The 140,410-nt window shown below is 36.9% G+C and overlaps 3 protein-coding genes across 5 annotated transcripts; all 3 read left to right on the plus strand.

The window, feature by feature from the left end:
* Positions 1–16,897: 16,897 nt before the first annotated feature.
* Positions 16,898–103,924, plus strand: LOC149922562 (acetylcholine receptor subunit alpha-like 1). Of its 3 annotated transcripts, none has more exons than XM_090162686.1 (7): positions 16,898–17,517; positions 71,415–71,459; positions 86,990–87,099; positions 94,835–95,015; positions 95,596–96,182; positions 96,269–96,524; positions 102,088–103,924. In XM_090162686.1, the coding sequence occupies exons 1-7, from the start codon at positions 17,311–17,313 to the stop codon at positions 102,283–102,285; spliced, it is 1,584 nt and encodes a 527-aa protein (XP_090018812.1). In that variant the 5' UTR covers positions 16,898–17,310; the 3' UTR covers positions 102,286–103,924. The 3 variants fall into 3 exon arrangements, with proteins under 3 accessions (XP_090018812.1, XP_090018813.1, XP_090018814.1); XM_090162687.1 differs by having other exon boundaries at positions 96,293–96,524; XM_090162688.1 differs by lacking the exon at positions 71,415–71,459.
* Positions 103,925–111,072: 7,148 nt separating this feature from the next.
* Positions 111,073–111,453, plus strand: LOC149922563 (uncharacterized). Its single transcript, XM_090162308.1, has one exon. It carries the CDS (start codon positions 111,073–111,075, stop codon positions 111,451–111,453), a length of 381 nt encoding a protein of 126 aa, XP_090018434.1.
* Positions 111,454–116,031: 4,578 nt separating this feature from the next.
* Positions 116,032–118,965, plus strand: LOC149922564 (uncharacterized). Its single transcript, XM_090162309.1, has one exon. It carries the CDS (start codon positions 116,032–116,034, stop codon positions 118,963–118,965), a length of 2,934 nt encoding a protein of 977 aa, XP_090018435.1.
* The last annotated feature ends 21,445 nt before the right edge of the window (positions 118,966–140,410 follow it).

Raw genomic sequence — 140,410 nt, forward strand, 5'->3', positions numbered from 1 at the left:
TTATATCTATTAATATTAATTTATTATATCTATTGTTATTATTAATTTATTATATCTATTGTTATTATTAATTTATTATATCTATTATTATTATTAATTTATTATATCTATTATTATTAATTTATTATATCTATAATTATTAATTTACTATATCTATAATTATTAATTTACTATATCTAGAATTATTAATTTATTATTTATATTTATATTAATTTACTATATCTATAATTATTAATTTATTATATCTATTAATATTAATTTATTATATCTATAATTATTAATTTATTATATCTATTAATATTAATTTATTATATCTATAATTATTAATTTATTATATCTATTAATATTAATTTATTATATCTATTGTTATTATAGCGGTTGATACCGTCAGTCGTGACCAACCTTTTGACTACGGTGCTTCTAATTCTTTCTCAGATAACTTTAACACTTTCACAATCACTAAACTTGACATTAAAGCTGCTATTATTAAACTTAAACTTACATTTTCTACTGGAGTTGATAACATTCCTCCATTTATAGTTAAGGGCTGTGGCGATATTTTTGCGCCTCTACTCGGTCACATTTTTAATCTGTCCATTCGTTGTAATAAGTTTCCCAATTTATGGAAATCGGTGATTGTTAGTCCAATTTTCAAAAGCGGTTTCGCTGGTGACGCCAAAAATTATCGTCCTATTTCTTTGTTATGTGTTTTTGCTAAACTTTTTGATAGTATTATGCACGCGAAATTATCTAGTTGGTTCAGCGCCTTTCCAAACCCATGTCAACATGGTTTTACTAAAGGAAAGAGTAGAAACCAACCACGTCACCTTTCTTAACACCTTAGCACCCAATATTGAAAATAGGCATCAGGTTGATGTGATATTTTTAGATTTAGCCAAAGCCTTTGACAGGATGTCACATCACTACCTTCTAAAAAAGCTCGACAGCTATGGTCTTCATGGAAATTTATTAGAATGGGTTCGTGATTATTTGAGCCAGCGCAAAAACGTCATCAAATGTAATGGAGTCGTCACTGACGTAACATATCCGGTCACTTGTGGAGTCCCGCAGGGGTCCTCACTCGGGCCGCTCCTATTCAATATGTACATCTACGACCTTCAATTTAGATTAAATCATTCGGAACTCTATCAGTTTGCTGATGATAATAAAGTTTGTCGTGTTATAAGGGATGTAGGTGATTGTGACTCTCTGCAAAGTGACTTAAATATAATTAATTCCTGGTGTAAACAAAATAATTTACCAATTAATCCCACAAAATCAGTAGTCGTCTCTTTTTCTAGAAAAACCAATATCATTCGGTATAATTATAGAATTAATAATGATGAAATCACTCGAAAAAGTAGCACTAGAGATTTAGGGGTCATTTTTGACAAAAACCTAAATTTCCGGGAACAAATACAGAACATTATTAGCTCCTGTAAACGTTTATTAGGAGTAATCCTTAAACTTAGCAAAAACATTAAATCTAGTAAACATTTTATTTTATTATATATAAGCTTAATTCGTTCCAAAGCTATGTACGGGTCATTAACCTGGGGAGGTTGCAGTAATTATCTGTTACTAAACATAGAAAAAATTCAACGTAAATTTGTAGATCAACTATATTATTTCTTTCTTCGAAAACACTGCAGATATAATTACAAAAATATACTTAAAGACATTGGATTAAATACCCTATCCACCATTCGTGAGCAAACTGAGCTAATATTTATGTTTAAACTAACAAATAACATTACACTATGCTCAAATCTATTACCCTATATCAATCTATGTGTGCCTAATTATAAAACAAGAAATTTTAATTTGTATAAAACCGAAAAAAGCCCATTAAATCCAATTAATAGAGTACTAAACACTGTAAATAAATATAGTGGCAAAATTGATATTTATAATTGCAGAATTGCCCATTTAAAACAAGTAGAATATTAAACCTCTCATTTATATACTCAAAATACACTCAAAATTGTTTAAATTGTTTTGAAATTTTCCTTTTTTTTCTTCCACAAGAAACATGTATAATTTTTTAACTGTGTGTTAACTTGCTGATACAACCCTGTATTGTTTTAATGCACATTAAACTACTTTTTCATTTCATTTCATTTCATTATTAATTTATTATATCTATTGTTATTATTAATTTATTATATCTATTATTATTATTAATTTATTATATCTATAATTATTAATTTATTATATCTATAATTATTAATTTACTATATCTAGAATTATTAATTTATTATTTATATTAATATTAATTTACTATATCTATAATTATTAATTTATTATGTCTATTAATATTAATTTATTATATCTATAATTATTAATTTATTATATCTATTAATATTAATTTATTATATCTATTGTTATTATTAATTTATTATATCTATTGTTATTAATAATTTATTATATCTATAATTATTAATTTACTATATCTAGAATTATTAATTTATTATTTATATTAATATTAATTTACTATATCTATAATTATTAATTTATTATATCTATTAATATTAATTTATTATATCTATAATTATTAATTTATTATATCTATTAATATTAATTTATTATATCTATTGTTATTATTAATTTATTATATTTATTATTATTATTAATTTATAATATATATTAATATTAATTTACTATATCTATAATTATTAATTTATTATATCTATTAATCATTATTTATTATATCTATTAATATTAATTTATTATATCTAATAGCGTCAAAAAATTACGTTTCATAAAGCTAAAATACATTTACCTATCTTGCGTATGCAAGTTACTTGCAATAAATTCGATAACCAAATTGATATATTCTCATGTCAATTCCCTACTATCATGAAATTAACGTAATTAATGGAAAATTATCACCTGCTTACATTTCTTTGTAAATAAATCTAGCATATATGTAATTCATTGTAAATATATCTTCCACCAACATGTCGATACTACTATAACTCATATGTCCGTGACTATGTAAATGTTATAATTTTGCTATTACAGAATACCAGTGCCTTGCTCTATTGTAAAGACTTGACTTTTGTAATATTTGTATTGTAAATATACCTCTCATCTACCTACATTTAAGACAAATAACTTCGATACGATTCCGTCTTGATCTGTTGTAATTTGTATAACGCTCATGTTTGTCATCTAGGTTGTTAGGTTATCTGTCTATTTGTTCTTTTTTATATTTGAAACATTGGGTTCCATTAGGCTTTCTAAATCTGCACCCTTATATAACATAGCTACTTTTTATACCTTTGCTTCGCAAATTATTGTTCGTTTCAAATCCTCCTTGCAGTGTGTTGCCTTGTTGGTACTTTTTGTACTGTTGTAATGCACTTTAAATAAAACATTTCATTTCATTTCATTTCATTATTATTAATTTATTACATCTATTATTATTATTATTAAATTATTATATCTAATATTATTATTATTAATTTATTAAATCTATTATTATTAATTTATTAAATCTATTATTATTAATATTAATTTATTATATCTATTAGTAATAATATTAATTTTTTATTTCTATTATTATTAAAATTATCTTTTTTATAAAATGTTTATTTTGACGAAAAACAAATGGTTCGATAATATTAATTTATTTTATTTAATTTTTAATTTTGATCCCAATCTATCATATTTTATCCAAATCTGGTTCAAACAATTATTATTAAAAATATTAAAATAAATTGTGTTTCAATTCGTTTTATATTTTTTATATAAAATTATACATCGCTTATGAAATGGTTTTGAAACTTGGTTAAAGCAATTCCATGAAAATCGAACCCTCTGAAAAGAAGAGCAATTAATTTATGTACTAACAAATTAAAAACTTGCCTTATACTTTCACTCATACTAAACGTGGTAGTATCTAGACAAGGTTAAAGATTGATTTCCGGGTTGAATTTAAAATTTAAAATAATCTTCATTTCTATTAAAAAGAAAAAACCATCTTTACAAGTCCGTAATTAAAGATTCCATTCCAAAGGCAGAGTAACGGGGAATTCTATGAACATTTCCGATTAATTGAAATTAGGGAACAAAAAATATGCGACCGAGGTACTTTTAATTAAAGCCGAAAGTTTATTCCGTAGCGGCGAAGGCCCATCATATTAAGGGGGAAAAGAGAAATTTGGGAGGAGGGTAGCCCGCCTAGAAAAAGGGGTGGGGAGAAATTCATGCATCTTAAATGATCTCTCCTTTTCTTTCTCCTTTTTTTTGAGTCCGGGTAATTTTATCCGTTCGCCGCTTTTGGTCTAAATTCAAATCCAATTTGCATCGAAATCATTTTCCTCGAGAGCTTTCAATTTAAAAGGAGCGCCTTGAAATTTTCTTCCACTCTAAATAGACCGGCGTACGATAATAACGTTTGGGAAATAGATTGAGCCGGGGAACCCAAACCCGTTTACAGATTCATCGGGGAGAGAAACTCCCCAAAAAAGGCCGCTGCACACACCTTTTTGCTCCCTTATTATATGTATATATATATATATACATACATATAATAAGGGAGCATATATATATACATATACACTAAGCGGTGTACGTTCCGGCCATTTACTTAAATCCTCATATTCGAGGAGCCTTAAAATACAGGTACGTTTTCTACTGGTTGTGATTTTATTTTGATAGTTTTTTCTGCCTCGGTTTTTCGTTTTCGTAACGCGGTATAGAGGGAGCCATTTACGTTAACGGATTCATGTTTTCTTAATGGATTTAATAAATCGTTTTGCAATTTCGCCGCCGAGTTTATGTAATTCCACACTCGTCTCATCGAAATTCCATTTCTAGCGACCGTTCATCGCCAATTGATATTCGATTAGTCAGCGTTCAATTGTTTATTAGTGAGTAAACTGGCCTCTCTACTGCTAATAAATATTCAAAGTTGCATTTTATCATAAGTATATAATATACTTTTATCATAAGTATATAATATACCACTTATCATAAGTATATAATATACCACTTATCATAAGTATATATATTTCTTATATACGTACAAAATATATTTCTTATATTCGTACATAATAAATTTTTGTATACGTATATAATGCATTTATTATCATAATAATATATTTCTAATTCCAAGAATATATTAAATTTCTTATTCCGAGTATGTAATATATTTCGTATTCCAAGTATGTAATATATTTCGTATCAAAATCATGTAATATATTTCGTATCATAATCATGTAATATATTTCGTATCATAATCATGTAATATATTTCGTATCATAATCATGTAATATATTTCGTATCATAATCATGTAATATATTTCGTATCATAATCATGCAATATATTTCGTATCATAATCATGTAATATATTTCGTATCATAATCATGTATTATATTTCGTATCATAATCATGTAATATATTTCGTATCATAATCATGTAATATATTTCGTATCATAATCATGTAATATATTTTGTATCATAATCATGTAATATATTTCGTATCATAAGCATGTAATATATTTCGTATCATAATCATGTAATATATTTCGTATCATAACCATGTAATATATTTCGTATCATAATCATGTAATATATTTCGTATCATAATCATGTAATATATTTCGTATCATAATCATGTAATATATTTCGTATCATAATCATGTAATATATTTCGTATCATAATCATGTAATATATTTCGTATCATAATCATGTAATATATTTCGTATCATAATCATGTAATATATTTCGTATCATAATCATGTAATATATTTCGTATCATAATCATGTAATATATTTCGTATCATAATCATGCAATATATTTCGTATCATAATCATGTAATATATTTCGTATCAAAATCATGTAATATATTTCGTATCATAATCATGTAATATATTTCGTATCATAATCATGTAATATATTTCGTATCATAATCATGTAATATATTTCGTATCATAATCATGTAATATATTTCGTATCATAATCATGTAATATATTTCGTATCATAATCATGTAATATATTTCGTATCATAATCATGCAATATATTTCGTATCATAATCATGTAATATATTTCGTATCAAAATCATGTAATATATTTCGTATCATAATCATGTAATATATTTCGTATCATAATCATGTAATATATTTCGTATCATAATCATGTAATATATTTCGTATCATAATCATGTAATATATTTCGTATCATAATCATGCAATATATTTCGTATCATAATCATGTAATATATTTCGTATCATAATCATGTATTATATTTCGTATCATAATCATGTAATATATTTCGTATCATAATCATGTAATATATTTCGTATCATAATCATGTAATATATTTTGTATCATAATCATGTAATATATTTCGTATCATAAGCATGTAATATATTTCGTATCATAATCATGTAATATATTTCGTATCATAATCATGTAATATATTTCGTATCATAATCATGTAATATATTTCGTATCATAATCATGTAATATATTTCGTATCATAATCATGTAATATATTTCGTATCATAATCATGTAATATATTTCGTATCATAATCATGTAATATATTTCGTATCATAATCATGTAATATATTTCGTATCATAATCATGTAATATATTTCGTATCATAATCATGTAATATATTTCGTATCATAATCATGTAATATATTTCGTATCATAATCATGTAATATATTTTGTATCATAATCATGTAATATATTTCGTATTATATTTATATAATATTTTTTTATCATAACAATATATTTTACTTCTTATCAAAATAATATATTATATATCTTGTCATATGAATATATTTTATTTCTTATCGTAAGAATATATTTTATTTCTTATCATAAGAATATATTTTATTTCTTATCATAAGAATATATTTTATTTCTTATCATAAGAATATATTTTATTTCTTATCATAAGAATATATTTTATTTATTATCATAAGAATATATTTTATTTCTTATCATAAGAATAACCACTCCTCCACCCCACTTACCTAAAGCCTGCCAAAATACATGTGTCATTTATTCGGCCTCTATATTTAAATAACATTCCTAATTTTATTATCTTTCCCATTTATTTAATTAAACATTTCTTTATTTCAATTATAATTGTCTGGGTAAACAATGCAAGAGAGGTTTACTAATAAAGAAATGTGAAAATCACTTTCTTTTGTTATCTAGCTAGTAATTAAAATTTAGACGATTCGGCTGAGTTATGTTTTACTATTTTTCGTTGATATTCAACGCCATCTTGAAAAATGGCTGAAAAATAATATTCTTTGATTGTGTCGACATTCGCTGTCTTGGAATTTTTGTCTTGTGAACGAGGATTCTAAAAGTTGACCATCCACGTTGCGGCCATTTTCCATTCTTTAGCTAGGGCCAAACACCGGCGTAAAAAATTGTATTTGACTCTACAGGGATTTTTAGCGTTTACGTAGACATCGGGCGTTTTTATCTTAAGGAAAACCAACCTTTAACCATTTTTCCCGACTACGAAACAGAAGGAAACCTGTGTATGAAATCCACACCCGTTGCTTTATGATTATTGTAAAACAAATGATAGGTACGCTTCAGGTCGCAACGGATCACGTTCATTGGTAACAAGTTCAATTTTCTCCATTTGCGCGTCTCGCGATAATATCGACAAGGGACCAATCTGGATAGCGTAAAACGTACGTAAACACAGTGCGGTTTTCCCAGAACGCGTTTGTTAAACCTGGATCCGAAAAAGCCTACGCCGCCAAGGCCCCTTTTAAATAAACGAAAATCCATAAAAGACGAGCCGTCATCAATAATATACACACACCGAAAGAGAAAACGGCACTACAACATTTTCCGAGAAAAAAGGCATCGGCGAAACCATCGAGAAAAGGAAGAATGGAAAGAAAAAATGTTTACGTCCCACATAAATAACACCACGGGGGGGGGGGGGTGCGAGGGCCAAAATAAGGGAAAATAGCCCCCCGGAGCGCGCGGGAAACGGGGGGCAGTAGGCATCACCGGCAAGAAAAGAGCAATTTGGCGAGGTGGTCGGAGCCGTTATTTCTCAGGTAGCCGCGACCATCACTCTGTTTTGAGGGGCACAGAGCGGCCCAGGTGGAAGGCCCCGACTGGTCGTCGGAGGGGGAGGGATAAAAAACGCCGGGATCATCCCCCGGGAGACGAAAGCCCCATATTTCATTTGCAGGCGCGGCACTCCGGTGGTGCGAGCGAAGCTGCTTCTTTCATCGCCATCACCGGGAATGAAGGATGAAGCTCCGATGGGAAGCGCCGCTATAAACCTACACCGTCCGAGCCGCTGCTGGTCAATTGACCTCGTTAAAGGCCAATTCTCCTCGGAATATCCACGGAGTGATGGGCCCTGGACGTCGTTTGTAACTTTGTACCGATTCCAATTGGACCCCCGCGTTTCTAAAAACCCTCAACCAAACATTCTCCAACGAAAAAACTCAATTACGGTCGGTTTACAATGCCGGCTTCGGTGGGAAATGTATCTAAATATGTTAAGGTCAAGGAATGTCCGATGTAATAGCTTTAAAATGGTTTAATTGCTAAAAGAACGTTCTATTCGATAACAATTCATGAAAACTTCTGTAAATTGTCTTCAACGTGAACGGAGACCTGCTGCTAGGCTATGATTTCATTAATAACTTTCTGTTAAATTAGGTAAATTATAGAAGAAAACTTTGGTTTTGCGCTTGTTGAAGCCTACTTCCAGGGGCTAGTAGGCCACACTTTGAAGCTCTCTGGCGTTCTTTTAACACATCGTAGAAAAATGGGACAAAAACAGGCATGCTTCTCAACTCCTTAAAATTATTGCATAACCTTTTGAAATACCCTGTATAATATAATAATAATACCTATGATAGTAGTACCGTTGCACCATGCGTTTCATTGAAGGATTATCTAGTGCATAATTCCTGAAATATAGTACACTTCACGTGTTTATATTTTCCTATTGCGCAACACAGTGCAAATTCTGCTATTTCGGTAACTAGTGGAAAATGTAGGTTAATTTTGATACATCTCAAATTAAAAAAAAATACCATACGTAACATAATCACTCATAAGTATGCCTCTGTATACAAGGTTGGAAAAAATCCAGATTTTTTATAAAATGTCAATACCAGTGGGTTAATTTGGTTATAGTCGGATATTATTAATTTTATCTGGATTTTTAACCAAATTGTCGTGGATTTTTGGTTTAAGTCTGGTATCAAAAGGGACGGTAGTCCCTATGCAAGGTCCGGGTATAGAGTAGAGCACCTACCCGAGCACTTGCTATATTATCTCGAGTCAGAATTTGAAGCCGATTTTACCCCCTCGTATCTCACAAACTATAGGTCGTTTCAAAACAAGTGATGCATCGTTTGAAAGGTTACAGGCACGCGACAAACACTTACGAATTCTATCGAACAGGGTTGAGGCGACGTTTCGTAGTAATGGGGCAATGTAAGGCTCAATTTTTCTTCTTCTTCTTCCATCTTCTCCTCGCAGACCGCTCTACAGCAAAAACTACAGAACCGATTTAAATGCAATTTAGTATACAGTATCAAATTAAGCTCCCATTGTGTCCTTCCAAAGGAAAAGTTCATATATGGTATAGTTCTTGAGCTATGGCGACAAATGTACAGTTCAGCGAGTCGGTAACGAAACCATGAAGTAATAAACACATAAGAAATAAGATGTAGATGGCAGCATTACCTAATCACGGGACCATTTCAACCTCCTGGCTTTAAAGTTTTCTTTCGTTCTCGCAAAACGTGGCCCGGCTTGTTTATTTTATTTATATAGATTTACTATTTTACCTTAAAAGCATAGTAAACGAGTTTCAATAATCAGAGTTAACATAACTTGGCAGTGAAATAAACTTGTTTAATTCTTGTATCGCCCAAAGTACCACCTTGGCCAACCGAGACAAAATAACAACACTCGATAAAATTACTGAAACTGTCCGTACTAGTGGTACTCGAACATTTCTTTACATTATCGATAGGTGCCGGTGCGACTATTGAAACTGGCAAATTACTGAAAGCAGACAGGTTGTTCACTGCAGTGACGTAATTACTGCAGTCAACAACTTGTCTGCTTTATTTAATTGTGGTTTTAAGGTAAAAGAGTAAATTTAAACAAAGTAGATAATATATTTCGATCTAAACAATATATTTGATACAATGCGATTCTAATATTAGCCATTCTCTTTCAAATTTATTATGGTTGTACAAAGGATTTTAACTCAGTAAAACACTTAGGATGCGCAAGGTCTAGCATATTACTTCAGAGCACATCACTTGTCGATAAATAAGTCCAGTTTATGACGTTTATGGGAATATAATTACAGATCTTGCCCGTTATTTGATTTCACTACTTTTATGGCCTAGAGTAACATACGACGTGACGTTTTTGTTTACAGGACCTTGCCATTTTTAACCGAATGGTTTTTGGGTGGATTATTGATCTTATCCGGATTTTTTAATATGCTTCAACCAAATTGTCATGGATTTTTCTCTGAAGTGTGTCATAGACCAGCAATTCTTTCAATTATATCGAATATTAAACAGGTAAAGCCATCGTTCAATACGTGTAGGGGGAAATTGTAGGCGAGACGTTTGTACACCATACCGCGAGGTCTACACTCAGCTACAAGTTATCATTACTTGTGTTTAAGGGCCGCTTTAGCCTGTCTATTAGCACTGAAACGGAAAGGATTGGCACTAACAAGGAAAGTACCCGAGGTGTTTATTGCCGATTTGGTTCAAAGTCGGACGTAATATGAGATATGAAATTTCCCAAAAGGAGACGTTGCACTACCCATTCGATTTGCCATGGCAACCGAAAATGTTTTTGACGACTTAAAACAAAAATAAGATTTTTTCCTTATTTTACCCAAACATTGTTACAATGTTACTCCAAAAATGTTCCAATTTACCCAAACTTTTTGAAATTTACCTAAATGTGGTCCAAATTACCCATTTCGTGATTTTATTTTATTTTTAATTTTCGTTTAACTGAGAAAATCCCATGCTTTTTTAAATGGAGATTTTTTAGGTTTAAGTGTTCCAAATAATTTTCGTTTGCCATGGCTAATCAAATGGCTAGTGCAACGTCTTCCTTTGTGTCTTATCTCATATAGGTCTAATTTGTTATCTCATATATGTCTACATTACGCCGAACTTTGAGCAAAATCGGCAATAAACACCTCGGGTACTCTCCTTGTAAGGGAAAAGTTTTGGAATTTATTTATCCGCACTTGACAACAATACAGGTGCCATTTGCCATATCTAAATACAGCCCTGTTGCAAGCTTAGCTGGCCAAGAAATACGTTATCAACTTATGAGGTTAGTTAGGATCATAGCGCGTAACCGACTTGATTATGAAAAAGTGGAGAAAATTGTTAAATTTGACATTAATCTCAATAAAGATTCCAAAACGGGTGCAACAGAATAAAATTTTTAACAAGTTTTCAATCTAAATATTATTAAATACTATTGAAATATCTAAACAAACTAAATTGCTGTTTATATATAAGCGACCAAAACAGTCTCAGTGATATCAAATCACGGACTACTCTTTTCAAATCCGGATGTAGGATTTATCTATGAAAGTCAGAAATAAAAATTCAAAGGGAGAGCAACTTCGCCTTTTTGTTGATTATCAGTCCTGCGAAGGATTTCTGGCTTTACTATGGATTTATAATATAGGACAATTTATTTTGCTTATAACATCTTATATATTCGAAAATCGAGTAAAGGTAGAAATTCCTTAAAGGCCTAGGTTTTTTCTGCCTGTCCCCCTTTAAATTAACTTAGTGGAGCACAAATACCCTGGTGGTAGGCCAACTGCTGAACACGTTGGCCTAATTTAAAGGGGGCCAGGCAGAAGAGAAACCTAGGCCCTAAAGAGACTGATGAGCCCCAAAAGGGTGAAAACGGTCTACTGTTTTGAAATATTTTAGATGGATTCTTTTAAGTGGTATAAAATTTCTATAGAAACAATTTCAATGAGACCTTGTTTCACACGGAGCATACAATAAGCGGATCCAAAAATTCTACTAATCCTTTCGCTGTTGATAAGGTTACCATGGAAACGAAATCAAGTGAGCTAAACCACAGATTGTTAAAATCCGCTTCACTACTTCCGTTTCTCATCAGAAAAGCTGATGACGCATTTTTCGTCACGAAGTTGGAAGTAACGTAATTTACGTCATATCCCGTGAACAAGGTTTCAGTAAAGGAACTTATTTTATGACGTACTTATGAGTATTATTGTTACATATGATATTACTTGTGGAGACAAAATAAATATTTGTACTTATCAATTTTATATTCCGTTTTTAATAATTCTTCGTTATTTTGGCAAAATAAGCGTTAGTAGGTGGGTTGGCGAAATGGTCAGCACTCTCACCTCGCAGCAAGAGGAACCGTGTGTGATGACAGCTTGTGGCCCTGGGTGAAAACTCGGAACAACTCATTTTGATTAGATCATCTCCCTTAAAAACTAGTAGAGGATAACGGTAATAGCACAAGGAACATAATGCCAATAAGTAAACCACTTCCTATTGTTTTATTGCTAATTTCCTGACCGAACCTTTTTTCGACACTGACATTCTCGCCAATCTCAGATTTGGACTTGCACTCGAACTGAGTAGGGTGTTATCGTCCTTCGCAGTAGTGTATTTCGCCTGAGCTATATTAAGGCACTATGGGACTCTGTGCTGAGAACTACACCTAGATAGGGCAATAGCGCTGAAAATCATTTCAGTTATATTTTTTGCGAGTCCCACTGAAGAAACGCCGTAAATATTTTTTGGTGATTATTTCGTCTATTCATTAAATTATATTTAAAAATAATTAAAGAAGATGCAAGTAGACTGTGAATTTGAAACTTAATTTGAAAATTTGGTTATAGTAACAAGGAGACATCCCGAAGTGTAACCCACCGATTTTGTTCAAACTCGGGGGATTGGTAGACATTTTTCGTTGCCATGGCAAAACGGTTGCCCATTGAATAAATTCCCATTAGGATTTTTCATGATACATGAAGGGCTACCAATCCCCCGAGTTTGAACAAAATCGGTGGGTTACACTTCGGGATGTCTCTTTGTAAGTGTAGGGATCTATTGGCTCGCGTGTTATGAAGGACTTGCCACCACCCTCCTACGAAGTTAAAGCCGCTAGATGACTTGGGCCTAGCTGATTATTTTTACCTTGTCGCGTGGTTTAGCATTATTTTCATTGCAGTTCAATAATAATTAGCAGGTTATTATTCCATAATCAAAGCATTTTAAGTTTCGCTAGACCTTAAGCTTTAATCTCAAACAAGCATGAATCTATTTATTTCTATCATTAATATCGAGCTGCATTTGGTAGTATGGCCTCAGTTACTATGACGTTGGTCACGCGCCACCGACCAAAAATTGTAGTTTTTTAAACTTGGTCATTTTTATTGCCAAGACTTAACGCGAAAAATTAATTCGTAAATGTTTAATGCGCATCTTTTCTATTGAACGAAAATTTGTAAAAATAATAACTGTAAATGCCTTTGTTTATGCTAATCAAATGATTTTCTAGTAGTAGATGTATTTTTATAAGAACTACAAGTGCATTTATTCACTGTTAAAACTAGTAATCCCACTATAATGCCGGTGTACTGATTTGCTATAGGTAATAATTTAAATCGATATTTATGATACCAGCGCACAGAGATGATTGCTTACGAGGTATACTCAGTTGCCGGTTGAGAAAAGCAAAATATCTACATTTGTCGGAAAGATACTAGCATTAATTTCCGGTAATTCGGTGGAATTTTCGAATTTGGTCTGTTTAGTGATTACGGTTGCATTTCTAAGTATAGTGTCTATTGCGTTATATTTCAAAGTTATTGATAATTAATTAGCATAACAACATTAAAAACAGTTGTAATAATTTATTTTTAGCACTACAAGTGAGGTATACCAAAAGTATATAACAGGTAATGCCGAGATTACCACGTTGAGGTACATAATCGTGCGATTTGATGATTGTTTAGGAGCATTGTACTAAATATACGCTATAATGAAGCTTAAGAATAATAATCTACATTAGAAATTTATTGATCACTTTGAAATTTACGCAATAGACATTTTGAAAATATATATTCAACAAAAAATAAACCATACTCGAAATTCTCGCCGCTGATATACCGGAAATTCGTACTAGTATCTTTCCGTCAAACATACTAGATAGTTTTCCTTTCTTAACCTTCAACTGAGTTTTAGTAAAGTTTGAAAGTCATCACTTGGTGGCGCTTTTGCGATGTATTTGCACGTCACTGTTTTGAAAGCATGTCATAAAATATTTACTGAAATGTCGAACTACTGGATTCGATGTTACTTCAGTACTGAAGTCTTTAATTAAAACGATTAAAAAATCATAAATAAGGTGTTGCTTAAAGGGAATATAACCTCAGGTATTTGGTGTGGAACACCAACGTTTGTAGCTCAGGCCGCTCTTGTCTTTGGCTTTAGAAATATTTGGCGCCACTGTACAGGGAAATTTGAAAAAATGAAGGGGTCTTCCGTAAAGATTGCTTTGCAGGTTATATTCCCTTTAATATATTTCATGGCCAAAATATCAATCTTTTAAACATTTTTTGAAAGATGAAATTTTTAATTTTTAAAAAGCATAAGTAAATATTTAAAGGCATCAAAAATTCGTTGCAGGTGTATTTTTCTAATGCCAATTTTCCAACTAGCCCTAAATAAAAATGACGAAAATTTAAAGACTTTTACAAATTCCGAGAAGAATCGGTTAAGTTATATTATTACATGTATTAACGATAATATTAGCTTAAATCCGGGATAAATCGGCCCTTCCCAAACTACGATGGAAAGTTGTGTACCTAAGGATGTTGCAGGGGGAGGGGGGTAGAGGTGGATAAATCCCAACTTATTCACGTCACTTCCGGCGGCGGAGTTGCGGGAAAGGCGACATGGCACGACTGACAAGTTTGTTGACAGGACCCAAAAGCGAGCTTAGGCGAGCTCGATTGAAAGGAAAATTCAATTTCCGAAATATCTTCTCTCGCTTCAGCCGCGCAGTCGCTCAATAAAAGAGAGACTCGAACCTACACGACCCTTCGTTCTCCGTAAGACACACTCTGAGAGCTAACGGGTCTGTCTCCGTCGCACAAACAATATATAGATTATATATATAAACTGCGAACTTAAAGGAACGATGTTTACTATTTCCGATTATAACGCCACGTTGGGCAAACTTAAATCTACAGTCGACGTCCCTTAAGATTATAGGAATTCTTCTCGAATAAAGTTAAACCGCGGACACCTTCCCGAAGTCCTCCTCGTAGCCAGGGCAAAGGGATGGTTAGCGAAGAGGGAATTCCTTCTTAGAACAACGCGTCGAGACAGCACCTTGGCAACGCCCGCGGACTTTAAAATTCCAGTTTCGAGGGTTCTGTTATCTATATATTTAAGCGTTACGCTTTCGCGACCCGAAATAATGAAAACGGGAATTTTAGCGGACGACCCGTTCCGTCCTTTTCCACTAAAACAAAACATTCCACGAAGCTACGAGGCCAAGCCGTAATTCGTAAGGACGCGCGCATGGGTACTGAGACAAAGATTTTAATTTAGACGCGTTGGGCTCGCGTTTCGATAACTCCCGGGAATGGCCGCGCAATTTCGTTACGGGCGACTCCCGTCACGATAAATCAGACCTGACGGCTTCTAATTTTCGGCGAGTTGCCATTAACATTAAAGTCAACGGAGGAAAACAGCCGTGATCCATTAGATTAAAGAATATGACTAAATTGGTCGCGATTAAGAATGTGAGATGAGCTGTTGGACGAAAATGAAATTTGCACCTTACACTTCCTAAAAGATGAGCGAGACGTTAAAACTGTTTGGGGAACGTGATTAATCTCGTAATTTTAGAACGGCTCGCCACTTACGGACAGGTAGAAGCTCCCTTAAAATATATTGGAATTTTAAGGGGACTCCAAGGTTTAACGTACAACCCTAAAAATGGATTTTTCCATTCTAATATAGGTGCCCTTCTAAAGGAGGGACTTTTTTTGGGGGGTTATTGAACCCTCAACTTCGCAGTCACTCGATACGTGTCTTAAAAAAATGGTTGAGTTTCTTAAATTTTGAGAAAATTGTATCTACAATTTTCAGAGTCGTATTTCGACGTATAACGCGTAAGAGACGGCGGTGAACCGATAGGGTCAGTTTTCTTTGTGAATTTCGACAAACGGCGTCGCTAAGAAGGAGAAGACCCTCCCAAAGAATGGAGCTAGTAAAACAAAACGGCGTCTTTGTAAGGAGAGAGCGACAGGGTGCTTTTCTAGCCGTATCAATCTCCGAATTTTCTTTGAAAGGAACCTTCTCTCTATCGCTCGCTCTCTGGCGGGCACAAGCAGTGCCGACGTCCTTTCTGGAACCGACTCACTTTCGGCGTGACCTTTAGCCGTCCAGAAAAGAGGAACGGAGAAGGAGTTCTTTCAGTCCATCCCGCCAGCATCTTCCGTTCCTTCTCTCCCTGTCCGCTCTCTTCCAAAGAGTCCAGAGTTGCGCTTTGTATACGTACGCGTACATTATATCTAGAATCCCGGTTGTTTTTCTCGTCATCCGGCCCGCCGTGGCTCGAATTCGGGCATTTCTAGCGAGCGGCGCCTTCACTGGGGCTTCCGAGAGAGCGCCAAGCATCTTTTCTCTCTCCCCTTTCTCTCTTAGTCCCCTACGATCGATTCTCCATCCCCTTTAAGTCGTTTCTCCCCCCGCACACGCAGTCTCTCATCCCTCCCCGGCATCCCCCTGAAACGCCGACTCTGGCCGATGTACGCTAGATCGGCCTGGCTCCTGTCGCGAAACCCCGGCGTAGTTTCTCTTTCCAAAAATTTTCCAAACCTGGCGCCCAAAAAGCGAGGCCCGCGCGTTGATAGTGTCGCCGATTCGCTCGTCCAGTAGAAGCGACCCCACGAGACCCCCATCCAGAACGCGCCTCCCACCGAGGGGCCCCCGCCGCTACTACTACTACTAGTACTACTACTACTACTTCTACTATTACTAATAGAAAGAGAAACTTTAGGTACGGCCTAAGAAAATAAAGCTTGTAACCGATGATATAAACTTTCTCCTTCCGCGTCCAACTACTCTCCGAGAGCAGCGCTAAAAACATTCCGTGTTTACGAGAAGCGCTCGCTTTTAGTACGATTGTTTGGCGTGTTCGCTCTCGCCGCGGCTGACTGTCTCCTCAGACTGAGTGGGCCGCATCCAGCTGCGGTTTCGAGAGGCGCGCGCCCGAGATGTTGACGCGCTGGCCGAGGCTTGGCCAGATGATCTGGCTCTTGTCATTCCTGCTACTGGTCAATCCGGGCGCGGGCAATCCGGACGCGAAGAGACTCTACGACGACCTGATGAGCAATTACAACCGCCTCATTCGACCAGTGGGCAACAACTCGGACCGGCTGACCGTCAAGATGGGACTCAAGCTCTCGCAGCTCATCGACGTGGTAGGTAACCCTTCATTCGTTCATTTCTCGCCTTTTAACGAGGCCCTTTTCCCGATGAAACAATCGCCTCTAGATTCCCCAGAGAGACCTAAATGAAGCCGGTCTCGAAAAGCCCCCATTCCCATCTAAAGCGCTTTTTCGTCCGCGACTCGCCCTTAAAAAAAGAGCGCCGAGGCTTAACCTGATTCAACCGGTGCTCCGTACCCCCTCCCACGACGTCTGCCCTGTTGAATCAACTGACCTACGCAACAACCTACCTATCTTCATTTCAATTAAGTACTTTCAATTTCATAAATCCAAATATCAATAGATCACTTTTAATTAATAAACAATATATTATTTAGTTCTAGTTTACGTAGATTAAAGCCTAGGCCTAGGCCTTGTACTTAACTTATAAATATAGAACCGCTACATTTTAATAATAACCAAGGTCCCGCGATGTCGCCACTTTACCACCACCGCCTATACAAAAATAATCCCCCGAAAGTCAGTCGAGCATTAAAAGCATCTTCGATTGGGCGGCAGAAGCCCAAGATGAAGGCTTCTGCGCCGACACAATGGGGATATCCCAGAGGCATATTGAAAAGTATATAGGACGGAAGAGCGCACTCTCCTCTACATGTTTGGAGAGAGAGAGAGAGAGAGAGAGAGAGAGAGAGAGAGAGAGAGAGAGAGAGAGAGAGAGAGAGAGAGAGAGAGAGAGAGAGAGCATCCTTCTCCATTCTTAATTTGAAGCTCCTTCAGGCCCCGGGCTAAAAACTCTTCATCAACAACATCGTCCACTTCCTCCTCGTGTCGCACTCAGTCTCTTCTCCATTCTCGCGCCAGATACCCGAAACAGCCGCCGGCCTTAGCCCCCCCCCCTTTCCCCCATTTAAAATAGACCCCCCCTATTCGTTACAGCCCTTATTATCGACAATCAATTTTTGCCTCTCGTGTTCTCTCTCTATTTCTCGACGAAATTAATTTATTTTAATACCCAAACTTTTTCCAATGAGCTTCAAAGAAATGAAAGATCAAAGCTCTTTGGTATTGAAAAATTTCCATTTATTTTTGCACGGTTGAACTTGTTTGGTTTACGGAGAATAAACGACTCAAACTGTTTAAAAAAGCCAAAAGTATTTCTGTAAGTCCTTCGACTTCCCTAAAATGTAAAATCCGTTTATATCTAGAAAATGCGTTACTCACTCTGCGCATGCGCGAAGGTATTGCATAGAGCGGTCATGTATGAAAAACACGATTTGCGTCTACGGTTTTTTGTAGATACCTTTGCACATGCGCAGTTGTTGTTACACCAATTTTCCCCGATAAAGTGATAGGTATAAGAGTGTTCCGGGATTGCTAATTAACACCGAAAGTCTCTATATTAAGTAGTCCAAGGTAAGTATATAATTAGCCTTTTCAGTTTCCACAGAGCCACCTAAGGGCCAACACGAGAATTTAATTATCTCCTCGATTTTCATCTGCTGTTTTTTTAACATGACAACGCGTCGAAGTAGCTAAGGAAGCTTCTCGCGTTAGCCGCTATGTGGCTTTATGTTCATTGAAAAGACGAATTAGGTTCAAAGGTTTGTCTGTTAGTGAAAATAACTACTGGTGTGTTGAGTAGTGAAAAAGGGACGTCAAACGAAAAGAAATATAAGCGCCCCTAACTTAAAAATATGTGACACTTACGTCAAAATTAATTTTGTACTTATGGTGTTACCTACGTCACACTGAAATTATTTTGTTAAGATATTTGAGAATCTACCAACTATTTTGCGGTTCATTAATAATTAAATTCATTAAATCGTTAAAATAAGCATTTAATAAAGTTTCGTGAACCTTATTAAAATTTAAAACGATTTTTTTTTACTGTACACATTTTTTGAAAGATTAAAAAAAGTTCTTACGAGTGATGCTAGATGGGGCCATGCAATTATAAAACTGGAATATTTTCGTAGTAGATCATGATAAGGCAGACTCTTACATTCTCCGTAACTTAAATATCTTCATGGTGTGACAATAATAGAAGAAGTTATTATAAAAATTGTTAATTGGATCTTTTAACCCTACACGAGATACTAAGATAATACCCAAGGTACCACTTGGGCCCAAGTCATCGAGCGACTGTGGTATCAACTACTTCAATCCAGGTGAAGCAAAAGCTTACTACACTAACTATTACCGTTAACCTCTACAAGGTACTATGGAATGGGGAAACCCCTTTAACCAGTGGGAAAGAGGACTTGCAAACTCAACGCAGGAGTGGTTCCGAGTTTTCACTCAGCGCTTCAAGCTGTAATCGAACCAGGCTATTCTTGCTAAGTGGCTAACCACTCCGCCATCCCACATGTTTAAACAGATAAAAGAAATCGACTGGCAAGGGATGCTTATACACGTTTTTTTTTTTATATAATACATATAATTTCAAATAATTCTAAAAAAAATCATTCGATTAAGTCATATTCGTTTATTGCTCTTATTGGTATAATGCAAAAAAAATAACACCACGTAATTGTTCGTCACAGAGTTTATAATCAGCGCGTCAGTACAATATCGTCGATTTTTCTCGGAAGTGTGTCGTAGACCTGCAATTTTTTCAATTATATCGAATATTAAAGAGGTTAAGCCATCGTTCAATACGTGTAAGGGGAAATTGTAGGCGAGAAGTTTGTACACCATACCGCGAGGTCTACACTCAGCTACAAGTTATCATTACTTGTGTTTAAGGGCCGCTTTAGCCTGTCTATTAGCACTGAAACGGAAAGGATTGGCACTAACAAGGAAAGTACCCGAGGTGTTTATTGCCGATTTTGTTCAAAGTCGGACGTAATGTAGACCTATATGAGATATGAAATTTCCTAAAAGGAGACGTTGCACTAGCCATTCGATTTGCCATGGCAAACGAAAATGTTTTTGACCACTTAAAACAAAAATAAGATTTTTTCCTTATTTTACCCCAAAAATGTTCCAATTTACCCAAACTTGATGAAATTTACCTAAATGTGGTCCAAATTACCCATTTCGTGATTTTTATTTAAATTTTCGTAGGAAGGACCCTGTAAAACCGAGAAAATCCCATGCTTTTTTAAATTGAGATTTTTTTTATTTAAGTGGTCAAAAACATTTTTGGTCGCCATGGCAAATGGGATGGATAGTGCAAAGTCTCCTTTTGGGAAATTTCATATCACATATAAGTTTACATTTCGCCCGACTTTGAACAAAATCGGTAATAAACACCTCGGGTACTTTGTGAGTGCCATTTCTAAAATGACCAAACATTTTTAGTGGTACAATACGTTTTAAAATCACGTATTTTTGTCGTTATAGTAGCTTATCGTTTTGGGTGCGTAGCTATCATAAATAATTTTGACAATCTGACATACTTTTGAAACTAGCCTAAATGCCTCAGGAACCCGAATAATTTCCACTTTGTACATACTTATTTTGGCTTGTTATTCCAGATAAATCTCAATTATAAGTTAGTTAGTTTCTAAATATTTCGGCAACATTTGTTACTGTTATTTGAAGTCAATAAAAGGGTAAAATAAATTTGCGGGAACAACTCGCGCGGAGTTGGATGGCGCGATGCCGAAAGCGTATCTGTTCGGGATAAAAGCGATCTCTATTGTGCCAACTTTCAATTTCAATTAAAACAAAACGGGGAAAAAATCAATAAAGAGGATTTTCGCGAAAGACCAAACGACGGCGCGATTCAGGGAGGAATCCGGAGCGAATCGCAGCTCGCCGACCAAATTATCTGCCATTCTAACGGCAATGGGCAGTAGTCCGCGAAGGGAAATACTCGAGAAGAGACTTTAAAAGAAACGAGAGAAAAGACGAGAGGGACTTTGCTCTCCAGAATCGATTGCGGAGGATGGCCGGAGCCAGTAATTCCTCCTTTCAAATCGCGTCGTTCAAGGAAAAAACGAATCCAATTCGCTACTTTCTCGTTCCAATATCAAAGGGTTGTTGAACCCGAAACCCACCAGCGAATTCCTTCATTAATGAGCTCCGAATAGAGAAGACACCGCTTTCTGTTCTCTACTATGAGAATTTACACGATCCAAATTGAAAGTGGTAACTCCTTAATAAGAAAACGGAAACCATTCGAGTTACGAAGAATCGACGCTCAATTTCGCTAGAACAATATAAAATTACAAATGATGGTTTCTATACGGTAATAATTGAATTACATGATTAAGAAAATTTTAATTTTACAAACAAAATATCAATTTATTTCTTTTCTTTAATGTACCTAATTTCATCGGAACACATATAAAAGGTTTTAAATTGTTATTCTATATTAGAAACACACAATTCATCCAGACATATGATTCTAAAAATTCGAGTATGAATCTATATAGTTTGTCTTTAATTAACAAAACACTACTTTAGAAGTCTTCCCCATTTTGAGGGACAACGGTTTGATTATATTTTTCTTGAGCCAAAAGATTTACTTCAATTATTTCTGGCAAACTTGCTTAGGTAAATATGTAGATGTAGGTATCATTTATCGGCTAAAAATTTAATCAAATCATTGTATACAGTAAAATCGTATAGATTATATAAAATATTCATTAATAATATTACTATATTTTCCGAGTATACTCTCTTAACGTAGACTACCATAACTGTATTCATATATATCGACTGAGAATACCAAACAAGAATAAAAGCTGAATTTTTAAAACCAATGAAAAGTTACAGTTGCGAGTCCCACTGAAGAAACGCCGTGTAGACTTTGTAAAGATTATTTTGGGATTATTTCGTCTATTAAATAAATACTATTTAAAAATAATTAAAGAAGGCGCACGCAGATTGTGAATAAGAAACTTAATTTTACAATTTGGTAAGTGTAGGGAGCTGTTAGCTCACGTGGTTTCTAGGGCTTTCCACTACACTCCTACGCAATCTAACCCGCTTTTGTCCCATTGGGTCGGTGCCCATTGGGTCGATTCTCATTCAACCGAATCCCATTCGACCGACATTTTGTTTGCTCACAAGTGAAAGCATTAGACCAGGGCCGGATTAACCAATAGGCCGAATAGGCCTGGGCCTAGGGCACCAAGCCTACAAGGGGCACCAAGAGGGATCGAAAAAAAAATAAAAGTACAAAACTTTAATCATTTGCTTTTCACAAAATATTTTCCGGAGCAATTTTAGTAAATGCGTCCACCCCTATGAACCAAAAACGTTTGATTGTCACATTCTCTGACGGACTGCCGTCTAGCCCCTGACGACATACTAAATCTGGCAGCAAAATGAATTTTCCTTCCATTTCTCAATTATAAATTGAGGAAGCGCCTAGCTAGCTTCGCTCGCTATTGAAAGGGGGCACCAAAATTAACTTGGACCTAGGGCCCCATAAAGTCTTAATCCGGCCCTGCATGAGACCTAACCTAACCTAACTAACCTAAACTAACCTTACCTAACCTAACCTAACCTAACTTAACTTAAAAATATTCTATAAACTTTTTCGAATAAATGGGATTCGACCCAATGGGATTGCAAAATTAGAATTCTATCAATTGGGAAAGTATATTTTTTGAGTCGATCCATTGGGAATTCAACCCAATAGGATTCTATCCAACGGGAATATACCATTTAACCCGGCTTCACGAGTCACTATAGTTGTCTTAGGCCTGTGTGGTTACTTTGGTATTAGCTTAGCTGATTATTATTATTATCAACCATATGCTTATTTTTTAAAGTACTTAATTAACTTAATACCATAGTCTTACAAAAATTTTCATATCTAAGTGTTTATTGCCGAGTTAAGAAAAATATTTGGACAATATATGTGACTAGATATAGAAATATAAAGAAAACTTTGGCGCGAGAGCAAACAACGGAAGATGATTAATATCATAGAATTTCTCTATTCATTCCGTAATGACGGAAAGACAGAGTAGAAATATAAATAATGGGCAAGCGAGCGCTCTCAACTAAGGAAAAAAGACCAAGATGGAATTTGGGTATACCATTAACGAAAGCTATCTCAAAAAAAGAATGACGGATGGGTTTCTCTCCGCCAGAACGACCGGATATGTAAAGGAACGAAGCGACCAATGGCAGGCGAGAAATGTCCGTGAACTTCCCCCCTTCTACCCCCCCCCCCCCCCCCAGCACGCTCTCAAAGTATTTGGAAGCTGGATATCGAAGCTTCAACGACCAGATAAACAATCAATTACCGGCGCCCGAGAAATTACCCTTCAGTTTCTGGATCATAAAAATAACGCATTTTTTATTGTTTTCTCCTTTACGAGTACTCGGGCGGACGTCAAACGAGATCCCTTTAAGAAAACGGCCATTGCTGCCGCACCGATCGTAAAAACACTGGAAACAAAACGGGCAAAGCCACGATACCATTTTTCAGAGCCTGGAAAAACAAAACGTCCAGTCCAGTAGTTGGCCCGGAGGCTATTTCGAGCTCCTCCCGCATCCTCTGCCCGAAAAGAAGAGGAGAAAAAATGATCTCGATACAAGAATCGAGTTGCGAGTAGCCGGGGATGAAAATGCTCGCCTGTGTCGTCTATGAACGGAGCGCTCTGAAGGGAACGCCATATTTCTCCGCTTTTACACCAGGCTGGCCTGATTTACGACTGCAATCAAAGATGATAAAAGAAGTGTCACTAAAACAATGGTGTCGCGAACAGAGAAAATCGCGAATGCTTCCTTAAACAAGCAAATTCTAAATTATCATTAATAGCGTTTGGATTTTAGTAGCTTGCCGCTAAATCTTTTTCTGAGGCATTTTTCCAATGAGATAAATTCGTATAGGAAACATTTTGGTTTCTAAAATTAATTTTTAAAACGAACAATTTTGTATAAAAATAGCTATAATTATATTTGAATAATAATTGAAAATATATTAATTAATTCTTAATAGTTCGAACTCATATCCGCGCTATAGATAGAAACGGCCATAGGTGTTTCCATAAAATAAAACAATATAAAAATTAAAGTATAAAATGTTTGTCTCCACGTCACGAGCTTAAGCTTTTGAGTACTTTATTCACGTGGACTTCAAATTCCTAAATCTTTATCGACTCCAGCGCGTGCTTTTTATCTTCAATAACTTCAGCTAGTTGCGTTGAAAAAACATTTACACTTGACCTCCCATATTTTAACGATACACCTATTGATGAAGCTTTATGATTTATTAATGTATTTACCCTAAAAGTAAGAAAATGATAAAAAATTTACTGCACAGATTTGTTAAACGAAAATGTTTGAATGAAGTTGAAGTTTTTGAACCTATATTCGTATAATGATAAATTTAATAGTAGCTTTAATTTAAGGATGATAAACACTATGTACCAGAAGTTAGTAGTATATCTCTTACGAGAGAAGAATTCATCTGTATGTTCACCATGTACCTACCAAAGCTGCCGTTCACTTTTCAAAATTCATTTCGGCAAAAAACTAACGAACGACTGAAGAAGAGCCTCGGCTCGAAACGTCTTGTATAAAATAAGTTTTATCTTCTAATACCATGCCGTTTTCTCTGAATTAAACATAATTTCTACTAAAAAAATATATCTATATCAAGAATTTATATTTATTGCGATTTAGAGATAACGACTGTGTTGATAGAATTTTTATAGTTTTTACCGCTCTACCTTATTCGTGACTTTATAAATAATGATACTTTCATTTTAATATAATTTTTGCATCTTTTGCTTCTATTTTGATAAGTTTATTTAAAAACTTTCTTGACTTTTTAATTTTTCTGTAGCAGACATTAGCCACCTAGACTCGTTTCGGTCGTGAATTCGTAGCTTGTTCGTAGGATCGTAGGTCCATAAAGCCCCGCCATGAGACAATTTCACGTCACAGGACAACGTGACGTCATGGGCTGACCTATACGCGCTACCATGGCAATGAAAAAAGTTGTGTTGTTAATTATCCGGAAAAATAAAATGCGGAAAAATTTCCAGAAAAATTTGCAAATTGCAAAAAAAAAAAATTGAAACATAAATTACTTTTTAAGGGTTTTTAATTTTTTAAACTTTTTATCGATATAAAATGTTTAAAAACAGTAAACGTAATACAAAACATTAATAGTGTTACATTGTTAATTAGTTTAAAGCTAGTCTAGAGGTTTAGTTTTACTTTTAGATTCGAAAAAATGAGGCGAAAATGCCGCTTTATTTAAATTTGAAAAACAATATTAGACAAATCATGGATTTAAAACTTTTTTTATTTTTATCGGAAAAATGCGGAAAATTTTGGCCTTGGTCATTTTCCGGAAAATTTGCCGACTTACAACACTAGAAAAAAGCCACACCCACGAGCCAGCTACGTATTAGTAAGGAAACTCCTCCCTCCTAATAAAAATCAAATCGGTCATGTATCTAAATTGGTTCCCTACAAGATAAGTCTTCTAACTAGCCCGTCCGCCAAAAACCAAAGGGGGAAAACTAGATATTCATTGTCACCAAGAATGTATATATTTATACTCAGGGAGAATGAATATATCGAGACTATCGCATTTACGGGTCTATACCCGAAAATTGTGACGAAGATAGGCTACATCCATAGCGAGGTAACTTCCTGGCGAGAAGTAACAAAAAATACGTAACTAGGTCAAGACAAGATCGAATCGCGGACCGGCAAGAAAAACGAAAGTGGGATGCGGCGTGAGAACTTTCAATAAAGTTGGCGGGCGGCAAATTGCCAGAGCGATTAGTCCAGCCTGGCTCTCTTTATCGCTTGTAATTAACTTTTCCGGGGGTCAGCCAACAGCGAATCGAAAAGAACGCGCCCCTTTTCCGCGCCAAACAATGGATCTATTTCGGGAGACCATTCTCCAAATTAACGAATAAACGAATTAGCTAAAAGTCATTGCGTGAACGCCCAAACAAACCCAACTCGACGATAACCGCCCTTAAATTCAAATTACACTAATATATTCGAACTCAAATAGCACTTTACACCTAATTCCCACGTGCATTCAAAATATTTTCTTGAAAATTATTTCCTCCTCGTGATCAACCCGAAATTAAAGTGGAACTATAGTATCTCCTATTTTAGAAGAAACATACCGTAGAGTAAAAGGTTTCTACAGACGAACTAAAACGAGTTTTGTTAATGGCGAACCGGTGATGTTTTCAAGGAATTTATGTTTCGTACTGTTTATTGGCGTTATTTTAATTAAATTTCTTATTTAGATTTCTAGTTAAGAAATTTGGTAATTTAAAAAATGTACATTTCCATTTTCCAGTATTTTAATAATTAATATAAGTAGCACTCTATTCCAGAGTCTATAATACTTCTAAATAGTATATTTCAGCGCCACGAGCGACAGAAAAATTAAATATTGTTGATCCACACCAAACACCTGAGGTTATATTCCCTTTAAAGGTTCAGGTTGACAAGAAAGACCTTGAAAAAAAAATGTAATTTAATTTTTGTTTCTATCTATAACCGCTAAAAAGTTACAATCATTTATATTATTTATGTGGCCCCTAAGCGCTAGACTGATCCGCAAAGCTAACTGCAAACTCACGTCGTTTCAAGGCTCGCTGCGGAGACGGGGTGGAGTTGGCGGCTGAGCGGCTGAGCGGCTGAGCGGCTCAGCTTGAGCTCTGAATTTCTTTAAATTGCTCAACGGGCGATCCTAACTCGTACGGGTCTGATAGAAAATAAAAACGATTTTTATTCTTTTGCTGTTACAGATAGTTCTAACCATAATTTAAGTGCATTTATTAGTCAAGTTGAAATTTCGTCTTAAATGCAATGAACCTTTAAATTTCGTGAGTTCCTAGCGGATTTTTTCTTAATAGATGGCACCGTGAAACTACCCACAATTCCAAAGTGCAATTTTAGAGATAAAAGAAGGGAAAGGCTGTCAACTTCGATTTTACTGTTAAGTTAAATGGAACCACGGCTATGGACTGCATTGTTAAGGATTATGAAATTAGTGAATAAGTAGATTAGTCCATTAAGAAAAGGGATAATAAAGCTAAATCTATTTGGTCCGAGTTTCGCGTATTTTGTTTGCTCGAAGACCTATCGGTACGAGCTATTAGTAAGTTTTTATTTTCTTCAAATTTGTTTAGGGTTTAGCTTTATTATCCCTTTTCTTAATGGACTAATCTACTTATTCGCTAATTTTATCATCGATTTTACTGGCCTTAGTTTAATAATAGAAAATAAGAGAAAAATTGGAATTGAACCTATAAGAATAGGATGAGTCTTTTGTAGGAGAATGTTTTAAATATATAATAAAATATTTAGAAGAAGCACCTCATGGAAGCTTTCGACTGTCCAAGCAGTCTTCATCAGGCATACTAAATTCAAACGTTAACAGAAAAACATACCGACATCATAGCTTATTTTTATTTTTTATTTTTTACTAAGGTGCATTGAGATTTTTTATATTAGTTATCTATTATTTGTAATCACGCCATAAAACTTGGCCTCTCCAAAACCCTCCTCTAAATTTAAACCCCCCTCCCCTTTTTTGCTATAAAAACACCTTCAATAAACTTACGTTTAAAATAATCTGACTATGTTTTAAATAGTTTTGAATTTTCTAACGCGTTCTTAGCCAATCGCGGTTTAATTGTAATTAAAAATTACGAATAATAAATATTTCATAAAACCTTTGGGAATATACTTTTGTTTTGAAAATTGACTACCCAATGCCCAGAACAGGCTTCAAAATGACTTTCGAAGACAAGCCCCAGGACCTTAGTTAAGGAAATGGTTCGTTTAGTTTTGGTTTTTACTACATTTACCCAATTTTGCGAATTTTTCTTCCACAGCGTAACAAAATTATGAAACCCACTTGTACCAGTAAATATTGATCTCTTTAAAAAAGATTCCGTTTGAAAGGGCTGTTAATAAAAATTCATAAATTGATTAACTAAATTTCCCGCCAATTTAATTAACTTTTAAGTAAATATCGTAAAATGTGGTTGAATAAACATTGAATTCATTAATTCATTTGGTAAAAAATAAAAATGGCCTAGAAAATTAAAACTGAGTAGGAAAAAACGCTTACGTATTTTAAGATCAACTGAGGAATAGGCGAAACTATAAAGTAAATTTGGTCTTAACCAACTTGTTAAAATGGGAAAACAAAATTACGTAACTACCATATCACAGCCAACTTCTAGTCTTCGATTCGGTAACTCGTGTTCATAGTTGGCCGTGCGACGGTAAAGAAAATAATATTCCTTCTAGATACTGCAGACAGCTAATTAACTTCCACCTTTTATTACAAGATGTTTTAATTAAATATAATAACTAGATAAATTAGATGAATCGATCAAAATTTAAACCGCCATTAGCAAAATAATAAAATGAATAATAGTTCGTAATTCTTAGGAGAGATGGCGTTACCGTTCTGCACACGTGACTACCATCTTTTCAGCGCCCCTGGACTTTATAGTTTCGACTATTGGTAGATTCTTTAGATGAAACAATGATTTAATCGTATCTAGTTGACTACGAAGGTGTCCTGGGTGTGAGATATGATGTGTAGGGACAGTCTGCACACGGTTAATGCCATAGCTCGGTCGAATACACTGCCTTTTCGATCACATGCTTCACTAAACATAAATACAAAATATGTAAATTTAAATGAACAGTGATATTTAATATGATATTATAATTTAAGTTTGGTTCAACAAAAAGGATGCGTACGAAAAAATTTAGATTTCAATATTTGGAGCTAAGCATCAGTTACCGTTTTTAAAAATTTAAAACAGCATAAGTTGGTACACTTTTTGGGGGACCAACGCGCTATATTTTTCGTTTGGTGAACGATTTTTGACTAACAATTTATATAAGACTTTGAAATTCAACCAATGAAATTGAAGCATTTCCGTAACGACACTTTTGAAAGGCTAAGACTAATTCCTAAATTTAATACAAGAAAAATTATAGCAGGCAGACGATAATAAAATATCTAAAATCTCAAATCTTGAGAAAAATTGTCATACCCACAAAAATTAAATCTAAAACCATTTTTGGTGGCAAGATGTAATTAGCGTAGGGTAAACTAACTTAGCACCAATGAAATTAAATAGTTCGAACGGTACTTCACACGGAGCCACCAATATTGAACAACAATATATTTTGTAAATGCTCCTACGAATAGTTTTTAGATATAACTTTTACTTTTCGTTTTCCGCGTCGAAGAAAATCAAGCAAAATAATGGCCACCTTACCTTTCGAATAAAAACAGCTCCCATCATACAAAATAAAAGTCAACGATACGATATAAGCGGATTAATACGGTAGTTTCGCTCTACGAAAAAGAACGAATAGCTCGAATGGCCGGAGGTGATTTTCAGTTCATACCTGTAGAGTTGATCCACCTAATATTCGAGAAAGTAAGAACTGCGAAAAAAGCGATAAGATGGAAGCTGATTGGATTTGATTGGAATATTCTTGGTAGAAGAGCCCCGAGTCTTTCATTGGAAGGAGAATGGCCCGTGCTTATAGTCGTGGTAGTAAAAAGAAAAGCCGGCTTCGTCCAAGCGAAAGGACGAACCGCGATGAAAAATTGATCGGGCTTTGGCGGAGGAGGGGTGGCTGGGAGTTAGCCGCCTTCCTTTTTGGACACAATTTGAGGGAAGATTGGACAAACAAGGGGAAAGCGACTTTTTAGCGTATTTCTTTTTTTCTTTGGGCTTAGCCTTCTACGAGGTAACTCATAAATCTAAACCCTGATTTCCCCACCCATCTTATATAAAGTTTTCAAATAAAAAAATAAAATGGAAATTTCAGGGTGACTGACGTAAAATCAATATAAGTTTGGGAAAGTTTAGCGGGGGAAATCCGACAGTATAAGGGGAAATAAAACGAAGGCTACGCTATACAAATTTCCCCAACCCTAACGAGACTTTTTCCACGAGAAAATTGTCAAATATTGACACTAATCAAACCTCGAGTTTTTACCTTGTATATCACTTATGTGATGTGTTATAAATGTATGAGTTTCGAGTTATATTATACCAGAGCGTCAGTTTTTCTGATATTCCCAAGAACATACTTAGTTATACTGAGAACGTACGAGTGTACCCGTTACGGAGGCCAGAAATACTACCCTAAACGACTTAAATTGGCGATTAAATTTTGCCATTCTGTGATCAATGTCAATTGAAATACTTTATTTCCGCTTTTATTAAGTGTTAAATTTAAGTTTTCGTTAAGGTAAAGGGAAATTTCTATAGGGCCGACTGTTATAACATTCATTTTGCCCATCTAACGGTTGTGATAGTTCGTGCTACTAGGGATGGTTTAATGTATGATCTTAGTTAGTTAGGTTTCAAAAACAACACCCTATAGCTATGAGTAAGTCGTTAAATGAAACTAAACATTGTTTTAATAAAGGAAGTCAACTGAACATTTTTTTAGAAAAGGAAGTCTAATTAACAATTTTTTAGAAAAGGAAGTCTAATTAACAATTTTTTAGAAAAGGAAGTCTAATTAACAATTTTTTAGAAAAGGAAGTCTAATTAACAATTTTTTAGTAAAGGACGTAATCTTAACAAATTTTTAATAAAGGAAGTACACTTAACAATTTTTTAATAAAGGAAGTCAACTTAACAATTTTTTAATAAAGGAAGTCAACTTAAGAATTTTTAATAAAGGAAGTCAACTTAGCATTTTTTTAATAATGGAAGTCAACTTAGCATTTTTTAATAAAGGAAGTCAACTTAGCATTTTTTTTTAATAAAGGAAGTCAACTTAGCATTTTCTTAATAAAGGAAGTCAACTTAACAATTTTTTAATAAAAGAAGTCAACTTAACAATTTTTTAATAAAGGAAGTCAACTTAACACTTTTTTAATAAAAGAAGTCAACTTAGCATTTTTTTAATAAAGGAAGTCAACTTAACAATTTTTTTAATAAAGAAAGTCAACTTAGCATTTTTTTAATAAAGGAAGTCAACTAACAATTTTTTAATAAAGGAAGTCAACTTAACACTATTTTAATAAAGGAAGTCAACTTAACACTTTTTTAATAAAGGAAGTCAACTTAACGCTTTTTTAATAAAAGAAGTCAACTTAACAATTTTTAATAAAGGAAGTCAAATTAGCATTTTTGTAATAAAGGAAGTCAAATTAGCATTTTTGTAATAAAGGAAGTCATCTTAACAATTTTTAATAAAGGAAGTCAACTTAACAATTTTTTAATAAAGGAAGTCAACTAAGCATTTTTTAATAAAGGAAGTCAACTTAGCAATTTTTTTAATAAAGGAAGTCAACTTAAAAATTTTTAATAAAGGAAGTCAACTTAGCATTTTTTTAATAAAGTCAACTTAGCAATTTTTAATAAAGGAAGTCAACTTAACAATTTTTTAATAAACAGAGTAGATCGAACCTGTGTTTACCTACCCGTAAAGACAGTAGACGAATTTAAGCCCTGGGACCAGTTGATTTTACTTCCGTAGGAAAAATCCTACTTCTGATAAAAACCTACAGGTAATGTAACTGCAAGTTTTCTACAAAGACTAACAACTATCCCAAACCGCACTGGTCAATTCTTCATCATAATAAACGAAAAGTAAAATTTTTAAAACACTCTTAAACGCATTAAATTTTGTGAATATTAATTAATGATAATCTCTATAAGTCAAAAGTTAGAAGAATTTATCGATAAAAACCCCGATACGTAAAAGTAACATTGGAAATGTTCACGAATTGGGGGAACTTTAATGGGTAAAATTCAAAAGTCTTAATACAAGCGAGGGCTTATATTTGAGGCGGTAAATGGCGGGAAAGCGGTACTAATTGTATCCGCGGCCTCGTAAAAACGACGAAAAATGGACGAAAGTAATAAACGTTAATTTGAATAGGGTTTAATACTCTCGCCGCTTTCCAGAATCGAGCCAAATAAGGGCCTTAAACATCGCCCGGTCCTAGTTGATACGGCGCCGCCAAAATGGGAAACGCTGTTGGGTAGTTTAAAAGATACATTAAAACTCTGGAAAAATGCCCAACGTCGTTTGGAAGGCCAAATAGGGGGGCACCAGGGCATAGTGCGCTCCCCCTCCCGTAAAGAGTTATCGGCTGAGAGCGAGCGAGCGCTCTGGGATCGGCGCTCGAGCAACTTGGGATCGGATTAATTTCGGCTCGTTAGTCGCTTCTCTTCAGCTCCCCATCTTCATCCCAAAATCCGGCACCCCGACCGCCCTCTATCGGCCGGGCCCCGTTACGAGAAACGCCAAAAAGTACACGTCTATATTTAAGCGGCTCCCGAATCCGCCCGAGTATATCGAAATTTATCTCGTTAGGGCTACTAGCCCTCTCTGGCGCACCCCCGCATCCACGTCGATTCCGCCTCTCTGGAGAGAGGGCGAACCTGGCGGCCAAAAATCGACCCTCATCAGGCGGGCCCCCCTCTTGAGGGAACTGCCGGTGCCGAGGGTGGCCAGAGGAGCCCAATGGAAATCGAATAGGATCAATGGATCGGTTGGGGAGATAAGTCAGCCGGCGAGGAAATGAAAGAGGCTCGAGTAAACGATCGACGGCTTCGTATATAAATTGCGCTTTTTCCCACCAATTGTGTTCTCTTCCTGCCTACCGCCGCGCCACTCTTTATATCTCCCGCCATATACAGGGTGATACGCTGCCCCTTCCATCACACACCCGCGTATCACACCACGCCCGGATATGACGTGCGACGCTCTCCAATATCCATCGTTCAAATGTCCTCTCGCGACGCTACTTTAGTTCACATAACACCTTAATATTAACGGAAGGGACTAAACGCAGTGAAGGTACCCAATTTCATTGGCTCCTGATTACGTCATAGGGCTCACGATTGCTTGATAAAAATACTTTGCGTCGTCAGTCACGCGTATACTTACCCAATTTAACCCTAAGCTTGATTTCACATTTTCTAAAATTAACCAAATTTTCCTAACCTTATTAAACTAGGTCTAACCATCTATTAGCAAATTTCATAGACAAGATGAGGTAATCTGCAAACCGAGGAAAATGGTCCTTTCAATCCTTATGTATTCCCCCAAACTTACAATACAAGAGCGTGGTACGGGATAGCACGGGCTGGTTTAAGGCAGTGATTCTCAAATTGGGCTCGAAGAGAAACCCAGGGCTCCATATAAAATTCCAGTGGATCTATAAGATTTAGAGCTGTACTATGATATAATTAGTTTCGGTAGAAAAAAATTAAATACCGAACTTTTTTTCAAGCGAGGATTCTACGATAAATTTGAAACTGAAATGGGGTTCCGCAAGGTGACAAAGGTTGAAAACCACTGGTCTAAGCCATCACCCTGTATAAGAGTATATTCCCCTTTTCCGCGCGTGTGTAAGTCGAACAGCTTTCGTGGAAAGTGTAGCGTCTGCTGCGAAGGTTGTTGGAGCGATGGTGGTGGCGCGTCACCTCAAGTTTTCAATCAAGAACGGCCAGAGATGGATCTTATCGCGTCAGCCCGCTAGAGAGCGCAAAAAATCTCCAATAGGCAATTTCGACGGCTGATAACATCTCCGAGGACTTAATATAGTTTGATATTTATATATCAAAATGAGGATAAAGAAATAAATATTTTCCCAATAATACCTACTTGAAATTTACTCCCTCAACATAAAACACACATGGAATTGGAATGTAAGGTATTTAGGATTTACCAAAGTATTTCGTCAAAGAGGCCAACGAGCCCTCAAGGGTACAAAGTTTTCAACCTGATAATTTTTACATACTCAAGAGTCTGATAGTTATACAGATTCTCAGGTCTGATAGTTATACAAACTCTCAGGTCTGATAGTTATACAAATTCTCAGGTCTGATAGTTATACAGATTCTCAGGTCTGATAGTTATACAAATTCTCAGGTCTGATAGTTATACAAATTCTCAGGTCTGATAGTTATACAAATTCTCAGGTCTGATAGTTATACAAATTCTCAGGTCTGATAGTTATACAAATTCTCAGGTCTGATAGTTATACAAATTCTCAGGTCTGATAGTTATACAAATTCTCAGGTCTGATAGTTATACAAATTCTCAGGTCGGATAGTTATACAAATTCTCAGGTCTGATAGTTATACAAATTCTCAGGTCTGATAGTTATACAAATTCTCAGGTCTGATAGTTATACAAATTCTCAGGTCTGATAGTTATACAAATTCTCAGGTCTGATAGTTATACAAATTCTCAGGTCTGATAGTTATACAAATTCTCAGGTCTGATAGTTATACAAATTCTCAGGTCTGATAGTTATACAAATTCTCAGGTCTGATAGTTATACAAATTCTCAGGACTGATAGTTATACAAACTTTCAAGTCTGACAAATTCTTCAATTTATTAATTTTGCCAACTTTCTAATCTCATAATTTAAAAAATTTCTGATTTTAATAATTTTGCAAAACTTTCAAGTCTGATAATTTTACAAATTCCTGAATTTATTAATTTTGCCAACTTTCAAATCTGATAATTTAAAAAATTCCTGATTTGAATAATTTCGCACACTTTCAAGATTAATAATTTTACAAATTCCTGAATTTATTAATTTCGCAAAACCTTCAAGTCTGATACTTTTACAAATTATCGAATATATTATTTTTGCCAATTCTCGGGTCTGAAAATCTAAAGAAATTTATATGTAATAATTTAAAAAAATCTCTGTTCGTATCCATTTCCTGAGTGAGTTAATTTTATAAATATTCTAGCTGGATGGTTGAAAACTTTTTCGAATTGGTTAATTTTACAAGTTTCAGAGACTGATAATTTATGTTCGAGCTTTACACATTTTGAAAGCTGGATAAGTTTAAAAAATTTCGGTTATAGGGAATTACAAAATGATCTACAGGGTGTTTCAGAAGTCAGTGCAATAAATTTGAGGTGTTATAGGGGTTGAGTAAAGATGTTTGACTGTCTTTGTCGCGATCGTCTGCGACGAATAGGAAAAGCGCTAGAGAGCGTTAAAGTTTGGCCTAAAAACGCCTAAATGTAAGCTTTCAACGAACATAAGAACCCAGATAGAAAACCGGTTTTAAAGGGGAGTAGGAAAATTTACTACTACTCCTTTAAAACCGTTTTTCTTTCTGGGTTCTTATGTTCGTTGAAAGCTTACATTTAGGCGTTTTTAGGCCAAACTTTAACGCTCTCTAGCGCTTTTCCTATTCGTCGTTGAGGATCGCGACAAAGACAGTCAAACATCTTTACTCAACCCCTATAACACCTCAAATTTATTGCACTGACTTCTGAAACACCCTGTAGTATGCCCAGCACACAGTATAAACATATTATGAAAACTCATCGTTTGCTAACCAAAGAATCTAATTTGTCATTAACCTTTCATTGAATGTACTTAAATAGAAAATAAGAAAATTAGATTTTCACGGAATTTTTTTTACGATGGAAAAACCAAGGGATGAATAGTTCCGCTTATGGGCTGACCACTCTGGGTAATCGGTGTACACTCTTCCCGTAACGAGTACCTAATATCTATGTAATGTGCGTACTTCGAGCAACTTATTTCACAGGCTCTTTGCGTAATCTCGACGTGCTCTTTGCGTAATCTCGGCGTACTCTTCGCGTAACCTCGGCGTACTTTTCGCGTAACCTCGGCGTACTCTTCGCTTAAGACGTACTCTTCGCGTAACCTCGGCGTACTCTTCGCGTAACCTCGGCGTACTTTTCGCGTAACCTCGGCGTACTTTTCGCGTAACCTCTGCGTACTCTTCACATAATTTCCCTCAGTGTTCTCTTGGCGTAACCTCGGCGTACTTTTTGAGTAAACTCTGGGCCTACTATTAACGTAACCTTGGTGTACTCTTCGCGTAAACTAGGCGTACTCTTCCCGTAACCACGGCGTACTCTACACGTAACCACGGAATATTCTTCGGGTAACCCCAGCGTAATACGCGTAATCGATATACTGGCAAACTCTAAGTGATCAGCTCCTCCGTTTTGGCCATTTATATTTTTGTAAGCAACTTTAATCCCAAAAAATGTGAACGCAGTCGGTATAATAAAACGCTGCTGGATATTTGGAGACACAAAAGCTTTTCGGGCAGAAAATCGAAATAGAAAGAAAGAAAATATAATTTTTCCCTGACACACAAGCAACGTCCAAAACAAAAAGAACGAATCCGGGGTGGCTTTCTCTATTTCATTCGTCTTGACGAAATCCCGCCACTTTCCGGCCTGGAAAAACAAAGCTCTTTTTCTCTCTCAGATTTTCGCAAAAGCTGACTCTCCGCCGCATATGTGGCTGCTTTTAAATTGTTCTATCAAAGTTTTGAAATTTGGCAAGGCCTTTCAAAAGTGCAGAGGGAAATGTACTTTCAGTTTTCTACAACTTCCATTGCAGAAGGGTGAGAAAAATTCCTATTTTTTAAAATAAACAATAAACAAATGTGCCCAGGGTTTATTAAGGAATTTTTTTAATCACTCTCCCGCTTGTGATTTCACCGCCATCTTTTAAAATGGTGGTCAAATCTACAAAAAAGCTTGTAACTTCTGTTCTATTGGTCGTAGACATGTGGGTGTGGTCTAATTTCAAATTACCTCTGAGAAAAAAAACCTGGGAAACACTTACATTAAATACAAGTACAAAGAAACGGGTAAATATATACAGGGTGTCCACTAAAAAATGAACCAGGGCGACTATATTGTTTTAGGTAAGATTTTGAAATTTTCAAGTCGTATACAAGATGTAGGGGGAAAATACTGTGAAAATGTCGATGACCTTGAACCATGTCTTCAAGGTCATCCAAAAACTAACTCGAGAACCGTAAGTGTTACAAAGTTGCTTCCAATTAGAACAGTGTTCCACGTGCCTTTTTAAGTACAAATAGCTTTGACCTGATCGGATTTGACCAATAGGAAGCCGAGAAATGCTAGATGAAAAACAAGAAGGTCGTTAAGTTGATAACGTGTCGAAAGCGAGGTTCGGGAGCTGATAACTCTAACGATACTCGTGTTAGAGTACTGAAATTTGCTACACATCCTCATCAGGATTGAGGGTCTTGAGTTTAAGAATTTCAATGACCTTGAACTATGTCTTCAAGGTCATCCAAAAACTAACGTGAGAACCGTTAGTGTTAGAAAGTTGGATCCCATTAGAAAAGTGTTCCACGTCACATTGTAGGTCTAATTAGCTTTGATTTGATCGAAAATGACCAATAGGAAGTCAAGGAACTGTTTTTCAAAATCACAAGGGTCGTTAAAATGAAAATTGAAATAAAACGCACATAACTCGAAACCAATTTGTGTTACATCGAAATTTGCTACACAAACTCATTATGGTGGGAGTTTTTCAAATTTGTAAAATTGGATGACCTTGAAGACATGGTTCAAGGTCATTGAAATTTTACTTAAAAGGTCACGTGGAACACTTTTCTAATTGGAACCAACTTACTAACATTTACGGTTCTCGAGTTAGTTTTTGGATGACCTTGAAGACATGGTTCAAGGTCATCGAAATTTTCGCAGTAGGTTTACCCCTACATCTTGTATACGACTTGAAAATTTCCAAATCGTAAAATAAACAGATTTTGAGATATTCGCCCTGGTTCATTTTTAGTGGACACCCTGTATGTCTTGAGAAAATATCCCCTTGAACAAACTGCCAAATTCACAAATTGTAAATTTATAGTCCTAGTATATTTAATACACCATGAAAGTTTTTCTCTGTACATTGTGTATACCCTTAAAGTTTTTCTCTGTACATTGTGTATACCCTTAAATTTTATAATTTACATTGTGTATACCCTGAAATTTTATAATTTACATTGTGTATACCCTGAAATTTTATAATTTACATTGTGTATACCCTGAAATTTTATAATTTACATTGTGTATACCCTGAAAATTTATAATTTGCATTGTGTATACCCTGAAAATTTATAATTTACAATGTGTATACCCTGAAAATTTATAATTAACATTGTGTATACCCTGAAAATTATAATTAACATTGTGTATACCCTGAAAATTTATAATTTACATTGTGTATACCCTGAAAATTTATAATTAACATTGTGTATACCCTGAAAATTTATAATTTACATTGTGTATACCCTGAAAATTGATAATTAACATTGTGTATACCCTGAAAATTTATAATTTACATTGTGTATACCCTGAAAATTTATAATTTACAATGTGTATACCCTGAAAATTTATAATTAACATTGTGTATACCCTGAAAATTATAATTAACATTGTGTATACCCTGAAAATTTATAATTTACATTGTGTATACCCTGAAAATTTATAATTAACATTGTGTATACCCTGAAAAATTATAATTAACATTGTGTATACCCTGAAAATTTATAATTTACATTGTGTATACCCTGAAAATTTATAATTAACATTGTGTATACCCTGAAAAATTTATAATTTACATTGTGTATACCCTGAAAAATTTATAATTTACATTGTGTATACCCTGAAAATTTATAATTTACATTGTGTATACCCTGAAAAATTTATAATTTACATTGTGTATACCCTGAAAATTTATAATTTACAATGTGTATACCCTGAAAATTTTAAATTTAAATTGTGTATACCCTGAAAAATTAACCCTTCACATTTAAAATTCCCAGAATTTTTCAAATGCTACCTGATTGTGCAAATTTGAAACACCCTGTTACACGATGAAAAAGTATTTCATCCGGCGTAAGATTTACTTTTGGCACCTTGGGGTTCGCTTTTGGGCAATCACCTTTTACGCATCTCGAGGGTGTTCGTTGCCATGGAAACGCCAAGTACACCAAGATAATACCTTCGGATATTGGGCCATCCGAAGAAAGTACAACAAACCAGCAGAAAGAAAAGCGGAAAACAAGCGATGGAATCACGAAAAATTACCTGAAGAGCGCGCTCTAAAAAGAAAGGTGAAAAACGAAATTTAGCTTGTCTGATCTGAAAGCGCTCTCGAGAGAGAGACCCCCCCCCCCACCAGACATTTATAACGGAAGAAATCAATTCCGATTCCTTCTTTTTCTCGACTCTTCTTTCAGTAAAATACCGGCGGGATTTTGGGATATTCGCCAATATAGAAACTTGTACAATTTAAAGAAATGTTTATCTCAGGTTTGAAATTAGATAATTTTTTTATATACAGGCTGTTTCCAAAGGTTATGCAAAATTTTTAAGGACTTGCAGGGGGTGAGTTGAGAAGTATGCCGGTTTTTCCCCATTTTCCTACGATGAGTGAAAAGAGCGCCAGAGAGCTTCAAAGTGTGGCCTACTAGCCACTGGAAGTAGGCTGCAACAAGCGCAAAACCATGCAGCAGGGAGTTTAAATACTGTTTAAGTAAGTTACACCTCGGGTAGTCTCCTTGTCAGTTCAACGGTTACCAATTTGCTTAAATTTCAAATAAATAAATAATAAAATCAATAACAATATAAAATGCTGACACCACAATGTCAATATTTTTCCTTACATCAAAAGTCAATAAGTAAACTAGCCTTTCCCTCTCCGTTCAAATTAGAGAAAATGCAGCTTAAAAATAAATTTACCTAAATATTTCTGTAGCCCTCATAAAAGCCACCACTTGCATAATTCTCAACAAAAAATCATACATTCCCAAAATCATGATCGTGAGGATAAATGTAAAAATTATTTAGTTTTATAAATACTAATATATGACGTACCTAAAGGATAATTAAGTTCACGTACTTTTTAAAAAAAACCAAATAAAGTAGGTTTTTGGTTTATAAAATATGTTTATTAATATATCTTTTATTTTAGGTTTCCCTAAAAAAATTTCTAAGCCTTAAGCCATTATTACAGTTTTTAGGATAGTAAGGGTTTATGGCTTAAGCTCCCTCCAAACTTGAAGCCCTAGTGACGCCACTGTTACCAACAACATTATCATTGTTTTGGCTGCCTTTTTGATATAAGCCTTAATAATTCACTAAACAAATTTATGGATTTTCCGACAGAAAATAGAGGGACTTAGAAAAATCGGCATTGATTTATTTTTATTGGTAGAAAATTAAAGATAATAACGTACTTACCATTTTGACATCGTCGTTTTAAACCGTGACTAATAATAACAATAATAAAAAGATTAATTTTCATAAACAAATCGCGTAAGCTGGATCACTGCGCTCTAACAAGGAGAGTACCCGAGGTGTTTATTGCCGATTTTGTTCAAAGTCCAGCGTAATATAAACCTATATGAGATATGAAATTTCCGAAAAGGAGACGTTTCACTACCCATTCGACGTGCCATGGCAACCAAAAATGTATTTGACCACTTAAAACAAAAATAAGATTTTTTTCCTTATTTTACCCAAAACGTTTTACAATTTTACCCCAAAAATGTTCCAATTTACCCAAACTTGATGAAATTTACCTAAATATGGTGCAAATTACTCATTTCGTGATTTTCAAATTTAAACAAAAATTCATAGCTAGGACTTTGTTAAACCGAGAAAATCCCGTGCTATTTTAAATGGAGATTTTTTGGTTTTAAGTGGTCAAAAACATTTTCGGTTTTTATGGCAAATCGAATGGGTAGGGCAACGTCTCCTTTTGGGAAATATCATATCTCATATAGGTCTACATTACGCCCGACTTTGAACAAAATCGGCAATAAATACCTCGGGTACTCTCCTTGTAAGTTTTAGAAACAGTTCAAAAACGGGACATATTTAGTTACCGATTATAGAAAACCTTAATTATTGCAATTGCATAACGCCGTCTAGTATTGCTTTTATCTTTCGATTAATAATTAGTTTAGAAAAGCTCAATTTAACTGATAATTTAGTTCGTACAATTTCAATAAAAGATGAGTTTAACGATTTCATTACTTTAATTCGTCATAAATAGCAAAATAGTTAGTACATCCCAAATAATTGTGGTATGATAAAATACACTTTGAAGCGCGTATAATCCCAATATTCATGAAAACTATCCGCATCAAATATTTGAATAATGTAATCAGTGAACGTTCCATGAAATACTTGACGCGTAAATTTGTATCGATCTCTTATCGTAGCCCAATGCGGCGCATTCTATATTTATTTTTAAGTAGAATTATATTAACCTATCTATTTTGTCCATTCACGCCCTTTAAAATCAAGGTAAGATATGATATTTTTCGGATAATATTACAGCAAGAGGTCGTTCGCGTAAAATTATTTACTTCCACCTAAATATACGAATGAATTTAATGAAATTTTACCAAACAAAGCACCGCGACCTTCGTAAAACAAAAAAAAAACAAATCCAAGAAAACTACTTTAAAGAATCATCCTTTCAAAACCCATTGCACGTAAACTAAGCAAACATCTGACTATTTTCCAAGAGCATTTCTTTAAAAGTAGAAGCTGCTAACGCGGGGCACGAGCCGAAATTTAGGAAATAAGTATGTTTGCCATGCAAGAAGCCCCTTTAAAAATAATTCCATTCCGAATACAACGCGAAGTTTCTAATGACAAAAAGAGAGAACGCTAGAGAACAATAGATCCAGCTCGCTTTGCAGTAGGCACCGTCGCGTTTCACCGTTAGGGGGCAAATAAAACCTCGTTTATGGCGAAAACCCAGTTTGCTCGAGATAAATATTTCGAAATGTCGGCTGACGTAAATCTTAATCGTGTCGTCTTCTCCAAGCTGCTCTCCGCGGACTCTCACCGCCGGAACGAAATTTCCGCTCGCCAGAAAGTTTCTCTGAAATATGATCCCAAGAGTTTTATCTGTTTACTTACGCCGACAGAATCGCGTACACGCCTTTCTTCTCTCACATTCGTTGAAGTTTAAAATTATTAAAAATGTTTACATTTTACCCAAAAAAAATAAAGAAACATACGAGGGCTGTTCCCCGAAAATAACGAAATTCATATTTTAAACCCGACAAAAACCAGATTTCTTCTTCATACAAAACAAAAGAGAAATTTACTGTGTTTCCACGTTTAAAATAAATGTAATTTAAAACATACATAAATTTGCTTTTTGCAAAAGTACATTTGGGGTTTTTGGCGATTTGTGGATCATTGTCTTAAATTTTCATTTTAAAGAAATGTGATTGAATAAATATTTAGTTTCAATTTCAATTATTCTTTAGATTTCAAGTAAACCTTCTATTCACAAAAACTACCACTAGGTCAAATCATATTTGTATATTATAAATTTAAAAAAAAATGCCCTTCAATAAATATTTAATTTCAATTTTAATGCTTAAAATTTCAATTAAACCTTCTCTTTTCAAAAAGTTTCATTAGGTATTATCATTAGTCTATAATATTATTCCATAAGTTGGTCACTTTGAGGAATATTTTAATGAGAGCTAGTGACGAAGTGACGTCATCACATGAAGAAAATCTCCCCCTAGAGAAGCGCTATCAAAGACTACGTGTGTCTACATCTGTCTTGTGAACAGCTCTCAGTAAATAGCTAGTGTTTAAAATTTATATTAAAAAATACAGAAAAAAACCGTTATAGCCCCTTTTATCTTATCTGATCGGATACATTTTTTTTCACCTTATCTGAATTTCATAACTGATCTCCTTTTTAATTTAAAAATCAATTAATCAAACAGGAGCACTACCTCGCGTTTACTTTCTGATTTCTGATAAAATACAGATTATAAATACGTTGAAATTAAACAGGTGAATTTTATTTTAATCTGTTTATTCAGATTAAGTCCAGCTAACTGTTATCTGCATATGGGTTAAAAATTTGTTATTCTGATTTCGATACAATTGAAAAACTGTGGCTATTATCAGACGAAATAACAATTAACCTATCCCGTCAGCGTTAAATTTTATATTCACATTTAAAATGTCCATAATAGGGTTACACTATTGTGTAACGTGGAAATAACGTCATACACAAAAAAATCAGTGCCTTTGGCGAGAAAAATACTCAACTTAAAAACTAATTATCACGTGAATGGCTACCAAAATGGTTCTGAACAAGTTATAGTGAACTGACACACTTCATTGAATAATAAATATAACCACCGCCGATAATGGTGCCTTGGTAAAGCATCATTTCGTACCAAACGCGTTATTTTCCAACAGATAATAAAATTAGATAGATCAGAATTTCGTACCCTCTATTCGAATTCTGAGAGCTTTATGATTGACGGTTTTTAGCACATGACATCTAGAGTTCCAAAAATACCACTTTTTGGAATATTGTAATTATTAATATAATAATGGTAATTAGAGGGAAATAATGATAAATATTGGTAAATATTGGTTTATATTGTATGGAAAATCTACCATATCTTTCGAAAGTAAATATATCAAATTAAAGGGGAACGGTCAAACTTTAACCAGTTAGATATCCATATAGCCCATTAAAAACTAAAATTTATGGCGAAAACCGCATCAAAAATATTGAGTGGTTAATTTTTAATAAAATAAAGAAATTTCGGGAAATCAAAAAGTGCGCGTCCGCCGCGACACCTGGTGAGAAGTCGTTGAGACAGAAAAACAACGTAAAAGCGCGCGTTGCTGAAGACGCCCAAAATATGTTTTGTACGCGCGGCGCGTTCCAGTTATAAGAGACTTCAGCCTAAATTGCGCGATTTTAAAAGTTAGGATAGTTCGCAAATCGCTCATACGGGGATAGGGGCGCTGGCGGCAGCCCCTAAGATGGCGGCAAAAATTCAAACCCAAACGCTTGGCGTTATTTTTCGTTTCAACTTTTTGGGCCAAAAGCTATTTTTCAAGACAAAAAAAGGTGCGTGTTAGTATATTGAACGTATTGTTAATCTTTTGATACGGAAATAAGGCTATATTTGGAAAAGCTTGGCCGTTCCCCTTTAATATTTATTTCCATTACTCCACTTGTCGATTCTAAATATTAAAAGTTTGATCTCCATAAATGTAGAATTAATTAAGTTTTAAATACTCTATATAATTCATGGAAACCGCGCGTCATCAAATTTTATCTGTAAGTGGTTACCATGGTTACTATGGACCTAAGTTCAACTCTATTGACTATACCAGCGAGGCAGTTATTTCGAATCTAGGGTACGAAGTCTATATTATCTTCGATAAGACATGAAAAGCAATTTAAAATAAGAAGCTGATAAAGCGAAAAGATGTAACGAATCGAAGGAAGACTAAATTTCAAAATTCGCAGACGGTGATGAGAAATTTTCGCTTTTAATCTAAAAAGAGAGGATTTTTTTTGGGATGGAAGAGGGTATTAACGGGAATTTTCCAACCGAGTTCTTTCGGGGAAGATTTTCTTCTTGGCAAATAAAGAAGATGGCAAAACATCCGTCGGTGAACTTAAAAAAAAAACAAGGTCCGGGCGTTCGCTTCCAAAGAGAAGGAAAAATCTTTATCCGTTGCTTTTAAAGGGAGCGTATAATCCGGTTAGAGCTGTCCGTGTTCTTGTTCGTCTGGCCAGCCTTTTTTCGGACTTCAAAAATAAGGGTCAGCATTTTTTCTCATCTCCAACACTCACAGATGGACTTTGGCGAAACGATTGCGTAAAAAAAAACTAAGCTTTAAACTTATTTTCAAAGCTATTTTCAGAACTCAAACGATCGATGGATGGAAAGAGAAAAATAAAGATAATATTTTGAATTTGATGCGCGCCAACCGAACCGTTTCGAAGGCATTGCTTTATCGAAGATGAAGGAAAAGCTATCGGAATTATCAATCAGAAAAATGCCACAAGTTTTCGAAAAAATATATATCTTTTTTTTCTTTGTTAAAGAATTAAGGAACTTTTCGAGAAATTAATAAATTTTATCTTATCAAACTTTTCGCGACGACAATGTAAGTTTCACATGATTTTTCCATTAAGCCGAAAGAACGGAAGTACAGGTCGAGAAAAGAGAATTGAAAGCTGCTAAAAATATGACGAATTTACGTTTTCAAAGAAAGGGTTCAATGGTTTTCTTATTTTAAGTCCATTTCATTGCTTAATAAAAGAAAAATTGTTTGAAACGGCTAGTTCACCGATGGCATTATGAAGAGTTTCTTCACTAAAGTTTCAAAGAGAAGAGCCTTTTTTATTTGAGTCAAACCAGGAACATATTTAGCTTCTTGAAAACATAAGAGTCTTTCTTCCAAGCGCCCTATTACTCTAAATCAATATTACCTGAGAGTAATAAAGTAGTCATTATTAATTATAATTAATTATAATTAGAATTATATTAACACTAATAAACATCCACGAAACTTTATTCACTGATCAGTAGATAGCGTTATATATTTTTCAAGGTGCTAACCGCTCTCTGAAGATCTGTACACCGATTACATAAATAAGAAAATGAGTACAGCCTTTGGTAGTGCTAAATCTGTACTCACTTACGTAATCATTTTAGTGCAGTCAAAGCTACAGACTTTTACACCGATTACGGGGAGTGATCAGCCCCTCGATATTATTTTACCGTAGAAGTGGATGTTATTAGGAAACATCGGTAATCCATACCTCTACTTGGAATGCTTATCACGGCCGATTTTCGTCTCGATGAGGCTGACGGTTTTTTTGACGTCACTATGTTAACTTAACAAACCACAACGTGAGAGGGGAGCGAGCGCAAAGGGTATTTTTTCTCTCGTAGGTGGAGCCAAAGCCGTCAGAGTGATCTTACCATAATATTAATAATCAGCTAGGCTAATACCCAAGGCACCATACGCTTTACGGCAGGATAAGCATTCCAAGTAGAGGTACTTGGATTCCTGGAAAGAACGATTTTATTGATTATAATTGATTGCTTTTAATTTATTGATTTTTTATGTTTTATGCCTGCTCATCTTTATTGATAAATAATTTGACTGCAGCGATAACGTAAACTATAGTTAAATTAAGCTTAATTAAATTGAATTTTTAATTATAATGAAATTTAATTGCATTTTCTTTGATTTGAAATTTCTAAGGAACCAACTTTCGTACATTTTCGTTGATAATACGTGATTTTAATCAATGAATTAAATCAAAGCACATTTTCTACATTTCCGGAGGGTAAGACTTATAAATCCCTAACAGTGATTTCGAGTAAGATCCTCTCTGAAAGAACAATCAGTTTTTATTCCAAGGATATCGCGCCATCTAGTATCGGTAGTGCGCCTTACCTTTTATCTCACAAGAAACTGGTAGTTAGGGAAAAATTCAATTTAACAATTATGTTAGCTCGTGCGACTTTAATTAAAAGTAAATTTACCGATTCATTTTGATGAATCATTCAAACAAAATATAATTGCGTCAAGATTAAATATTTGAAAACAAGCTCACGACAGATGGCGTAGGTAAACGGGTCGACTCGAACGTTAATGGTAGCGTACAGCAACCCTCAATGTTGAGTTCGTTTTCTTTACTGTACGATATTTCGCATATCCGGTTTTGACGTCACGTTAAAAACGTTTAGTCAACGAAGTCATCGGCGGAAGGAGCAGATTATTTCGTTGATCAGGTGACGTCGCAGCAGACGCCGTGACAGACGATATTTAAAAAAATTACAACACGTGTAAAATCGTTCAACAAGATCCTACTTCACGTTTAGCAACGCTATCAGCGAAAATAATTTTTCAGAATACCAAACGAAAATTCAGGGGGCAGAGAAGATGGTCAAACTGGTGTCGCGCCTAGGAACGTTTTGGATTAAGGGGGGTCTGCTTGGATGCTAAATTTGGTGCCCCAATCATCGATAGGCTTCAAAAACAATTTGGCGCCTTTTAAAAACCAATTTGGCACCCCTTTCCAATTTTAAAGGGGGTATATTGTACCTCTGAACCCCCCGTTCCTACGCCACTGAATTGGACTAGGTTCGAGTCGCTTCTTCAAGTGGCCCTTAGGCGGAACTGACATTTTTAGCAGAAACACAAAATAGGAGAAGAACTGGGGTTGCACTGATTGGGGGAGGCACTGATAGTAAAAAGACAATAGTAAAAAGAAACCTTGCATCCATTTACGAGGGTGTATAGAAATCAAAGTGTGTGAGATGTGTTGGGGCATTTTTAGTATATGAAGGGCGGAAATGGAAGAAGACAGGGGTGGAGGGGAAAGGGGCCACCGGGGTCCCATTTCTCGGCGTCTTGTTTTACAACTATCGGACCGGGCCTTGACGGGAGGAGGGGGGAACTAAACACGCCCAAAAACCTCGCGATAAAAGTCAACGAGCCAGAAACTTTTCGGAGATTCTCCGATTCGCCAGCGACCCGCTTCGGGCGTCCAGGAATCGAAGAGGCGCGTAAATTCTCGCCGTAGATGTCGAAAAATCCCTTTCCTCTCTATCCCAACGGCTAATATATCCGAAAGACTATTTCGAGCCGAGGCTACAGGCCGGGAAAGAGTCCCGGTGCGAATTCCGGACTCTCTTGGACTCCGGATCTTTTTTGAGGAGAGAAGCTTCTCTCCATCCCTCTATTCCAAGGCCTCTCTTGGGAATTGGAAGTATAAAAGAATAAAGAAATAGTTCTACTAGTTCTCGGAAGGGAATTCTTTCGGCCGTAACTTCGGCTCGCCATCTCCTTCTCATATTACGCAACTTTTATACAAGCTATTACGCGGATATTTAGTTTTTCTATACAAGACGAAAGACTAGTCAATCGTAAAATATTTGTTCACTTGATTAAGGATTTTCAAAAAAATACGTTCGGTAATTTACTGTTATTCTTCGTGTTGCCATGATTTTCTTTGATTTCTCAAACTTTCATTCCGTGATTTCTTAAGTGAATTCCCGGAATTACCTACACATGATTACTTAAACGATTACTCGCGAGATTACCCGAGGTGTTTCTTGCCGATTTTATTCAAAGTCGGGCGTAATGTAGACCTAAATGAGATATGAAACTTCCCATTGGATTTACCATGGCAACCGAAAATATTTTTGACCGCTTAAAACAAATAAATCACCATTTAAAAAAGCATAGGATTTTCTTGAAATGGGTAATTTGGATCACATTTAAGTAAATTTCATCAAGTTTGGGTAAATTGGAACATTTTTGGTGTAAAATAAGGAAAAAATCTTATTTTTGTTTTAAGTGGTCAAAAGCATTTTCGGTAGCCATGGCAAATCGAAGGGGTAGTGCAACGTCTCCTTTTAGGAAATTTCATTTACGCCCGATTTTGAACAAAATCGGCAATAAACAACTCGGGTATTCTCCTTGTCAGTATAAGTCAAATATTAAATTCCCTATTGTCAAAAGGATTTCAAGTTTAATAGCAGACTTTGCTTTGATCGGTCGATTTCGCTTCTTAATGGGTTGGAATTTATTATTAAAGGGGAACGGTCAAGGATTAACCAGTTAGATAGCCCTATAGCCCGTTAAAAACTAAAATTTATGGTGAAAACCACATAAAAAAATATTAAGTGGTTAAATTTTAATAAAATAAAGAAATTTCGGGAAATTGAAAAGCGCGCGTCCGCTGCGACACCTGGTGTAAAATAGGTGAGACACTCCTTGCTTGATTAAAATTGAAAAACAATGCATGTTCCAGTTATACGAGACCTAAGCCTAAATTGCGCGATTTCAAAAGTTAGGATAGTTCGCAAATCTGTCAATAAGGGCGTACTGGCGCTGGCGATACACATAAAGATGGCGGCGAAAATTCAAACTCAAATACTTGGCGTTATTTTGCATTTAAACTTTTTGGGCACAAAACTATTTTTTCAAGACAAAATAAGGTACGTGTAAGTATATAGAACGTCTTGTTGATCTTTTGATATGCAAATACGGCGATATTTGGAAAAGCTTGGCCGTTCTCCTTTAAAAAGCATTAATTGGTCAGTAGATGGCGTTAGGTGTAGCGTATTAATAGCCCAAAAAGTTGAATCTCTAGCTATTAAAAGAGCGTATGCCTTTTCTAGCCACCGGAAAAATTGACGACGTAATCTCGATGAACAACTCGTTGAAAATTAATTTAAGGTACTTTTGCTTAAGACTACCAATGTTAGCTCTTCTGTTTCGAATTCGTTCGTATTGACTTTGAGAACATGTCACAAATAGGCTTTTTGCTTTTACAGAATAAATCCTAGCGTAATAATACAGTTGAATATTCAAGGTGTTAAATAAATGCATACCTTCAATGCAGATTTCGGCGAAAATACCAAAAATGGAATAGGAAAGACAGAACCCTAGCCGCTACTGGATTTGATTAAAAACATTCATCCAATTTTAACGACAGACTTTTTAAAACTTTTTTCTTAGCTTATTCGCAAAAACTAAAAAATTGTGAAACTAGTGCGGTATCAGGCCATGAAAAATAATGATTAATTTTCGGCGCACCGGAGGTCGCTCCAATAAAGAGCGAGAAAAGTTAAAAGATAGAAAGGTAGTGAAAATTTGAACGTGACCAATGGGCCTATAGCCAGCGCCTAAGTTATCTCCGTTACAAATAACGCCCTCTGGTGACCCTCGGGAAATTAGAAGTTATCCGGCGCGCTTCCTTTGGAAATGAGTACGACTTCCCGAAGAGTTTTACCGCTAAAAATGAGAGAGAGGATAATAAATTTTCATTCGGTCTCGTTGTAAAATCACGCTGTAAAGTTATGATAACAATAAAAATTCCGGTCTTGGAGAAAACGGTAAACGACCAGAACGCCAGCCGTTTCAACCGAAAACCCGGTGGGAAAAGAAGAAAGTTCATACGCGTTCATTCGTGGACAAAACTTTGTCCAAAATTAAAGTTTTAGTTGTTTGCTTAATAACAAACTTTTATTTGGAAACTTACTCGCGTTTTATTTCATTTAACCATAAGTTTATAATATTATTACATAAGTGTGCCCCTTTCTATTCTTCACGTGCAATAGCTTTACTGAGAGCTATTCACAAGACAGACGGGCTTAGTCACCGTTTTGCGTCCGTTTGCTAACGCGTCACACTAAACCTTTGTCAGCGCCTCGCTAGGGGGAGATTTTCCACTTGTGAGGATTTCACTCCGTTACTAGCTCTCAGTAAAATATTCCACAAAGTGACAAACTTATGGAACAATATTATAGACTTTCGGGCACCATGAAAAGAGACGTTTAAGCTGTAGCTACATGTTCTTTGTTAGCATCAGTACATTATCGCTAGGGCCAATGGAAACAAAATGGAGATTTCGTGATTGAAAGAGGTTACACCCTAAAGGTTGGTTTTCATTAGGTCCAAAGGTTTTTTTGGTAAACGCTCACCGTTGTGGCGTTTTTACCCTAGTGAAAACCATTCTTTACTGTGCCACAAAGGTGAGCATCGTCTCAAAACTATTGTATTGGGCCTAACGGGAATTTTTTGCGTCAACGCTAACCATTGTGGCGTTTTTACCCTAGTGAAAACCAGTCTTTACTGTGCCACAAAGGTGAGCATCGTCTCAAAACTATTGTATTAGGCCTAACGGGAATTTTTTGCGTCAACGCTAACCATTGTGGCGTTTTTACCCTAGTGAAAACCAGTCTTTACTGTGCCACAGCGGTGAGCATCGACTCAAAACTATTGTATTAGGTCTAACGGGAATTTTTTGCGTCAACGCTCACCGTTGTCGCGTTTTTACCCTAGTGAAAACCAGTCTTTACTATGCCACAGCGGTGAGCATCGACGCAAAACTATTGTATTGGGCCTAACGGGAATTTTTTGCGTCAATGCTCACCGTTGTGGCGTTTTTACCCTAGTGAAAACCATTCTTTACTGTGCCACAAAGGTGAGCATCGTCTCAAAACTATTGTATTAGGCCTAACGGGAATTTTTTGCGTCAACGCTCACCGTTGTGGCATTTTTACCCTAGTGAAAACCAGTCTTTACTGTGCCACAAAGGTGAGCATCGTCTTAAAACTATTGTATTAGGCCTAACGGGAATGTTTTGCGTCAACGCTCACCGTTGTGGCATTTTTACCCTAGTGAAAACCAGTCTTTACTGTGCCACAAAGGTGAGCATCGTCTTAAAACTATTGTATTAGGCCTAACGGGAATGTTTTGCGTCAACGCTCACCGTTGTGGCATTTTTACCCTAGTGAAAACCAGTCTTTACTGTGCCACAAAGGTGAGCATCGTCTTAAAACTATTGTATTAGGCCTAACGGGAATTTTTTGCGTCAACGCTCACCGATGTGGCATTTTTACCCTAGTGAAAACCATTCTTTACTGTGCCACAAAGGTGAGCATCGTCTCAAAACTATTGTATTAGGCCTAACGGGAATTTTTTGCGTCAACGCTAACCATTGTGGCGTTTTTATCCTAGTGAAAACCAGTCTTTACTGTGCCACAGCGGTGAGCATCGACTCAAAACTATTGTATTAGGTCTAACGGGAATTTTTTGCGTCAACGCTCACCGTTGTCGCGTTTTTACCCTAGTGAAAACCAGTCTTAATACGCGCTAGTGTTTCTGGAGTGTAATATTTTCGTCGTTGCGAAATACAATGGCAATTTGAAAAGATATAAACAAAACGTTGAAACGGAGCGACGTGTAATGTCGTCAGTGCTAGATTTCTAGTTGAGGCCTTATTATTTCAGCGTTAGAGTGAAAATGCCTCCTACCAGCCCCTCTGAATGCTCGTTAAGAGGGCGTGTTTCAAAGCGATCTATCTTAGTGCCAAATTAAAGGTCGTGTCTCGAAACGATTTCTGAAAGGAAACCTAATACTAAAACAACGTACTTTATTTCCGAAATAGGTTATATCAAGAACTTCTGTCCTCTACCTAAGCTAAACTCTCAAACGGAACAGCTAGGGCCATCTATTATCGATCGTCAGACGGCTTCTTTTACACTTGTCAAAAGTTCAATTTAACTCAAAATTTAATTTATAATTAAAGTGGATTTTAAGGTTTTAAATTTTGAATAATAATAATAATAAATAATTAATAATTAAAAATAATATAGATCATCAATTATCCAAATTCAATAACCACTTTGTGCCTTATTTATGATTTTAAAACTGGAGGTCAGCGTTTGAATAAGAAATTATACGATTGTTTATATTTATCGATAACCGAGAATTATTCATAAATATTCGAAAAAAAGATTAATTTTGCATGTTAAATCGTTGTTTAATCGTATAATTTATTCGTATAAAACAAATAATACGAATTTTAATGATTAACTGAAATTATTCCGGTTAATTTATTTGTTCCGCCGACCTCTATTTAAAACCAATTGTTTTAAACATTTTAAAGCAATTCCCCACCAGATGGCGTTACTGTTTCAATTTCAATTGTGAATTTCAGTCTAATGTAGGTAGAACTACTTCTTGCTTCCGTAAACGTTTTGACTCGTACGTTCTCAGTACACCTAACTACGTATTGGGTTTTATCTATTTTTAATTAATTGCGTTTCTCGTTACGCCGCTATAAGGACCTCGCATAGGCTCTTAAACCCAGGGTAAATGACACAGACCCTTATTTTCAGTTTCCTCATTAGCTGACTCCTAAAACTCTGAACGGCGTCTAAAAAATATAAAAACCAAACACATCCTAGTAAATGTAATACTTGATTTAAAATAAAACCTGCCTTATTTCGAATAAAATAATTTGGTGAAAAAATATGGCGACATTATATCAAAAAAAATATATTTTCTTCAAGTACCAAATATAAAGTTGAAGAGAAGAGAGTTCATTCCACCAACCCCACCGTAACCCACTCGACTACAGAGAGTTTACTGTCCCTTTAAGTATCTTAGCAACGCGAGAGAGATTCTCCTATGTTAATGCACGCTTGTTAGCGGCGATAATATGATTTCCTCTGTACCCAGGAGGGAGAGAAAGAGAGAGGGCAAGGAACAGGGCTTTCGTGGTGGGCGACGTTTTTAAGGCGCTTAGGGCCGGCACGAGCATCCATCCACGAAGACTGGTAATAAGGGCGCTGAGAAATGGCTGCAAAATGATATCCTTCTTAAGAAAACACCAGAATATATTTTCTTATGGAAATTTTGCGGCTTCAAAAATCCACTGTGGGGATGGAGAGGGACGTCCACTAACCGGGGCGAAGGAACGGGGGGTGGCATATTCTTCAATTCAGCCCCCCTCGCAGCCTTCGTAAAGTGAGAGAGACAAGCCGGTTTCAAAATAAACATTCCTGGCCATCCCGTCTGGGATGGAAATCAAATTAGAATATTTCTTTTGCCACTTTTATTTTCCTTAACTCGAAACCGACAGCGACTTCAAGGCGCTTTCTCTAAATATATTAAGAACTTCTCAAACTACGTGTGAGCTGCTATCGTGAAGGATTTAGGAGGAATTTTCAACTACCCCTTATCCTTTCATTTCACATTTCACACCTCTACTTACGCTATTTTAGAAACTGTTCCGAAGTTTCGACTAGGAAATGAACTCTTAATTAATATGATTAGTTCGAGAGGCTGGAAAGTATTTTTTTTAATTTTGTAGGGGTTTCGATCTGACCTATTTGTGGTCTACTAGCGCCTGTATAAGTGTTCTACGCGCAGTACATTAGTGTTCAGGGAGCAGTAGCTCACCAGGGTTAAGAATTAAAATAAGTGGTGTGAAAAATTGGATTATTGAAGTAATAACCTCGTCAGTTTAATGTTGCAGGAAAGCGAGATCGAGCTACATCAGCGCCATCGGGTGTCTAAAATTTGAAATACATTCCGTCCATCACCATTTATATTTTTAATATTCTAGTAAAACAAAAAAATTTAAAACGTTAAAAATAATATTTTAAACTTATTAAACCGTGAAGATAATAGTTAAACATTTTTTAAACATGATATGTAAATAAAATGATTTTTCACCTTTCTTAATTAAATTTAAGAAGTTTGTAAGAATTTGTAACTGCCAGAGCCAGTAATCGAACCTCTGCTTAAATCGTTTTATCCATGGCCAAAAAGAAATTATATCTCACTTTATTCAAATATATTCATAATTATTTACACCAGCACCATCTAGTAGCGGCTAAAATCCCTATTGTTCAACGCCAGAGCTAACCAATCATTTGTACTCAAATTACCTAGACTGATGGTCCAATGTATATACAGAAGACGTCAATTAAGATATGAAGCGTAAATGTAAATTGATCCGCTAAACTAATTGCTCTCTATAATTAGGTGGAAGGCTAAGGTACATGATTTTCAGGTTCACTCGAAATTAACTATATTGTTGGCGCTTTGCACCTTCCGTCTTTCTAAAGATTTGTGAGTCCAAGTTTTACTTAATATAAAAAATCTGTTAATTCGAAAAGACTTTTCTATCAATTCCTAGCTAAACAGGCCAAACACTTTCTCAAAGACCACATAGCACTAGTTCGATAGGACTTGCAAACTTATTTATTCTTTGATTTATTCTTATGCTCACTGCTATTTGATTGGTATTTTCTGAAGCGTCCCCCATAAAGTCGATTTCCAATATATAATAATAATAATCAGCTAGACTAATACCCAAGGAACTAGAGGTCGGGGATGGTTAACTTTTATTCAATAGATAAAGCTCTCAAAATTATTCGTAAAACGTTTTGATCAAGTAATTTATATTTCTGTATTATCCGATTAATTTTTTTTATAAATTTGTAAAATTAATCGGAAAAACGACGTTTTTTTCGATAAAAACCTCAAATTTTACGAATAGTACATGTTTTTTAATCATTTTCCGAAATATTAACCGGTAAATTTCTTTGTTTACATTTTTTCCCCGAAAAAAATCAATTTAAACATGGATAATGATTAACCGTTACCGACCTCTACAAGGAACCACCATAGGCCTAAGTCATCTTGCGACTTTTCATGCCTTTAATTCAGGTGGCCGGGTTAAATTGCGTAGAAGGGTGGTGGAAAGCCGTGCATGCCACGCTAGCCAACAGCTCCCGACACAAACTATTACCTTTAACCTCTACAAGTTTGCTGCTGATATTTTCGAGGTACGATAAACTCGATGTCGATTCAACTTTAAGCTTTGACTTGAATTTACCTCATTGCCCAGTAAAGATATATAGGTTTTTATTCAAGATTCGAAGTAAGTAGTTAGTAGTTACTTTTAGAAATGTTAAGTTACGAGAAATCACCTATGGACTGCATTGCAAAGAGTGTTAAAAACCGCAAATAAGTAGAATAGTGAGAGTAGGGAGCTGTTGCCACGTTAGGTAACATGGATTGACTCATGATTAAATGGATTGAATCATGATTAAATGGATTGCATCATGATTAAATGGATTGCATCATGATTAAATGGATTGCATCATGATTAAATCTATTAAATCTTGATTAAATGGATTGCATCATGATTAAATGGATTGCATCATGATTAAATGGATTACATCATGGTTAAATGGATTGCATCATGATTAAATGGATTGCATCATGATTTAATGGGCTGAATCATGATTAAATGGATTGCATCATGATTAAATGGGTTGAATCATGATTAAATGGATTGAATCATGATTAAATGGGTTGAATCATGATTAAATGGATTGAATCATGATTAAATGGGTTGAATCATGATTAAATGGATTGAATCATGATTAAATGGATTGAATCATGATTAAATGGATTGAATCATGATAAATTGGGTTGAATCATGATTAAATGGATTGAATCATGATTAAATGGGTTGAATCATGATTAAATGGATTGAATCATGATTAAATGGGTTGAATCATGATTAAATGGATTGAATCATGATTAAATGGGTTGAATCATGATTAAATGGATTGAATCATGATTAAATGGGTTGAATCATGATTAAATGGATTGAATCATGATTAAATGGGTTGAATCGTGATTAAATGGAATGGGTTGAATCATGATTAAATGGATTGAATCATGATTAAATGGATTGAATCATGATTAAATGGGTTGAATCATGATTAAGGGAATGGGTTGAATCATGATTAAATGGAATGGGTTGAATCATGATTAAATGGAATGGGTTGAATCATGATTAAATGGATTGATCTATTATAGCGGGAAATGTCACCCTGATGATTATAATAATAATCAGCTAGGCTAATACGCAAAGCACCACCTATATATATATATATATATATGGAAGAAAAAAAGGAAATTGCACACCAAAATATACAGTGCGAAGGGTGATGAAAATGGAAATCGAGATACCGAGTCGATAAAATCGTCAACAGGTCTAAGTTTATTCTCTCTTCAAAATACCGAAGGAATAAGAAGGAATTGAGAGATATATGTATAATCACAAGTTTATATAGAGAGACCTTTTAGAATGTAACCCAAATGTCTGAAAGAAGCAACGTCAGGAGTATTTTAGGTTTTGGTGGTCTCTCTCCCCGTTGACCCTAAAGCGATCTTCCCAACTCCCCACCCAGTTAAAAACGATAAAAGTGTGGAATAAATCATGCCTCATAAAGAATGAAGAAAAATTCACACCGCGCGCGCGTGCCCTCCGCTGTCAACGATTTCCCTGCGTACCTTATTTAGGTCCATTTACATTTTTTAGGGTTGTATAACGGTAGTACTAAAAAAATTTAGGCTATATATTATATACGAAAGATAAAACTCTATTTCATGTTCATATTTTTTTCTTAAAGTAAGAATTGTACCGGAGACCAATAAAGAAAAATAAGGTTTTTCGTTGCAAGAAACAAAAATACTACGGTTTTTTTAAATTTTACAAGAATTTTTAAAATTGGTGTTAAAGATTTGGTAGCTGAATTTTCATCAGAGGTGTGTAGGAGTGTGTTTTTGAATTTTTTATTAAAATTAGTTTTTAAAAACTCAATTAAAGATATAAATTATAATTTATATTATATAATTTTTATGTATGGAAATTTCTTTGAAAATAATCTTTCACAGTAATACATTATTTGGGAAATTTATAAGTTAATTTCTAAAGATAAATTTCCAAAAGAAATGATATTGCAAGGAGTATAATTAAACCATAGACATTTTTAGATTAGTTTCACATGTTTTTTAAAAAACCATTTCTACACGATGTTAACCTATGCCATTGGGAAATAACAATGAATTAAAAATACACCCATAATAAAAGTATGTAAGGGAAACAAACATTGAGATAGAACTCATTCATTGTTCTAGTTTAACTGTTCTATTTCTAATCGTTGTAAATGCATAAAAAAGTAAAACTTTAAACCAATTTAGTCTGCAATTTAAAATTATCGGTAGTACTGTAAAAAAAAGAAATTAATTGAGTTAAAATGGTTTCGCTAAATAAACAAATGTTCATTTTCATCTGATTATTTTCTAGTGTTGTTATTTTTCCGGAAAAATAAAATGCGGAAAATTTTACAGAAAATTTTCCGAATTGCGAAAAATTTACCGCAAATCGAAACATTAAAAATTGAAACATAAATTACTTTTTAAAGGTTTTTAATGTTTCTAACTTCAAAACAATAATAGTGTTACATTGTTTAAACTTGTCTAGAGGTTTAGTTTTACTTTTAGATTCGAAAAACTGAGGCGAAAATGCCGCTTCATTTAAATTTGCAAACAATATATTAAACTAATCATGAAATTAAAACTCTTTTTATTTTTTCAGCAAAATACGGAAAATTTTCCGAAAAAAAAGCGCCTCGGTAATTTTTCGGAAAATTTTCCGACTTACAACACTATTATTTTCAATACATTTTCAGATAATTAAAAAAACGCCAAAAGAAAAAAAAACATTTTCTCATTGTTTTTAGATAATATAAATATTTGACGTTTCAAATTGGTGGAGTCATCTATAAGTACTAAGCGTATTTAAAAATCGAACCTTTAATGGCGTTAAAAGTATTTTTTCCATTATCTTATTTGTATCGATCTATTGATAACTTCTGGGATCAGACTCAGTTTCCAAGAAATTAAAATCCTTATAAGACAAGTCTTTCGATGCTTTTCTGGAAATACGAGAAAGTCGCGGTGATTAGCGGGGCAGCCTCGGAAGCGTATACTAGGAAACAATGAAATCTTTTTTTCTAAAATCGTCGAAGAAAGGTCCTTTCCTCCTTAAAATAGAGTACAATTCTTCCGTAACTGTAATTGGACAGTGTCCAATAGAGGAGAGGTATTTTCCCTAATGGCCGGATGAGGGCGCTACAGATAGAAGAAGAAAGAAGTCCCCCGTTTCATTCTATTAGCGCGAGACTCCCGAAACTAATTCCAAGCCAGACTCGTCCCGAAGAAAGGCCGGAGACGAGAACTCCAAAATAACCCAGATGGATAAAAAACGAAACTCTTTAGCGAGCCCCGGCAATATGGACTCCTTAAATAACAAGAAACGCCATCTAGTGGCGGAAAGAAAAAATACCGAAAGCGGCTTCCAGATGTACCGTTTTAATTCGAGTCGTGAAACACGACGGGAAATGGCCAACTCGCCATTCTCTTTTATCCTGGCAATGGTCGCGATGGGGACGGTCAAAGGCAGATAGAGAACTACCATTACCTATAGCCTACCTTATGAAACCTATTAAGGTAGAGGGTAAGAATCTCGAGGGAGATCTGGGCTAGAGTAATGAATTTACCTTCATTTTGGGAATTTGTGGTCTTACCTAGAAATAAGTAAAACTTTAAAACAATTTAGTCGGCAATTCGGTACAATCGGTAGTACTGTAAGAAAAAGAAATTATTTTTGATAATATGGTTTGGCTTAATAAACAAATGTCCATTTTCTTCTGATAATTTTCAATACATTTTCAGATATTTAAAAAACATAAAACTATTCAAATTAAATATTACTGTCCTTAGTTGGGTGGCGGAGTGGTTAACACTTTCGCCTCGCAGCATGATTAGCTGGGTTTGATCCCAGCTTGTGGCACTGGGTGAAAACTCGGTACAGGTCCTTCCGCGTTGAGTTTGCAAGTTCTCTCCCCACTGGTTTAAGGGGTTTTTCCCCGAGCTCTTCGGTTTCTCGTTCCATAAAAACTTGTAGAGGTTAACGGTAATAGTTGGTGTAGGGAGCTGTTGGTTCGCGTAGCATGAAGGGCTTGCCACCTCCTTCCTACGCATTGTTGAGCGCATTGTAACCCGGCCACCTAAACTAATGGCTTTAAAAGTCGCTGGATGACTTAGGCCTATGGTGGTGCCTTGGGTATTAGGCTAGCTGATTATTATTTAAATATCGCGAGAGTAAAAATATTAACAATTAATTTTAAAAATGATTACTATTGCCGTGGTTAAAGAGATTTCATTCAAAATGATCCTTTAAATCATTCTAACACTTTAATTTTTTCACGACCTCAAAAGAATCTTCAACTGTATATAAAAATGTAATGTAATGAAGAAGCCCCAAAGGAGCAAACTCGGGGGCGTAAAAAATTGGTCGAGATTGGAGGTTTCGGTATAAATCAGTTTGTTGGTGATTCGGTCGTTTCCCAGTAGAGTATTTGGGAAGGCAGTCAGTGCCCTCTGGCAACGGACCGTGTCATCATCGGTAGACTTTTCTTAAAGAGGCGAGAAGGGGGACGTGATTCTGAGCTACAGACGCCAGCAGCGTTTCCTTAAAAGAAATGATCCTTGGGTCATCGTGGCGGCCTCCGGCTATCCCATTTATTCGCAACGCCATCTAGGGACTCCCAAACATCGAAAGCTTTAAAAAAGTCGGGAAGGTGAAGGGGAGGAAAACTAGCCACGATCATTGATCCCTCGATGAATTAAATCTTTTCTCCGAATCAACCCTACTTAGAGATACCTACCACTTCCAGCATTCGAATTATATTTCGACCAGAACGAATCGAAGCCACTTACAACAAACAAACAGCTTTCCATGATGAACTTTTTTTCGAATTTTTCGGTTGTAGCTTAATTGAGCAATAAGTCGTACTACTCTGATTGTACAACTTTATATGTTTTGCCATAAAAAATAACTGCATTTATCTGTACACGGTCAATCTGTGGGTCAAAAACAAACAGTCATATAAATTATTTTGTAAATAATTTAATTTAATAACTTTTTTAAAATATTCCATTTTACGGTATTTATATTTACAATAGACTTTTTATAAAATAACGTGTCCTTCTTGTTTACTGTTTTTTATAACTTTAACAATGCTTCTCCAGCTCTCCTACTAAAGTGAGTGAATGAATTCGTCCATAGGTTTGACTGCACAATTTCAAGAACAAGTTGGGCAGTCGTAGCGAATTTATGGAAAGGCCTATAATTCTAACAGAAAAATAATTCCAATTAATTATTTTTAATATTTAGTTTGTAACTAATATATTTTTACACGTATTTATTATTTACATTTTAACCTTGAAATTATTTTTAGTAAATATCTTAATACATTAATTTTTAACTTTAAAAAGACATTTATAAAACAGTTACAACTTAATGAAAATTTGAAGCACCAAAACTTGAAAAGAAACGGACGCTTAAAAAACATTAATTGAAAGAGAATATTGATTGAAATATTACTCGATCTTTGTGATTACATACGCGGTATCAAATAACGCTACCCACTCAAATATTCCAAATTCAATTACTGAGAAATTTTGAGGGTTTTTTTTACTCTGTGACAAATAAAAATTAATAAAAGCCAGGTTTTTGGCGAACCCTAAAGAGAGAAGGAAATAAAATATCTCGAGCGTTTTATTCTTGAGAGAAATTGAAAGGCTTTAGTTAAAGAGATAAGAAACAATAGCACATTGACTTTTTCTGGTAAAAGTAATAAACCATTCAAGGTTGAAATTAAAATGATATTTTTGGCATATTAAGTAGTGGAAAATAATCGCACAAAGCTTTCTTGTCTGATAAAGTGAATCCCCTCGCGTAGCGTCTACTGTAGTCCTAAGTCCCTAACACTTTGACAGCTAGTAACGTCTGCTTAGAACGTATTCAGTTCAGCTGAGAATATTTAGAGGCAACTAAAGCCTTCGCAGATCTTGCGGCTCATAGGATCTTTAGCTACTACTTGAATTTAACGGTGTTTATAAATTGAAAACGACACAATATTTTCGTCGAGCTAATGTGACCCGTAGTATAATATCTATAACTCGTTTAAATACAAATACTGAATATTACAATTTTCCTGATCAACAAATCGAGAGATAATTATGGCAAGTTGTTCGTTTTCTAGCATTAAATTGAAATGCTCCTAAGCCTTGTATATTAAATTCGAAATCGGAGACGCATTTAAAGAAAAGCAGGGTACACAAAAGCCAATGTTTTTCTTTTGACACTGCTCACAGGCGTTAGTATTTGTTAAACCCATTTTTGTTTCCGTCATGCAACCTAGAGGTCGGTAACGGTTAATCATTACCCATGTTTAAATTTACTTTTTTCGGGAAAAAAATGTAAACAAAGAAATTTACCGGTTAATAATTCGGAAAATGATTAAAAACATGTACTATTCGTAAAATTTGAGGTTTTTATCGAAAAAAACGTCGTTTTTCCGATTAATTGTACAAATTTATCAAACAATTAATCGGATAATTCAGAAATATAAATTACTTAATCAAAACGTTTTACGAATAATTTTGAGAGCTTTATCTATTGAATAAAAGTTAGCCATCCCCGAGCTCTAATGCAACAAATATTTTTAAAATGTGTTAACATTCTATTGTAACTATAAATGCTTTCTTTAGCAGTCAAAGTGAAAGCACGCTTAACTGATTTTAAAGATATTAATATAGTCTTGTAGATACTCCCGACGTGGTCGTTGAAGTTTCTAGAGCATCCTGCTTAACCTCTCTATTAAAGACAGTGTCGGCTCTACGTCAAGTAGCTCTGTTTTTAACAGATGTCGCTATCGGCGAAAGGCGATACTTATAGGTACCCCTCGCGTTGATTGAATCGTTAATTAGTTAATTGATCAATAACATGAATTACAGCAATTTTAAAAATATTATTTATAAGGGATATATAATTTAGGTTAAAGTCCACTAAATAGTGTATAAGTTGTCTAATACTCTACAAAAACGTTATCATTTGGCTATTTTGAATTTTAGCTTCCAAGACCTATAGTTTTTTCAACTATAGTGCTAATTACGATACCTGTAGCTACCGTTTCATTTTCAAATAAATACTATTTAATTACACAAAATAATCGTTAGTTAATTAGTTAAATTAAATATGATTTTTAAAATTTTGGTCCTAAATATATGACATCAAGCTGGTACTGAATATACCGTCCATGACTGAACGCAGCCAATGTTAGGAAAGTGTGAATGTCTATAGCCGCCATCTTGTCTAGAACAGCGAATTGCGTTATATTCACGGAATTTGGAATACTCGTGTAGTCAAAGAAAATCGGGGGAGGAGGGGAGGGGGATATTTGGAATGATAAAATAAATTTCCGCTCTGCAAAGCTCATTTTACTTTTTCGTCCTACTTGAAAGGCAATCCGTGAGGAAACTCGGAGCGAGGCCTAAGGTTAGTATTTTAGACCTTCGCGGGGAAACGGAAGGAGCAAAAAACTGCAACCCACCGGGGCGTGTTTTGCCTAAGAAAACGATCGAATTTTAAACTCGCGGCTCTCACAAATAAGGCCAGAGTTTCAAAGCGAGAGATAGATATATATATATAAAAAAGTCTATATGTATATTTATTTTTTCCACTGTTTTTTTTTTACCGAAAACATTTCTAGGCAAGGCACGTTTTTTCCCGCGCTTTCGACGCTGTACGTGATCGGACTAAAACTTTACCGCGAGGTTAAACTGCGAAATGATAAACCTCCGCCAGACACGGCCGTAAATGAAAAGAAAAAAAGTTGTACCCTAGGGACGATCGTAACTTGTCGCTCGGTATATGAAAGGTTTGATAAATGACAGACACGGCAAACGATTCTGATAGGCTAAAAGTGGCGTTTGCCTTTTCCAAATCGACTCGCGGGAAGTGGAAGACGCCAAATTTCGTTATATAAAAAGCTGTTCTAGTGGTTCGGATTCTATGTATTGATATATTGTATATCTAGAGAGAAAATGTTTGAGTTTTTCCGTCGAAATCAAATATTTGTCGGTATAAGACTTTAAGTAAACATCCGATTTGAGTCTGACTGGGCCGCGCCGTCAGAAACGACAGAAAAATACTACGTGGTAAATAGAACGTCGATAGTCCAACGCAATTCCACCATTACCCACTTGAACCACTTCACCGTATTCGTTTAAACTCGCTACCTAACAGAAAATGGCCAGATACCTGATTTTTTAAAGATGTTCGAAAGAAAAATCTTCGCTTATTTTTTACTAGACTGAGTAATTAATTTATTTATTTATTTTTAATTTTCCTTTAACTAATTTTAATATTTAAAATCTGCTAACACGCGTTACGACTTATTGTGCTAGATAACATAAAAAAATATTATCATTTAACCATGGTTAATTTAAACTAGTAAATAGTAAGAAATATACTATAGAGACAGATACTTCATGGTTTAAAATAAACTTTTAATTTATTTTTTTAATAAAAGTTTATTTTAAACCATGAAGTATCTGTCTCTATAGTATATTTCTTACTATTTACTAGTATAAAAAAATATTGTTTCTCTTCTCAAACAGAAAACCTCGGCTAACTGTTGGTAAGAAATCGGTTTTGTAAATAAGTGATGTTGTCTAAGAAAACCTTTTACCACAGTTTACTGTTTAAAATGATCTATAAAATTAGCGAATAAGTAGATTAGTCCATTATGTCAAGGGATAAAAAAGCTAAACCCTAAACAAATTTGAAGGGACATCGCACTTCTTCTATGGAATTTGGCTTTCAACCGATTTTTTTCAAATTGAAACATGTTGTTGGGCTTGATCAAAGGAGCAAAATTGTCCCTTGCCATTTTTTCCTAGCTCCTATAGTTTGGCCAGTATCAACGGTCAAAAGTGGACGAAACTTACACTTGTTAGTGTAGTCTTTTTGTTACAAGAAGTCCCGGCCCATCGGTTAGCGCTCTACGTTCGCGCGTCGCTAGTCCGGGCTCACTATCAATAGCGTTTTCTTGCCAAGGTTCAGGATGCTTCCCAAAACAGAGTGTCGGATTTTGTTTCGTTCTGTTCGCCCGATGAACGAACTCAGTAAATAAATAGTTAAACATTGAGTTGTAACTGTCGTGTGACCGTAACTTTAGACGACTATGTGACTGTAATCGATAAATTAGTGATGTGGAGTGACTGTTTCTTTCCTATCAGCGAGTGTTGAATGTGGGATTCAACGAAACGGTTAATCATATATATTCAGATTTCTTAAGTATTTCTTTTATATTATGTTATGTTTTATTATTTCTCATAAATTATTGAATAAAAATAATTCCATTATTATTATTATTATTCATCGAATAATAATTTTCGAGAAAAGAAATAATGAATAATGAAGTAGAGGTGTAAAAATCTTGGAAAGAAAACTCTATTGATACTTTATAGTGAGCCCGGACTAGCGACGCGTGAGCGTAAAGCGCTAACCGATGGACCATGACTTCTTTTAACAAATAGACTACACTAAGTTTCGTCCACCTTTGACCGCTGATACTAGACAAACTAAAGGAGCTAGGGGAAAATAGCAATGGACAATTTTGCTCCTTTGATCAAGCCCAACAACATGTTTCAATTTGAAAAAAAATCTGTCGAAAGTAAAATCCCATAGAAGAAGTGCGATGTCCAAGCCAGATTTCCCGCACGGTACTGACGAGTCCCAAATAGGACGAAACCGATCTACCGTTGGAATTTCTGGCTATTTAATTTAATTTAATTTAGTTTTCCACTCGAAGATTTATTTGGTCCGAGTTTCGCCTCTTTTTGTTTGCTCGAAGACCTATAGGTACGAGCTATTAAGTTTCTTCAAATTTGTTTAGGGTTTACCTTTTTTATCCCTTTTCATAATGGACTAATCTACTTATTCGATAATTTTATCATGCAGTCCATAGGTGGTTCCTTTTAACTTAAAATGATCTATGGCACGTAGAGATAAATTACTTTCGTTAATCCGATCCTCACAGCGCCATCTAGATTGGAAAGAAAAATCGGAAGCAATCGTATATTTACAAGGCAATATGGCGACTCGGAATGGAGAAATGCCTATATACCTTTAGCGATAACGAGACGGGTCATTCATCAAATCGGTTAAAATTAATTCACTATTACTTAAACCTGTTAAGCTAATACGGGGGCCGGCTTTGCATTCAATTAGAGAGTCCAATCGCGCGACAACGTCAATTCGCTGCGACATCAATTCCGAGCCGGGTGACGCGACAGTAGGCCAGCCCCCGCTTCACGAACAAGCCTTCGACGGAGCCAAACGGAATTGCCAAAAGCGGATTAAAATACATTCAATTATCGATTTTCGAGTTACCATTTTGACCCCCAATAAGTTATTACCGTGGAATCTTGGAGAGACTTACAGGGGACGCGCCAATGACGTTCCACAGCCTCAACAATAGCCGTTAGGCGGAGAGCGCCACGCAAATGTTTGCAGATTCCCGGTGTGGGGGGGTCACGGGAAGGGTGGCTCGTTTTATCAAGATAATGCGAACGAGCGGGTCTCGACCGCAAAAGTGACATCCCCTTATTATACGCCGAAACGGGACTTTACGTTGCTTAATTAAAACTATAGGCTCCTTCGGTATTCGTGTCCCACCACCCACCTCGTTGGAGATAAAGGGTGGTAGCGTAAGTAACCCAATAGCTATAAGTATGGTACTGAAATATATTGGTAAGATGATAAGTAACATAAAAACAATAAGTACGACAATTAACGAGATTTACGACCAAACTGATTTTCATAGTTATTGCGTAATCAAGATGTTTTCTCAGCACAGAGCCCTCTAGTGTCTAAAATATGCGAGACTTCCGCTAAGCCGATAGATAGGCGGAATATTAGGCTAAAATGCTAAAAATTAAAAACGTTTTTCTCAGCGCCGTGAGCTCATTTTTTTATCACGCGTGATTCGCGCGCGGGCTTCAAAACAAAGCCAAAGCCCCTCGCGACTCCAGAACGTGCTCTCCAATGTTAGGCTTAAATATTTATCAAAACGTAGTCTTCCAAAACGGTAAGTCGCGAGTCCAAGTCACAGCTTGAAGAAAGTATCAGTGCCGGAAAAAGGTTCGGTTAGAAAATTAGCATTAAAGCAATAGGAAGTGTCATACTTATTGTTCTTATGTTACTTATGGTAAGATCTAGGTAGAAAATGGTCGATTTATTGTCTAGGGCTAATCACAGACCAAGTAAGGGTAGAATACCCTTACTAGAGGTCGGTAACGGTTAATCATTATCCATGTTTAAATTGTTTTTTTTCGGGAAAAAAATGTAAACAAAGAAATTTACCGGTTAATATTTCGGAAAATGATTAAAAAACATCTATTATTCGTAAAATTTGAGCTTTTTATCGAAAAAATCGTCGTTTTTCCGATTAATTTTACAAATTGATCAAAAAATTAATCGGATAATACAGAAATATAAATTACTTGATCAAAACGTTTTACGAATAATTTTGAGAGCTTTATCTATTGAATAAAAGTTAGCCATCCCCGAGATCTAACCCTTACTTGGTCTATGGGCTAATTTATGCTTATTACCTATCGGTAATGGTATAAACTTTAGCTTCGTCTGTTGAAAAATATATTAACCGGTTGTACCACGCCCAAACCCTTCCCTTTATAATCTCCTCTACATTTTCAATTCGCGCACAATCGTTACGAAATAGCAAATTTTGATAACAGCTAGAAATCGGACACTCCGTACTCTCTTTGTTGGAAAAATTACTGCAAGGTCAGTTTGAGGGTGATAAATAGGAACCAACAAAGGTGAGGTCACAAATTCGAAAATCATAACCTTTTCATTTTATGTTCGTCATTTATTTTCTCAATTTTCCGTAAGCTTTGGTCACTCAGTAAATAAAGGTTGGTATTATTGGCATTGTTTAATTTGGCCCTTCCAAAGACTATGAACAGCTCGCGAAGGGTTGTCAGTCCACGTAAGGATTTATATGGTCGCTAAAGAAAAAGAGTATCACTAAACAAATAAGCAGTGTGATAATAGGTAGTGGCATACTTGCATCTCGTACGTTACTTATGGTGGTAGTAGTTAAAGTAGGCGCAGGAGGAGGAGAAGACGCGGAGGCATACTCGTTAACCCCATCCAACCCGTTCTCCTCGACACGGTAACCATAGCAGCGCACACCGTGTACGGAATGTTCCTTAGATAATTGCTAATTTCGATCCGGCGACCTAACGCCATCTGTTAGAATCCGCGGCAAGCTCGGCGAAAACGGGCGAGCGTTAGACGATAACTAGATTGGCAGCAATGGCTCCCCCCCCCTATCCGTTTAAAATTCTCCTTACTCATTAATAGACAGCAAAAGCTGGAGCGAAACCTCTTATGAGCGTTCTTAGTATTCCAACCAGCTCTAGGCGCGAGCTCCCCAACAATAAGCTATTTGACTGTACGCGTCTGGTCTATACAAGGTGTTGCGTGGCCCCTACGATCAGCCTTAGCTTCGCCGCAAAACGCGGGTGTATTGTAAGTTTGGGAGGATAAAACGGAGGCAAACTAGGCAGAAGCTCCGCGAGTGTGAAAAGAATATTCGACTCGCGCTGTGACAGACTGATACGTGATCACCCCCTTCGTTCGTACAGTATTCCTCCAAACTGGCGATACACCCGCGTGTTGCGGGAAAGTACGGTCTGGTCCCAGGGGCAAGGTAGCACCCGCTACGAAAGATACGCCTTAAATTTATCCGCGTACCATAAATGTTTTTCGATAAAAATGCATTAGGAAATTTGAAAACTTTAGACTGCGTGACTGAATATACAGGGTGGAAGCCTCAACCGTGGTCCAGCCTCGGTACTTCTCCTAGTACACCAAAGTGATACGGATTGAACACTTCTACAGGCGCTGGTATTACCAAAATAGGCCAATGGGATAATTATAAGCGCATCTTTATCCAATCGCCCGAAAAAGCATTTGGAAGATGCGCTTCTAATTATCCCATTGGTCTATTTTTAGACTAGGAAAAGTACCGAGGCTGGACCACGGCTGAGGCTACCAATTCTCCCATTGGTCTATTTTTGGCCTACCAGTGCCTGTAGAAGTGTTTCCCTCGCAGTACTCTGGTGTACTAGGAGAAGTACCGAGGCTGGACCACGGCTGAGGCTTCCACCCTGTATAACCTCAAACTTACGAAAGAGCTGAAAAATACATAGTATACGGTGCAAACTTCGGCATCAGTTAAACAAACTTCGATTTACAAATTGGAGAATTTCGAGCCTACTTGGAAAAGGGCGAAGGGAGCTATTTTGAGAAGAGTCGTTAGAAATTATTATAAGCTCATCTTCTAAGTTATTGGATTTGTAACGCGGGTCTTCCCCCTTCCCCCATTATCAAACTAGGCTGGCATTTCAAAGGCAGAGTGGGCATCAAATGATACGTTAACTTTAAATGAAGCGTGTTATACTAATATTCGGCCCACTTAGCGGACAAAATGGCCATCAGAACCCATCCCCGAAAGCGGGAATCCGGGGAACTTTACCATACTCGTAACAGCCCTCCTTTCTCCGAGGCGAGGGTAAGAATCCACCGCCCTGCAATCTCTCTCTCACTCTCTCTCTGCAGAGAAGAAAGTGGAAAAGGAAACTAGATCGACGTGTTTTTTTTAGCCAGCCAGAAGAAACGACGAAAAAACTTCGATGGGGAAATGGCAGTCCACGGAAATCCGATGGGTTAGAACGCTCGGATGCCGAGGAAAAAATCAAAGTCGTTCCCGCCATTGTTGCGTTAGAAATGTTAAAATCGGGCCAGGGTATTCATTAAAAGGGGCCCAGCGCTTGAAAAGTAGGCCTAGACAAAAGGAAAAATTCGACCAAAAACGTGTGGAGGAGGAGGTGAAGGACAAAGGCTCGTAATTCTCTCTTTCCGAGTCCGAAGAGGAAAAAAGTTTTCCTCGGAGTTTCACTATATATACTCTTCTTCGAGGGTGACTGGCCATAGCAGCAAAAAAAATAAAAGATTCCAATTTCCGCCTAACGATGGCGCAGCGGGCGATAAGGGTCTCTTCAGATTCCATGAAAAGAGTTTTCTCTCTTCATTACAGTTAGCGAGCCTTATTTTTGTTACTTCACATTTTCATCTATCTCCCCCCGCCTTTTTTTCAGCGAACACTGTAAATGCGGATTACACGCCGTGATTCGGGTTTTTCTAGGTAATTAGTTTCAATCGTAGGAAAGGGCTTAAGCCTTGCGGGGGGAAATATTTAGACCGAGTGAATGCGACTGACCCGTTGATATATGTATATCCCTGTCCGTGGTATTAGGATCCTGGTGAAGGTGAACCGAGGGGCAGGTCACTTCCATTTTGGGTGCGTCTTAATCATAGTAAAATGATTAAATCAGGGTAATCGTGATTAAATCAGGGTAATCAAGATTAAAAAATCTAATCAAGATTAGAAAATCTAATCAAGATTAGAAAATCTAATCAAGATTAGAAAATCTAATCAAGATTAGAAAATCTAATCACGATTTAAACGAGATTTAATCATTTAAACGAGATTTAATCATTCTAATCATGATCTAATCATTTTAATTACATTTAATCAATTTAATTACATTTAATCAATTTAATTACATTTAATCAATTTAATTACATTTAATCATTTTAATTACATTTAATCATTTTAATTACATTTAATCATTTTAATTATATTTAATCATTTTAATTACATTTAATCATTTTAATTACATTTAATAATTTTAATTACATTTAATCAATTTAATGACATTTAATCAATTTAATTACATTTAATCATTTTAATTACATTTAATCATTTTAATTACATTTAATCATTTTAATTACATTTAATTATTTTAATTACATTTAATCATTTTAATTACATTTAATCATTTTAATTACATTTAATCAATATAATCGGTCGAATAGAGAATTTATCATTAAAATCAAAACTAAAGTACGATTTAATCATACTAATCACGATATAATTTTTTTAACCAGGATTTAATCATTTTAAACAGATTGAATAATTTAAATCAGATTTAATAATTTAAATCAGATTTAATAATTTAAATCAGATTTAATAATTTAAATCAGATTTAATAATTTAAATCAGATTTAATAATTTAAATCAGATTTAATAATTTAAATCAGATTTAATAATTTAAATCAGATTTAATAATTTAAATCAGATTTAATAATTTAAATCAGATTTAATCATTTAAATCAGATTTAATAATTTAAATCAGATTTAATAATTTAAATCAGATTTAATAATTTAAATCAGATTTAATAATTTTAATCAGATTTAATAATTTAAATCAGATTTAATAATTTTAATCAGATTTAAACATTCTAATCATGATTAAACGTGATTTAATCAACTTAATCGAGATAGCCGTTGTTAGTGGAGATATCTTTCGAGAAGGGTCCGGGCCCTGTTAATTTATACAACTACCCTTGCGTTGTATAGTGTTACCAATTCGAAATGAAATAATTACATGCGAATTTTTAAATAGATAGTATGCCTAGCAAGAAGTTTGGCCATAGTTCTACAAACCAGCCCTAACACCTAGAGGTCGGGGATGGTTAACCTTTATTCAATAGATAAAGCTCTCAAAATTATTCGTAAGACGTTTTGATCAAGTAATTTATATTTCTGTATTATCCGATTAATTTTTTGATAAATTTGTAAAATAAATCGGAAAAAAGACATTTTTTTTGATAAGAAGCTAAAATTTTACGAATAATACATATTTTTTAAACGTTTTCCGAAATATTAACCGGTAAATTTCTTTGTTTAAATTTTTCCCCAAAAAAAATCAATTTAATCATGGATAATGATTAACCGTTACCGACCTCTACTAACACCTAAGGTGGATATTACGCATTTTAACCCGGTCACCTGAATTAATGGCTTTAAAAGTCATTTGATGACTTAGGCTAATACCTAAGGCACCACTTTAGGCCTATCTGATTATTATTATTATTATTACTATTATTGGCGTGTTCTGGGTCTATAAGTGTTCTTACCTTGAATAAAATTATTGACCCGTAGTGATAATAAGCTCACAACGTAAACAATGGTCCAAGAGCAATTGGAATTTGGATTGTACTTTCTACTGCTCAAAATGAAGAGTAATAAACTGTAAAGTCATAGTCATCTGCTTAGTAATCAAGGGGCAGGCGAATAGTTTAAATAGTAGTTCTTCAAATGACGATCGAAATTTGTTTATCTCTTTACAGAACTTGAAGAATCAGATCATGACAACAAACGTTTGGGTCAATCAGGTAATTTGAACATTCGTTTTTATTTAAAGAATTACAAATATCATGGTGTTGCTACTTGGCATCAGTACCATGCATCTACTGACAGATACGTAAGCCTTCCCTACAGGGAGCCGTGCCTTAGTTTTATTGCTAGTGAAGCGCACGAAAACCTAGAGGGAATCCAACTTAGAATTTTAGCATGGAGATCCTTTCACAGGGGTAAAGCCATTAGAAACCGACTTTTAAATACCCGAAGTCCTACCAGATGGCGCCAGTAGTCTGAAATGTCGAAACATTATATTATCAATATCACGAAATTGATTGCACGTTTCTTTTTATGCGTAGTATTTCCTGAGTTTTACTTATAGTTTTCATAGAAATATAGCTTAAAATAGTGTTAGAAAGGCTTAAGCAATCCAGTAAGTATTTATTACCTTCCCGCCAAAACGTTTAAATTGGACCAATTTATCGTCGCCGTTAAAACAAAACCACGTATCTTTTCGGTGGCCTTTTTGAGAAAAATGGATTTTTTAATTTTGCAGGGACTTGTGAAATCGCGTGTTAGGTTTTTACACGCGAGTTAATTTTATAGTTAAATAATTTCGTTTCAATATTGAATTTATGAGGATTTTAATTTAAAAATACTTTGCTAATGGGGAATTTTTAGAGATACGTGGTTTCGCGTCATGAAGTGAGATAGGAGCTGAAAATAAGCGAGATACGTGCTTTTGCGCGAAATGCGTTGTGAATATCAAAGATACGTTTTAATGTTTTCTCGATTTAAAAAAATAAATCCAATTGCAACCTATTAATGTTTTTAATGTTATATACGTAAATTGGGGTGTAGAATCTAAATATGTCAATTTCGACAAAACCACGTATCTCAAGTTACGTGGTTTTGTTTTAACGGCGACGTGTTTAAAAAATAAAATCGGTAAAATCGACGTCACTCGTATTAATAGGCCATAAAGATAAAAATTCCCCGGGAATGGCGTCCACTATTAAAGCTACAGCTATGACGCCACGCGATTCAAATAACGTTCCATCTTTGAAGCCAATTGAAAGGGTATATTTTGATTCTTCAAATACGAAAACATTCTTAGAAACCCTTCTCAACGGCATCTAAGATATTCGAACTTGGCAAAAAGAAACCTTTCAGTGTCGAAAGGAAAACAGGGGTATTCCACCCGCAGAGTTTTCCTCCGGGAATTGAAGGAGACACGAGGTCTTTGATGGCAAACTAAGAGAACGTGTTCTCGTCAATTTCAAGTGGTGTGCCTTTCAGATTTCGTTATTCTAACGACGTTCGGAACGCGGAGGTCAAAGTCGCACCTGATGGCGGGTGAACTTCTTCGCGTGAGGTGCCAGATCTCGCATAATCTACAATGGCACTTGAAAAAGGTTTCAGAGCTCCAGCAAGAGAAAAAAATGGATATAGCGAGTGGCAATGCTATCCGCAACTATCCTTTTTGCCATAGTTCAATGGCTAAGGAAAGCTTTTTGTCGGGTACTCCGACAGCTGACAGATCGGGCCCCATCTTAGCCGCCAGGGTGTCTGAGGTTGCTCCGGCGATAGAACCGCGCGGAGGGAAGTCGCCGCTTCCGGGGCTCTAAGCCCCCGCGTTCCGGTTTGCTTAAAAGAATCACTATAGCATCCAGGATTGTCTTCTCGTTCGCTTTTTTGCTTAGCAGACGAAAAACCTATTGGGATCAATAGTGGAGAGAGGCTTCCAGATCTTCCCGCGAAGATTACCAAGCTGCTTTTTCTTATCTGCCCTATAACCCTCGCCTTCTTTTCCCTCCCGAAAGATGGGCCAGATTACTCCTCGATATAACCTCTAAAGTTTTACAACGCTTATGGAAGAAGCAATATTAAATTACAATTTGAAAACAAACAGGTTTGGTTTTGGAAGGGTCTTACACCCTTCTCCGACAATTTTCAAAGTGCAGATAATGTTTAGTTCACCTTTTCAAGCGAATAATCCGCTAGGATAATACCCAAGGCACCACCTTAGGCCTAGGTCATCTTTTAATGCCTTTAATTCAGGTGACTGGGTTAAATTGCGTAGGAGGGTGGTGGCCAGCCCTTCAAGCCAGCAGCTCCCGACACTAACTATTACCTTTAACCTCTACAAGTTTGCTAATATTTTCGAGGTACGATAAACTCGATGTCGATTCAACATTAAGCATTGACTTAATTTACCTCATTGCCTAGTAAAGCTACAGGTTTTTATTCAAGATTCGAAGTAAGTTGTTAGTAGTTACTTATAGAAATGTTAAGTTAAGAGGAACCACGGCTATAAACTGCATTGCAAAGAGTGTTAAAAACCGCGAATAAGTAGAATAGTCCACGTAATAGTAAGGGTAGGGAGCTGTTGCCACGCTAGGCAACATGGATTGAATCACGATTAAATGAATTGAATCACGATTAAATGAATTGAATCATGATTAAAGGGATTGAATCACGATTAAATGGATTAAATCACGATTAAATGGATTAAATCATGATTAAATGGATTAAATGGATTAAATCATGATTAAATGGATTAAATCATGATTAAATGGATTGAATCATGATTAAATGGATTGAATCACGATTAAATTGATTAAAATCACGATTAAATGAATTGAATCACGATTAAATGGATTAAAATCATGATCAAATGGATTAAACCACGATTAACTGGATTAAATCACGATTACACGGATTAAAATCACGATTAAATGGATTGAATCACGATTAAATGGATTAAAATCACGATTAAATGGATTAAATCACGATTAAATGGATTAAACCACGATTAAATGGATTAAATCATGATTAAATTGATTAAATCATGATTAAATGGATTAAATCATGAGTAAATGGAATAAAGCATGACTTAATGGATTATATCACGATTAAACGGATTAAGTCGTGATAAAATGGATTAAAATAATGATTAAATGGATTAAATCATGAATAATTGGATTAAATCATGATTAAACGGATTAAATCATGATTAAACGGATTAAATCATGATTAAATGGATTAAATCATGATTAAATGGAATAAATCATGATTAAATGGATTAAATCACGATTAAACGGATTAAATCACGATTAAACGGATTAAATCATGATTAAATGGATTAAACCATGATTAAATGGATTAAATCCTGATTAAATGGATTAAACCATAAATAAATGGATTAAATCATGATTAAATGGATTAAATCATGAATAAATGGATTAAATCATGATTAAATGGATTAAATCATGAATAAATGGATTAAATCATGATTAAATGGATTAAATCATGAATAAATGGATTAAATCATGATTAAATGGATTAAAATAATAATTACATGGATTAAATCATGAATAAATGGATTAAATCATGATTAAATGGATTAAACCATGATTAAATAGATTAAATCATGGTTAAATGGATTAAATCACGAATAAATGGATTAAATCACGAATAAATTGATTGAAGTCGACAACTCATGCAACCATGGGTCGGCCGAATCAAATGAAATTTAAACCACCTAAACTAGGGACAAAACCATGGGGAAATTGAAAATTTGATTGAAATTGATGCAGCGGTTGCGTAACTAGAGCCTTTCGAAAATAAGTCACTTTTTCAAACTCTTGAAAAGTTCATTTTCGACGGCCAATTTCGTGATGAGGGCAAACTTCGATTTTGGACTTTAGACATTCATAAAAATGCTCTTAAAATAAGCTTTAATTTGATGTTCTACACTTTATGTCTAAACGATTTCTAATAGGCGAAATATTAGATCAAGTCAGTAATAAATTCTCGAAATTTTCAAAAAGATTTTATTTTAATTAAAAAGATAACACTCGATTAGACTAGTGCTTCCAACCGACTCCCAGATATCAGTTGCGATATCTGATCTTAGGCTAAAGAACAGATCAGATCGGTATCTATTTATTCGTTCTTTAGAAATAAAAATATGAAAACCTGGTAGGAATGTTTAGGTTGATTAAATAAAAAAGTACTGTATCAAAAAAACGATATGTGATATTGATTGAATGTTTAATTAATACTGATTCCATTTTAATTTCTAAATATTAATTTAGTGTTTAATTAATACTAATTCCATTCCTAATGTTTATTTAATATTAGTTTAATTCTTAATTTTAATTTAATATTAATTAACTCGTTTGCTCCTATAGTGGGGTTTTAACTGTGAAATGGAAGACAAAATGAGCTGATAATCAAAGTTTAATCTAATTTTCAATCTTTTCTTTGCTCTGCTTTAAAAAAAGCAGCTTCTTCATTCAAGCAATGAACAGCTCGGTTAATTCTGAATATAGTAAATATTTCTTTTACTGCCAATTGGTTTACAAATAAGATAAAGTTCTTCATCTGTGAAAGACAGAGCATAAACAACATTTAATGCCCTAATATCCAATCCATTTCACAGTTAAAACCCCACTATAGGAGCAAACGAGTAACGAACCAGCCGTTTTCAATTACTGCGCAATGGTTTTTAAATTCCAAACATTAAAACCGAGGCCTAGTACAAATACAGGTACCAAAGGCGGGGAATGCATTTCCTCGCCTTAAAATTTTCGTCGATTTGAAAAGTAGATTACGAGTGAAATAATTAAGGGAAAATTTGCATTCCCCGCCTTAAAATTTTCGTCGATTTGAAAAGTAGATTACGAGTGAAATAATTAAGGGAAAATTATGAAATCAAACCTGGAAACTTACTAACAATCATATGAAAAATTCCTAGTTGAGTACAAACACTAAAATTAATAAAAGTCTCAGAACTGCAACACAGTTAGGAAAACAGTCCCGTAGGAAAAGCATTGGGGAGAAAAACCAATTTTAACGAAAATTCGTCGGCAGAGCCACTTAATTTTTGTACCCATACTCTTCTATGGAGATGTCCGCTCCTAAATAAATTCATGTTAACACAGACACTGAATTTATAAAGAAAGCACGCAAACACTGAAACATTTGGCATAATAGCCACTGTGCATGTGCGAAGGTAATGCCAGGAGCAGCATAGCATTGATTGTTTGTGGTGATTTTAGAAAATACCTCCATGGTTACTACAATCATCCTACATTATTCTACTACATTGCTACAGGAATTAAATTAATATGAAATGAAAATTGAGAATTCAATTATTATTAAATACAAATTAAGAATAGAATTAATATTAAATTAAAATTAAGAATTAAACTAATATTAAATAAACATTAGGAATGGAATTAGTATTAATTAAACACTAAATTATTATTTTAAAATTAGGAATGTAATTAGTATTAATTAAATATTAAATTAATATTTAGAAATTAAAATGGAATCAGTATTAGTTAAACATTAAATCAATATCACATATCGTTATTTTGATACAGTACTTTTTTATTTATCCAACCTTAACATTCCTACCAGGTTTTCATATTTTTATTTCTAAAGAACGAATAAATAGATACCGATCTGATCTGTTCTTTTGCCTAAGATCAGATATCGCAACTGATATCTGGGAGTCGGTTGGAAGCACTAGTCTAATCGAGTGTTATCTTTTTAATTAAAATAAAATCTTTTTGAAAATTTCGAGAACTTATTACTGACTTCATCTAATATTTCGCCTATTAGAAATCGTTTAGACATAAAGTGTAGTACATCAAATTAAAGCTTATTTTAAGAGCATTTTTGTCTAAAGTCCAAAATCGAAGTTTGCCCTCATCACGAAATTGGCCGTCGAAAATGACCCCCCGTTGAATAAAAATCACGAAGTTTTAACTTGGTATAATAAAACGGTAATATTTAGAAAATAATAATCAATATTTTCGAAATCAGCGCTATATGTTACCCTAAAATCGAGAGTTTCATAGTAATCATCGAAATATTCTTCAATTTATTATTTAAAATGTTTGAGGGTGCGAAAATGAACTTTTCAAGAGTTTGAAAAAGTGACTTATTTTCGAAAGGCTCTAGTTACGCAACCGCTGCATCGATTTCATCCAAATTTTCAATTTCCCCATGGTTTTGTCCCTAGTTTAGGTGGTTTAAATTTCATTTGATTCGGCCGACCCGTGGTTGCATGAGTTGTCGACTTGACGTGGAATGACCCCATGATTAAATGGATTAAATCACGATTAAATGGATTGAATCATGATTAAATGGATTGAATCATGATTAAATGGATTAAATCATGATTAAATGGATTGAATCACGATTAAATGGATTAAATCACGATTAAAAGGATTAAATCACGATTAAATAGATTAAATCACGAATAAATGGATTAAATCATGATTCAATGATTAATTTAGAATTAAAAGAATAAGTCGTGATTGAATTGTGTGACTTTTGAATACCTCCACCAGCAACCCCCCACCCCCTCGGCTTGAGTTAGAATATCACTCGTGGTTGAAATGAGGATTAAATCTTGATTAAATTTATTATATCGCTATTAAAATTATTAAATTGTAATTGAAATGAATCTATCATGATTAAAATGATTAAATCATGATCGAAATGATTAAATCGTCCTTGAAATTATGAATTAATGATTGAAATGACGAAATAGTAATTGAAATGACGAAATTGTGATTGAAATGATGAATTAGTGATTGAAATTATTAAATCTGGATTGAAATGATTAAATTGGGATTAAAGTTACTAAATTCGCTATTTAACCTTTAATCATTTAATCGTGGTAATTAGGACACCCATAAGCATAGTGTCCTGGCGCGCTTCCTCTTAAGAATGGCGAGGCGTAGAAGAGAAAAAGACATTATTTCCTAAAATACAAGTAGAAATATACCAGAGAAGTATCCACCTTGGATATAAAAATGAAGCCTGTACCTTCGCCAGCTCTTGCCAGTTGAAATTAATCGGAATAATGATATTTACTTATTTATAAAACATTTTTTCCTGATGTTAGAGAATTGATATCTAAGCAAACAAGTTCTTCATTCATCGATTTGTTTTGTAATATCTCATAACATATTATATATTTCTGATAATTCAAAATACGTATTGAAGATAAATTAACTTAGCTAGATAAGTTAGATAATTGATATCTAAGCAAACAAGTTCTTCATTCATCGATTTGTTTTGTAATATCTCATAACATATTATATATTTCTGATATTTAAAAAAACGCACAGAAGATAAATTAACTTAGCTAGATAAGTTAGAGAATTGATAGCTAAGCAAACAAGTTCTTCATCAATCGATTTGTTTTGTAATATCTCATAACATATTATATATTTCTGATCTTTCAAAAAACGTATAGAAGATAAAGTAACTTAGCTACATAAGTTAGAGAATTGATATCTAAGCAAACAAGTTCTTAATTCATTGATTTGTTTTGTTTATAAACTATCCAATTTGGATATCAAAATTCAAGAAAGTAAGGTAAACCAATGAAACGGATGCTATAACAATTAATTGACACGGTAGCCCTATCAAAAACGGAAGAAATTGTCGACGCCCTCTGGGTTCGTATCGTGAAACGATCGGATCGGACATCAACTTCACAATAGAAGTCGAAATGGTGCTGCCGGATATAAAAAAAACCTCTCATTGCGCTTCAATAAATCCTGGGGTCTTTAAGAGATTTCGAACTCCGTACATGTAAATAGAAAAAAGGGACTAGCTAGCAGCCGTCTGTAATTGCGACTCCCACAATACTAAAATGATTCCTTTTTACCGACAGCGAAAGACTAGGCTTTGAAAAGCGAGGGAAAGTAATAAAAAACACCATAGCCATACTTGGCACACGAACATCAAACCGAGTCTTTGCCCGCGCCGAGTCAGATGGTTCTACGAAATAGAATCGCTATTCGGCTGCCCAACAGAGAACCCCTCTTTTTATCCTTAACTATTGTTCGGCTATTCCGTCATAAATTGGGAAGGCCTTCTTTTCAAAAGGAAGTTCCGATCTGACTTTTTTACGGTTATTTCTATGGCAATTTGGTCCAAGGGGTTAGCCGAACGAATTCCAAAAAGTTTCATTTCTTTGCCTTTTATTGTCTGTTAGTTGAAAGGGGTGACACTCGTTTTAAAATATCTATTTCTATTAGATTTAGCAAATAACAACTTTATTTATTATTGAATTACGTTAGACGATCAGATATCGCTTTTTTTACTAACAAATAGGCTATTATTAAATCTATTATAGCGGGAAATGTCACCCTGATGATTATAATAATAATCAGCTAGGCTAATACCAAGGCACCACCTTAGGCCTAAGTTATCAAGTGACTTTCGAAGCCATTAATTCTGGTGGCCCGGGGCACAATGCGTAGGAGGGTGGTGGCAAGCCCTTCACGCCACGCGAGCCAATAGCTCCCTACCCTAACTATTATTAATAACCTCTACAAATTTGTTGCTGATATTTTCGAGGTACGATAAACTCGATGCCGATTGCCTTGTAAAGATATATAGGTTTTTATTCAAGATTCGAAGTAGGTAGTTAGTAGTTACCAATAGAAATGTTAAGTTAAAAGGAACCACGGCTATGAACTGCATTGCAAAGAGTGATAAAAACCGCGAATAAGTAGAATAGTCCATAATGAAAAAGGATAAAAAAGCTAAACCCTAATCAAGCCCGATTTCCCGCACGGTACTGACGAGTCCCAAATAGAACGAAACCGGTCTACCGTTGGAATTTCTGGCTTTTCATTTCATTTTATTTTATTTAGTTTTTCACTTGATGATCTATTTGGTCCGAGATTCGCATATTTTTTTTTGCTCGAAGACCTATTGGTACGAGCTATTTGTAAGTTTTTAAATTTATTCTAATTTTTTAGGGTTTAGCTTTTTATCCCTTTTAATTCTGGACTAATCTTCCTATTTGCAATTTTAATCAGTAGTAGCACTGTGCGATAATTATCGTACGTCTAACAACGCTGTTCGACTAATACCATAATCACCCACGAAAAAAGGGGGGATAGAACCTTTACTTTATTTTTAGTGGGGTGCACCTGTCTAAAATTACAAAAACCCTATCCCCGAAAAATGGCCAGCCCCAACTTAATTTATGGTCGTCGGGGTTGGGGTCGGGGTCCCCGTACGAACACACGAACACTAGTTCCTGATTAGAGTTTGAGACAAAAAACGGCGGGAAAATTTCATGGAAATTGATGCTTTCAAACTAATTAAAGAATTCCGTAATACAATGCCTGTACTAAAATATAATACACTATTTTATAAATTAAAATTACTGAGTATTAAGTAATAAAAACTCGGATAACAAAGAATAAATATCCTATATAAAAGCTTTTTCCTTTAGAAAAAACTCATTTTGAGACAAGCGCGTAAAAATGCCGAAACATTTCGGAAGGGGGGAGGGGAGAAACGGTTCGTGTAGTTTAGTTTAATCACCGGAAAATGGCTAAATAAAGGCGTAGACCATTATCTAAATAAATATTATCTTTTAATAACGGACTTTCCATCATGTAAGAGAATTTCATTTATCTCCTCAAAATGCGCGCGCGGCCTTAGAATTTCCAACCATTATAAAATTTCTAAAACGACGGGGTGCTTTACAATATGGCTTAAACGGGGAGGTAATACGAAACTAAATAACGCCTAAACGATATTACCCGAAGGCTGTTCTTCCTCGAGGTACGATAATTTCGTCGCGCGTCTAAGCTATACGGAAGGAATGGCGATTTTGAAGAAGGGAGTCATTCTTAAAAGGAAACGGGCGCCAAGAAAAAACGAGACAAAGTGATTAACGCTGTCACTGGGAAAGAGGAAGCATTACCCATTATAAATTCGAGACTTAACGGCCTGGCTAAACCTTCTTCCTACGGAAAATTTTGACCTGAAATTTAAAAAAAAATAAAGAAGTTGACGGCCGTTAGAAAGAGCCTTATACGGAGCACTTTTTAAATGGAAGGTTTAATTAAAATAAACCATGTTTGCCATCGTTTTCGCTCCTCTCTTTCATGTCCCGAGTTTTACGTCGTCATTTCTATATTTATCACGTGCTTTATCTTTGATGATTAATCTTAAATTTAATTAGCTTTAGTAATTATAAAAATTAAGTTCAAGGTTTAAATTTTGTGTCTTAGACAGTAACGGTTTGTTACCGTGGTTTCGATGACTTAGGTTAACACTTTCTTCCCAATTAAAATTAAATTAGACAGAAGTAATAACATATTAAATATACGTTAAAATAATGTCTGATGCAAAATAAAATGGACTACAAACTTAATAGTTACAATTATTTTAATAGAAATATTTCAGAACTTAATATTTAAATTTAAAGTTAAAGGAGCACAGTAACGTGACTTTATCGGCCACTCTCTACCTAAAGTTCCAAAATCCGGTATCTCGAAAAGAAAATTTGTTTAAAAAAATATTTAAGTTTTAAAATGTAATATTACTCAATGCTTTTTCAAAAATATAAAATAACCGATACCTTTGAACTATATAGGAACTATTTTTCTCATTTTCACCATAAATAAACGTTGAAATTCCAAAAAAAGAAACACTTAATTCGAGATACCTCCCTTTGTAACTATGAAGAAATAGGCAACCCTTTAAAAAAAATTGAAACCAAAGACAAACGATTGGACAGAAAACGGTTGATTTTGCTATTAAAATAGTGGTGGTAAAACAACGGCAGACGAGTAACGCCATCTATTGATCAGTGAATGAAGTTAAGCGGGTGTTTATTACTGTTAAATATCAAAAAATTTAGTAGTCACAGGTAACCTTAATTTAGAGTATTTAAAAATTTTTAGGCTTACAGAAAATCACTCCATTGAATCCAATAAAAAGGATTAACCATAAATGATATTTTGATACATTAGCCAATCACGATGAAAGAGAATAACACCATGGGCATTTAAAAGCGAAATCTATCACTAGATTACAGTATATGTATGTAGAGAAAGATAGCCAAGATAACATTTGAAAAATATTAAAATTTGTAAAAAAAAATGATATCTAATTTAATTAGCTCTGAAAACATATCGCCAATCAATTGTAATGAGACCCATAACGTTCTAGGCAGCGATTCTTTAGTTTGATATCGAAAACATTAACGAATTTGCTGATTAAAATTGTTAGCATTAACGACTTTGCTGATTGAAATCGCTACCATTAACGACTTTGCCGATTGAAATTGCTACCATTAACGTTGCCATCGAATAAAATTGCTACCATTCATATTTATTTTGATTGTGATTTAAAGCATTAACGACACTATCAACTTTCATCCAAAGCGTTAACGACACTTTCAACTTTGATCTAAAGCATTAACAACACTTTAAACTTTGATCGAAAGCATTAACAATACCATCAATTAGGATTATAACCATAATGGAATTCACTTGCAGTGGCGTAGCCAGGATTTTGTTTTCTGGAGAGGGGAGGGGGACACTGAAAAAAAAGTAAAAATATTTCTGCGTATGACCCCCACTGTTCACTTGGAACATTTCGATTTGAATTTTTACGCTGGTCTAAACGTTCACAGAGAGTAGTGAATCCATCTTAAAGGAAATATGGACTTAATCAAAAATCGTCTGCTAACACGCGCCACAACATGATTCGAACATAACTAGCTCCAATCATCCCCTGGTGTCGAAAATGTACGTCATTTCCTATTCATCATATCATATGTAACATAATCACTCATAAGTATGCCATAAAAGCATTTTCGTTAATGAAACCTTGTTCACGGGATATGACGTAAATTACGTCACTTACAACTCCGTGACGAAATATGCGTCATCAACGTTACTCATGGGAAACGGAAGTTAGTGAGAATTCCTCGTGCGTTTCTGGCTTTGCCCATGTCAAGTTTAGCTCGTGCCTCGGTTTCATTTCCATGGTAACCTTTTCAATAGCGCATGGATTATAAGCATTTTTGCATTTTTGGGTCCACTCAGTGTATGTTCTGCGTGAAACAAAGTCTCATTGAATTTTTTTCAATGGAAATATTTTACAGAGGCATACTTATGAGTAATTATGTTACATATGATCATATGTAAAACGTTACTGAGAGCTATTCGTGACACAGACACTACCCTCCGCAATTGTTCATGTTCTTACTCTCACGTATCACGTACCCTTTGATTGTCTTATGTGACGACGTCAGTAAAATATCTCCCAAAGAGACACACTTTGAGAGCAGCATTATAGACTTATGGTATGGCTACGCGTGGAAAAGGAGATAACCTCCCAAAAGCCATTTTAACACTCGCACCGTCCTTTTAACTGGATGATCCGTTTCCGGCGCCATCTCTAGCCCGCTCATTAAACGAAAGAATACGCGGTGTCCTAGCACGTGACAGACGTTATAAAGCCTCTTACAAGTATCTGGTAGCAACCGATACCGAGCTAAAGCGGCGGAGGTACCTCGAGTGCAGTGCACCGCTCTGTCAGGGCAGATTCACTTTTTTTTTTGCTCCGTATACTTTCCGACGTATTATTATTATATATCAAGCACCGCTTAACTCTGTCGAGAAACGCTAGAGGGCTGCAGCCACCGAGCCGCGAGATTAATAACCACCCTCCCAGCCAACCAGCCAGCCACCCGACAAGGCAAACTATGACATTTTCGCGCGTATAGGAAAAACGATTCCCAGCTTCTAAAAAAAAATGGTCTCGAAAATCGACTATAGTACGTAGCAGGGTACTATAAATTTAGGAGGCTCTTGACAACTAATAGGGTTTAGCGCACGTTGGATGTTATTTCGAGCACCCAGCGCCATCAAACGTCGGAAAAAATCCCTTCCAAGGCGGAACCGGAAGAAATTCCGCTGGTCTTTGGCTCGGTCAAGCAAAAATTTTCCCAAAAAACGCGAACTCTGGGGGCTATCGCGCTAAGTGTAATGTTCGTCATTTTACAAGGGCCAGGAATGTAATGGCGAAAAGGCATAAACATCAAGGGTCTTTCGAAGGATTCGCCCAAAATGAGCCCTAAAATGATTTAACTACCAATTTCTACTCGAGTCTCTTCTCATTCGACGATAAAACGAAATAAATTTCACTTCGAAAATAGTCTTCATTACGAGATTCTCCACGTAACATTAAGCGGGGTTTCTCGAGGAGAAATTACTCTTGGAAAATGTAAAAGGTTTCCTCAGAAACGCTAAAGAAAGACGCTTTTTCAAATTAACGACGTTTATACTGTTAAATTAAGTTACTTACATTGTGAAACATTTGAAAGTATTGTAAGTAGGTTTATAGTGCTAAAAATTTAAGACGCAACGCCCGTTAACTAAATATGTGTTTCAGTATTTTTGTCGAAAGCAGATTCTATTAAATATTTACATTACAGGGGTGAAAAATAAATTAAATGCTTAGTATTTCTTTTTCTGATACTAGATGGCACTCCAGTTACTGAGCTTGAGCCTACCTTATTACTCAAATGGTGTATTGTAGCGGAGATTTCTTTAAAATCTATATGTGTTCTTCATAAATAATCAGCTAGGCTAATAGTAAAGGCGCCATTTTAGGCGTAGGAGGGTGGCGGCAAGAACTTCATGCCACGTGAGCTAACACAGGAAGGGAACACTACAATGGGTTGATATTCTCACACTTGCAGAAACCTTTCTTCCCTTATCGCCGCCAAACAAATAGCTACTTCATGATCTCTAATGCAGCACCTGGCACCACCTAAGTAAAGTTACCTTGGATATAAGAAAATAAAGGCTTGAAATAAAGTCTCGTGAAATTAAAACCTAAACTATTACTTGAAATGGATTACTTCTTATTACTTACTTATTTAATAAACACATGCTATATGACACATTCCAAATAAACACGTGCCACCAAGCATGCCCCTCGTCCCATTATTAAATAGAAGCGGGAAAGCACCATAGTGTTGTGTAGCGCCATCTACAGCTTAAAGTAAAAATATTCCTCATAAAAAAACTTCAATTCGCGACCGAAAACTATTACAACGCCTCCTTTCTTTCGCCATTGAAACCTAGATTGGTAGCGGCTAAAGCAGACGCTATTAGTTTTTCCTCATCTTTATTCGTAAATTTTATTTTATAAATAATGATACTTGCAATTTAATATAATTTTTGCATCGTTTATTTAGAAAAAAACGCTCTTGTGATATTTTAATTTGTTTGTAGCAGACGCTAGAAGATAGGCTCTAGCTCGGAGAAGCTTGTGCCGATACGCCACCTACACTCGCTTAGGTCGCGAATCTACAATTCATTAAGCCATTGCATTTGAAAGTGGAAAACTTTATTGTCAATGCATGTTAATTAATGCTTTGGTCGATATATTATGAAATAGTCTCAACATCGGTAACTTTTATAAATAAACTCCACATGTTCATATTTTGCCATAGACTCAACATGTTCATATTTTGCCATAGACTCAACATGTTCATATTTTGCCATAGACTCAACATGTTCATATTTTGCCATAGACTCAACATGTTAATATTTTGCCATAGACTCAACATGTTCATATTTTGCCATAGACTCAACATGGTCATATTTTGCCATAGACTCAACATGTTCATATTTTGCCATAGACTCAACATGGTCATATTTTGCCATAGACTCAACATGGTCATTTTGCCATAGACTCAACATGTTCATATTTTGCCATAGACTCAACATGTTCATATTTTGCCATAGACTCAACATGTTCATATTTTGCCATAGACTCAACATGCTCATATTTTGCCATAGACTCAACATGTTCATATTTTGCCATAGACTCAACATGTTCATATTTTGCCATAGACTCAACATGTTCATATTTTGCCATAGACTCAACATGTTCATATTTTGCCATAGACTCAACATGTTCATATTTTGCCATAGACTCAACATGTTCATATTTTGCCATAGACTCAACATGTTCATATTTTGCCATAGACTCAACATGTTCATATTTTGCCATAGACTCAACATGTTCATATTTTGCCATAGACTCAACATGTTCATATTTTGCCATAGACTCAACATGTTCATATTTTGCCATAGACTCAACATGTTCATATTTTGCCATAGACTCAACATTTGCAACTTTCACCATAGGCTCAAAATGTTAATATTTTTGTGCGTTTTTTATTTTTTATTTTTTATTGTTTTGCGTTTGTAGAGTGTTTATTGTATGAGGACTTAATAGTTTAAATGTTTTAATTTCGTAACTTTTCATAACTTTAAAACGCTAAAATTGTTGGCTGAGCTCCGGCCCTGTGTCGGAGCCGCCCTGTTATAAAAGGGTGTGTAACTACGGCAACTAATAAACCTGTAAACCTGTAAAACTGTTAATATTTTACCACAGACTCAACATGGGTAACTTTTACCATGGACTCAACATGGGTAACTTTTACCATAGACTCACATAGGTAATCTTTGTCATAGACTCAACACGGGTAACTTTCACCACATAATTAATAAATTTATAAAATATCGGGTCAAGGTACAATATCAAATTTAAATCCTACAAATGGATTCCCTCATTTGAAATAAATTTCTTATTTTTACATGGAGCTAATAAGTATTCATTCATTGGAACACATCTGCTAGATATTTGTCAATTTGATAATAATATTGAATAATTAAACAATTTAATTAATCAACAGGAATGGTCGGACCACAAGCTGCAATGGGACCCCGACGAATACGGAGGTGTGCGTCAACTGTACGTACCGGCTGAACAAATTTGGCTGCCCGACATCGTACTATACAATAAGTGAGTATAATTATCATAGGACGAATATTTTTAGCTGTTTCTGGAGCTGAAATGGTACTATTATCAAACTATTCGTTTGTATCTGATGGTGATAATTACTACACTTTCTAATCAAGATTAAAACGAGAGTTTATGCGGAGTAATTGGATTTGGTGGTCGTCTCTTTGGGTTAAAATATCTAGTTACACTAGCCCGAAATCCAAGAACGGGCGAAAAATATTTAGTATCCACTTTTTAAAGGCGAACAGCCAAACTTTTCCAAATATGTCCTTATTTCCGTATCAAAAGATAAACAAGACGTTCAATATACTAACACGTACCTTTTTTTGTCTTGAAAAATTAGCTTTTGGCCCAAAAAATTGAAACGAAAAATAACGCCAGGTGTTTGGGTTAGAATTTTCGCCGCCATCTTAGGGGCTGCCGCCAGCGCCCCTAACCCCGTATGAGCGATTTGCGCACTATCCTAACTTTTAAAATCGCGCAATTTAGGCTTAAGTCTCTTATAACTGGAACGCGCCGCGCGTGCAAAACAAATTTTTTGCGTCTTCAGCAGCGCGCGCTTTTACGTTGTTTTTCTGTCTCACCGACTTCTCACCAGGTGTCGCGGCAGACGCGCGCTTTTCGATTTCCCGAAATTTCTTTATTTTATTAAAAATTAACCACTCAATATTTTTTGATGCGGTTTTCGCCATAAATTTTAGTTTTTAATGGGCTATAGGGCTATCTAACTGGTTAAAGCTTGACCGTTCCCCTTTAATTTGTAACTCTTTCTACCCTGGCATTGTTATACCAAACCCGAATTTAATTCGCAAGGACAGAATTGGGGTAGAATGACATCAAAGTGGTACACTAGCTACCCTACCTTAGTATCCGAGGACCTCAGGCGAACAGTATCCGCTTAAAAGAGGTAAAAACCGTCTTAGTGAGCATTAAAACGTAAGACGAGCTCTATTATGTAAAAGTATACGAAGAATCAGTGATGCCCGAAGACTATATGTATATAAAATGAGGTGATCATCAACTCTCTGTGCCGGGTCAAAGGAAAGCTAGGAAACCACAATTCGTCACCTTTCAAGCGGAAGTAAATTGCCTTCGAAATTGGGGATTTGAATTTTTAAGGAATTCCATATCCCTTCTCGAAAAATAGCCGAGGGGGAGGGGGCTAGCTCCAAAACGATGGGGTTTATATACGATAAATCAGGGTCGCTTTACGCTCTCGCGACGAAACGGTGGCGCCTTATCGCGGCCACCCGAGGTACTATTACAGAGAAGAGAGTCCCGCCGGAGAATATATTTGAATTCATCCCTCATAAATATAATATGAGTAAAGACTTGGAATCCTGGCTATTTTATTAAAATTCCGAAGACGTTGTATCTAAGAAAGGGTCTTAGGTTGTATCGACCTAAAACCGACCCGAATGATCACGAAAAATATATAACTCCGAAGAAAGGCTATCATTATTTAAATAACGTAGTATCAGTAGACCTAAATACGTGTTTCTCTAATATTAGCGACAACGAAGCTAATATTAACTATCACTTAGCAGTGGTTGTAGGTGTGATTTTTAAACATTTCATAGCAATTTCTTACAATAACGGGCGTAGCGAAGAGTGTTTTATTTTACTGATTTATTCGACAACTCCAGTCGAGCGGCGGTATGGCTGGCGGAAGATGGGTTTTGGCAACTCAAAACTGACTTTGTCAACTCTATAAAAATTGTCGAGGACAGCTCCCCCTTGCCACAACCCATGGCTACGCCCCTGATGACAGTATTCCTACAGTCTAACAGTGCTTTATCCGTTTTGAGTATGAAGGGGCTGAAAGTTTTCACAGATTTTAAATACATGGATACTTTACTGATTTATCATTTGCATTTCAAAACAAACCATTATACAGGGTGGAAGCCTCAGCCGTGGTCTAGCCTCGGTACTTCTCCTAGTACACCAGAGTGCTGCGGGTCGAACACTTCTACAGGCGCTGGTATTCTACAAATAGACCAATGGCATAATTAGAAGCGCATCTTTGTCCAATCGCCCGAAAAAGCATTTGGCGGATGCGTTTCTAATTCTCCCATTGATCTATTTTTAGACTAGGAAAAGTACCGAGGCTGGACCACGACTGAGGCATCCAATTATCCCTTTGGTCTATTTTTGGCCTACCAGCGCCTGTAGAAGTGTTACACCCGCAGCACTCTGGTGTACTAGGAGAAGTACCGAGGCTAGACCACGGCTGAGGCTTCCACCTTGTATGCAGTAAAATAGCAATATTTCATTGATTGTGTAAAAATTATCACTTATTATAATACTATATTTTGAAAAGTACGCCCTTAAAGTAGGCCACAATAAGCTACAAAATTTTCTGACCTGAGATTTAAAAAAATGCCAAAGCAAAAGAAATCGTGTTAGCAGTGATGCCAGTTTATTTAAAATGGTGGCGCACACATTTTGGTAAGAAACAATGTATATCTAAATATACACTATATTCACGTAAGTCACCTTAGCAATCTGAATCTGGCTAGCCATTTACACTGCCTAATCATGGTTTGTAAAAAAGGTCTATAAATATATACAAATTATATTCGAAAAGCAAACATTCAGTTGTTACGTGCAAAGTTACATTTTACCAAAAACAAAATGGTACAATCTTCAAAAGTTAAATAAAAAACGAATTCGAAGTTAGAGCTGTGACGCGAGTTTTAACTTCTATTTACTAATATTCCTGGAAAAATGTGCGACAGCGAAAAGTTTCTTTTCTCTGTTTATCCATCCTGAACTGCAGAAACATTTTAATATCTTGAATGTGTCTCGCCGCGAGAAACTAAGCCTTGGGAGGAGTTTTCGGGAGGACCTTTCCTTCCAAAATCTAACTTTTATTACTTAGCTAACGGACGGCGACCGTCACCCCTGTTTGGAGATTGAAGAATACCCAAAAGCTGCGCGAGTTTTGGAAGGAAAAAGAATGATTTTTTATATTATTTCTGGCTTGCAGCTTTCTCATTTGAAGATTCCATATTCCGTCGCCATCTGCTGCCCCAGCAGCCTCGAAAACCTTTTTTTCTCCCAACAGAACGGGATACAAACACTTTTTTATCCTAACCTTAAGTCTTAGCTATCCTCGTGATTATGAAGTCACACCCTCGTTTTCGTAGTCGCAAACGTTGTATTAAGGTTATATATTACAGTCAGAGTTTAGGTGGATTTTACGATGTATTTAGGGGGATTTTGGTGGATGCAAACCGAAAGTTGCTTTTAAGTCTCAAGGTGAGAATTCTACCAAAATAAATCCATTGATACCCCTTTGTAAATTATATATGTGTACACTTGGAATGTCTAGTTCTAAAACGCCATCTTGTTGCGCATAAATTCGCTTTGAAAAACAGGCAGGGGTTTTAAACTACGCCGTATGCAAGGCGTAATACGAGTTTTCAAACTCATGGGGGACGTTCACTTGGAAAATTAATTTACAAGAAAATGGATTTTAGAAATGCGGATTCGTTTGCACAAAAAAGTTCACGAAGGTTTTCAAATGTTTGATCTAGTTATGCATATGCATAAATGAATGTATTTACATGGCTAAAAAGTATAAAGGAGTTAAGTTAACTTGAATTCGAGCAAAGGAATAATGTCATATTACAGCTCTAGCGAAAAATTCCGCGATAAATTATGGGAATTATCATTGGCATTACATTCAGTGTATACATCTACAATTTCTTGGTGGAGCTATTTCGGCTAGGCCAACTTGTTGGGTAGTGGGTGTCGGAGTAACGAAATCAAAGAGGTTTTTATTTCGGCGGCGTTCGGGAAAGGAAAAAGCGTGTCATTTCGGGCCGCTTTCGTCCCCAATACGCCGACAATATAACTGGAAAGCGCGAACAAAGGAACGGCTGGGTTATTCACCCCTGTTCTCAACGTCTAATCTGGCAGCATCGCGTCTTGATTGGGGGAAGTGTTAGCTCGATGTGACGGACGCCTGCCCCCTTTCTCCATAGAAAGCGGGTATCTTTATTTGGAATTCGTGAAGGGGAGAAAAATCTCGTTTTTGAAAAAGCTTTTTTCCCTCTCTCTTCTCGTTGCTCCAAAAAACTGATTTCTTCTCTTATGGAAAAGGATTTTTTTCACTCTGGGAGCAAAGTCTGCTTGGGTGAAATCGTTCTATGCATCGACGATTCTAAAAAGTCAGTCGCGCCACTGAGTCACGAGCGAAGGACGATGCTGCCGCCCAAAATGAAACTGACTTTAGCGAAAGATTGCGATGGATATCGCCTAGCGCTGGTCGCGATCAAAGTTGCCAAGCCTGATCATCTCGCGATGTCACGGATAACGATTTTCCCCCTTCAGTATATTAGTTTCTAATTTATAAACTACAATCTTGCATGGGGCGTAGATTAACAATAAGTAGAGCAAAAACACGAGTGAGGAGTAAAAACGCGAACAAGTAAAGAGACCAATAAGTAGGGGAGAAAACTAAGCTTTAATGGGGAAAAATATGCGGTACTTCTGCCAATAGGCCTTCAAGGCGAAAAACTTTAATAACAATAAGTAGGGCTCGGCGTTCGGATAAGAAATTTCCCAATAATTTCTTTCATATCCATATCCGAAAATTATCCGAATAAAATCTTATTTGTTGCATATTTAATCGTATAATAGTCGCGAATATTAACCATAATTAAACAGTTAATCGAATTTTTTATGATTAATTGAAATTTTGGTGGTTAATTTATCCGTTTCCCCGAGCTCTAACAATAAGCTAAAACGATTGACCCCATTCAAAAACGCTTGTAAGGAGAACGTAGGTACGTAGACTGGTCATCTACGAGGGTAGGTTTACAAGTATACACGCTCTTGGCGCCATATTAAACCATAATTTCGGGCCTTTAGAGAGACGTTATTTAAATTTATGGAGATAAACTTGATAGAAGGGCCTTTATAGGTTTAATTTATCTAATGCTTAACTTTAAATAAAGCTTTATAGAATGGAAATAAATTCAAACATCATTTATTTTATCTATTAAAGTACCTAAGCTTTAGCCTCCCCAAAGGTTTTGGATATTCCATTTCTAAAATGTCTAGCGTAAACTTTAGTAACGCATCAAAATAGAGACATCAACAGACGGTGTAGTAAATCGCGCTGACAACCGGCTCCTCGACCGGGCCTTAGAGAATCCGGGGGAGGAGGAGAGGAAGGTTGTTTCAAATCGCGTAAAGAGCTTCTTTAGTTAGGATATAAACGCTGCGTTAAGCTTATAACGCTCTATTTCATATAGAGAAAAGCATCGACGAGACACCAACCCTCAAAAACTTTGCAACGCCAGCGAAAAAAATCCTCTTTCGTTGGCTGGTCGTGCCAACTGTCTGAGAGATCAAATACCTACGCTTAAACGATTCCACGTTCTTATTTGTCTTTACAAACGATTTTTTTTCATCCCAATTCTTACGGCGCTCTCCACTCTCCGGAGATTTTTTTCGTGTCGTTGGATCCACATTCTCTTTATTTTTACTCCAGTTCTCTCGATAGCGATTCCATAGACGTCCCGGGACGTGTTTGCCCAAGGAAGCCTTATTTCACGCTCCGCAGATTCAACTCTCTGCCAACTCGGCCTATTTTTATCTTGTTTTTTTGTTCCCTTCCTACATGTCCTTGTTTATTTCTACCCTTTTCCCCCACTGGCACGATTCGGAATAGAGTGCGTTCCAAAAAAGCCCTTTTTTCCCAGAATGTACACGCCTATCAGTTTTCTCGCCAAATAAAATCAAATCTTAAAAACACTTTTCCACTGTCCCAAACTAAAAATTATGCCCCAAAAGAAGAAACGTTACCTGTGTATGTTTGTTGTTATTACAAACAGGTCCAACGAGATAGTGGAAGCTAGGAGCAACAAACACAAGGAGAACGTAGCTAGCCTTTAAACAGGCTAACGAACCTTTACTCGGGCTGGAAGACAATTTCCGAATTATCCCCTTCTGACGGCAGCAGGCGCTAAAGCGTCTAACCAATGAAAACTGTACGCGATAAAATCCACTGACTTTTGACGGTATGCGTTCTCCTTGTGTGGGGTGCTGTGTTTGTTGCTTCTAGGTGGCAGGCCCGTACAAACGAAAAGAGGCCCGCGCCGCCTCAGGGCCAGGATTTTTAGAATCAATATCATCTTCTAATCTCACGGGGCCCGTTAACGTAAAAATTTTGGGCCCCTGATTTTAAAGTGGTAGATTACGAACCGTGATCTAAGGTGGTACAGCCGCATCGGGACCCGGTTCCCGTAGGGTCGGTCCTAATGCTAAATACCTTCACCTTCGAGTTCATTTGTAAACTAGCCTAATCAAAATGGGCCAGTGTTAACATTCTCAAACTAGCACCGCCAATTCAATCGTACGTCACTGATTACAAGTACGATAGGAATCTTAAACTGACAATTTTAGTTTGTTAGAAATTTAAGGAATTAAAAATAATCGAGTGCCTAGTTGACACGAGTAGACAAAAAAGAGTTCTCGTCACCTAGCTCATTTACTATCATCGCAATTGGGATAACTCTTGGAGAAGAGACGTTGTTTCTGCGGAGGTGAAACATTCTGAACCCCAGCTCGGGAAGGGAAATTTTCGTCAGATCTCATCTAGTGCCGCCATCATTTAGAGGAATTTGAAACTAGCAAAGTCATTTGTATCACTAGATGTCTTTAAAATCGTACGTCGGACTAAAAATTACCTCGCACTCCCTTCATCCCGGGCTTAGGTAAGTACAACCAAAGATAATTTAAACTCGTACCCTAGATTCGAAATACACACCTCCCGCTGGAACTCAGAAAAAAAATTCGCTCCGTGGTTTGCCCCTTACCGCAACCGATGGAGCCCGATTTTTCTGAGGTCACGTACCGGAAAAGGTTAAACGCTTCGTAACAAAACCGTCAATGGGAAAGCACTCAGTATTCGAATCTAGGGTACGAGTTTAAATTATCTTTGGTACCACCTATGATAGAGGTATCAAACTTTCCCCTCCAGAACTACCTTCGGTTCTCCAAGGATAACTTAGATACAAATATTCCCGTCATTCCGTCATTTTAAAAAAGAGCATTACCAAACGGAAAACAAATTGGAGGGATGAGAAAATGACATCAGCAGTCCTTAAACTTGAAGAGCGCCATTTAGTTAAGATAATAGCGTTTGTCGGAACGGGAAAGCGATCACTTCGAGGAAAGATAAAACAGTCCGTGTTAAGAGAAAATCGAGGGGAATTTTCCTTATTCTTCGTATACATCAAAGCCGCGGACTCCGAAAGAGCTAGTCTTCGGTATTAAGGATTTTTGTCGCTTTGATAGGGAGGTATCCTTAAATTTCCTCCCACCCTCTTCTACGAACGAGAGACTGGGGAAAAACCCTCCTTACTTAAATCGAATGCCCGGAAGCCGAGGAACGGAGATAAAGAATCAGAATGAGAAAACCTGCCGGGTTTAGAAAAGAATCCACCAAATAAAGAAAAACCTTGTAAGCCTTGGGGGAAAAAACGGGACCCGGTGTATTGCCCGAGGGAAAGTACTATAATGGTCAGGGATAATAAAGGACAGTAAGACAAACTCGGCGGCGGTACCAATCTCGTTTCCGAGCAGTTTTTCTAAGCCGCGGGGTCCTCGGAGACGGGTGGTTCGCTGGGGTGCGGGTATCATTGAGACAATGTAAGCGTACCCGTCTATCGCGGACAATACTGTCACGCGTGAATACGAGATTCTTTTCATTAACTTGCAGCGCCGACGGAAACTACGAAGTAACAATCATGACCAAGGCCATCATTCACGACGATGGCAAAGTGGTGTGGAACCCTCCAGCCATCTACAAAAGTTCTTGTACCATGGACGTCCAGTACTTCCCGTTTGACAAACAAGAATGCTTTATGAAATTCGGATCTTGGACCTACGATGGGTTTCAGGTTGCACTTTTAAACTGTCTTTTGGATTCATTTTAAAGCGAGTCTCGGTTGCGTTCAAAGTGAATAACTAGAAAAATGGATTACGCCTAGCGACAACTTTCTTATTTGTTTCATTATAATAAAAATAATCAGTTAGGCTAATACCCAAGGCACCACCTCAGCCCTAAGTCATCATGCGACTTTTAAAGATATTAATTCAGGTGACCGGGTTACAATGCGTAGGAGGGTTGTGAGTTGATCTCACCGTCGCGACGTTTTGTAGTAAAAACCAGTCCTTAGATAAACTACATTATACTTACAGGTAAGTGGACTTTAACCTTTATTATATTTCCCATTTAAATTAGATTATTATTATTATCATTATGAAGGGTTTGCGACCACCCTCCAACGCATTGTAACAAATGAATTAATGGCTTTAAAAGTCGCTTGATGACATAGGCCTAAGGTGGTGCCTTGGGTATTAGCCTATAACTGATTATTTTTTATTATTTATAAAGGATTATTATATTGTATTTGACGCAGCCGACACTCGCTTTATGGTATGTTGAGACTAATAACGTAATGTCAAACACGATTTCAGGTGGATTTGAAACACATTCGCGACATTAACAAAACAAATTTCGTCCCAATCGGGATCGACCTGAGCGAGTTTTACTTGAGCGTCGAGTGGGACATCATGGGCGTCCCGGCGCGTCGCAAGGAGAAGTTTTACGCCTGCTGCGAAGAGCCGTACCCGGACATCACCTTCAACATCACCCTCCGGCGGAAGACGCTCTTTTACACGGTCAACCTGATCATCCCGTGCGTGGGCATCTCGTGCCTTTCGGTGCTGGTCTTCTATCTGCCGTCGGACAGCGGCGAGAAAGTGGCCCTCTGCATCTCCATTCTGCTCTCGCTCACTTTCTTCTTCTTGGTCTTGTCCGAAATCATGCCGTCGACGTCGCTAGCTATGCCTTTGCTGGGCAAGTATTTAATCTTCACCATGTTGCTCGTCACCGTGTCCGTCATAGTAACCATCATCGTTCTCAACATTCACTTCCGTTCGCCGTCGACTCACAAAATGGCTCCTTGGGTTCGGAAAGTCTTCATCAAGATCCTACCCAAGTTATTACTGATGCGGCCGCCTCAGTACCGAATCGAAGTCGAAGATACCAAACCCGAAAGCAGGTAAAGTCCACACGCTCCGAGTGTCAAATGAATAAAAACTATTTCGGAGAAATAAAAGTATGTCGATTAAAGGGGCTTGCCTTTAGAGATAGCGTTTCGTTTCGTAATAGGGGCAACGGCATTCACGACAGTCGGGGTCCGGACCAATATAACCGCGACCTGACGGGCGAGAGAATCTCTTCGAGGGACATCCGACGGTCGCCGGCTGAAGAGATGGTCATCCACGAGCTGGAGTCCAGTCCGGGGGTCTTGGAGAGGAGGTACCACCGCGAAATTGAGCGGGCTATACATAACGCCATGTTCATAGCTCAGCATATAGACAATCAAGACGACTTTGAGAGCGTAAGAAACTCACTATCATCCCTATCATACACAGTCAAACAGTTAGGGGTAAACGCTGAAAACGAGAAGCAATCCACTTGCCGTAATCGGTGTACACTCCAATTGCAATGACTATTGTAATCGCTCGATAATTACCCTGTAATCACCCTGTAATCGCCCTGTAATCACCCTGTAATCGCCCTGTAATCACCCTGTAATCGCCCTGTAATCACCCTGTAATCTCCCTGAAATCACCCTGTAATCGCCCTGTAATCGCCCTGTAATCGCCCTGTAATCGCCCTGTAATCGCCCTGTAATCGCCCTGTAATCACCCTGTAATCGCCCTGTTATCACCCTGTAATCGCCCTGTAATCACCCTGTAATCGCCCTGTAATCGCCCTGTAATCACCCTGTAATCGCCCTGTAATCACCCTGTAATCGCCCTGTAATCACCCTGTAATCGCCCTGTAATCGCCCTGTAATCGCCCTGTAATCGCCCTGTAATCGCCCTGTAATCGCCCTGTAATCGCCCTGTAATCACCCTGTAATCACCCTGTAATCACCCTCTAATCCCTCGGTAATCCCTCGGTAATCCCACGGTAATCACACTGTAATCGCTCTGCATTATTTGGTAACCGTTCCCTAATCACCCTATAATAGCTCCATAATTACCCTGTAGCCAGTGCCCTAACTAGGAAGATGCGGTCGCACAGGGCCCAGAAGCCAAGGGGGGCCCATAAACGAGGTTAAAAACCAATTTCTAAAATTCTTTTTTCGAAGCTGTGGTGGCGCCGAGATTATTTGGAAATAAGTAGGCCCCTCATTTTTATTATTCTTAAAGCATAATATGGCGAGTCACCGTCTACATTTCAATTTCTTTAACCATTAGAAAAATGTCAATTATTTTAATGGAATTTAAAAGTTTTTAAATGCTAGTTTATTTTTTTGGCCGCCTTTTAAATAACAAATTAAGCCGTCACTGAAAATCAACTGGATCATTTAGGACCCTATAATAGCAGGAAATGAAGCTAAAGGGTTTGAGACAAAACTGAAAATTCAAATATTTGAAAGGGAATATAACCTCAACGCGTTATTTATAAAAGACCCCATACAATTTTAGCAAGAATTCACGAAGTAGCGCCAAAATATCTAAACCCATACGAGGAAGCGGGCAACGTTGGAAATGTTGGTGTTACACACCAAATACCTGAGGTTATATTCCCTTAAAAGCGATCAATTAGTAATTACATATCATGATATTTACGACTCACAATGTTTAGGTAACACAACAAATTCAGTTATGCATTAGACATAATTAAGCCTTTGATTATTTCCTTCGATTCAATTAAACTTATCTTAATCGTCCTATTTTTTATTGTTTTGTTAACTAGCGGTGCCCGGGTATCCAATTGATTTGTTAGGACAGGGCCTAGGCAGTGGTGTAGCGACGGTACAGCGGGCCCTTGAAGTTAGGGGGCCCTTATCATTTCCGGTGTATTAAGGGTGAGGAGAGAGTGCCCAAAAACTGTAGGTACGCTGCTATGCCTAGGACCTGATTTCCGGAGCTTGGTTAAAAATGACATTACAATTGAAAATGTGTATGCCTTATTCTCACCGTCGAATATCACGCTCACAAACTTGTGCCATAATATTTCAGATCTTAATTATTTTCCCTGCACAATTCGTTCAGTGTTTGTCTTTGTAATTTGCCCAAAAAAATAAGGAGGCTCCAAAATTGAACTTTGCACAGGGCCCAAGAAATGCTAGTTACGGCACTGCCTGTAGCCCTTTCTTAATCCCTTTGTAGCTGCTCCGTAACCCCCTTTAGTCGCCCCATAATCCCCCTGTAATCCCTCCGTAATCATTAGGTAATTGCCGTAATATATCCGTAACCTCTGTAAATTTTAACTGATTACGAAATCAGTGTACTGAAAAATGTGAAGTGTTTAGATCCTCCCACGAAACTGATAATCAAATGTAAATAGATTGGTGAGGGGGGGTTGTCTAGCGTTATAGATTAAAAAGAACAAATTAGTGTTGTAAGTCGGAAAATTTTCCGCGGAAAATTTCCCGCTCGGAAAATTTTCCGGAAAATTACCGAGGCCTTTTTTCCGGAAAATTTTCCGTATTTTTCCGAAAAATATTAAAAACGTTTTCATTCCATGATTTGTCTAATATATTGTTTGCAAATTTAAATAAAGCGGCATTTTCACCTCATTTTTTCTAATCTAAAAGTAAAACTAAACCTATAGACTAGTTTAAACTGGTTGAAATGTAACACTATTAATGTTTTGTAGTATGTTTACTGATATTAGTCATTTTAAATCGATAAAAAGTTTAAAACATTAAAAACCCTTGAAAAGTAATTTATGTTTAAATTTGTTACTTTTCCGATTTGCGAAAAATTTTCCGCAATTCGGAAAATTTTCTGGAAATTTTTCCGCATTTTATTTTTCCGGAAAATTAACAACCCTAGAACAAATCATCCGATTCTGATAGAAAAAAGCGATAACCATTTGGCTGAATAACGGTGCAAACGTCGGCTGTGGTCATCCATAAAGACGAAGAATGGTTATTCAGATAAGAAAGGTCCCCTCCCTTCGCGAGAAATAAGAGAAACTCTGGATCTGATCTATAATTCAGGTTCCATTCGTTCGTGAGATGGATGAGCCAGCCACAGCAACAATAAAGGAAACGTGGCGGAATACAAGTAGGCCTAACGCTATCTCGTTACATCGAGAACCTATTTAGGTTACTGACAACGTAAGAGTTGACTCGCGTTGAAAGGCAAGACTTACTACCTTTACCTAACTGAAAATCTCGAATCAAATTGAAACAGTAAAGCCAACTATCAGGGACGAGTTTTAAAATATTTTCGAGTGTGGTAATTTTAAAACTTTTCTTGTGAATTTCGTAATAAGCCTTTCTATAAAGTCATTACGCTTGCCGAACTTGTTTTAATATTTCGCTTTCGTCACGAGATATACGTAGGAGTTCAGTTCAGTTTCGAAGGTTAGATCTTTATAAAAAGGGCGACTCGTAGAATTTTAATTCGTGTCTTGTTCCAAGGAGGTCTGCATCAAGATGATATTTGAAGAAATTTCTGTAGGAGTTAAAATTGATGACGTCACGCAGATGAGCCTCCGTTGATTTTCAATACGATCTCATCTGGGTGACGTCACGATTTTACATAGCAACGCAAAAGCCGTAATATTTGGATAAATAACCATGCGATCGAGGCAACCTTATAGTTCCCTTTTTTACGAACCTTGGTCTTGTTCAACTTGTTATAATGTTCCACGCGCTCTTTAATATTTTAGCGTAAAAGGCTCGCGCATTTTTTTAATTTCAGGGAGCACGCGCGAAATCGCTCGAGCCCGTTTACGCTAAAATATCAAGACGCGCGTGGAACCTTTTAACAAGTTGAATCAGACATAAATAGAGTTTATGCTAGCTACACTCTTAGAAAAATTGGTGTCATGTAACCGGAAAAAGGGTTTCTTACCGATGTCCCTTATTTTCAACCCGTAAAGGTGTTATGTATAGCCTTTGTTTTGAGGTTTCATTTGGCACGGCCAGGGGTTTGATTATCTTCCATTTAAGGTTTTTATCTTGTACCGTCAGGAGTTTTTCATACATCTTCTTTAGGTTTTAGCAACAACCCTTTTAGGTTATATTGGAACTATAGAAAGTTCTATGTAACTCCAACGTAGGTGCTTAGTTAATCCACCGTAGCACCTTTAAGGTTTTACCTAGCCCCGTCATGGGTTCTATTTCAATCCATCCAAAAATTTAACTACCTCCGCGTGGGGCTTTCGTTAAAACCCTTCAAGGTTCCATCTAGTAGCCTCAAAGGCTGGTCTCATATCTTTCCTAGGTTTTATCTACCACCCAATGAAGCGGCGTGTAAAGCATTTTAAAAACACGATAAACTACAATCTACGAATATAACTCGGTTAAATTGCCAAGGAGAATGTCGTAGCAGACGACAGTTCCGACCCAAAAACGACAAAACCGGGGAAAATAATATTTCGTTCACGAGATGGCTCTGCGGGTAGGTTCAACCAAGCGGTTCTGAGATTCTCGAGTCGGGGGGATAAAACTCGAAATTTTCTTGTTAATAATAAATCAAATACTGGAAATATTAACATGAAATTTTTGTATAACCATTTTCGGAAGTCCTCTATCCATTTAAATGGTTTTTAACCAATTTTAGGGTTGTGACAATTCCCCTTTAAGGGTCAAATGGAAACTTGATTAAGATCTATTTTAAACTTCAAACAATAAAACGCATTAAGTTGTTGTGATACCAAAAGGTTCAAATATTAAATATTTGAAGATCTAGAATAAACCCATAATTGGTCAACAAACACCCCATTCTGCGGTCAACAAACACCCCATTCCGCGGTCAACAAACACCCCATTCCGCGGTCAACAAACACCCCATTCCGCGGTCAACAAACACCCCATTCCGCGGTCAACAAACACCCCATTCCGCGGTCAACAAACACCCCATTCCGCGGTCAACAAACACCCCTTTCCGCGGTCAACAAACACCCCATTCCGCGGTCAACAAACACCCCATTCCGCGGTCAACAAACACCCCATTCTGCGGTCAACAAACACCCCATTCTGCGGTCAACAAACACCCCATTCTGCGGTCAACAAACACCGTACGTGATCAAATGAAAACCCTACGTGTTATTAAAAAACCCTACCTGGTCCAAATAAAACCCTTTGTAGCCAAAATAAAACCCGAAGGTTATATGCTAAACCCAAAGGATAAAAATAAAACCCTAAGGTTGTATAAACAACCTCTTCGATGACTAAAAACTCTTTAAAGTTCTACAAAGAACCCGGGAGATCTAGGACAAACCCTCAAAACACCCTTTTTTCTAAGAGTGTAGGAGCAACAAACACAGCACCCCACACAAGAAGAACGCAACCCGTCAAAAGTCGTGGATTTTCTTGTGTATAGTTTTCATTGGTTAGACGCTTCAGCGTCTGCTGCCGTCGAAAGGGGAAAATTTGTAAATTGTCTTCCCACTTTCCGTAAAACGCTCAGCGAAAAGGTTCGACCAATGAAATTTGTACACAACACTGCGTTAGTGTGTTTAAAGGCTAGCTGCGTTCTCCTTGTGTTTGTTGCTCCTAGATGCTAGCCTCTATTGGCTATTATAGTGAAACGTCACTTTTACGTCACGAGTGACGCGCCCGATACATCTAATAGTCTAATAGAAACGCATATTTGATGAATTGTCGAGCTTAATAATTTTCATTACAAACACACAATACACAAGAGTTATTAAGTTTAGTCGTAAAACCAGATATTTATCCCCATCTACGTCCAATTTAAGTACACAAAATTGAGATTTCCTCTCAAATAGCTAGATCCTACAACCTAAGCCGTGGTAAGCCTAATCTTCTAACTAAATTGTTGTTCACAGAATTTAACGTTGCTGAACTGGAACGTGTTAGGCTGTTGAGACTTTGGTTGAAACTCGTATAACACGCTCGCTATAGACTTGCACGTTCCAGTTCGGAAGCGTGGTACGATGGCACTTAAACTCATCCATTTAATTAGATAAAGGAGGATTGGAAGTACGTAGCAATGGTACTGGACCGGTTATTTCTGTGGCTGTTCACGATAGCATGCGTGGCCGGAACGGGAGGAATCTTTCTACAAGCACCGACTCTCTACGACGGCAATCGTCCAATTGACGTTTTGTACTCCAAAGTTGCAAAAATGCAAGAGCTATGGCATGATGTCATCGACTACTAGTTTCCGATGATAATAAACTAAACAGGGACACTCCAATTATCGTATACCGCGTGTCCACTAAGAAACTATTCAGGGGGAATAAAACAAAATCTGTTTTTGCCACGAGTCACGTACCTTTTACGGAGAAAATTCAGATGACCTTGAACAATGTATTCAAGGTCATTCAGAAATTACCTCGATATTCGTTATTTTAAGCGATTCGGTTCCAATTTTGAAAGTGTTCCTCTGGGCATTTTAAGTCCAACTGACTTTGACCCAACCTAATCTAACCAATCAAAACTGAAAACGAAAATTTCACGTGCCAACTTAATATTCGAATGACTTTGACCTTCGGGTCCTAGCTCGTTGCAAAATTACCTCGCGAACCGTTAGGATTTCAGTCTAGGATCCAATTATAAAACCGTTTGCCACCGCATTTCAGGGCAATCTTCATTGATCATCCTTGCACGAGCTATGTGACCTGAAAATTTGAAATTCGTAGTAAAAACAGATTTTAAACTATGAGTGGTGAGTTGTTTGTTTTTGGAGAACACCCTGTATATAACAATACAGGGCCGCTCAATTTCATAAAGCGTGTCGTATAAATTTCATAAAATACGTGTATAGATTGTCTGTAAATAAAGTTAAAAAAAACACATCCGTACTTCCAACGCTTAGTATATACTTATAATAAATGTGTACATTTAATCGTTGTCCAAGAAAAATATGAATACAAATTCGTTAAATTATCGCGTCAAGTGAAGTTAATATAAAAAGGACGAACACAAGTTAAAAAGCCCACGTAACGTAGGAACCATTTCACCGGGGAAATACTACAAGGAACCCCAAGGTGGCAGGTTTAATAAATAAGGCTCGTTATTTTAATTTCGATTAATTGCAGTTAATTTTAATATCAATTGGTAGTCCTTTTTTTTACTTTTCTGTATATTAAATTATAGAGGGGTTTGAAAGGTTTTAGGATTCGCGCTCGAAATCACTGTTACCCGCAACTAATTAAATTTCACTTAAATAAATTGTTTTAAACTTTAAAAAAATTCTTTAATAAAATTGAATAAAGTAAAATTAAAATTTAAAGTAATAACATCCGTTTTTAACGTTATTTTAAAAAAGGTTTTTTTTTCAAAGAATATGTATCTAATTGGACCTAAAACATTTTATTTTTCCATTAATATTTACACGTCAATTTTAGTTCGCGATCTTCAGTGCAAAGTCCGTAAGTGGTGAGATCGTTGCAGCTGCGTGGATGCTCTTATTTGAAAGAAGCGCCACTAAAGCAACGGCAGACGACTAGTGCCATCTATTGATCAGTAAATGTAGTTTACAAATGACTATTGCAGTAGCCTCGGGTAAAATTGATTTCGAGTATTTTCAATATTTAGGCTTATAGAAAATCACTCCGTTGAAAAGGAGTTACGAAATATTAGAGGCATTTTCATGTAAGATATTTTAGCGGTAGCGCATGTCAATCCGTCCGTTTCAGTAGAAACTTAAGTTCAGAATATTAAAAAAAAAATGTGCCATTTTTCAAATATATATATAAAACAATTAACCGTCAAGTGTCAGAGTTAACGTATGAGAATTTTACCAGTTTAAATTACGTAATGCAGTAGAAGTAAAAAATATATTATTTTGTTCACTATTGTCTCTCCGATAAATATTACAATATGTATAAAGAAATTACGGATAATTAAATACTAAAACATTGTTGTTAAGAAATGTACTAAATAAAATAAGAAATTAATTTAACCTTGTTTTTAACGAAAACCGTAAAATTAGGTACTTACAGAAGTATATAATATAATTCTTGCGAGAGAAGTATCCGCTTAAGCCGTGCAAATGAAACACGCACCTTATCAAGATGGATCAAGTTGTCCAGACCAAGTATCATCCTGGTCCAGACAAACAATGGAAGAATTCACAGCGTCACAAGGAAGTCAAATGAATAAATAGCATTATCTAAAAATATTTACTAATTTATAAGTCAAATTTAATCTATGTAATAATTTTTAAATTGTATTTCACCCCGAAATGAATACTTCTTTGGTAAGAGTAGATTATATACTATTGGTATATTCAATACGGTATTTATATAATGATTAAGTAACATGAAGGATAAAATAATCCGAGCGTTTCTACATAAAATAAATATTTACAAAGCAGGACTTCGAGAGCACAACTCGTACAAAAGAAAATAAACGAATAGCCAATGATTGGCCGGAAAGTCGAAGTAAATTAAACAAATAAAGGGTTTCATTGTTTTTAAAACGACGAAATAAGTATAAACAATAAATATTATCGAGCTTGACGAAAGCTTTCACAGTTTTTATACAGTCAAACAATACAGGTAGATTTAAAAAAATAGAAAGCATTTTTTAATTTATTTCGACCATTGCATTTTAATTTGTGTGAAAATGTATAAGACCAATCCAATGTTCCTACGAATAATTTTGCTCAAAACGTTTTTCTTATATACTTGTTATTAACATATCATTAGTAACATTTACGTTGATTTACATTCATTTTACATTCATTATTGTAAGCGATAGAAGTGTAATAATAATTTTGGTTTCATAAAAGCAAATACGTTTTATCCTATTTCCCTTATTACAATTATCGGTGCTATAAGCTGTAAGAACAAAATATGCCGAATAAATTAATACATCGTCATATTTATTGTAGTTAATTTATTTTAAACCTATTTTTCCAGATTCTAAATGTAGAATTATCCTACAACGTCAGTCGACACGAACACTATACGAGCGTATGTTGGAATCAAATAGAACAAGTTGACAAGCCAAAATATACCTCTCCTCGGAAGAGTTTTTAATTTTCAGTGAAGCGTAACTCTATCCGTGGTTCTGCGGTAGAACGCTCACCTGTCGTTCAAAAGGGCTCGAGTTCGAATCCCGGCCAATTAAAAAGTTATACTACACCCAATGACAAACGAGGGCGCTCTTGGAAAAACCTTTTCCCTGATTCTAAGAAGCAGTGATTACCCTTTGCCCCGAAAATGCGAACACGTTCGCAGGCCTGAAAGGCAGACCCACAGACCGACCCACAGACAGACAGACAGACACGGTGGTTGTATAACCCCTCCTAGGTTACAAAGTTCCCTCGGAGAGGTAAAAATCATAGAAGGTGTTTCGAATAGTTTGAACAGGATATATTATCAAAAAATAAAACGAGTATAAAACCAAAATTTACAGCTAGAGAACTTTATCCTCGCTAAATAACAGTTGCGTTATCTCAACCGCATAATTAGGATAGATAAAATACCATATTATCTACATTTACGTCCAGATTTTATCAGATCAGTAAAAATGTAAACCAATCAGGGTTGGCACAATTTTGCCAATGGTGGAAAAAACTATATTTTTCCACGTATCGTTTTCCTGTTAAAAACCGTGTGGAAAATCATACTTCCATGGTTTTTTCCACCTCTAGACTCTAGTGGCAAAATTCAATAAAAAAATAAATAATAAAAGCAGTATATTATTCTATTCTATTCAGTCTTCTTCTGGCCTTTTTTCATCTCTCCTATTCGCAATGACCAAATTAGTCACTTAATAGATATAGCAATGATTAATTTAGCATGAAAAGAGTTTTTCCACTTTTTTCCGGTTTTTACCAGTTTTTTCCAACCCTGAAACCAATACTAGGTAATCATGTTTCAGATGCCACACAGTTATTGTTTTTACGAAATTTTACATATTCCCCGAATAAATTTCTTTAAAAATTTTAAATTTTGTTTTTGTGAGTTGCTTTACTTAACGGAAAAGTCAGATAGCTGTTCATCTAGCTGAATCTGATGAAAATCATTACAGCAGGTCAGCTCAGATAGGTTACTTGAGATCCAATACCATTTACGTCCCGATTTTGTGAGATCAGTCAAAATGTAAACCAATACTAGAGGAGCAGGTTTCAGATGCCTCACAGTTAGAGTTTTTACATATCCGTATAAACATTATATCTGTTCATGTAGCTGAATCTGATGAAAATCATTACAGCAGGTCAGTTCAGATAGGTTACTTGAGATAATTTAGCAGATACAATTCGAGATCAGATTACTGGCTGGTGAGAATATAAAAGATTACCTTCAGATGTAAGAAATTTACAACATAAATGACTTGATCAGTTGGTCGTTAGGAGCCCTTATTTGTCGTTTCCTCAACGTTTTTGCACGAATACAACGAGGTGAGATTTTAATCAGGGTCCGGATCGGAGTCGGGACAGAACAATCCTCAAAAATCTATTCAATCAAATTCAAAATAATTGTAAAATTGTAGATTTATAAATTATTCTAGTTCACCTCTAAAGTAGAATGACAACGTTTCAAGACTTGTTTTTCAAATTTTTGCCTCGCAATCTAACGAATTGAAAATGTTTTCTTCAATTTGTAATTTTACACTACGTTTAAATTTAATTGAACAAATGAATAACGAATGTAAGAATTATTTATTAACCTTTAGGAAAAAGGACTTCCTTTGGAAACCCTACACTCTAAGAAATTGGGGTGTTGTTTCAAACCGCTTTAACCCCATTTGTACACTTTTTGATGAGTCGAAATTTGACACTGTTAGCGAGACTGTTAGAGGTGTTTTATTACCAACTTTTCAGTGTTATCAAACCCCGAATTAACACCTTTACGATATATTTATTATGAAATGAGATTTAAAACTCCTTTTCCACATTATTTAAACACTTTTTAAACATTCTTCCCAGTTGGAAACACAAAATATTTCCAATAACACACCATTGAAGAGTCATTTTACACCTTGTAAGCGTTAAATATCACTTTTAAACGTGTTAATCCGCCCATTTAAAGAGTAAAATCACACCCGTGAAGGAGTTCAAAGCCCTTTCAAAGAGTTATATACCACCTTTAAATAATTAAATGACTCTTATAAAGGTGTAAATGCGCACTCCAAAAAGTGAAATTTAACTCGGTACACATAAACATTATAATAACAAACTTTCGGTGTGCGTTAACGCACCCACCCCAACCGCAAATTCATCCGTTAAAGGCCGACTACATAAATCTTCGGTTTACTCTGTCTTTCACTGGAAGTAGGCTTACGGCAATACACGTGTGCCATGCAGTCAGCCTACTTGCAGTGAAAGACAGAGTAAACCGAAGATTTATGTAGTCGGCCTTTAACGCTCACCGTCACACGGTGGTTTTCCCACCCTTTAAACTCCAAACACGGTTTCTCGACTTTGCCCTGGTAACGCGTTTTGGTCTTTACCCCGGTAACGCGTTCGCAGCACACAGACAGACAGACACACATACACACACACACACACACACACACACACACACACACACACACACACACACACACACACACACACACACACACACAGATAGACCGACACGGTGATTGTAAAACCACTCCTATAGGTGACTTTGTATCCTCGGAGAGATAAAAATGTTCTCTCTGATTATTGATAGCTTAAGAAAAAAATACCTTTAATTCATTGTATGTTACTTAACTAATCACCCTCGATGGAGATATTACTTGAAGCGTAATGGCTGATCGTCTCGGACCAGCTCGGTTATATAGAATTAACGGATTTTGATATGCTTTGCGCAATGGTGAAATTTTGGGTTATGGATCATTTCATTGGCCCAGATCTTCAAAACAAGAACTAAAAAATTGTCGTTAAAGCCCAGGTTTGACTTTCGACTTAACGTGATAATAGGTGTCACTATCAATTAAAAACATGATATTTGTTTAGTTATTATTTGTTCTTTAATTAGAAATTTTAACTTGGCCTTCGGTATAAGCCTAGCTGATTATTATTATTATTGCTATTACACTTCTTTGTTTAAATCAATAAGCAAATTAAACAATAAGATATATTGTTTACAAAAGAGAAATATTAACAAATAGTTAAAAAATATATATATTTAAATAAAATACATACATTTTAAACATGCAATTAAACATTTTGACACGATATACATTAATGAATAAAAGCACATTATAAAATCTATATGTGCAGCAATTCGATTTTTTATTGTCATTAAATCTATTTTTGACAGAAACGTTATCTTTCTAGGAAAACCCTTCTTGGGATTAACTACAACTAACCATGTAAAATAGTAAACAATTACAGAAAGTTTTGTTAAAAATTGATAAATAGTAAACAAAATCTATAAATTTGTTAATGCCACACTGAGAATATAGGAAATTTTAACTTTATGGACAATGTTTTAGTTAATAAAGAGTTATGAAAATGGTGTTAGAACGGTGTGAAACGAACACCAATTTCTTGGAATGTTTATCGTATTGAAACATTTGTATAGTGTTAAAGGGAATATAACCTCAGGTATTTGGTGTGGAACACCAACATTTGCAGCTCTGGCCGCTCTTGCCTTTGGCTTTAGAATTGTTTGGCGCCACTGTACAGGGAAATTTGAAAAATTGTAGGGGTCTTCCATAAAGGTTGCTTTGCAGGTTATATTCCCTTTAAGGCAATCTATTTTTACAACTTTAAAAAACTCCGTTTTAGTAGTGTTAAAACGGTGCGAACGAGGTGTAACACTTTCTTAACACCTTTTAAACACCCTTATTCCTTAGAGTATACCCAAAAATTCCTCATCTTGGCCTGATCGGGATGGGGCACAGAGTTCCCAAAAAATCTCTTACATTTAACTTACACAAACTAACTAATTAATTAATTGATATTTCCAGGTTCTCCGTGTTTCCACCTTCATTAAGAGGAAAATTTAGTTTTCACACTTCACAAATTTCGACCCAAAAATTACTTGTTTTCCACTAGTTTGTAAAACTAAAGTGTAAATCGGGAGCCTAAATTGATATTAAAATCATTTTACTTTCACCCAATCACTCACTAAGGTGATTTAGAGAAACCTAGAAACCTGGCACGGCAGGCCTTATTACAAGCTTACTAGGCTAGTAAGACTTGGCTCGGATAGAAGTAAGTAATCAGCTAGGCTAATACCCAAGGCACCACTTTAGGTCCAAGTCATATAGGGACTTTTAGTGCCTGTAAATCAGGTGGCCGGGTTACAATGCGTAGGGGGGTGGTGGAAGCTCCGTACACCAGTTGTGCACCCGGGGGGGTAGCAGGGAGCCTGGACCCCCAGGAAGAAGAAGAAATTAAGCCTCGAAATAAGCATGACCGAAGCCTTCATAAAACACTTTTGGCTTATTACGACAAACTAACTACATGAAAATATGTCCGATGCGGCCTTATTTGTGACAACAATGATCCCCTTGTTAAGAAACGGGTAAAATTGTTGTATATAAAATAATATTCTGTAATTAAGTGTGTGTATATATATTTAAAATGTTTAATTATTGTATATAATGTTTAAAATGTATTGTATTCTTTGTCATTTTAAAAAAAAGAGTTCAATTTCATTCGTCCGTTGAAAAATATTTCTAGTATGTTTGCAAGTGGGTAAAACCCACTGTTTAGCGTTGGGAAAAATAATCCTTTTGTACGTGGAATTCCCGTTGAAAAGAGGCGCCAGTGACCCGGCGCTCGTTCCTGCCACCAAGGTCGCAAATATTTGGAGCCGTGCTTGACCACGGTGCGCGGGGGGCAGGAGACGACCGAGCTTTCTTCAGTTTCAACGGAAATTCCACCAAGCACTTCTTCAGAGTGAGTCTTCGAAAAAAGACGCGAAATATTAGTAGGTCTCCAAATGAGACAATTTTGCCAAAGCAAAAACTTGTAACTCGAAAATCAGTTCAAAATAAATAGTCTTCAGTTTTCTCATCATTAATTTCCTTGCAGTTATTATCGCAATTACCAACATCATTCTAGTTGTTTCAGTCCGGTTAGGTTAATAGAAAATTAAGCTCTCCTAGAACGAACCACCCACAAGAGGAACACACAAAAATCAATTTTCTTCATGGTGCCGAAACCCGGGAACATCACAAGTCAAACGGTAATTGCGATTTAAATTAATTTGATAAAAACTATGGGTTTTTCGGAATCCGAAGAAGAAGAGCCGCCATTTTTGGAAGCGTTCGCTTCAGGTGGCAACGCGAAAAACGCGGAAAACCAAAGTAAGGAAAATGTCGCGGACAAAGACAATGAATCAGCCGAAAAAACCGGTAAAACGGGAAAAACTTCAAAGAAAACTGCGAAGGACCCTGCAAAAATAGTCAAAGCCTTACAGAGAAGCGCGCGCTCTGCAACTACAAGAAGATTAAAAAAGATTTTACTACAGAACGTAGACGCCGTTTCAATTGACGAGTTAGAGGATGAATTAATCCTCTTACTACAAAAAGAAAGCGAGCTAAAACATGCCGACGCAGAATTAGAGCTTCTCATCGACGATGACGTGGAACTGGAAAGAGAAACCGACGAAGCGATAGTTTACATGGAAAAAATAAGCGAAACTCAACTGAAAATCAACCGAGCGCTCAAAAACAAAAAACACCACCTGCGCCAAACGTCGGACTCACGCCAAACACCATAATCCAGCTCCCGCCAAACGTCGGGGTTCAGCCGCCTACGCCAAGCGTAGGGACACCGCAGCAGCCACTTTCGTCAAACGTCGGAGTTCAGCAGCAGCAGCCTACGCCAAACGTCGGGATCCAGCCGTCGCTGCCACCGTCAAACGTCGGGATCCAGCAAAACCAGGGAGCGTTCCCGCCGCAGCCGTCAAGCACGCTAATTCCTGGAGGATCATCATCCAACGTGGGAGCCAGTAACTTTCTACCACCCTCAACCGGAAATCAAAACTATTTTCCACCAATGAACTTTCCATCGAACTATCAATCGGGGCAATTTCCAATGAACTACATGCCGAACGTTCCTCATCCAGAAGTGAGACTTCCGCAACTTACCATCGCAAAATTCAACGGTGACTTCACAAAATGGAACAACTTCTGGGGAAGGTTCAACGCTACAATAGGAAACCATCCAAGGTTACGTAATGTAGAAAAGTTCATGTATTTAATTTCTTATTTAGAAGGGGACGCTCTCAGAGCTGTCGAGGGGTTAGTTGAGGATGACGCTTCTTACGACGAAGCCGTTAGAATACTTCGGTATACTTTCGATAAAAACGAATTAGCCATCCATACGCACATGGAGAAGCTAAAGCAAATTCAGCCTGTTAGCGACTCCAGTGACGTAAAAGGGTTACGCCGCTTGCTTAATGTTATATCGCGGTTGGCAAGATAAGAAAAGACGAGCGATCACGTATTTTTTATCACATGTAAATCAGTTATGTTTTATCGCAATGTATATAAACCAATAGTCCGTGTTGACTGACACGCAGTTTTGCCCCGACATTCATTGTACTCGGTTATCTTTAGATTGTAAATAAACTATGTAAATATACTATCATGTGCTTGCTGTTGCTTTCATCCCACGATATATCAATGGCGACGGGAATCGGATACGAATAACTGCTACTACCACGTGGGATTCAACTACTTGCTACCATCGTACGTACTACTGCTTTTCTTCCTGCTTTACGTGATGCCTTCCACGGGAGTATTTCAGCAATTCGACGACATCGAAGAATCATGGTCTCTATATGCGGAGCGAATGACGCATTATTTCATTGCTAATGACATAACGGATGCGGTAAAAAAACGAGCAACGTTCTTAACATTACTGGGTCCCAAAACGTATGCCTGTCTCAAGAATCTAATAAGTCCTCTGCAACCCACGGATAAGACGTGCGAAGAATTGATCACAGCTCTCAGCGACCATTACAGTCCGGCTCCTTCACAGATTACGGAACGGCTCAATTTTCATCAACGTAACCGAGCGCCTGGAGAAAACGTTGCCACGTACGTTGCAAAATTGCGTCAACTTGCCTTACATTGCAATTTCGGGACGAACTTGGACGATCAGCTTCGAGATCGGCTAGTGGGAGGAATCCTGAATGAATCCATTCAATCTCGACTGCTATCTGAGCCAGCTTCAGACCTCACTCTCAAGAAAGTCATCGAAATTGCGGTCAACATGGAAGCCACTGCCAAAAATGTACTTGATCTCAATTCAAATGCCAAACCAGTTCCTACGCTGAGAGACGACTCCATGAACGTGATGAAGTCAAGAGACCATCGATCCAGAAAGTTTACCAGTACTAGGGGTGGACGGAACCCCAGAGGTTCACAGAATGATGATCGACAGGGTTCGAAATCCAACAGGTTCGATCAGAGCTGTTATCGTTGCGGTAGTGTTGACCATTTGGCCGACAAGTGCAGTTTTAAAAACACTATCTGCAATTACTGCAAGAAAACTGGTCACATTGCGAGGGTATGCTTGTCCGCTGGGCGAGACAAAAAGAAAAAACTCAATCGACCGGAAGAACGTGATGGTCGCCGTAACTCCCGAATTCAATTTCTTTATGAACCTGACGAACAGCATGGCAACAAAAATCACCCAACCGAGTATGATGGCATTTTCCAGTTGAAAACGCTTGAGCCTGCACCAAAGCCATACATCTATGAATTTCTAATCAATAACGAGAAACTACTCATGGAACACGATTCTGGAGCAGCGTACACTGTCATTTCGTTTAAAACGTACAATCGCTTACGCGAGAGAACTTCACTTCAAGATTTACGACCAGCGGGAAAAGATTTGCAGCAGTTCAATGGCGCCAGAGTTCATGTCAAAGGATACGTTCAGGTCAGAGTTTCGTACCAAAATATCACTAAAACTTTACCAATTGTAGTTGTGGAGCTCGACGGAGCAAGTCTGTGCGGTCGCAATTGGATCAACGCATTCCATTTGACGTTACAACCGACCATGGACATAAGCACCTCTGTATGCCACCTGACTGCGGAATCCCGCCTGCAAGAAATTCTTAACAACAACCAACAGCTGTTCTCACCCGGGTTGGGACTAATAAAAGACACCCAAGTTCACCTTCATCGTAAGCCTGACGTTAAACCTCGATTCTACCAAGCCCGCTCTGTTCCGTTTGCATACCGCGACAAAGTCATGGCGGAACTCGATCGACTCAAGCGAGAAGGTATACTGGAGCCGGTTACCATCTCGGAGTGGGCGGCGCCAATTGTCCCCATACTGAAAAGCGATGACACGATTCGTATTTGCGGGGATTTCAAACTCACTGCCAACCCGGCCACGTCAACAGAACAGTATCCTTTACCCAAGATAAGTGATCTCTTTGCAAATCTTAATGGCGGGACAAAGTTCTCCAAAATCGACTTAAAGGATGCGTACAACCAATTGGAGCTCGACCCAGAGTCCTGAGACCTCGTTGTCGTGAATACGCAGCAAGGGCTCCTCCGCTACACCAGATTGCCTTTTGGGGTATCCTCCGCAGCTGCCGTTTTTCAACGTCAAATTGAGAAGGTACTTAATGGCATCCAAGGAGTGAGCGTTTTTCAGGACGATATCCTCTTGACGGGACGATCGGATGATGCACATTTGGTAACTTTGGAAGCAGTGCTCGCACGTTTGAAGAACGCAGGAGTCAAATTGCGAAGAAGCAAATGCCAGTTCCTCGTGGATTCCGTGGAGTACCTTGGACACGTTCTTGACGCCGAGGGTCTGCATCCGACCACAAAGAATTTACAGCCGATCTTGGAAGCACCGGAGCCTTCCAACGTTTCCGAGTTAAAATCGTTTCTTGGCCTTGTCACTTATTATGCCAAATTTATTCCGCACATGTCAGAATTATTGAATCCTCTTTACAAACTACTTAAAACCGACACTCATTGGAAATGGGACAACTCGGCGAAAGCATCCTTCCTACGAGCCAAGCAAATCCTCACCTCCTCTTCCGTTCTTGTCCACTACGACCAACAAAAGCCGATCACATTGGCATGTGATGCGTCACCTTCAGGCTTGGGAGCAGTACTATCACATGTTGAAGATACTGGCGTGGACCGTCCAATTGCGTTTGCTTCTCGCACATTGACCCCGGCGGAACGGAACTACAGTCAAATAGAGAGGGAGGCTTTGGGATTAGTCTTCGGAGTAACCAAGTTTCGAGACTACCTCCTGGGACGACGATTCACGCTACTCACTGACCATATCCCACTAACAAAATTACTCTCTGCAGACAATCAGACCCCAACAACAGCCGCAGCACGAATCCAGCGATGGGCCATTATACTGGGAGCCTATGATTACGAGATCAAACATCGTCCAGGCTCCAAGAACTGCAATGCGGACGCTCTTAGCCGCTTACCTCTGCCCAGTCCGACGACCACTTGTGAACCACCACCACCTAAAGAACAAGTTCTTTTATTGGACGCCTTTTGCTCTGGTCCCATCACTTCCACGGACATTCGACAAGCTATCGTTTCAGACCAGTTCTTGTCTCGCATAGTCCACTACATCAGAGAAGGATGGCCTCGGGCTTGCCCTTCTCCAGAACTTCAACCATTCTTCCACAGACGGCTGGAACTCGCAGTAGACGACGGACTGATCGTGTGGCACAACCGGATGTTCATTCCAAGTCCCTTCAGATCAAAAATTCTGTGTGATGCCCATGAAGGTCATATGGGAGTCACCAAAACCAAAAGATTAGTCCGATCCACGGTCTGGTGGCCGGGTCTCGACTCAGACGTCGAGAAGATCGTAGCCACTTGTGCTAAATGTCAACAAGCCGCCTCTATGCCTCCTCGAACCCAGACTCCCTGGCCGATGACATCAAAACAGATGGAGAGAGTTCACGTAGACTATCTCGGACCAATTTCAAACAAGATGATACTAATATTTCAAGACACCTACTCGAACTGGATTGAAGCGTATCCCACAGATGGTTCCACCTCTCAAGTTTCGGTGGAGATCCTACGGGACATTTTTTCTCGACATGGATTACCGCAATGCCTGGTTACGGACAATGGGACTACATTTACTGGTGAAGAATTTTGCCAATTCACCAGAGCCAACGGAATTCGTCACTTAACCATAGCGCCGTATCATCCCAACTCAAACGGATTTGCCGAGAAAGCGGTTTCCACCGTGAAGCACGGCCTGTTGAAGATCACAGAAGGTGCACTGAAAAATCGCTTATCTAAAATCCTTTTTAGTCACAGACGTACGCCGAACAGCGAAGGAAACTCACCTTCTTACCTATTCCTGAACCGTGAGCTAAGAAGCACATTCGACCTTCTAAAACCTGGCACACAACGTCGAAGTGTGAATGACACAAAAGACTTGGCCGTGAACTCTACCTTCAGCCAAGGAGATTCAGTTTGGATCAGGAACTACGGCAAGGGTCCCAAATGGTATGAAGGTTTAGTGTCATCAAAGATTGGAAACACGATGCTTTCCGTTTCTACGCCAATCGGTACGATGCGACGTCACGTAGATCAGATTCGACCACGAACCAACGCCTCCGCAAAGAATACCTCAAAGGAAGATTGTCATACCAACGAACAAGTTGCTAGAAACAGCCCCATGGTCAAGCCCGGTCAAACTTCACTCGAAGATCATTCTCAGTTGACTAACCCTAATAAACCGGCCACGGCTTCAGAGACACCTAGTCAGACGGTTCCAAGACGTTCATCCAGAATCAAACAAAAACCACAGCGATTGATCCTGTGAGGCCGCTCGAATCTTTAACCGGGAGGAAGATGTTATATCGCGGTTGGCAAGATAAGAAAAGACGAGCGATCACGTATTTTTTATCACATGTAAATCAGTTATGTTTTATCGCAATGTATATAAACCAATAGTCCGTGTTGACTGACACGCAGTTTTGCCCCGACATTCATTGTACTCGGTTATCTTTAGATTGTAAATAAACTATGTAAATATACTATCATGTGCTTGCTGTTGCTTTCATTCCACAATATATCACTTAATACGTGTGAAACTAGTATTAGAAGCTTGAAGGTGTTAGGATTTAATATCGCGGATAGAGCCACGTTTCTTTGCCCCGCCTTGTTGCAATGTTTGCCTATTGACATAAGAACGGAGTATTGTTTAAAAAGGAACCCCGCTAATCCAGGGGCGCATTGGGACGCGGACGAACTGATAGCCTTCATGATTGCTCAAATAGAGTGTCGAGAGATGGCGGTGATGCTCGGGGGGAAGAAAGCCCCAGTTAAAGATAAATCGAGAGTTGAAAATCACTCTCACGAAAATCATAGGCATAAAAACAAAAATCCAACCCCTTCCGCTTTAGCGCTAACCACCCAGGTTAAAAAGCCAGGTGAAAATCAGTATTGTGTTTTCTGCCAAAACGAAACGCGTAAAAGTATTAATTGTACTCATCATACGCTAGAACAAAAAAGAACAAAGTTGAGGGAAAGTAACAGGTGCTACATTTGCCTTCGCTATGGACACGGGCTAAATAATTGTCGTTCCAAATTTACGTCGTGCCGAAATTGTCGACAAAAACACAATTTTGCAGTATGCGGTGAAAATCCCGTGAATATTTCTAAAAAAGAAAATCATCCCGACGAAACTAGCGAAGTCAAAGTAGGATCAGTTGTCAATACAATAGGCGGGGGGAGCGAAGAGGGGGTGGTATTGCTACAAACAGCGCTGGCTGTGGTAAAGAACCCTGCCAAGCCCAACAATATAGTCACGGCCAGGTGTCTTCTCGACGGGGGGAGTCAGGGCACATTCGTCACTGAAAGCGTTTCTAAAGAATTAAATCTCCCCGAATTAGGAAAAAGAGAGTTAAATGTCTACGCCTTTGGCAGCAAAATCCCCGAAAGACGCACTTGCAAAATAGTTAGATTAAAATTAGAAAATCGGGAAAATCCAGGCCTCAGTGCCGAAATTAAGGCGGTAGAGGTTCCGTATATCTGTCGCGCAGTTGAAAGAATGGACTGCGCGGAGGTAAAAACTTGGATGCAATCGAAAGGGTTACAAATAGCTGACGGGAAGGGGGGCTCCGGAGACGCCCTAGACGTACTCATTGGGAGCGATTTCTATTGGAAACTGGCTTCCGGTCAAAATGAACGATTCGGAGAAAATTTAGTAGCGGTGGAAACCAAATTAGGGTGGACCGTACAAGGGGTAGTAGGGGAACAACCTTATGACAGTCGAGTGTTGTCAGTATCAACAATGCTAATTTCATTGGGACACAAAATGGTAAATGAAACGCTAAAGTCGTTTTGGGAGCTTGAAAATTTAGGGATAGATAGTCGCGAATTGGGAGAAAAACCAGGTGACGCAATTGTTAATTCATTTTTTAAAGAAACAAAATTTGATGAGGACAGATATACTGTCAAATTCCCCTGGCGAGTAGACAGAGAAACTCTTCCCGATAATTTCCAGGTCGCGCAAAAAAGAATGGGCGGACTTATTAGAAAATTTCAAAGGGACCCCAGTTACTACGCCGAATACAAAAAGGTCATAGATGGTTATCTAGAAACTGGCATTGCCGAAATCGTCCCGTCAAAAGAAGTGGAGATTAAAAAACCAGGCACCAACTACCTCCCACACCAAGGTGTAGTACGCGAAAATGTGGCTACCACCAAATTACGTGTCGTACTGGACGGGTCATGCGGTAATCCCTCCCTAAACGATTGCATTGCCTCTGGACCCAATTTAAATATCGAATTATTTTTATTAATTTTAAAGTTCAGGACAAACCCGGTAGCCATTGTTGCCGACATAGAAAAGGCATTTCTGCAGATTAAATTGGACGAAGTCGATAGGGACGCAGTTAGATTTTTGTGGGTTCGGGAGGTGAATGGAAAAATAGACCCTACGCAAATTGTAGTTTTACGAATGGCAAGAGTACCATTTGGGGTTACAGCTTCTCCCTTTCTACTATCATGTACCATTAAATTTCATGTTAAACACACAAAAGATATAGACCCAATAGTCAAAGAAAAACTAGAAAATGACATCTACGTTGATGATATAGTCAGTGGGGGGAAAAATACCAAGGAAGCTTACGAAATTTCAGTAGGAGCAGCTAGAACCCTAAACAAAGCCGGAATGCGTTTACGTAAATGGGGGACGAACTCTGTGGAGTTAAGGGAACTATGGGATACTCATTCCGAGCCCGGAGAAACTGAAATGTTTGACAAATCAGCTGAGAATGGCACTACCAAAATTTTGGGTTTAAAATGGGAACCAACCAGTGATACGTTTTCTTTTGATTTGACAAAATTATCAGACATTTCAAAAAACCTAAAGAAAACTAAACGTAACGTCCTGGGAATAGCTTCGCAAATATTCGACCCGATGGGAATCTTGGGCGCGTTCACGATTAGAGGAAAAATGCTTTTCCAAAGTTTATGGAATTTAGAGCCCCAAGTAGAGTGGGATACGGAGCTCCCATCAGAATTAGGCAGACAATTCGAAAATTGGGTCTCAGAACTGACAGACATAAACAATGTCAAAGTCAATCGTTATTTCTTTTCAAAATCGCGTGAAAATATAGAAGAGTGCGAATGGCACTGTTTTAGTGACGCTTCGTTAAAGGCCTACGCTACGACGGTTTACGTAAGGTATGAAACCGAATCGGGAGAAATAGGAGTTGAACTGATAGCTTCAAAGTCAAGGGTGACTCCTTTAAAACAATTAAAACTAGGTCTAACCCTTCCTAAATTGGAACTTATGGGTTGTTTGTTGGGTGCTAGGCTAACAAACTACGTGAAAAATGCCTTTAGCGATTGCGTAACTGACACATTTTTTTGGACAGACTCCACTATCGCGCGCAAGACATACAAACCCTTTCACAAAAAAGACAGTGGCGTCATTGTCCGGGAACGCAAAATCCCGCAGATTTAGCAACGCGAGGAATAAAAGGTAAAGACCTGGTCACCAGCGAAATTTGGTGGACGGGCCCCCAGTTTTTAAAATATTCTAGGGATAGCTGGCCTAAAGAAAGGCCCCTAGGTGATACAAAAGTAGTTAACGCTGAAAGACGAAAAGTTACGCTAGCTGTTAGCATTGACCAACCAAAAGGGGTACAACAAATAATGGATTTGAATAGACATAGGTCATTAGATAAAAATTTAAGAATTACAGCCTACTTATTTAGGTTTGCGCACAACTCGAGACCCACAAATAGAGAAAGTAAAATAACAGGCCCGGTAGCCGCTGACGAAATGCAGCGAGCAGAAATAACTTGGGTGAAAGATGTACAAAAACAAGAGTTCGCGCAAGAGATATCAGATATAAAAGTTCATAAAACAGTTAGTCCCAAATCTAGAATTGCTACCTTAAAACCAATTTTAAATGAAAATGGTTTACTTTGCATAGGTGGTCGCCTAGGGGAATCAAAGTCTTTAACGTATGCCGAAAAGCATCCGATAATACTAAATAAAATTTTAAATTTCACAAAACAATTAATAACTAGAAGCCACAAACAAGTACTCCATGGGGGGATCAATGATACAATAACACAAATTAGAGAGCGTTATTGGGTTCCCGCTGGGCGACAACTTGCCAGAGAAGTTGTCAAAAGTTGCATAACTTGCAACAGGCTAAATGCCAAATTGGGTGATCGAGAAATGGCTCCCCTCCCGGGCGATCGAATCGAAGAGACGCCACCGTTTTCAGTTGTAGGTTTAGACTTCGGGGGACCTTTAATGATTAAAGAGGGAGATAAAATGAAAAAATCCTATATTTTTCTCGCCACATGCGCAGTGACTCGAGCCGTACACCTCGAGCTCATCACAAATCTCTCTACAGCCGAATTTATTTTGGCTTTTAGGCGCCTAATAGCTATCAGGGGGGTACCAGTGACGGTCTATTCAGATATCGCTGCCACCTTTAAAAGGGCAAACGCGGACCTTAAGGTCATATGGCAACATATCAACGAGGCGGAAATTAAAGAATTTTTTGGTACTCGGGGAATAAAGTGGAAATTTATTGTAGAGAGAAGTGCTTGGCACGGGGGGTTCTACGAACGCTTAATACGTTCCACGAAAACTACGTTGAAAAAGATGTTGGGACGTTCCACGCTAACATTTTCGGAATTACAAACGACTATCAAAGAAACAGAGGCATTTATCAATTCTAGACCAGTTAGTTATATTTACAATGACGCGAGCGAACCCATACCTCTTACGCCATCGGAATTTATCGTAGGTCGTAGATTAACCTCTATGCCCCCCTTGATTTTCAGAAAGGAAAATTTACCTAAAACCCAACAAGAATATAAAAGAAGAATTAAATATAGAGAGACCGTAATGAACGGATTATGGAATCGATGGCGTAGGGAGTACATTAGAGAGTTAAGATCTGCTCACCATTCCTCATCTCCTAAAAATGACATGACTTTCAAAGTCGGAGATATCGTACTTATTTACGAGGATAAAATTCCTCGCCACATGTGGAAAATGGGCATAGTTAGCGAAGTGTTGTTAGGACGCGATAAGAAAAATAGGGCATGCATTGTTAAAACAACAAATGGTAATCACATTAAAAGATCTGTACAACATTTATCTAACTTAGAAATAGCTAATGGTAATTAAAAAAAAATATATATCAAATGTTAACTCGCTGGTAATACTTTTGTTTCTTCAACAAAAATATTACCGGGGGGAGTGTTAAGAAACGGGTAAAATTGTTGTATATAAAATAATATTCTGTAATTAAGTGTGTGTGTATATATTTAAAATGTTTAATTATTGTATATAATGTTTAAAATGTATTGTATTCTTTGTCATTTAAAAAAAAAGAGTTCAATTTCATTCGTCCGTTGAAAAATATTTCTAGTATGTTTGCAAGTGGGTAAAACCCACTGTTTAGCGTTGGGAAAAATAATCCTTTTGTACGTGGAATTCCCGTTGAAAAGAGGCGCCAGTGACCCGGCGCTCGTTCCTGCCACCAAGGTCGCTAATATTTGGAGCCGTGCTTGACCACGGTGCGCGGGGGGCAGGAGACGACCGAGCTTTCTTCAGTTTCAACGGAAATTCCACCAAGCACTTCTTCAGAGTGAGTCTTCGAAAAAAGAGGCGAAATATTAGTAGGTCTCCAAATGAGACAATTTTGCCAAAGCAAAAACTTGTAACTCGAAAATCAGTTCAAAATAAATAGTCTTCAGTTTTCTCATCATTAATTTCCTTGCAGTTATTATCGCAATTACCAACATTAGCCTAGTTGTTTAAGTCCGGTTAGGTTAATAGAAAATTAAGCTCTCCTAGAACGAACCACCCACAAGAGGAACAAACAAAAATCAATTTTCTTCACCCCTTACGTTTTGCTGAAGTAAACGACATACAATTTGGAACTGTCCAACTCCACAGTCAATTAGGTTTTGCAGGCCGGATTCAGTTTTTAAAAGAATGTAAAGATTCCATTTTAGGTGAAAAAACCTACATTGAAACACAGATAAACAAACTTCAGCCTTTGACTTCACATTTATCGAATGGTTTAAATGTATCCATCAAATATAGGCTCTATTTGACTATAATCGATGGAAAAATTTTAAGTATTATATCTGGAACGAAATCTCAGCAATCCTGCTCAAAATGTGGTGCAACACCAACACAATTCAATCAAATCATTTTCGGAACAAGACCTTACTTAAACGATTTGGAATATAATCCCGTAATTAGCCCCCTTTGCGCATGGTGCTAACAACCGAGTATTTATTCAAAGGAAAAAGCTTATCCAAACTTTAATGTGGGAAGAGCTCGCACTAGGAGTTGACTTTCTTAATCCACGTGGCGCGGGCACAAGTAGCGATGGAAATACCACAAAGAAAAGCATTTTCACTAAAAAAACACGAATTGGGGTACGTTCAGCAGCAGTCAACGGAAAAAAACCCGATGGATTTGATATTTTCCACCGATGCGCTTTGTTGACATAATGACGTCGTAAGTTGCTGAACGCTTTTATTCAGTCATCGGTGTTTTTTAAAATGCCGTAGCTTTTATAGTAGTTTTACGTCAGTACTGACGTCAGTCATCGGAAAAACCGACTCTTCCCGCCGATTACTTCGGTGAGATAGTGATGACCGAGGGTGATGACTGTCATGACGTCAAAACCGGAAACGCGAAAAAGCGTACTGTAGGAAACCGATGTCACCGATTTTCCGATGAGCGCTGCTGAACTTACCCCTGATTTCGGACATACTTGGAATAGAAAAATGACTAATACAAAAGTTACACGTCATCCTTTATACAAAATTTGGTCAGTATTGTCGGCCGCTTGTAGAACATACATTGAACGTTAAAACTGATATTATTTGCCGGTGAAAGTTCACAAATTCTTGTTCAAGGGGAATATATTATAAAACATCGGCATTACCGGTAGCAATCTTAAGCGAGCAGGCCGGTGAATCCGTTAACAAAGTATATCGTCATGATAGGGAAAACCACGCTCGAAAAACCTTCAGGCGGAAGAATAAATTTCTCAAATTTGCCATTTACTAATTTGGAGTCTGAGATGATATTCAAGACTCAGAAATGTGAATTTCTGTGTTAAAAATTATATTACAAATCTAGCCCAAACATATCCAAATATTGGGCTATTTTTTGGCTACTTTCGTGGCATACTTTTCTTTAAATAACTGAAAAACTACGAATTACTTCAAAGTAGTGCTCGGAATTGTGTATTCATTATCCACAAATTTTCCGATTTATTTAAAAAACTTTGGTAAAAAGAATATCATTTTAACTTATTTAATTATGTTTTTTACGCAACCAAGCATTTATTTCAATAAAAGTGGCATTTATTTAAATAATTGTTTGTTTTATTTAAATAATAGGCTTATTCACTTTCGATTATTTAAACATTTTACAATTTTTATTCAACTATTGGTTATTTAAATAAATATTATTTTATTCATGGATAAAAATTAATCGAAATCCGAGCAGTACTTCAAAGGTTTTTCAACGGGATACGATAATGAGGTTCGTCCTCTCTCAGTTCTCAAATAAATTTGTGAAATGTACTAGCTTTTTTAAATTCGATTAGAGATGAGTTATTTGATTCATTTTTCGGTGATTTCTGGTTAAAATTTACTTTTGTTAATAAGATATCGCAATGAAAATTGTATAATGTGCTAGGAATAGTATCAACTAGGAGCAACAAACACAAGGAGAACGCAGCTAGCTAGGGGTGTGCAAAATATTTGGTCAGACCAAATAATTCGATCGAATACCAAATCGAATAGCGCTTGGAAAAGTTCGCGAATAACCGAATTTTTTGATCAAATAGTCGAATATTCGAAAAGATAGGGAAAAAGTATTTGGTATTTTCAAATAGTTTGCAAACTGGTCGGATAGCCGCGGGTATTTTTCTGATTTGTTGAAGTTCAAGGCCATCCCAGGAGAGCGTAGTGAAATTTCCGAACTAGTCCTTATTTCTGGCACCTCTCTTTAGGCTGCAGCGCCAAGGACCATATAAAGAGTCCGTTATCCATACCGTTTGTATTAAAACTTCTTAGCGAAAGGCAGAAGCTGTGTATTCTAGCGCCTATTGGCCAGATTACTCGCGTGTTCTCTTTTGTTATGGAATTTTCTAGAATAGCAAAGTAAAACTACATAAAAAATTGAGTCTAAAACGTAAACCAAGTCCAAAACAAAACTAAAAACCGGGAGGAAAGTTGATGTAAGTAACTTTATGGATTTTTCTGTTTAGAATTTTTGAGTTAACTAAATTAATAATTATTGATTTCAAATTAAACAAATGCATTTTTTTAATTTGTAACAAAAGATCTGCTCCCTCGCGTTTTACATATAATTTAAAACTTGAAATTTTAATTAAGTGTTTGCAAACTATGAAGTATGTAGCATGTCCTTTGATTTTAATTGTAGTTAGTAGTTACTAAAGGTTAAAAGTCGCTAGAAGATTTGGTCCTGGAGTGTACCACTTTTTATTATCCTAGTTAATTATTATTATTATTATTTTGCCATGGTACCCAATTAAAATATGTATGATCGTCGATAAGTTGATATGCCGTATATTTTTGTAGGTTACGATTAACTCATTTTGATCAAATCGAAAAAATTGTTCGAAGGAAGGTTGAAAATAAAGACATTTTGTACAACAATTAGAATTAATTTGAATGGTAAGTTCGAGTTTACCACAGTGACGTTATATTAAATTCTCGGCCCACCTGCAGCCTGAGACACCCAGGGAACTTTGTTCTAGGCTATACTAATATTTTACTATTTTCAAGTAAAACGAACAATGATTTCAATTACTTTTTTTTGACAAATATGCAAACTATTTGGCTATTTGAAAACCAAATACGTCGAATAATTTGATATTCGAAATTTTATTTGGTATTTGATCAGTTAACTGGTCTAAATTTTTGCCCTAAAAATATTCGACCAAATTATTTGACGTTATAAATATTCGATTTGGTATTTGCCGTGCTTTGAAAACAATATTTGATATTCGATTCGATCCCCAAAAAATGGTATTTGCACACCTCTACAGCTAGCCTTTAAACACGCTAACGCAGTGTTGTGAACAAATTTCATTGGACGAGCCTTTACGCTGAACATTTTACGAAAAGGGGGAAGACAATTTCTGAATTTTCCCCTTCCGACGGCAGCAGGCGCTAAAGCGTCTAACCAATGAAAACTGTTCGCAAGAAAATGCATGACTTTGGACGGGTTGCGTTCTACTTGCAAGGGGTGCTGTGTTTGTTGCTCGTAGATATCATCTACCTGACTCAATGCTAAAAACGATACCACAGTAGAAGACGAACGTGGCGGTAGGGGATGCCACTAAAAACTTTAGCAGTTTAGGCTAATCCTAATTTTCTGGAGAATTCAAGTATGTAAGAATATATATTGTATAAACCCTGTAGAATTTTGGCCACAAAACCGGTCTCTTGAAGCATAGTGGTCAGGTAATTTAAAAAAAATATTTCCCGAATGTGAAGTAGAGACAGTTTTAAGGTCACAAAAACGAGCACGCGCGAAAATGAAAAATGCATTAAACATACTGGCCCGCGCACGAGTTTTTAATTTTTATTTTGTAAAATTAAGAATTTACCCGTGCTTTTTGCTCTTTGATGTAGAAAAAAGGCCTCATAACTTTTGATAATTTGATTTGGTGGTTGATGCGAGTCCTTCTGAATCTGTTCTATTGCACCGAATCCCATTCGACCGAAAACCCCGCAATTTGGCGGATTTAGGATTCGGTCTTATGGGATTGTCCCATTCGACCGAAAAATCCGCTCTTCTCCGGGTTTAGGATTCGGTTTTATCGGTTTCAGCATCTGTCAGAACAACATGCAATGTTACCTTACCTAACCTAACCTGACCTAACCTAACCTAACCTAACCTAACCCAGGCCCGGACTGGCTCCTTTGGGGGCCGTCGGCTAGAGACTGAAGAGGGGCCCCCTTACCGGGTGGTGTAGAGGGTATGGAATAAAAATCTAAAAGCTTATTTATAGCACAACAAATAACATTTAAAGTGTACTAGGTTCTACGCACGCCGTAATTTGAAACGTCAAACGCGTCTAAAGGACTTTTAGTAAAAATTTATTATAAGCAATTTGGGGGTCCCTTGAGCCGGGGAACCTCGGCGATCGCCGACCAGCCGACCTGGCCAGTCTGGGACTGACCTAACCTCACCTAACCTAACCTAACCTAACTTAACCTAACCTCACCAGGCAATTTTTAAAGTGGTCAACTCATTTGCCCACTACCACCACAATTTCCTTTCCTTTCCTAAGCCTAACTATTTCCACTAAATTTTTTAAAATCAGACGAAAACTAAAAATTGTTATTATTTAGACACCCAGTTCTTATACTATGCTATTTTATTAAATTTTATTAGATACAAATAAAAATTTTAAGCAATTATTTTTTTTAAAATTTAGCGTAAAAATTGGCAGCTACACAATCTAGTAGAGAAAGGTTTATTTCTATTTCATTTTTCCATGTGTTTTTAATGTTCTCGTGATTATTTACCGCGTTTCTATATCTTTTGTTGATATTTTTATATACTAACTACAAAACCCGCCTTTGGGCTAATTTCATCAAAAACATTGGCGGAATGCGATCTAATGGGAATTCGGTCAACGGGGATTCGGCGCAATAGGAAGATACCAGTCCTTCTTGCGGTAGGTGGTCTGGGCAAAAATTCCCTCGGAACAGGAAAACGCTGTTTTTTCCTTATCTTCTTCAGCCAACGTAGAAAAATATTTAGATATTTACCGATATACTTACTCGACGAAAGTCGATACAAAACCTCCAACCTTGATCTTTCTTTCGAACCAATTTTAGTAGGACAGAATCGGGGAAATTTGATCGAACTTGATTTCCTGTGTTTATTCGGTGTTGAATATTTGAAAAACGACCCAAATCCCTGATGAGGCGAATACTGAGGAAAATTCTTTTTTTGGTTGTTTGTTTCTTTTGTCGTCCACTGTATCGTTAATCTTGATATCGTTTGGAATCATGGACGCGGGAGCGTAGCTGGTAATTTGTAAGACATGAATAGGCAAGGCATGTCACTCGATGACTTAGGCCTAAAGTGGTGAGTTGTTTATTATTCTATAGCTATAGCTGATAAGTGGGGTGGCGGAGTGGTTAGCACTTTCGCCTCGCAGCAAAAGAGGCCGGGTTCGATCCCAGCTTGTGGTACTAGGTGAAAACTCCTTCAGCGTAGAGTTTGCATGATCTCTCCCCACTGGTTAAAGAGGTTTTTTCCCGAGCTTTTCGTAAAAACTTGTTGAGGTTAACGGTAATAGTTAGTGTGGGAGCTGTTGGCACGCGTGGCATGATGGGCTTGCCACCACTCTCCTACGCATTGTAACCCGGCCACCTGAATTTATGGCTTTAAAAGTCGCATGATGACTTAGGCCTAAGGTGGTGCCTTGTATATTAGCCTATAGCTGATTACATTAGCTGATTAATTTCTTACCTTTGGGTAAATTTATCTCCGGTCGGTTGGGTTAGTGACTCGAATTTGGCCCATATTATTTGGAATACGAACTAACGAACGGGCTAGGATGATAAAGTTTCGTAGTTTTTAAAAGTTTCACTATAATTGGTGCCGTTTCTTTGTATATAAATTGAAATTAAACTTTCTTAACGAGCGGGTATAGATATACCACGAGCGCAGTATACATTCCTTCAATATCATGGGTAGAAGGATGATTATATTACAACGGAAATTCTTGCTTGCCAATAATAATTGTTCTTTCTAGAAAATTTAGGATAAGGTTGTCCTTTGTAATAATAAATACTTTAATTTTAAAAGTTTCAATTCCAATTTTGACTTTTTATTGGTAATACCGTCCATAAGTCTATAATATTGTTTCGTAAGTTTGTCATTTTGGGGAACATTTTACTGAGAGCTAATAACGAAGTGACGTCATCACAATTATAAAATCGCCCCCTAGCGAGGCGCTGTCAAAGGCTACGTGTGACGTGGGAGTGAACGGACCCAAAACGGCTATGAAGCCCGTAATGCAGTCTGTCTTGTGAATAGCTCTCATTAAAACGTTTGCGTGTTAAGAATAGGAAATGTCATACTTATATCAGAATGTAATACACTTATGGTAATACCCATAGAATAAGCCAACCCTCCATTAACAAGCCGAATTGGGAAGGTATCGTTGGTGTAATATCTGCTGGAATAAGGTTTGCAAATGGCCGTTGAGATCCAGTGTCAATAGTTAATGAAATTCATTAATTGTTAATAAGAGTCGGAACATTTAAAAGTTTGTTTTCCCTAGCGTCGTCAAGCAGAGCTCCTAAGCCTTTCGAATTAAGGGTTTCCCGAAAGTGCGGCTGCAATGGGAGAATGACCTCCGTTTTCAAATGAACGAGGTGAAGACGACTCAAGTCGAGGAACTTGTTTGATTTGGAAAACGTTACGTTTTCGAGTGTAGGCTGAGTCTTGGTATCTCCGATCGGGGATACCTCTTTTTTAACTGGACCCCAACGACCGCAAGCGTAACAGATGGTTGCCACAAACTACGTACGACTAGTTGATGTTGGAATGGTTCGTCGTGATGCTTGTAGATTGCCTTCGATGGTCATTGTTGAATTGTGGTTACAATAACTGAAAGGCGTACCAATTTGGGTTGTGAGATACGGCGTTCAGACGAAAGGAATTTGATGGTGATGCAATGTTGAGATAATTACTGATTCCTTCAGTATCATGGGTAGGAATACGATTAAATTACATTGGTAATTCTTGCTTTCTATAAAGTCATTACGCTTGCTCAACTTTTTTAATGTATCGCTTTCGTCACGAGATACGTAGGAGTTCAGTTCAGTTTTGATGGTTAGATCTTTATAAAAAGGGCGACTCGTCGAATTTTAATTCACGTCTTGTTCAACTTGTTAAAATGTTCCACGCGCTCTTTCATATTTTAGCGTAAAAGGCTCGCGCATTTTATTTTATTTCAGGGAGCACGCGCGAAATCGCTCGAGCCGGTTTACGCTAAAATATCAAGACGCGCGTGGAACTTTTTAACAAGTTGAATAAGACATAAATAGAGTTTAGGATAGCGTCTATTGGCTATCATAGTGAAATGTCACGATGAACGCGACCGATACATCTAAACAAGAAGGCTAATGTTACTTTATAGAAAGGCCTATTGTTTTTTCCTACTCGCTGTTCGAATAAATCCTTAATATGGGGTTCAATTCTGGGAATGCGTAAGATAATTAAAAAGATAATCTAGCCACAAGGTCATGAGGGAGGCGCAACTCAGTCGTAATGTTTCGAGGAAAACAGATGGGGATGTCGGTTCGTGACGATCACTTTTTCAATTAGTTGTGGTTGCAGTTCTCTTAGAAGATAACGCAAATTGGCGTTATCCCTTATCACTGGATCAACTCTAGAGCAAAGCAATAAGACATACGATCCGTTGGGTTGTTAGGTACGTTGTAAGATATCAATATGCGTGAGATCGTGAAAACTCTGGCTACAGAAAGCACGAGTTAAAGTTCTCTTTCAGTCTGTCCATGTTCGTTGAACTCCATTTAAATTTGTTAGTTGTGTCCCAAGCCATTTTAGCGTCACCATCCAAAGATAAGCAAAGTACCTTACCGTTTTTGCTGTCATCCCATCCATTATTTTAACCGACATTCTCGAGCCACGTCAACCATTCGTTTACAGCTTCATCGGCACTTCCACGAAAAATCAAGAGTTTAATAGTACTACCTCGTCACACTGTCGTATTAAGATGATTTATACAGCGGCTTGTAGTTCGGCAGCCAGGCTGTTGTCAACCTCTGGCCGCGTTCAGTAACAGCAAACGGTTGAACCGTTGAATGCGCATTCACTACTGTACGACTTTTTTCACTTCCGAGATTGACGTCACGTTTGCAAACGGAGTGTCAACGAAATAAGCGGCTGGAAGAGCTGCTTGTTTTGTTGATAAACGCAATCGTGACGTCACAGCACGCGGGAAGGCTAGTTGCAGACGACACGACAAACGATATTTTATAAAATTTACAACAATCGTAAAAAAGCGTTCAACAGACGTGGCGTCACGATTGCAAACGGAGATCAACGGTTAATTAATAATTAAAGCTGGTTTCACACTCGACGGAAAATTAGCGGCGTAAAGTTGAACGTTAGCGGTAATTGGGAATCAATTTTCAGCTCGGCGTTTATTATCGTCTTTCCGGCATATTTTCCGTCGAGTGTGAAACCAGCTTTACCCTCCGTTTAGCGTCACTGAACGCGCCCTCTAAATTAATGGCAACTGTGTGTCTTTCTTTTTTTTTAACTCGTTATGAGCGATTGTGACGGGTCGGACACTCAGTCCGTATTCCGACCACCTGTTGGGGGATTAGCTATTATATATTTTTTTATCTCCAAAAATATGATTTTGAATGCTAACGAACTCGTGACGTGAATATTTTAAGAGATAAAAGCGTTATTTTATCTAAACATCTAAGCGGGACCAAACTTAAAAATAGGGGATTTGGGCGGGGATAGAATTGATTCTATTACCTGTCTAAATTATGTTTTTTAGGAAAAGGCATTATTTTTCAAGAGAAAAGTGTATTTTCATCCAACCAAATAAGCGGGACCAGGGTTAAAAATAGGGGAATTGGGCGGGGAAGTACTTTATTTACATCCACTTTAAGTGGATGCAAATAAAGTACTTCTATAGTCAGTTGCAGGCTAAGAAAGACAAAATATATAGTACAGTCGGCGCAAGGATACCTCAGACCATTTCCGGCCAGTCGACCGCGCGTAATTTAAATTTGACCACTTTACGGTCAATTTCAAATTTCGTGAGTATCATCGTTTTTTCGCGCCATCTAGGAACCGAAATTGGAATCTATTTTTTAATTTCATGTTGCCATGAGTTTAATTACTGAATGCAGCTAAAGAAGGTTCGATAATTGAAGCTCCAAATATTTTAAATAGCCCAAGAGGTTACTATAAAAAGCACGATAAAGGTTTGTTGTTAACAAGTAAAGATAAAAACATAATTTTAAACGTCTATAGCTCATTAAGTCAACGTTACCCCAAAGAAAGCGCGGTAACTATTTTAAAAGAAACTGCCGATTTATCTGGTAAGACGTAGAAATAAATTAATAAAATTAAATAATTATACATACTATTTTAAATTTAAGAATGATAGGAATGCCTTATCTTTTAAATTTGCTCACCACCCCAATTATGAAATTAAAAAATAAAGATTCCAATTTCGGTCTCTAGATGGCGCTAAAAGACGACAAAAAGAGCAAAATTCGAATTTGACCGTAAAATGGCCAAATTCAAATTTCGCGCGGTGGAATGACCGGAAACGATCTGAGGCATCCTTGCGCCGATTGTACTATATATTTTGTCTTTCTTAGCCTGCAACTCACTATAGATTATAGTAGATGCAAACAGTGTAGATGCAAACAGAGTAGATGCAAACAGAGTAGATGCAAACAGAGTATATGCAAACAGAGTAGATGTAAACAGAGTAGATGCCAACAGAGTAGATGCCAACAGAGTAGATGCCAACAGAGTAGATGCCAACAGAGTAGATGCAAACAAAGTAGATGCAAACAGAGTAGATGTAAACAGAGTAGATGTAAACAGAGTAGATGCAAACAGAGTAGATGTAAACAGAGTAGATGTAAACAGAGTAGATGCAAACAGAGTAGATGCAAACAAAGTAGATGTAAACAGAGTAGATGTAAACAGAGTAGATGCAAACAGAGTAGATGCAAACAGTGTAGATGCAAACAGTGTAGATGCAAACAGTGTAGATGCAAACAGTGTAGATGCAAACAGAGTAGCTGCAAACCGAGTAGATGCAAACAGAGTAGATGCAAACAGTGTAGATGCAAACAGAGTAGATGCAAACAGTGTAGATGCAAACAGAGTAGATGCAAATTCTGCTTACGTCAAATCTGTTAATAAATATAGAATAATTCGAAGAGCTTTTACTGTACATTTAATTAGCGCAGAAAAAATAAGAGCCAAAAATCTATTATTTTTATGACGAAATTTTTAAAGCCAACGGATTTGCAACATAATGGTTAAAACATCAGCTCTATTTTACTGATGATCCATGCTTTTTGAGGGGAAATGCCATATTTTATGGGATATTTTGGCACTCAAATTGAGGAACTCTAGTTAAATTTCAAATTTCAATTGTTTTTGCTTTCTGGGTCTTGGAGCTTCAATTCCTAGATGCGTTTAAAATGAAATATTTGTACTTCGTAGATAATATTGATTAAATGCACCTTTTCCAAAATATTGCTAATTAAATTTATTTCCTGCCACAAAACATGGTACGTTTATTAAAATTGTGGCAGGAACTAAATTTAAATAGCAATATTTTAGAAAAGGTGCCATTTTTTGTGGCAGGAACTAAATTTAAATAGCAATATTTTGGAAAAGGTACCATTTTTGGTGACAATAATCTAAATTCAAATAGCAATATTTTGGAAAAGGCACCATTTATTCTGACGAGCATTTGACCTACTATCAAAAAATAAAAAACTCCCTCCATAAAACATTGTATTTCCCTTCAAAAACCCAAAACCATCCGTAAAATAAAACTGATTTTCTAATAGTTTCCGTCGCGAGTCCGTTAGCATTCAAAATCATATTTTTGGAGATAAAAAAATATATAACTTAAAATTATTAAAGAGAAAGATAAAACTTCGTTAAATTTGCATATATATTTACAATTAAAAAGGCCTAGGCCTAGTGTCTGACAAGTTTCGATCAGCTTTGCCGATCATCTTCAGAGACAATGGAAATTAGAACCGTCAAAGATTACATCAAAAGAATGTAGTTTTGACAAAACAATTAAATTCGTTAACATTCAAAATCCTATTTTTGGGAAAAAGGACAGAAAGGTAGTCGCCCGCCGTTTATTCCCATTCGACCGAAAGAATTTTAAAATGTAGCCCAATTGGCGGGGTGATTTGGTATTTTATTTATAAGGTATGTACTATCGAAGATCCATGTTTATGTTAGGTTAGGTTAGGTTAGGTTAGGTTAGGTTAGGTTAGGTTAGGTTAGGTTAGGTTAGGTTAGGTTAGAGTTGGTTAAGTTTACTATTTCAGTTTTGGTTCAGTTACTTTTCTTGACTAGGTGAAGATAAAAATATAATTCATATACCCTCCTTTATTAGCTATCCGCTCCATTGCATACGACTTCAGTAACTAAATTGAAAACATAGCAAAAGCCAATTTATATAGCAGCGTTCGGTCGAATGGGACACATAAAAGCGTTCGGTCGAATGGGACACATAAAAACCGCACGTTTCGGCGGAATTCGGTCGAATGGGACACCTCAAAAACCGCCTTCGGTCGAATGGGATTTCGGTCGAATGGGACTAAAGCTCGCCCCCCATGCAGGCAATTTTACGATGGTTGTAGCGTCATGTCGTTAAAAGGAACTTGTTGAATTTTATTTTGACGCAGTAGCTTTGAGGTTTTGGGCTAGAAAAAGGCAGTCCTCTCCACTTGACTAATTCAAAAATATTCTGGAAATTCGGCATTGAAAATTTAAAGTGAAGGTATGGCTGCATCGGACGTGAATTCTTAGATCGTGAAGTAGCACCTTCTCGATAAGCTGCTGTCGGGAATGGTGCCTAGAAGGCTTCATGGTAGATGGTGCACGAGGTCCAATGGTACGTGTAAGTTTAGCATAAAACGGCTTGTCGACGTTGTCGTAACGATGTACTTGAGGAAACGGTGAAGAAATACCAGGTATCACCACGTGTTAAGAAATACCAGGTACCACCACGTGTTAAGAAATACCAGGTACCACCACGTGTTAAGAAATACCTGGTACCACCACGTGTTAAGAAATACCAGGTACCACCACGTGTTAAGAAATACCAGGTACCACCACGTGTTAAGAAATACCAGGTACCACCACGTGTTAAGAAATACCAGGTACCACCACGTGTTAAGAAATACCAGGTACCACCACGTGTTAAGAAATACCAGGTACCACCACGTGTTAAGAAATACCAGGTACCACCACGTGTTAAGAAATGAGATTGTCCTGTTATTTAAAAGGCACAATTCCCGAACTTGACCCCCAAACTACTCGTACTAGGCAAGACGTTTGGCCCTGTCTCTAGTTTTAGGGCACGAGAACATCCGTGTAAAATCGTAGACCGTCACTGCCCCTAAACTTCACAGAACCCAACTGATAACGTTTTTACGAGTACGGGGCGACAGCGCTGCGGGGCAACAGTCAGATTCAAAATTTATTTAAAACAAATCTTTAACCAAATATTAAGTACAGCGTTACAATATCGTATCTTGGTTTGATTTGGGTACATTTGTTCGAATTTCAATCGTCCGAACGGTGGTACATATGTCCGAATGATCATTTGTCCGAATGCCGGAAAACAGGATCGTATGTCCGAAAACGTATTTCATTTGCCGGAAAAATGTATCACAACTTTTGTTAGTGATTTAGTCGTTCAATTTATGTTAACTTTACTGGAGAAATTCATTTTTTTCGAATAATCGTTTGTCCGTTTTTTCGAACATTAGGAATTGGATGTTTTTTTAAATATTGTTAATATAAGAAAATAGTAACATTAACGTGAACCTAACCTAACCTAACCTAACCTAAAATATCAACAACATTCAACGCAATTCCCACTTACTATCCGGACCAAAAAAAACAGCAATAAGAAATACTAATTTAACGACAGAATTCGGACAAGTGATGCTACCGATTCGGATGAATGAAACAAACAAGTTTTCAATAAGAATAGTAAGAATAAAAATACCTACTTTATTTACACAGTAAAAGCTTAAAAGTACAACATTTAGTACACGGCGACTAGTTTCGCGCTCTGTTCAGAGGCATCATCAAACAAGTTGTCCAATTTAGAGGTTGGGGATGGTTAACTCTTATTCAATAAATAAAGCTCTCAAAATTATTCGTAAAACGTTTTGATCAAGTAATTTATATTGCTGTATTATCCGATTAGTTTTTTGATAAATTTGTAAAATTAATCGGAAAAACGACGTTTTTTTCGATAAAAAGCTCAAATTTTACGAATAGTACATGTTTTTTAATCATTTTCCGAAATATTAACCGGTAAATTTCTTTGTTTACATTTTTTCCCGAAAAAAATTAATTTAAACATGGATAATGATTAACCGTTACCGACCTCTAGTCCAATTCGAACAATTGAAACATTTGTTATTTCGGCGGTTCGGACGAATGAAATTCGAACATTTGTTCCACCGTTCGGACGATTGAAATTCGAACAAATGTACCTACCCCTTTGGTTTGTGAGATTTGGAACAAAACAAGTTAAACAACCTATTTCCACCACGGGCTCTAAGGTTTTCTCAGGTTTTCTCCATATTTTTCTAGTACACATCAGTTCTGTCGTGGCATATGGTTCATCAATATTACAACAAAGCATCTCAGTTTTCATGGGGTCTCTCTCTTCTTTTTAAATATATCTAAATTCGTTAAATTTACCTGAGCTTAAGTCAAATCTGTTTTATTCACCTTGAATAAAGATTGCTTTGCAGGTTATATTCCCTTTAAACCAAGAACTACCACACGCTGACATCACCAAACGACGTTAGCAACTCTTAAGTCTTGTTCAACTTGTTATAAAGTTCCACGCGTGTTTTGATATTATAACGTAAACTTTTGTCTTATTTCTTAAAAACTACTCCAATGCAAAATTTGTGATTTTATAAACGTACAAAACAGACTCCTGTGTATAAAATAATTAACATATAAAAAAGGGTAATTTAATTACACAGCGAAATATTTTTATTGTTAAGATAAAAAAAAAGTACTATATGAAGTAGGTAATGACAAATTACTAGTTTTGCACTCTGAACAAAGTGTGAAACTAGTCGTTACGTACTTCATATAATACTTTTATTTTTACCTTAAAAATAAAAATATTATACTGCGTAATTCATGTAGTCCTTTTTAATTCTTTTATTTGTGATTTTTATTTTTGAATGAATTAAAAATTATACTTTTTTACAGAATATCAACTTTTCGGTATAAAAGCAACTAAATCTTTAAACCTATCAATATTTGTACTAAATCAGGAATGTTTTCTCCACAATAACCTTCGAGTTTTCTAAAGTCTTATTCTAAACAATCTTGATTTAGGTGTGAGACGAAGAAGGTAAATTATACACTTTTTTGCTAATCCAAAAATTACTGTAGCAATGGCCGTTCAAGCCACTGAAAATACACACATACTTTAGAAATAGCAAAACTATTAATAAAAAAATGCTAAATCTTTAATTTATAGGTCCAAGTTATTTCGGTTTGGTCTGAATAGCCATTTTTATACAAAAATCTACGCTTGCTGAACTTGTTTTTGCGTAGCTCATTCGTCACGAAATACGTAGAAGTTCCGTTCAATTTGGGCTTATGTCCCGGGCTTTTCGCAGTATAACGTCATCGTTACGTCACCCGTGACGCAACAACAACATCAAAACAATAAAGCCAATGTTACTTTACAGGGGGACCGGGGAAAGGCTTTGAACATTTTATAGGATAAATGGGAATTTAAGAGGTGTTTTATAGGAAAATATAGGAATTTAAATAGTATCCATATATATTTCTATAATTCGCTTAAATAGAAAAATATATAGGAAAAATAATAAGGTAATTATTGCATATCAGTATACTTTGACTCGAGTCATACAGAATATTGTCAATTTTCTGTACACTGCTTTCTAGCATTATAAATAATAATAATATTCAGCTAGGCTAATCACCCAAGGCACCAGTTTAGGCCTAAGTCATCAAACGACTTTTAAAGCCATTAATTCAGGTGGCCGGGTTATTATTATTATTATTATTATTGAGTGGGGTGGCAAGCCAAACACTTCGACCTAAGGTCCATTGTGCATCCCCAAACTGGTTGACTTAAATAAGTCCTATTGCCGACATAAAGCTTAAAATCTGCCCGGCCGTGATATTAGAGACGTCATACGTCTCCAACCGATGCATACCCAAATGCTCAAACCTCTGGGCTGCATAGTAATCGCAGCTACAGAGTACATGTGAGGCAGTTTCCTCCTCAGCTAGACAAGATCTGCAAATCGGGTCATCACTGACCCCAATAAGCGTTAAATGTCTGTTAAGATGGCAGTGACCTGTTAGTAGGCCAGTAACAATCCTAATACTGGACCTAGAGAGCGAGAGTAATTCTCTAGCTCTCTCCCTAGAAGGGCCAAGAGTGAACTCTTTGGCCTGCCTTTGACCCTCAATTTCAGACCATTGTCTGAGTTGACGATCCGACATAAACTTGGAGATTAAGCCGCGTACAAGTCCTCGGGAGATGGGGAGAGCAGGTTCTGGACCAATGAACCCAGCCCTCGCACCTTCCTTGGCCAAGGCGTCGGCCCTTTCGTTCCCAAGATGCCCCTTATGCCCAGGTACCCAACAAAGTTGAACTTTATTGTGCAACCCAAGAGTGCAGAGGAGATCTAAGCAGCTAAAAACCACTTTAGAAAGAATACTATACTGGCTGAGAGCTCTAAGAGCAGCCTGGCTATCTGAATAAATCTGGATAACCTTCCCATGATACCCCTGATGTAAACAGTGAGCAACACAGGAGCAAATGGCAAAAATTTCAGCCTGGAATACACTAGTGTGTATCCCTAGACTTTCATAAAAGCCAAAATTATTAGTAAGGCAATACATCCCCGCACCAGTGCCATAGTGTGTCTTAGACCCATCAGTGAACCAGACGATCTCTCCTCTGGTACCGAGGGTCAAGTGACTCCACTCCGCACGGCTAGGGAAGTTGACCTCAAAAGGTTTACTAAAGTGGAGTTTAGTAACCATCAGATCAGAGCCCATTGTTAAAATCGGCATCTGATTGGACATATCTCGGAAGAGCTTGGTGTGGCTATGCTCCCAATTATTAGCCTTCCACCAGCCATTTTGGTTAAGCCTATAGGCACCTAAAAGGGCAGCTTCCTCAATAAAAAGGTGGAGAGGAAGCATATTCAGGAGTATTTCCAGAGAAGCGCTTGGGGCTGTTCTCATGGCTTCTGTAATGCCGACACAAGCCAGCCTTTGCAGAGTGCGCAGATCAAACTGCACAGTCCTTAAAGTAACCCTTGGCCACCAGACCACAGCTGCATAAGACAGGATAGGTCTGATGATCATGGTGTACAGCCAGTACACAGTCCTGGGGCTTAAGCCCCAGGTCTTGCTAACTGTACTTCTAGTTCTCCAAAATAACATTTTGCCCCTCTTGACTATGTAGTCAAGGTGTGGTTTCCATGTTAGTTTGCTATCCAGGATGACCCCGAGGTACTTCAACTCGGTGCTCTCCACTAGGAAATACCCTCAAACATACCTTTTATCCTTCTACGAGTAAAAGGAACCAAGACAGTTTTATTAGGATTAACCATGAGGTTGACCTCCCTGCACCAGCTCTCAACTGATGCTAGGGCCCTCCTCATTACGTCCTTCACTGTTGCCGGGAATTTCCCAGTAATGATGATAGCAATATCATCGGCGTAACCGAAACAGCGGCATCCTCCCCTGTTCAACCTCCGAACGAGTTCATCCACCACCAGGCCCCACAGAAGGGGAGAAAGAACGCCCCCCTGTGGGCAACCACGACTGGTGGAGACCATAAGGGAGTCACCCAGCAAGGATGATACCACTTTTCGGTCAGTTAACATAGATTTGATCCAAAGGCGCAATGTGTCATTGATACCAAACCTTTTCGCAGCCTTAAGTATAACTGCGCTGGAGACCTTATCAAAGGCTCCCTCAATATCAAGGAAAACTGCTAACGCAATTTCCTTGTGCTCAATTGCTTTTTCCAGGCAGCTGCTGATACCATGCAGGGCGGTCTCAGTAGACCTGCCCTTCTGGTAAGCACGCTGCGCAGTCGACAGAGGAGAGTTGCAAAGAACCTCCTCCCTAATGTAGTTGTCCACCATTTTCTCCAGAATTTTTAGGAGAAAAGAGGTAAGACTAATTGGCCTAAATGCCTTAGCTTCCAGGTAATCAGATTTACCAGGCTTAGGTATGAAGATCGCTTGAGAAAGCTTCCAGGTGCTAGGTAAATGCCCTAGAGCAATACAAACCCTGTAGATTCTCAGCAGCATAGGGCATAGAATATCAATGCCCTCCTGTAAGAGGATAGGAAAAATCCCATCTGGTCCCGGGGACTTATAGGGTTTAAATGACTTTACAGCCCATATAAGTCTGGAATGCGTGGCGACCTTATTCGCCACTGCCCAATCTTCCCTTTTGGTTCGATTGATCCTCAAAGGGCGATTGTCAGTGTTACCATTGCTAGTGAGCTTAGAGTCCGGAAAGTGTACATCTAACATATATGTCATAGTGTCCTTACCGGACGTGGAAAAACTACCATCTTTCAACTTAATGGTGTCAAGATGCTTAGTATTATCGTGTGCCAAAATTTTCATTAATTTGGCCGTACTGGGAACATCCGCTATGTTCTCACAGAAGTCTCTCCATGAAGCCTTCTTGGCATCGCGGATAGACTTGTGGTAGGTGGTGAGGGTGCGTTTATAGGCATCCCAATCACCCCCTTCTTTGCCCTATTAAAGAGCCTACGAGTTTCCTTGCGCAGCCTGCCAATCTCGTTGTTCCACCAAGGCACTAGCCTTGGCCGGTTGGCAGGCTTTGCCGGACAGTTGTGGTGATAGGAGTCGATAATGGACTGTTGAACGCATTCAACAGCCAAATCAAAATCCAATACCGATGACAGCCGTGGCTTATCACCCTTTAGGAATAAATTTAAGTCTTCCCTGTAACCGGACCAATCTGTGCCCCTAGGGTTATGAATAGTGGTACAAGCCCATACAGGTTTGACCAGAATATTGAAGCAAATGTGTCTGTGATCCGACAAAGACGGTTCGTTAGACACATGCCAGTTCTTGATTTTATCTGCGACATTTACTGTACACAGTGTGAGATCAATGACCTCGTTAGAAGTAACAAAAGTTGGTACATTGTTCTTATTCAAAATGTGAAGTCTGGTACTAACCAGATATTCCATTAAGTCGTTACCACGCTGGTTGCAGTCTGAGCTGGCCCAGATTTCGTGGTGCGCATTAGCATCGCAACCGATGACTAGCCTCCTCCCCGAACCCTCACAGTAACTGACCAATCTGGTCAACCCCTGCGAGGGAGGGGGGAGAGCATCGTCGTATGGTAGGTATGCCGATACCATAGTACCCTCCCCACCTTCCGTGATGAGCTTTACCGTGGCAATATCCCTGGAGGTGTGCACTGAGAGCGGAAGGGCATGAATGCCCTTGCGTGTCAGTGCACAAGCCCTCGGTGTAGCAGAGTTATAATCATAGAATATATTACCTGCATTTTGGAGACCAAGTATCTTTCCATTGGCAGTCCATGGCTCCTGCAGTGGTGCAAATTAATTTGCAGCACCTTTACACTCATCTTGGTTTAAGATGAGCTCGGTTGCAGGCCTTAGATGTCTATTCAGACACAGTGGTGGTTGTGTTTGTGGAAACCCCAACACACCCACCGGTCTGACTTACATCCCTAGCCTGCCCCCCTGTTGCACCCTCCAGTGGTACAACCTCTTTGATCTCGTCGATGTCCGAAAAAGCAAAGGCCTTTAGCTCCTCCACGAGATTATCTTCCATTGGAATGTCCTCTCCGGAGTCCCCGCCAGCCAGAGCCTCATCTTCCATCCTTGAGATCTCCAAGGCAGAGGGTTCGACTGAACCACCCTCCTTTACAGAATCCACCGGAGCTGTCGGGTCAGGTTCATGAAGTATCTTAAAGATACCACTGTCCAGACCCGTTAAGGCTCGGTGTCCTGCCTCCTTGATAGCCTTAACCGACTC

The sequence above is a fragment of the Leiobunum rupestre genome, chromosome 11, assembly GCF_980474605.1.
Source record: "Leiobunum rupestre chromosome 11, qqLeiRupe1.1.hap1, whole genome shotgun sequence".
Lineage (NCBI taxonomy): Eukaryota > Metazoa > Arthropoda > Arachnida > Opiliones > Sclerosomatidae > Leiobunum > Leiobunum rupestre.

Bases quoted from the DNA above. Each gene is read 5' to 3' on its own strand.
- LOC149922562 (XM_090162686.1), top strand. From the start codon at position 17,311: ATGTTGACGCGCTGGCCGAGGCTTGGCCAGATGATCTGGCTCTTGTCA. The intron at 87,100-94,834 runs GTGAGTATAATT...ATTAACTTGCAG, and splicing joins GACATCGTACTATACAATAA to CGCCGACGGAAACTACGAAG. The intron at 95,016-95,595 runs GTTGCACTTTTA...ACACGATTTCAG, and splicing joins GGACCTACGATGGGTTTCAG to GTGGATTTGAAACACATTCG.
- LOC149922563 (XM_090162308.1), top strand. From the start codon at position 111,073: ATGCCGAACGTTCCTCATCCAGAAGTGAGACTTCCGCAACTTACCATC.
- LOC149922564 (XM_090162309.1), top strand. From the start codon at position 116,032: ATGTGCTTGCTGTTGCTTTCATTCCACAATATATCACTTAATACGTGT.